The sequence below is a fragment of the Mustela putorius genome, unplaced genomic scaffold (assembly GCF_011764305.1).
Source record: "Mustela putorius furo isolate JIRA1106 unplaced genomic scaffold, ASM1176430v1.1 tig00003983_pilon_pilon_pilon, whole genome shotgun sequence".
NCBI classification, from domain to species: Eukaryota; Metazoa; Chordata; class Mammalia; order Carnivora; family Mustelidae; genus Mustela; species Mustela putorius.
The window spans coordinates 21646935-21791113 of NW_025422123.1; the positions used below are offsets into that span (position 1 = coordinate 21646935).

Consider the following 144179-nt stretch of genomic DNA (forward strand, 5'->3'; position numbering starts at 1 on the left):
GGAATCACCTCAGAGTGTCTCACTGACATCAACATGCATTGTTGAATACAATACTGTAAACTTTCATCTTAAAGACAAGTAATTTTCGAATCTTCAGAGTCTTGGAGACCTGGGTGGCTCAATTCCTTGAGCCTCCAATTCCTGATTTAGGCTCAGGTCCTGATTTCAGTGTTGTGAAACTGAGGCACACCAGGGGCTCTGTACTGGACATGGAGCCTGCCTTGCTAAGATTCTCTTTCCTCTCGCCCTCTGCCCCCTCCCCCACCCCACCCTCCACCACATGCACACACACTCTCTCTAAAAAATAAATAGGTTCAAATCACCAGAGTCTTAAAGACCTTAAGAAGAGAATAACTTTGAATGCCAAAATAAGGTCCTTTTTTATTAATTTTAAACATATAATTTAAAAAATTATTTTAGAAACAATTTTATGAGAAAATGTGCCAAAAATCAACAGGCAACAGTATGTCCTTATATTCAAAACAGTAATGGCTGGTTTGTATTAAAGTGTAAATATACTTTGTTAATATAATTAACCCAGTTTTCCTGTGGTGGGTATTCTGCAGGTATAAAACTTCCTTTTACTCTCAACCTTCCTGTGATTTAAAGTTCTAGATATACCTTTTTTGAACAGAACGTTGCTAGCTGTTGAAGTTGTCTTAAATCCAATCTGGCAGTAGTGATCTTTCCAGTCTGTTTACATGGAACATTATGTGACTATGTATGGATTTATTATATGCTGTATTTCCCATATATGCTATGTTTTTTAAAACCACATATATTTTAAAACATAATTTTTTTTAAAGATTTCATTTATTTATTTGACAGACAGTGATCACAAGTAGGAAGAGAGGCAGGCAGAGAGAGAGGGGGAAGCAGGCTCCCCGCTGAGCAGAGAGCCCGATGTGGGACTCGATCCAAGCACTCTGGGATCATGACCCGAGCCGAAGGCAGAAACTTTAACCCACTGAGCCACCCAGGTGCCCCAAAACATAAATGTTTTTGAAACCCGTTTCTTCTTTTTTGTCTTGTCGAATTGATTGTATGTTACCACATTACAATTATCCCTTCTACTAGTTTAGAATGTGGGTCAGCAAAGTACACTGACAGTGGGCCAAACCTCACCCACCGCATTTTTTAAGTAAAATCTTATTGGAATACAGCTACACATATTAGCGTGCATATTGTCTATGGCCACTTTCATGCTCCTGCAGCAGAGTTGAGGAGTTGGGACAGAAACCCCAAGCCTAAAATTTGATTATCACATCCTTTACAGAAAAATATTGTCAATCCTGATTTAAAATATACACACTACTTTGTGTTCTGAAGTTAATGAGTTTAATTTAATCATCATTAAGTAAAATGCAAAGCTTCTGATTTCCTACCATCTACCTTCGTCGTGCAATGATACTGTGGTTTACTCTCAACCTGATCTGATACTGTTTAATTCTCTTGATTTCTAAAACTACATTTAGGAGACATATTATTTATTTCAGCCTAGCCCCATGTCTCCCATCTTCTTGCTCATCATTATTGTGGGCATTTCCTTTTGGGGTTGTCCTTCTTCCTGAAGTAGAACCTTTAGCAGAGCCTTTGCTGTTGATCATAAATTCTCTCTGTTTTACTTGAATGTTTTTTTGTTTTGCCCTAAAGTTTGGAATAGTTTTGCTAGATATAGAATTCCATCTGACAGTTACTTTCCCTTAGCATTCTGAAGATAGCCATTACCTGTTGACTGACTTGCCAATTGAGGAGCCAGCTCTGATAAAGAGGTCAGCTGTTAGCCTAAAAGCTGTCTCCATGCACCTGGGTGGCTCAGTGTGGTTAAAGCCTCTGCCTTCGGCTCAGGTCTTGAGGCTCAGGACCCTAGCCAGGCATCAGGCTCTCTGCTCCGTGGGGAGCCTGCTTCCCCCTCTCTTTCTGCCTGCCTCTCTACCTACTTGTGATCTCTGTCATGTGAATAAATAAGATCTTAAAAAGAAAAAAAAGTTGTCTCCAGTTTTCCAGAATACTGATTAAATGGATGTTCGAATTCCCTTTGATCCTCATATACTTTAAGTTCTCTCAAACTCCCCATTGTATTATATTTTTCTTTCCCCAAAGTTCTGTTGGTTCACTTAAAATATTTTTTATTTGTGTTTTTAATCCCTCTTCTTTAAAACATATAAAAGTACACTTATTTATAAGTGTGTGTATGTATGTAGGCAAATGTGAATCGTTGAAGAAAGTATAAAGATACAAAATCTAAGACATCTTACGGGCCTGTGGCTTGAGGTAGAGAATTATTTCCCTCGTTTGGGCTCTTTCTATAAGTATCTGCAGGAAAATAAACACAGTCCAGCTTTTTAAGTGTTACATTTCACCACATAGTAGCAGCCACAGTGAACTGGGGGAGGGGGGGGAAGTACTGCCCCCCTCACTAACCACTCAGCTTCGGTTCTATTCCAAACGGCTGGGTCCAGGGACTGTTTATGCAGTATTTTATCTCCCATCTTTCTACAGATAACCTCCAGCAGCTGTAGTCATCTACCCATTTTCTCTCCACTGGGTACATGTGTTGACCTTTTAGAAATGATGAGAGACTTGCTGCATCTGCAAAGTGGAAACTGAGATGCAAAGGTGAAGATGCCTGTTTTAAGACTTCTGAAATTTCCTTTTTTTTTTTTTAAGGCTATATCTGATCCAGTTTCTTCTGTCTTTGAAAGACCCATGTTCCAAGTAAGTGTTAACAAATATTACAACCGACGTTGAGGTAATTTTGCAGAACCTTTGCTCTTTTTAAATTGCTAACTTGGAAAAAAAAATTGCTAACTTGGATATAGTGTCACTTTCCTGTCTAAATTAGAATAAATACTGGCATTGACTGTTACGTTTCCTACTCTCTCCTCAATTATGATCGTAACCAAACTTGATAAAGTACAGATGTATACATGTATATATAACAACAGATATGTTTCGGCAAAGGCATCTTCAGTTCTAACTTTCCAGGCAGAAAAAATAAAAATAAAATAAAATACAAAGGAGAAAACCTAGAACTGCAGATAATCTCTACGTGGAAATTGGATGATAGATTGAGCAGTTGACTGAGTAGTTATGAGACAGCGACGTGTGTTTGGGAAAGAGCATTTCTTCTGCCTTGAATGGAACTGCATCAGAAACATCACTCATTGTAAATTTCTTGGGAGATGATACTTGCCAGACTGCAGAGTAGCCAGTAGACTCTGGCTCAGATTCGACGACGGTGATATAGGGATTATAAAAAGACAGTTCTTGAGAAAAAAATAATTTTGGATTTTCCTTTCTCGTGTTTTTCTTATTTCTTTAGTTCATTATAGACAATTTATTTTTGCCTTAAGAACTTGGTATTTGTGATTTATACCCTTCTACTTTCAGAAAGAATGAGGGCCACTTTACAAGGCAAAATACATATAAAGCAAGAAATTTTAAAACTAACACACAAAGAAAAAGCCAATACCTAACTAGCTAAAAAACGCTGAGTTGTTTAGCTCCTGTTAAAACAAGCTAAATTATTCTGGTTTCTGATAATAGCTTAAGTATTGCTAAAGTAATAGTACAAATTTACGCTAATAGCTATTTGAGAATAATTTAACTGAGCATATTGCATATATGTACATATATTCATGTATCTAATCTGAAAAATAATGAAAATACTGATTCCAATTATACCTCCTCTCAAGGGAAAATGAACGAGTGAGATATTTTTTCATCCCTATAATTTTTGCTATTTTAAAAATCTCTTTACTGCTTGGGCAGATTAAGAAGAATCTTAATTCATGGATTGTTGCTTTGTCCATTTAACAGTGCATTATTTATTAAAAACACAAAAACCAGTTTCAGCAATTAAAAAGAACATAAGGAATCATGTAACCCACCAACATTTTACAGATGATATTCTTAGCATCTCAGCTTATGACATACTTACATTTTTGTGTCCCTCTTAAATAAAGAGCCAAATCAGTAGAAACTAGCATCACAAGTTTAATATATTTTAAAATATAGAAATATATTTAAACAGCACATTTAAAGAATAATATAATAGACTTCCATTTCTTTTTCTTACAATGGTACACTATTTATTTAAAAATATATTACTTAATGTACCCTCAATATAGTTATTATCAAATTTTCTTTGAGATAAACTGTATTCTCAAACAACATTGTAATATACCTGAATTACAAGCGAGACCATAATATTTCTGAAGCTATTTCTGATACAAGTTTTACTTGAAAGGTCCAAAGGGGTGATTAATTAATGGTTTTATGAATATTTTAGATGAGCTGTAAATAAGCTTAACTGTAGAGCCACGACAAAGAGCGAGTAATCCATCTAAATGTCATTCTTCCAAAAGTTAGTGTGTGTTAAAGAAAAGCCTTAAAAGGCAAAGAAAGAAAATAAATTAATTTCAGGGGGAAGAATACACATGCACATGCACACATCAGAACCTTCCCGTTTGGAATTATTTGTGCTTGGAGGGAGGTTTATGAAATCCCCTCACAAAATAAGGTTTTCATTGAGCTCGTTCTCAAAGATATGAAAAATGGATTTCAGCTGTTCTTTCAAAATGGCAATTCTGTCAGAGCCATTCCGGGATTTTTGGTAATTTCCTTCAGTTTAGTTTCAGTGCTTTTACCCTAAATAAAATCCCTTGCATCACATCAATCAGCAGACTCAGTCATAAAGCAGAGCTAAGGAAAATGGCTCTGTCGGCATCTTCGCTCCACTATGTTTTATGTATGCAATGACTCTTGTCTGTGGGGAGAGAAGTGGAGCGCATGTAAATGTTTCTTTATTTTGGACTGTTTTTATCTGAAAAAAAAAAAAATCAGCAGTAGTGTTCTAGATAATAGGCAGACATGATTTATTTGAGGTAAGAAGGTTGTACTACAATATTTTAGTGTTAACTTGGAAAGTTAAGGACACAGGCTCAAGCCTATCTCCACAGAATTCCTGAAGCTTTGAGCACTTTGCAAAATCTATAGTACACAATCCAAGAAGGAACGCACTCCTCCAGTTACATCAATGCTGTTAAAGCAAATAGTTACAACAATTATGTGTAATCTCTCAGCTTCTATGTTCTGCCTACTGTTTATTTATTCAAATCCAGTTCAACATTTCACTTTATCTAATGTAGCGGAAACTCTGAAAGAAAAATTGTGTTTATCCAAGCATTTTTGTTTGGGTTGTTGTTATTATTATTATTATTATTATTTTTAGTTTTATTTCTAAATAAACAACCTATCCATTTTCACAGGTACCATATAGCAAAATGAATTCAATGTCCTTTATCAGCGATTAACATACAAAGGAGTTCTAATTTCAGAAAATTATATAAAAATCACATTAGGAAAAATGTTGACATGGAATTGAATTGGACTTAGCATATACCATTGAAAGTTACACTGGACTATCTATTGTGCAATAGACCTATAGAATAGATTTGATTGCTAAGGCATCCACAAAGGAGAATATATACCTTTAAATAAATAAAAGTAACTATATACACAATATTGTACATAGGTACAGAGATGAAATGAGCCAGAGTAATTTTATGAAATTCCCTTCTTGTGTGAAAGCATACTTTTTATTATAGTCCTAAACCTTAATACAGATCTTTTTCTTATTACCAATATTATTTAATATCAGTGGCAGCCACACGAACGCACTACCATATTTCTGTATTTTTTCAAGATGACATTGGAGCTGTCATCAAAGTACAGCACAGAGATGGCATTTAACTTGGTTGGAGCACAGCAAGGTTTTGGTACATGGTCAGGAAACATCAGATGAACCTGGGAAAGAAAAACATGTTTTTTTTTTTTTTTTAGAAATGAGATAGACATTTTGTCCACAGCTTTCAAATAATATTCTTGGTGTTTTTTTTCTTTTTAAGATCTTATTTATTTATTTGACAAAGAAAGAGATCACAAGTAGGCATAGAGGCAGGCAAAGAAAGAAGGGGAAGCAGGCTCCCTGCTGAGCAGAAAGCCTTATGCAGGACTCGATCCCAGGACTCTGAGATCATGACCTGAGCCGAAGGCAGAGGCTTTAACCCACTGAGCAACCCAGGCACCCTCAAATAACATTCTTGTTTTGTTGCACAATCAGACACACCGTTAAGCTATCACTCTTCTATTTATGTTCAGTGTCTGGGGTGGAGGATGGGGACTGGTAGGGAAGAATGTATTTTTAGGCGTGAACACCTAGACTCAACTCACCCATTCTCATTATGTGTTGGGGCCTTCAAAAATTCTCTATCAAGTAAGGAAAACTCCTTCTATGGAATATTCAGTGGAAATTTTTCTGGGGGAAAGAACATGGCAACTAGCACTGAGTTGCTTTTGGTTAGAATGACTCCTTCTATCTACTTCATAAGAAATGCAGAAGTTATAAATGCAAATTCATGAAGGGACACGATTAGACTATAGAAAGATTTGAATCTAAGAATTATTTTTTAAAGGACAATTAACAACAACTCATAAAAGTTACACACACTTTTAATTTTCCACAATAAAGGAAACATAAAAATCACAGCAAAGTGAACTGCAGGTATAATCCAAAACTGATTTTAAAGCAATGATTTCAACTCTTCTCTACAGAAATTTTTACCAAACTGGCTGGAGATTAATACCCTTTTGCTTTCTTCTCTCCTAGACAAGTGCCAAAAAGCACGTTCAGCTAAATCAGAAGCAAGGAGCCTAGATAGTTTACAAATTGAAAATCTCTCTCCTCCAAGAGCCTCAAAAGGTAGCTGTACACCGAAAGTGAAATGCTTAAGCATAGTTTGTTCGCATTTTGATCAGACTGGCAGTCTGCCTGTAATTTGTAGTCATTGAGCAAGAAGCCAGTACATGGTTCCCCCTTTCCCATTCAGCTACCCTGGCCCTTCCCCCAAAGGAGTTTATGGGAAGTCCTACTGATGAGTCTTAAGGGATCCACAAAAAGCAAATATAGCCTCTTAGAGTTTTGGCTGCACAATGTTCTGGCTGAAATGATATAGGAGCCCGGCATGTGGACAGAAACAGCAGGAAAAATGAGGTGATCTGACATGAACTTGAAATTTCCTAGGACCTCACAAAACTAAAAGTTGGATAGTTTCGACAAATTTCAGATGCAGGCTTGTGTCCCTCATCAGCTTGATCTTCCATAACCCACACATACATGATTGATAACCCCTTATTTCAATGGCCTTGGCAGCTTCACAAAGCAATCATTCTGAAAAAAAAAAAAAGGATTGTTCTTGACTGGTTTCTCAAACATATTAGTCATAAATATGCTTTCCTTTAGCAACAAGCATGTCTTCTTGTTTCATGTCCTTCACAGAACAAGCGTACAGAGTGCACAATTCCAGGAAAAAAAAAATCAAACTTCCCATGTATGCTTCAAGTTTTGCAATGACTTATGTCCCATGTCTCAGGATAGTGAAGCAGAGCAGGGACTTGTTCCAAGTCTATGTCAAAAATTTTTTTTTTAATGTTTGTTTTTTGACACTGCCTTCTAGACTATAGCCCTAAAAGCTGATAATACATGGTTATATATTCATAAGAAATAAAAAGAAAAATGAGAGGAAGAGTATTTTGACAGTTTTTTCAATAATTAAGCATTGCTCAGCCTGAGGCTGCCTTTGATACATTAGAATGTATCAAATTCAATGAAGCAGAAGTCTGCTTTCTGAGTCATTAAGAAGACAATATAAAGAGGCAAAGAATTTTCTGAGAAACAAAGTGTCATTCCTCTATAAGCTAACAGTGGCTATTGCTTTGACCCTATAGAAAGACAGGCATCATGGCGATTCTTTCAAGGCTCGAAACAGCAGCATTTTTCTCTATGTGATTGCATTTTGGGTCATCATAGAATTCTCATAGGCAAGGATAGCTGGCTATGGTTCACAGAGATTCTTTTTCCCAACCCCCAGAAATGATATCCTGCATCAAGAAGCACTTCTATTTGTAGGTATAGCAAATATGAAAGCATAACAAATCTTAAAATTTCCCTAGGAATTTCCTCTATTCTTTGCATATGGCACAGAAGTAGGCAATCTCATTGGTCAAGAATAAAAAGAAAAATATTTATAAATGACTGCCTTTCAAAACATGTATTTGTTTTACCTCTCTTTCTCTTTATTCCAAGGTTATTTCCAAAGTTTTTGACAATACCCATGCTCTAGTTGCCATAGACACACCTTTCTGGTATCTAATTCTTCTCCAATACCTATGATGTCCAGACCAGAAAACATCAAGCCATTCAAGGATTTAATCTGCCAATTTATATATACCATTCCTTATTCAGAAGAAAACTGGCATAGGCTTTTATCGGCTTTAACTTGAAATGAATTCCAAAACAACAACCTTAAGAGTCAACTCACAAATTCTAGTAGTTCCATTTTTTTGTTGATCATAAACAAGACTCACCCAGAAAGATAGATTATTTTTTCCTCATGGCTATTGCTCTCCTACTGGCATCTGCCAAAGAGCAACTTCTGTCACTAAGTCTTTTTTTTTTTTAATATTTTATTTATTTATTTGACAGAGATCACAAGCAGGCAGAGAGGCAGGCAGAGAGCCAGGGAAACAGGCTCCCCACTGAGCAGAGAGCCCGACGTGACGCTCCATCCCAGGACCCCTGGATCACGACCCGAGCCAAAGGCAGAGGCTTTAACCCACTGAGCCACCCAGGCGCTCCTGTCACTAAGTCTTGAATCTAAAACAACGTATCCTTTTCCTTCTCTCTTGATGACATATGGTTAAAATGTTCTTATTAACCCAAATATTAATTCGGAATTTTATCACATGATCTATTGCACCTTGTAGGAGCCTCTCACTTAGTGTTCCAGAGACTGTCCCTCTGCCAGATCAGTAAGTCACACACCATCAGGCAGGTGTGTCAGGCTCTCAAGAGGTTTCATGAGCTCGTTAAATACAGTATAACCATTTAGAGACCACAAAATCAACATTTCATTATTGTTTTCACAAAAATAAGTCCAGGTTATTAGAGATTAAATCACTGCTGAATGCCAGAGTGAGGAAAGGAAAAAATGAAGATGAAATTCCACCTTAAAGATTATTAAAAATATAATAAAGATCATGAAATAGAAATGAATCTTCCACTTAAAGTCTACTTGAAGAAGTTTCATAATACCAAAGTATTGTGGTGGAACATTCTTTAATAATCAGAGTAAAAGCCCTCAGATGAAATTTAGTAAGGCTATTATTCAATGTTTTTGCAATGGTTTCTAATGAATTGCTAGGTTAGAAACAGCCCCTGGGAACCTGTGTGGTTAGTCATATTGCACAGCAAAGAAATCACTGCAGAGTGACCACTTCATGTGGTTACTCCAATTTTCCTAGCTGAAGTCTTCTCCATTCTGGAATCAGGACTATTCTTTAAACCAGTCTGAATTTCTGACTATACCCACAATTATTACTTTGGCTCTAAAAAGAAAAAAAAAAAGTACCAAGGGAATTTTAAAGAAAAAATAATGCATTTACAGCTATAAATGGATGTTTTCCTTTAAAATAACATTTATATGGGGCGCCTGGGTGGCTCAGTGAGTTAAGCCTCTGCCTTTGACTCAGGTCACGATCTCAGGGTCCTGGGATCGAGCCCCGCATCAGGCTCCCTGCTCAGGGAGCCTGCTTCCCCCTCTCTCTCTACCTGCCTCTCTGCCTACTTGTAATCTTTCTCTGTCAAATAAATAAATAAAATATTTAAAAAAAAAAAAAAAAAAAAAAAAAAAAAAAAAAAAAAAAAAATAACATTTATATGATGCTAGCATCATAAACCATTTCCAATTCTACAAAAACAAAGGCATACCAGAGTCTGAACTATGGCATGGTTGGTGGCATTCATGTGGGCATTGAGTGGAAAAGAACATTCTCCATCACAATAAAATGCAGCATATCCTTCGGGTGCTATAATCCAATCCTAGAATGCACACACACAAAAAGAAAAAGAAAGAAAGAAGAAAAGGAATAAAAGAAATCATCAAAATAAAAATAAAGTAATTCTGAAATAATACCCACATTTAGTCTGGCTAGGTTTCTCTTCTTCATCCAACAATTATTCTCACAAGATAGCTACCCTCAAGCCCTTAATTTAATTTATTTTTAAGCTGAAGTTTACAACACAAGTATAAGTATTTTTACAAGAAATTGCCCTCTGTAATTCCTCCCAAGAGGTTGCTATGTAGGATATTCATAGTATGCATTAATTCATGTATTCATGAATAAAACCATAATCATTAAGTAGCATTGTAAATATTGTTTAAACAGGAAATGATGAACTCTGGAAAGTTCAAGGGAACCAGAAAGGAAAAGAAGAATAAACTTAATTGAAATAATTCCCATTTCTCCTTAATAATTCATTCCTGGTTTTAGAAACCTGACAACCTCTGAGAGCTTTAATATTTGTTCCTTTTGCTGTTTATCTTTTCATTCACATGTTAACTTTAGAGTCTCTTTAGAAGAAACAAATTAGAGCAAATTCTTGAGAACTGCACATGAAATTTTGGGGGAAGCCAAAAAATTGGCTTATGGAATGGTTGCCCTGATTTTTTTTCCTCATGAAGTAAAACTTGGTCCGAACGCAGACTCACTGAATGAATCGTGTTGAAGGTTTATCATAAAAGTTTAAAATGCTTACATTTTAATATTACTTTTCAATGAGATAGCCCAAATTCAATTCTGTGAATCCATTGTAATGGGATAATGTTATCTAAAGACAATTTAAACTATCAATACATAGGGAAATTAAAAACTATTTTGACTAAATCCTTCTCACCGTGTTTGTGAAGCATGTGGAAAAGACAGCAATAATACCCTTAGGTTCAGGGGAAAAAACATTTTTTTTCCTGTGGCTCTTCTTTATGACATTATAGTCAAGGATTTTATTTCCTAGCCCTAGAGTTTGAGACCTGGGGGGCAAATGGTCTTGCTCGAGTTAATCTGAAAAACTGGTATTAGAATGAAAACTTCAGGATATTTAAACAACAACACCTTTTCCCACCTTCTAAAATATCACTGGGTTACATTTCTTCTTCAGCATAGATGTTTTTTACTGTAAACTCTGATAATAATGTTTCAGTGGTGGTAGGATAATGGGAAAATAAAAATGATGCGGATAGCCCATGTACTGAACAGTCATCAAAAATCATTGGTTAGTGTATTGGAAATATTACTAACAAAGATTACGAGTAACTCCGGATTTATAATAAAACAGAAAGGAACCACCTAAGTTCTTACCTGCCATCCCAGATCCCGGAAACTCACATAGAGTTCATGCTTCTTACAGGCTTGTTTTTGTTCACTTGTGTTATAATCTGAAGATAAAAATCAGATTTTAAACAAACAGCAGCTTAACAGTTATCCTATTATTTCTTTTGCAAGATCACTGATAAAATTAAATGGAAGCTGTCTTTGATGTTGCAAAATACGAGTTTGAATCTTAAAGCTTAGAGCCACTTAGCTAACTGGTGGTGAACAGTAGGCAAATCACTTGTCCTGAGTTTCTTCTTGTGTAAAGTTGAGTCAGTATCATTTACCTTGCAAGGTTCTAATAAGAATTTGGTTAGACTCTCTGTTTTATGGGGCACTAATCTGATGCCTGCCATTCATTGAGTACTAGCTGCTCAATGAATCCTCATTTACTAAGTAATTCATACTATAGAGGAACTTAATATATTTATACATACTAAATGCTCACACAATGTGTTTTTAACATCTTCCATGAGGCAGACACTGGGAAAGTACCAATTGGGACCTTACAGAGTTGATTTTATTTTAATAAATATATTAAACTCAGAATACTCAAAGTTGAACTTTTGATTTTTCCCCCAAAACATGTCCAACATGTAGGCCCTTCTATTTTTGACTGATGACAGCTTTCCCAGCAAAGACAGAGAAAGAAAGAGAAAACGTTAAAATATGCTCTTTTTCTCTGACTCTCACATCCATGCTCTTAAGAAATCCTACACATTCTGCCTTCAAATAGGTCCCAAACCCACCTATTCTTACTACCTCCACGACTAGTCCTGGTCTAAACCACCATCATCTTTCCCCTGAATCACCACAATATTCTCATTGCTAATTCTCCTTGCTTCTGCCCTTGCTCATCCACAACAAAGCAATCAAGTAGACCTTCTAACAAGTAACTCAAATTATATCACTCCCCAGCAAAATGTCCCACTGGGTTTCCCTGCATCACTAAGAGTGAACTAACCTCCGTGGTTTACAAAGCCCTATCTGATTTTCTGATTTGACCCCATTACCTCTTTGACTCATTTCCTACTATTCTTCCTCTCCTTCACTCCATTCTGGCCATGACATCTCCTTGTTGTTTTCTACCCAGGTAGCTTCCTCCCATCTCAGAGCCTCTCTCTCTCTCTCTCTCTCTCTCCATATATATATATATATGTTATATATATATATATATATATATAACATACAGCTTCTTCAGCTTTTCACTTAAGCTCCATCTTGTCAATGAAGACTTCACTAACTACCCTATTTAAGATCACAACTCCCACCATGGTATTCTTGATCTCCCTTACCTTGCTCTTATTTTTTTCCATTTCACTTATTTTTTAATATGCTATGCCTTTTACTCATTTATTATGTGCATTGCTTCTTGTCTTTTTCCTCCCTCTAGAGTGTCAGCACTACAAAGTCAAAAATCTTATTTGGTTCTGTTTGGTCTACTGATACATCCTAAGTTTCAGAAATAGTCTCTGACACATAGTAGGTACTCAATAAATATTTGAGGAATTAGTAAATGAATTCCCCAATGTGTTCCACAAATGACTTGAGGGGAAGGAAATACATTATTTCCTTTACATATGTTAGAATATAATCTGAAAAACCTATAGCCTTTTATAATTGTGCGAAAGAATTAAGGATAGGAGTGCCTGGGAGGCACACTGGGTTAAGCACCCAACTCTTGGTTTCAGCTCAGGTGGTGATCTCAGTGTTATAAAATCAAGGCCTGCATCAGACTCTGTGCTATGTGTAGCCTACTTAAAATTCTCTCTCTCTCCCTCTCTCTTTCTGCCTCTCCCCACCCCGCTTGTGCTCTTGCTCACTAAAAAAAAAAAAAAAAAAAAAAAAAAAAAAGTAAAAAAAAAGAATTAAGGATTAATGGAGAGCCTCAATATTGCATCTGGACTAAAGTAATACCAAAGAAACACAGAGCTTTATAGAAAATCTCTGTTGTCTTCTTTGGCATTGTTCACACTTTATACAAATAGCATTCTAAAAGCTAACCCATCTTTATTATTTCCAATACAAAATAGGAAAGAGGAAAAAATATAAGGTAAGGGAGTCAGCAAAATAACTTATTTTCAAAGAGGACAACTATTTTTTTTCCTCTAGGAATAACTGCTACATTCACTCCTACAGTCATCTTTGTCAAATCCATGTAGTAGTTTACTAGGCAGAGTAGTGTGTTCTAAGATGTCATCTTCCAGTTTAATTATCTTCAACCTCTAATGAAAACGTAGGCACATCAAAAATCCATGGAGCCTGTTTTAGAGGCTCTTGTCATCCTTTCACAGTTACTTCAAGTAATTCTTTATTTCTGTCTTGAAAACAAAATAATGATTAAGTCTTGAACTCAGACGTTTTTACTTCTACACCACAGTTATGCTCTGCAACTAGCTTCATTAAAACAAATTAAATATGTAGCTAATGATGGAAAATGGAGAAAGAGAATGTATTTGGAGTGCCTCACTCTTATTTTTTGGGCAAACTTTTTCCCTGATCAGACGAGCATAAGAAGTTAATTTTTCCCAGGCAATGGACAAGCATATGTAACACGAAGTACATTAACATGAAATGGACAAATTCCCTGTATCACTTTTAGGGAAAAGAAATGATTGGTGCTGGTATTAGTTTGATTATTTGATTAAACTTTTTGAAATTTAGAGGGAAAAAAAAAGTCAGCTATGCATTAGACCAGGGTCAGGAAACTTTTTTTTTTTTTTAAGATAGTAAGTATTTAGTCTGTGGAGTCTTCCCTTGCAATGACTCTGCCACTATAGCATGAAAGCAGTCATAGACTATGTAAATGGATGGATATTACTATATTCCAATAAAATTTTACTTCTGGATGCTAAAAAATTTGATTTTCATATTATTTCTATGGGAAACAAAATGTTATCCTCCCTCTGAGTCTTTTTCAAACGTTTAAAAATGTAAAAACCATTCTTAGTAACTGGGTCATACAAAAATAGGCCATAGGGCCTTGCTTCACCAGCCCCTGCATTAGACAATAATGGGAATATTTATTCATTCACCCTTGTCTTAATTAAAAACACTGAACACGAATAAAGACATTGTAGCCAATAACACATACATATATATATATATATATATATATGAAAAGCCATAAACTATGTGTATAGTTATATGAATTCCATGTTTATAAAAAAAAGTACAACTTAAAGTCAAAATAGATCTGTTCCATCTATGCAGCTTTTCGTACTAAGTGATGTATATAATGTAACATCACATAAAGGTAATGAGCAATGAAATTTATAACAGAATCTGATTCCAAGAGTCTGATTTCATAGAGCATGAGGACCATATGCTTATTCTGTTAGAAATAAAAATTAATGGATGAGTGAAGTAAATGTTGCACCCAAACCAGCAAAGTCTGCAGTTAGGTTTACTATAAATGGTTGGCAGAATAAACTAAAGGAGGAGGGGCAAGGAAATGAAATTTATGTATATCTAAAAAATAGTGATTGATAGCCCCTCGAAAATTAACATGAAATGGACATAATGCCACCTACCATAGATTAACCTGCCTACAAATGAAGAATTCTAACAGAAATTACTAAAATGTTCTGGTGCTACAAGCACTCTAGAAAACCATGCTGACATTCCTCAACCAAAATGCCCATGTTCTAAATGCAGCGTTTCTTCATTTTGTCTTTTAATGGTAACACTATGGGAAACCAGGGCCAAAATACTGTAAGTTTTGTTAAATACTTTACGTAAACTTCTTTATGATCAATTTCTCTAAACAGTACAAATTTAATCCTTTTCTTAGTTAAACTTTTAAGACATTATTTTGTTGTAGAAAAAAAAATTGCTAAAAAAACTACATAGAGGTTAAAAGTGCCCCCCTGCAAAAAAGTCTGAACTCTACATAACAGTTCAAAGGTCTGTCCCCCAGTCTCTGAAAAACAGACAACCAAATAAATAGACATGGGCTAGCTTAGCAAGGAAGTAGGGGGAAAAAATTAAATCCAGACAACTCCACATAATAATATGGATTTCATTTTTTATTTTTTTGAATCTAAGATTGGCTTCTTTAAGGGATGAAATGTCGATATATTTAGAAAAGAAAAGAAAAGAAAATTCAAAACAGAATGTCATGTCAAAAGCTTAAACAAGTCAGAGACAATGAGATACCATGTTTCAAAAACAAAAGAGGTGTTAGCATTCTCATGATCAGTTCCCAACAGGAAAAGGAGACAAAGGAAGACAGCACCTAGGCATGGGGATTTTTGCTAATTTATAGAAAGTGGAAATGACAAATAGATGAAGGTATAAGTGGTAAAGAAGCAGGAATGATGCTATAATAGACTATTAATAATTTTGATTTGGTTTTGATTTTGATTTGGTTTTGATTTTGATTAATAATTTTGATATGGCCCTGGGGGTAGAGAAATTCATGATAAACCCCAAGCACCTAACAATCCCTTTAAAGATGAAGGACTTAAAATGCTACTACTACAAACCATAAGTGACTCTTAATCTCACAAAACAAACTGAGGGTTGCTGGGGGGAGGGGGTTTGGGAGAAGGGGGTGGGATTATGGACATTGGGGAGGGTATGTGCTTTGGTGAGTGCTGTGAAGTGTGTAAACCTGGTGATTCACAGACCTGTACCCCTGGGGATAAAAATATATGTTTATAAAAAATTAAAAATTAAAAAAAAAAAAGGAAGAGAAAAAAAATGCTACTACTATTCTATCTTAATCACAATCTTCCATATCCAGTGAATTCCTTGCTTGAATTAATGTACAACCCACTAGGAATTACATTTATTGATGTTTTTAATGAATATATGTATTTGTCTATGTGTAGAAATGTCTGATGTAGAACAGATACCACAAAACAACAACTATCTGGTATGTTTGCTTAACTCTGGTTAGCAAAGTGCCTACAAGGATGATCCAACTAATATCCTCATCTTTGAGCTTACTGACAAAAGGTTTGCCCACAAACCTTGCACTCTTTAGATGTTTGTTACTTTGTTAATAGGATCACCTGTCATCGAGTGACCCAAGTAAGAACATTTGGTAAGTTTCTTGACTTTCTTTCTTCCTCTCTCATGTCCTACCATTCAACTGGTCCACAAAGTCCACTCACTAACTGATTTCTAGTCTAGATAACCTGTCGGAAGCCCTTTGCTCTCTTGGTTACCTCATTCTTCCTCAATATCCTCTTCCAGTAACTTTGTCCTAGGGTAACAGGGTAACAGTCCACCCTTGCTCTCCCTCCTACATCTCTGACCATAAGTCTTTGTCTTTTTTATGGAATTGCTTTTTCTCCTTGCATATAATGAAAGGACTAAACTTCCATGGGAGTCTGCATTGCTGATTTTGTTGTTGTTGTTTTATTTTCAATGGTACTGTCCAGTCCCTTGCTTCATCTGAGCTCACATCCATGTCTTTTCCTAATACTGTCCACTTATTCTTGACACTCCAGATCCAGAGTCCTGTCTTCTCACCCTCTGCTGGTCTCACTCACATGTTTTGGTTTCCATTTACCCTTTCTCCAATTTATAATCTTCACTGCTTAGAGTGTTGGATTAGATTCCTAATCATTATTTGGGCTCTCAATTTCCTCCCTTGGCATCCCATCCTTCACTCTGATGTCAAATATAACTTTTTAAAATGTCTATCTGGTTATGGCACTCCTTTTTCCAATTGCCTGCATGAAGACACCATAGTTCCTTACTATTGCATACCCTAGTCTTTATAATTTGGTCCCTCCATACTTTTCTAGCTTTTCTCACACCTCTCACACTAGAAAACTTGTATGCCCAGCTATTGAACATAGGTACATGGCTCTGTAACTGCACATCAGTCTGCAATGGTTTCACCCACCCCTCCAAATGTCTTTATAGACATTTTCCATAAGTTCTTCATGAAGTCTTTGGAGCCATAACCAGGGCTGCTTAGGTCTATCTTTCCTATTATTCAGTATTCTAAACCTATTCTAATAGAATTGACCTCTTAATAATTACTAACGCTCATGTCTTTCCTATTGTCTGTGGGAGTATTTTTTTAAGAAGCAAGATGCTCAGCTATCCATCTTTTCTCAGTATATAGTTAATACTGTGCATATCACACAAAGGGTACTTATTTAATACTGAATAAATCTTTTTTACAGTAAATCATGCCCAGATATATTCTAAGGATTCTCTCTAGACAGAGACTTGGCAAGAGACACAAAGCATTAATGTCTATTGATACATTTATTTTATATTATATAATTAGTTGCTGAGGTAGATTGGCCAAATAAGTTAAAATTTCAAACATCCTTCTTTCTTCTGAAGTCTCAAAGACCAAGAAATTCCAATTAAGTGACCAGGAGTATTGTTACATTCTGTGAAGAGAAGTTCTACTTTTCTCAGCTGTAAGAGTCTAAATTCTTTATGTACCATTTCTGAAAAACCAAACCACATGAATTCATTTCAGAAGTAACAATGTTAATGGCTAACATGAAATAAACATACCCTACTGTTCTTAGTTCTTTACACATATTAATTCATTTAATCCTCACAACTCATGTAATCTCATCCTAGGGAGCAAATACTATTAATATCTCACTTTACAGATGAAGACACGGAGGCAGGGAAAGGTGACATGTTGTCCAACATTATACAAATAGTAAGTAGTGGACCCAGGACTAAATGACAAAATGAAATAGATGATAGGTAAATAAATGTACAAATAGATAATATAGATACCAAAATTGCTGTTTTAGGAGGGATTTCCAAAACTTTTGTAGGATTCAGGGCACAAATAACAGTTTTTAGTGTTAATTATTATAGAGATCAAGTGGATCAGAAACATTCTCACATGTGCCACCTTGTAAGATTTTCACTTCAGCCTTCATCTTGAGAGCCCCTATTTGGAAACAACCAAAATGTCTTTTAAGAGTGGCGTGACCAAATAAACTCTGATACAAGCGCTGTTGACTATATTGCAACGGTTAAAAAGAATGAGGTCACTCAGTTTGAAAGATGGCTGAGATATATTGTTTCAAAAAAAATCTATAAAACCAACTCTATTATATTCCTGTAAGTCAAAACTATGAGGATAATAAAAAGATCAGTGGTTGCTAAGGGGAGGGAGGGATGAAGAGCCAGAGGAAAGAGGGTTTTGAGGGCAGTACTCTGTATGATACCACAGTGATGGATACATGTCATTAAATATTTGTCTAAACCCACAGAATGTAAACACCAAGAGTGAACCCTAACGTAAACTATGCACTTGGACAATTATAGATACATCCTTGTGATTCATCCTTAGTAAGAAAGCACTATTCTCATGAGTAATGTTGATAATGGGGGAGGCTAGGCAGTGTGAGACAGGGGTATATGGGAAATCTTTTTTTTTTTTTTTAAGATTTTTATCTATTTATTTGATAGACAGAGAGAGATCACAAGTAGGCAGAGAGGCAGGCAGAGAGAGAGGGGGAAGCAGGCTCCCCGCTGAGCAGAGAGCCCGATGCAGGGCTCAATCCCAGGACCCTGAGATCATGACCTGAACAGAAGGCAGAGGCCTAAACCACTGAGCCACCCAGGCGCCCCTGGGAAATCTTTGTACTTTCCTCTCAATCTTGTAGAGAACCGAAAATTGCTTTAAAAAATAGTCCTTAAAGGGGTGCCTGGCTGGCTCAGTGGGTTAAAGCCTTTGTCTTCAGCTCAGGTTATGATCCCAGAGTCTTGGGTTCAAGACCCGCATCTGGCTTTCTGCTCAGCAGGGAGCCTGCTTCCCTTCCTCTCTCTCTCTCTGCTTGCCTCTCTGCCTACCTGTAATCTCTGTCTGTCAAAAAAAAAGTCCTTAAAAATACATACAATATATCATTTATGTGATTAAACACACATAATAAAATACATTCTCATATATATATATATATATATATTTATTTATTTATATATATATATATATATATATATGGAGGTAAAGATTTGCGAGTATAGGTACTATGTTGATATAAGTGTATCCAAGTAACCTATCACAAAAGGATTTAGGTGTGCAAGAGAGAACTTCATTTTTATTGATGATTTTATTATCTTTAAATAATGAAAATATGTATTAATTATATGATATAAAACATTCTAAAGAAGTAGTTATAATTATTCTTTCTGATTTTGATTAACATCTGGTTGTCCAAGAGATATGAGTTTACATTGTCTATATTAGGCAAAAGACATTATCTATCAGAGTTGAGAGTAAGTTGAGAATGTTTCCATTTTAATGACTCTTGGAAAGACTTGGCCTAAGAAATCACATGGTGTCAGGCAGGGCCACTAAGGATTGGATTCACCTTCAAAAGTCCCTAATATCCAGCACACAGTCAGCAATCTTTACAAGCAATTCTACAGCAAACCAGGATTTGCCGTTTGTCTTATTAATTCTTCCAAATTCTTAGTACTCTGTTCTTTTCAGCACTCATCTAGTCCTTAGAAGAGTATCTTGCTCTCAGTAGGTTCTTTAAGACCTTATCACCCAGGTACCTAAAGCCTTTTTAAGCTAACTAAAAAATTAGCTATCACCTCCATATCCTTTCCTCCCTACCCAAATTCAAATAAACATCCACTGTGCTGCCTCCTCATGAAAGAGGCAATATCTCACACAATGTGTTTGCTCAGTCTCCTTGCCAAATATCTGAAGAGGAACAACGAGGGACAGTTTTTGCAAAAAATCTGGGGACACTTTTTCTGTGCATATTCATCTGAAAGAAGAATTTTATTTTTTCCATTCAGTGGATACATTAATTTATTTAACCATTTCCTATTTTGTGCTAGACATTGTTCTAAGATTTTCCATAGGAGTATAGAAGAACAAAGGATCATTGAGAAGCTGGAAGGTAAGACTCTTTGAAATAGGGAAAAAATTGGGTATAGAAAGCAAAAATGACCTGGATTTTAATTCTCCTGAACTGAGACTTTCGACATTTGGCACATACAGAAAAAAATGTAATCATGCAAACATCTAATACAACTTTCTTCCCCCTCACTGGCTTCTCTCTTAGCCCTGTAGTGTTCAAACAGTATTTTATTATAAAGGCTTGGTACTATTACAGCATTTATTATTTATATTTGAATAATTTTAAAATTTCACTGGCATTTCAAGTTTCCTAAGTATCAAATTTTTTGTTTATATTAGCATTCCCTTTCCTTAAACCCCTGTCTGTTAGGCCAAATCCTTGGAGACCTTTTCCCAGCTCCTTGATTACTACCTATTGAAAGGTTACGTCTTACAGACACAAACCAGCTACTTTCTTTCTTAGTACCAAAATATGATCATGCTCCAAAACTATCTACCACCTATTTCACAGAAATGGCTGCCAATGACAAACTTTTTAAAAAGAAAATATCAGTAGAATAAATTTTGTACTCTAAATGGTGTTAGGAAACTGGTGAAAAGTTACATGATTTCTGCTCCATGTGTTTTATTCATCTCTAGTTATAGAAGTACATTTGTTTCTTGTGGTTAGCGAGAGAAGATAAATAGAGTTCACCAATAGGGAAAAGGACTTTGATGATTTCAGTCTCTGGAACGCCATTGCCACAGTCCTTAGACGCTCTAATAATAAGTATGCGACTTACACTTTTCCCTTTGTAATTCCTCAAAAATTATTCACTCTTCTATTCATGGTTTAACAAACCTTTTTCTTAATGCAGTCTGTTACATCAAATTAAAAACATTTCAACCAATTTCAGAACCATTCTACATGAAAAGAAAAATATACAACTTTGACAGGCTAGTATTTATAAGGAAGAAAAGGTCTTAGAAAGTTATTTTTCTCCATCTTTCATATTCAGCAATTATAATTTTTGCCAAGCTAAATACCTTGTGAAGATCTTTATAAAATAGCTTTGTAACAAGGCACTAATATCATATTTTACTTTCACATGAAAAATACAGTTAAACTTATTTGTTCAGGAAAACTACTTTACAATATTACTCTATATATAGCATGTAATTCAGTATAATGTAATTTCATATAGAAATCTTCCTCATTTCTGTTACTAAATATATCAAATAGACTTCTAACACAATTGCCCTGGTGCCCATATTTTAGGAAGATTCCAATGAATTCCAATTTGGTATTTTTGCTGAAAGTCCCAGGGGCATGCAAAATATATATATACACACACACATACACATATAGATATGTATACAGTTTTATTTAGAATCATTCTTACCTAGCACTCATACATATTTGAGTAATAAAAAAATTATAGTATGATTTATCAGTTTCAAGTGCCGGGGCGGGAGCGGCGGGGGGGGGGGATGAAGATTTCAGGAATAATGGTAAATACTGCCTGAATGTGTCTTTTTGGAAGGGTAAAGCATTCTAATTTGCTTGAATACCATACGCAGGGATCACGTCTGTTTTGTTCACCAGCACATCCATTGGGCCTGGCAATACACTGCATATGGTGGCCATTAACACAGAACACATATTTTTCAAATGAACAAACATATTGTACTAAGTTGGGATGTTCCAGGATAAATTTTCCCCTTCAAACAGATTTACTTTTTGGAGATAAAGAAAATTTCTTGGAATAAAACAGCCATCATTTTCATCTAAGAACAGCTTATGAAAGTCTGTTTGCAGCCTGGACTAAACAAGGTACTTACTGGTATAAATAAAATGTATCTGTAACTTCAGATTTTGGCAGTTGGATTCATTCAGGTGGACTGTACTTTTATCTCCTTTTCTATCAGTTGATGGATTAAATTGCAAGCACATTGGGATCATTGTGCATCTGTAATATTTTGTTACTAGGTTTTATACATAGGTGTGTATGTATATATACACACACAAAGCCGATTATCTAGATAATAGTCTTCCAAATAATTAATGGAAATGTAAATGGTACCTCAATTTCCATATACTCTCGGCTGCTTTTATTGTCAGAGAGAATGAAAACTGCATGCTTCACATCTGTCGTCTTAAGTACTGAAGAAATCTTTTTTTGTTGAGTTACCTGGTTGCCCAACCACGTCTGAGAGGCTCCAGGGAAGTCAGCTCCGTGAGTTGTGTAGTTGAGTTTTGACTACACTTTGTTGATGTAGCCATTTCATAATTTTATTACCTCCAGCTTGATTTTAATTTGAACTGAATCTTTCAACATACAAAGGCAAGTCATACTTATTTTGAAATGAATTACTGAGTGATTCACTGATGAAACATTCTAAGGATGTTCGAAACATTGCCAGATGATTTAATAGACCAAACGAAGGTATATCCAGAGGGTAGATTTACTGTGGCTACTTGATTTGCAACATATGACCCCATAACTCTCTGTGCACAACCGTTGCTTCGGCTTAATCTTACCTACAACGCTGGACATTCTGGAGGAGTCCTGATGAGAGCTGGATTTATTGCGGTTTTGATTTTTCCGTTTGTTAGCGGCTCTCACGGATCGAAGGAGTACCTCGCTTGCCTTGAAGAAGGCCACCATGAATGGTTGTTTGGACTGAGGCCCGTGTCTTCCCACAAGACCCGCGGATTTTACATTGATACTGCGTCCTGGAACAGAAAGCGCAAGCACTTGGTTTACGAGAAAGAAAGAAGGTTTACCTGATGTGAATGAATTCTGAGGGTGCTTTGAAAAAGGGACATTATTTTTGAAAACATTATCAGAATGTTTTCCTTGCAGGCCAAAGATTTTTATAAACATGGAAAGTTTGCCGGTACAGACAATTATCCATGCTCGGTCTTATATTTTGCATCATTCTTCACCACAGAATGCCCTCAGGCTGCCTTCACTAACTGATCCTTCTCAGACCTGGAAGTCAGCAATATTTCAGACGGAAAGGCTTGATTACCATCAGCCTGGAAATGTCCACATTAAATAACAATTTCAAAAATATTAGCTATGGACTCTTCTACATTAAATACTCTATAATTTTCCTCTAAGTGATAAAAGCTGAATGGCTGGCTGGGTGTTTCTACTTTCTTCAGCTTTTTCAAGCCTTTCAAGTGTTAATTAGTGCTGAGAGCCATCCCCTTCACCTCTGGCCTGTGCTCAGCAAACTTTACAAAGCTATGCTCTACTTAAAGCTCTTCACATCACAGGTCATTCTAGAAGCCCTGCTGGAGATGGAGTTTTGCTTTATATTCCAGTTCTTTCTCAATGCCAAGTATTTTGAAGTAATCAGGGCAATTTCAGAGTTCCTCCCTCTCTGAGTTTTGGATACACCTGAATGTTTACTGAAGAGATTTTGAAACTTGTTAACCAAGCCTAGAGACTAAGAAAGAAAAGTTCCAGGTGAGTTTGGAGACTCACTTTTGTCTTTAAACCAGTCTGCATGCCAGACCCTTCCGAGCCCGCTGATGTGGTTGTGTATCAGAGAATGACAGCAACCAGAGCCTGCACAGCAATGCGTTAGAAGTCAAGGTGTCCTAGAGACTAGAAGTATTTGTTAATAAAGAACTCTAACAGTAATGCCAAAGGTATTTGGAGCACTTGCTATGTATGTGCTAGGTATTTTGCTAAGTGTTTGCCATGCAATATTTAATTTGGTTCTACAAATACTCTAGAAGTTAAGTATTACTATTTTCCCCTCTTTACAATTCACTCTAGTTATGTTCTCCTAATTAAAAAAAAACACTGAATTAAAAAAATATATATATATATCTGTGGCTATATTATACACATATAGTTTATATACTTATATATTATATATTATTTTTCATATTATATAATATATATTATAAATATATATATTTATATATATTTTTATCTGAGATATATATATCTCTCATTGGCTGATAGCTAGTTCCATGAAAATCACCCAAGGAGGATGAACTATTTAACCTTAGGTTGTAAATTTAGTTGAGAATTACTAAAAACTCATGCAAAGTTTCTACTCTAGATACAGAAGTTACCAATCTTTTAAGAGTCATATATAATGTGGTTTGAAATATGTGCATGATTGACTCTGCCTTGCCCCCTGAGAGATGTGCATGTTTTCTTAAAATATTTATTCAGTAAAGACTGTGGAGTAACCTCAGTCCATTATAAGACCTGACCCACCTTAGAAGCAAGAAAAGGAAAACAAGTCCTTGAAACGGCATCAATGGCATTTTAGCAAATAAACTCTTGCTCTTAACAAAATTTATTTTGGCAGCATAAACACTTTTGTGTATACTTGTATTGTGCAGAGACCTTCTACCGTCAGAAAATGAGACCGTGTCATGTGAGGCTGTGCAGCTGTTGGGAGGGACACAGAGGTCCTTAAAGGACATTTAAAATGTGGAGGTATTGGTTAAAAAAAGGAAAAAAAGGAAGCGTGTGTACTGATCCAAGCCGCATCTGTGGCCTCATCAATTGTCCTACAACGTATTGGGGGAAATTTATTTGGTTCCCACAATTATTAAAACGGGCGGGATCTGCCTCACAAACGCCACTGTACCCAGTCCTACCGAAGAAAGAACTTCCAAATAATCAAGGCAGTAAACCTTAAACAAATAAGCATATAGGTTTCTCTTTTAAATGCAAACTTACAGTGGCTCTCTGCCAGAGTCTATATTTCTTAGAAAAACTCTATCACTGGCATAAATGAAAGAGGCAGTTTGATTTGTGGTCAGAGCAGTTTCCATTCTACTTCCACTGTAACAAATGTATTAATTCAGCTCAGACTTCCTCCTTCTGGCAGCCCTTTTGCTGTAAAAAGAGAAATTAGAAGTTCCAGCCAAATACCATACCTTGAACTGACCCACTTCAATACATAAACACTTTTACAACATATTTATTCAGGTGCAGCACTTGAAATTGGTTTAAGATGTTTCCAGTGACAGAGAGCTCAGCGAAAGAGAAAAAAAAAAAAAAAGAACTGAGAAACTTGACTGTTATGGAATAGAATAACTGGCGATCTGTTCTTCAAAAATAATTTTTTTCTCTCTTGGAGTACAACATAAAATGTATTTGTTGAGCTTTTATTTTGATTTTTTAATGAAGTGTTAATTTAACAGGAACTAAATTTTTACTTGTGTACATCCATGACTGCAGAAATCATTTTTAATATATGATCTCTCTAATACTAAAATAGGTTGCCACAAGATGTTCGCAAATGGAATAGAGGTAAAGTGAGTTTTCCATTCATTACAACACACACTGCCCCTTTTATAGTTAAACAAGCACTTAACGCAAAGTTCCAAGTTTCCCCGGGTTTGCAAGAGAGTTTCTTTTATTGTCATTCTAAAGACTTTCAATACTGTAATTTTTAATCTGTGGAGAAATAATACTGCTCTAAAAGGTTTATGTTCTGAAAACTGTAAAGATGTGTGTATGGTACAAATATGGGTTTCTTGGTTTTTACAAAGGTGGATATTGTGTGTGAAGCAAAGTAGTCTTCAAACCAACGTGAACTCCCTTTAAAATAACTTTTGATATTATTAAGTTTCCTTTTGGTTTCCTTTTTACTTCAGCAATGAGGTGACTATGAAGATTCCATACGTTAATGCTTGCTCAGTCACTCTTGGTCTTGAGCTCCTGTGCCTTCAGACACAATATACCTGTACCGATTACGAGGACCAAGCCTTTCTGAAGGGCTGAGCAGTTGTTTTTGCTAAAAGTGTTAACAGGAAGACTATATTGCATGTATTGAAAATAGTGACTCTTTTATAAAATCGATTTGAGTATGTTGAATTTTATTATTAAATGTACAGTGTGCTTTAGATATTGCAAATGTATAAAGAAGCCTTACCTAAAACATTTTGATTTGGGAAAATTATACGTATGTATGTATCACTGTGGTTTTATTTTTCAAAGGGGATCCTTACATTTGATTTCTAACTAAAACCTATAGCTATAGAAGGATTAAAGATTGACTATATGGTGAAAATGGAAATGGGGTCTAGTAATGAAAAGAATATTAAATAGAAGGGGGACGAGCTTGGGCTGAGGCTTCATCCCCTTAGGATTTAGGCAGGCCTAGGCATAGCCAGAACATTGCTAGGTTTATTTCACCAAGCACAGAGCAGAGAACAACATCACGGGAAAGAACCCAGGAAAGAATAAATTCAAAACAATGCCCCAGGGTGTGTAAGGGAAAAGAGAAAATTTAAGCAGCAAATATATGTGGATATTATTCCTCAGTTTCACTAACTACAGAGTGAGTAAAAATGGGTTTAGGATGATATCTTCCGAAGAAATGATTACACTTTTCACCCAAAAATCAAGAGGGAAATGTCTGAGTCTGGGGCTCTAACTTGATCAATTTTGCCATAACTGAAGCTGGAGATTGGAGACTTCCAGACCTGCCACTCTGACCCTCATGCCTTTGTATAAGCAAGGGGGTCAGGTTATTGTATTCACATGTGCCTAAGGGCACAACGAACTATTTGAAATGTACAGTCATCACGAAGGTAGAATGGCAAACAAAAGATCTATCCCAAACCTACTGGTTTTGCATTTCAGACCATTCCTTTTGGAAAATGTGACTTTGAAAATGTTTATTTCTTTAAAAATAGGGTTATTAAAGGAGGCTCTGACATAAAACAGCTCTTTGGAGGCATGTTGATACTATAAGGATAAGTGGTTCCAAATATGAGCATTTAGTTTCCTGCAGAATACACAGTTTGAAAAACATGCATTTGGGGATTTATCAGTCTAAACGTTGATATTGCTCTGAGATGTTTGCATAAATTCCAGTTTTTTTCCTCCTGTAAACCCACAGTAATTGACTGCTTAACCCAAAACACCTGGGATGGAACTTGTGCCTAAATTACCTATCCTTCATCTTGAAAAAGACTCTTGCAGCATCCTTTATGGACTATTTCATAGAAGACAAACCAGTGCATTGTTTCCAATCCACATACCCTTCTGATCTGCATTTATTTTCAATCTGTGATTAAATTTGATTCTGGTGCTCTTAAATTATAGTTTCTGTGACTCTAAATTATACTGGAATTTTACCCTTTTTAGAAACAGATGATTTAAAATGTGCAGAATTCTCTACTAAGAATACAGACTAAATCATCTTTATATCAGATTTTAAGGAATGCAGGGAAGACAGGATTTTGTCTATTTAAATTCCATATACATTTAAACTCAAATTAACTTAAGCAGGTTGTAATCTAGCTATAAATTTCAACTCTGTTATAATTTGATAACATTTCCATAGTTTCTAGTTTTATAGTAAAAACACTGGCATATTGCCAGATATAAGTACACAGATTTGAAGTATCACAAATAGAATTTTATGTTTGTGCTCAGAACTTTCTTATTTTCAAGATGGTTTCCATTGCTTATAACCTCAAACAAAAGCAAGGAAAATCTGGGATTATAAACTATTTCAGTGATACTGAAAACTCATTGTTAAGAGACTTCTGGAAAAGCTTTTGAACTTTAGAATGAATGCAAGGTAGTAAGATCTTTGATTCTTCAAAGTAATCCTGAGACTGTGTTTAACAGGGTGGGCTCTGCATGTAATGCCTTTGCTAGATGTTCCCATTCTCTTTTTTATACTGACATTTAAAAGAGTAAGTTAAAAATAACCGCTTAATTTTATATTAAATATTATATATTTATAATTATACACTCATTATGAAAAGGTATGAAAAGCAAAAGGACAAATGTTATAATATATGCAAATAGGATAGGACTCTGTGGCTGATAGTAAAAAGACACATCAGAGGACTGAACTCCACGGAGGACAACTGAGAACCCTATCCTGACACAGTGACATAAACTAGGAGTTGAAAATTATCTGTAGACAAGAAATGTGGTTACCATTCCTGGTAAAGCAGCAGTAGAAGAACTCCATTTTCCTCTATACCTGAGATGACTGAAAGTTAAAGAAGTTAAAGGAGGAAGAAATTTTTTAAAGAGTTGAAGTTTGGTGGTGCCTGGGTGCCTCAGTCAGTTAAGCCTCTGACTTGTTTCTGCTCAGGTCATGATCTTCGGGTCGTGCCATCAAACCCCGCATCAGGCTTTACACTGGGCATGGAGCCTCCTTAAGGTTCTCTGTCTCCCTCTCCCTCTGCTCCTCCCCCAGACCCCTCCTTTTCTCAAAACAACAACAACAACAACAACAAAGAACAAAAAACCCACAACTTTTAAAGACTTGAAATTTTTTCTAAACATTTTGTTGAAGGCACTATAATGTGCCCCGCAGCTTGAAAAAGTGGTGGAGATGAGAAGAAAAAAGTAGATTATTTGGTCAGAAGCATTGGCACAGTGAGTAGAGGCATGATGGGCTGGGGAGGGGGATGCAAAAACTTGAGAACTGCAGCTCAAGAGAGTCTAGGAAGGAGGGCCTATGGAAAGAGGGACCAAGAACCGTTAAGGATCAGGGCCAGGTTTGTGCCTAGTTGTGGAAGCCGTCCAGAATGCTCGAGTGTTTTATTGCACCAAGAGTGGAGCTGAGGTGATGGAAACGATCGGTCTCCTTCCATGGGACATCATTCCGAGATGAGGAGGCTTACTGTCTCAGGTCTGACGAGCCCAACAAATGTCTCTGACTCAGGCCTTGTTTTCAGCTGGCGGAAATATGAATCTCAAACTAGGAACTGCAGTTTACCTTCACGTAAGCACTTACTTTTTAATAGCTCTTTGCTTTATATATAGTGCCTTTCCCCTGAGACCCTACAAGCTTTACAGACATCATCTGTCACATGCTCCCAAAAGATTGGTTAGCAGTTGGTCTTACAGTCCTCATTTATTTTAAGAAAGCAGAAACATTCTTTTCACAAAACCATGAAAAGGGTGAATTATTTTTAGCCTTTTTTCCAGTTATTATGTGCCTTTTAAAAATAAAAAAAGTGTGCACATGCGTGCGTGCACACACACACGTCTTTCCTTTAAAATCATAGATTTAAGTAAAACTCTAACAAGGCAGAGTTTCAGCAGACTATCCACCCAGAGTCTTTAAAAACTTTTTTGATGTGTTAAGATACCAGTGAAAAAAGCTTTTAGAATTCAAACTCATTTTAATGTGTTTGATAGCAGTGAAATTAATTTAATTTCACACTTCATTTTATCTCTAGGAGGTGAAAGTGGTCTTTGAAATAAACTTAATACAGTTACTTAAGAAACTGATGTGTGTCTAAAAGAAACACTCTTTTTGACCAGCTTATATATGATTCAAAAGAATTATTACCATAACAGAAAAGCATGGCTTGTTAAAGGTTTGATCTTTCTTTTCAGTTTGATAAATGAACCTGTGAAATGATCACAAGCCACTTCCAGAATCTTTGGGCTAGTCCATACCACCAACATGAAGAGGAATCTTATTCGGACACCTGATCAAAGAGAATGAAGAGAGCAAAAGATATTCTCCAAAATCTGCAGTGAAGAACTGATACTAAGATACCAAATACATATGCTATCGTCAGTGTCTACGTTTGAGGGGGAAAAGAAGAGTAAAGACATTTGGCATTTAACTCTTCCCTTCACATATGAATGCCGGATCACAAAACATACATTTGAGTGAAACAAAAGCAGAACTTTTCTTCACCAGGTTCTCATGTCTCTGGCTCTGGCAAAAAATATAAACTGGCCTGCCTCACATAAATGACCAGTCACACAACAAGGATGCCATGACGTTCCCCAGAGGAAAAGCATCCCTCTGAGCCATCCGCATACAAAGTAACAACTGGGTCCCAAGAGTGGTACCTTTTGGTCACCCTCAGCAGCAACATCTGATTTCGTAGCCTAAGTAAATCTTTTATATTTCTATCAGCTATATTCCTTCAGAGAGAAATCATGTAAATACCTCCACATATAAATATAACAGGTACCCAAAAGTAGTAATAAGAATGCCCTCCCAAAGGATCAAGAAAAGTGGAAATTGAGAAGCTTAACTCATTCAATACTTGTAACAACAAAACAGCTGCCATCTATTGAAGATTCATCTACCTCGTATTTACTCTGTACAATAAGGCAAGGATTACATTTTAAAAATGAATAAAATAAGACTCAGAGAAGGATTAGATTTTTAACTCAGTCCTGTGAACCTTGAAGTAGTCTGCTATTCCTTTAAGTACATAGTGTACCCCTTTGTTAAAGATTGGTTGGGGCTGTTGCTTTGTCTTGAGTTTCTGCTTTCTACCTAGAGAAGACTGGAGGAAAACCATCCATCTCAGATCTGTCAGTGATACACACATGGTGTCTGGAAGAACAGTGGTATAGCCGCTGCTTTTGTTAAGTTCAAGGTCGGACTTTCCTTAGTAAGCAAGAAAATAAGGATTCAACACGACTTGCCAGCCATGGAACTGAGGTGATGTCCTCAGTTTATATTCCATTCAAATCAAAACTTGTCATACTACAGAGAAATTAGCATGCATTTTTAAGGAGCTGGAATATGTAATTTCCCTCACAAGGTATTTTCCTCTACAAATTTTGATCACCTCTTATGACACAACTATGGGCCCTGGTTGTCCTACACTTTTGTGTCTCTTTTTTTTTTTTGGTTTTCCTCTCTTGCACATGAGCCCATGCCAAGTGTGTCGAAGTTTAATTCTCAGCAGCACAGAACATGGTGCCTGAGCATGCCTTATAGCAACTGAAGCTTCTCTTTTCTTCCCACTGTTTTCTCTGCTCATAATGCAAAACCCATCCTGCTGTTATTTTTACACATGTCTTTGAAAAATACAGACCAGCAATAAGTTAAACTCACAATGGAACGAAAAATGGCAAAGACATAGTTAACTCCAGTGCATGGTGAGAATAAGGAGAATCTCATATTTTTCATGGCCCTAAATCAATATTACCATGAAAATATTTACCCCTCAGATCATTAGTTAAACCAGAATTAGAGTCTAGAATTGGGAATATAACAAACAACAAAAACTGGCATATGTCCCTGACATTGGCATTTGTTTGGCAAGATCGGTGATCCATAGTTACTGTTCTGAATTAGGGAAAATCAAAAACAGAAATACAGATGTAGCCAAACACTTCCATATCCCTTTTCATTAAGGGAAATCTAAAAAATGGTAAAATAGTTCTTTCACCAGATAATGAAGCAAGACTAACTAACTCCTGTTTGTCTCTGCCTACTTTAAATCATTGATTTCAAAACTCTTCTTCACGTATGTTTTTGAGTTATGATGCTAAAATTTGGATAAGAAAATTATGATTACCATGTGTCTCTCACTGAAATGTATACATACTATACATTAAAACAAAGTAAAATGCCATTAAAACCTAGTTTTAAAACATATGAGCCATGGTAAAAAAGCATATTCAAGGTTTTCCATTTATTACTGAATATATTCCATAATCAATATCTACTTATAAAAGAAAATCATTTTCTCTCTACAAATTTTTATATAAGACTAAATTAGGCTACAAGAGGCCCATTCAGGATACTGATCAGAGAAAAAAATATAGGTATCAAAAAAAGATGTAATATTTTAAAAGATACCAGAATCATGATTCTTCATTTCCAGCAGAATGAAAACATCTACAAATTACATTCTAATCACTTTGGTCAAAAGGCAAGGTTTTTAGAAAAGCACATCACCCAATTAAGCTCAACTTACAGGGAAAAAAAAACAAACAAACACATGAACAATTAAAAACATCTTTCATTGACTGAGGATTTTTTTTTTCCTTCAAATTTTTTAGGAAAGAATTACCCCAATGTGTTGCTCCCAAAACACAATTCAGGTAGTCCAAGATCTCTTTAGGGTTGAAACAATACCAACTTACTGTCAGCTTTGATGCTGGAAGATGGGAAGGTGAGATGGGAGAAAGGGTTAACTTCACACCAACTTTTTATAAAATAGTAAATTCATAAATCTGGAAACTGCATGCTTGACTGGCCTCAGGGTGACTTTGCTGTACCCTGGCTTCACAAACCTGAGCACCCGTTGGCAATTAAAAAGGGCGGTGAGGGAGGTTGATATGAGGATTCCATGATGGGGAATATGGATTAAGGGAGAGAAAATGGGAGGAGAACCTATCAAAATACATTAGTGAAAGACATTGTATGTAAGGGAAAGGGATGTTCATTATTAAATTCAAAATAAAGAAATTAAATTTGGCTAATTTAATTACATGTTGAAGTGAATCACTGGCAGAGAAAAAGTTACCTTCTTAATTTATGAATTTATCTAATTAACTATAATCATGTAAGGGGCTGAAAGAAATGCTGAAGTAGTTAGATTTAGAAAACAAAAAATATGGTTAAAATGCTGTTACCTTTTGTAGGGCAGATCACAATTCAATTCCAGACAGAAAATACAAAAACCCAAAAGTGACTCCCAACAGAGCCAACACAAACTTCAACTTCGTCCCATAACGATCATTATTAATAGTATTTTTAAATTTGGAAATTCCAAAAATACATTTATTTTTTCAGTTTAGAATTTGTACAAAATTCGTATAATTTGTGAAAATCATAGTATATTAAACCTGGCTCTGAAAATAAGTCATTGTTAGATTCATGGGCAAAATTCTTCAGCTTTCTAAGGCTGAGTTTCTTCATGTATAAAATAGGATAATCGTGAAGATAAAGTAGACATTAAAGAGCTAGCAAAATGGGGCGCCTGGGTGGCTCAGTGGGTTAAGCCGCTGCCTTTGGCTCAGGTCATGATCTCAGGGTCCTGGGATCGAGTCCCGCATCGGGCTCTCTGCTCAGCGGGGAGCCTGCTTCCTTCTCTCTCTCTCTCTCTGCCTGCCTCTCAGTGTACTTGTAATTTCTCTCTGTCAAATAAATAAATAAAATCTTAAAAAAAAAAAGAGCTAGCAAAATGCCTGGCATTCAGTAAGCTCTCAGTAAATGTTAGTTTCCATTAGTTATTAATATTATTGCAATTGACCATCACAGCAAATACATGGTTTGAATATTTATCTAGAATGAACTAAAGATGTATCTAGGAAGTAAAACTCAGATTAATCATAAAGAACTAAATAAAATAAAATATTAACATGAAAGAATAATTGATGTCAGTAAAAAACACTGTGAAAATCAGGATATTAAAAAAACAGATTGTGGGCCACCTAGGTGGCTCAGTGGGTTAAAGCCTCTCCCTTCAGCTTCGGTCATGATCCCAGGGTTCTGGGATCGAGCCCCACGTTGGGATCTCTGCTTGGTGGGGAGCCTGCTTACTCCTCTCTCTCTCTGCCTGCCTCTCTGCCTACTTGTGATCTCTGTCAAATAAATAAATAAAATCTTGAAAAAAACAGATTTTTATGTAGATAGAAAGTAAATTTTGAAAAATAGAGTGAGTTGGAAAATACATGAAGTATAGTTTATGAAAACTGTATATGACTAATAAGAGAATTAGTAACGTCTTGGGTTGAGCAAAGCACAAATTTACCAGTGCTCCAATATTTACGTTAAGTTATCCTGGTCATGAAAGGCTTATTGATGATTTTGCTCATTTTTATGCAGTGGGAAAACAGTAAAAAATTCTGAAGCCTAGAGGAAAGATATATGTTCTCTGATGTTCTTTAATGCATTACACGGGTTAGAAAACCCATAGGTCACAGCTTACATGGGTTTGGAAAATTAACAATACTGATTTTTAAACCCCAAGAGAAATTATGTCATATTTATTTTCATAGACATCTAGTTATTTTTAACATAAAGATATGGTAAAAAAAGATATGGAATTCTTCTCAATGGGAACTTTTCTGAAACATTCACATAAAATGACCAATGCAGTTGTTTCTTTTAGCCATCTTATAAATATCACTCCATGACTTGATTCATACAAAGCATGTTTCTTAGAAACTAATACACTGCCATAGATAAACTTATGTTTTAATGTTTTTGAAATTCTGTAGAAATATGATAGAAGCCACTTTAAAGAAAATATTCTAGAAAAATTTAGATTAAGTTTTATGTTTTGTTACAATACTGAAAATGTTACTGTGGCCCTTAACATAAAAGAAAGTATAATCTTTCTAAATTCTGTCACAAGACCACTCTAGAAATTAACAATTATAGATTATCAACGAAGAACTTATATCTGATTCCTCCATGACTCCTTGAGAATGTGTTTATGACTGAATATTTTCTCTACACACACACACACACACACACACACACACATGCATGCACGCAGTTACCTCAAAAGAAAGAAAGTTCATGAACTGTCTAACATTTCTTGCTTCTCTTACCAGTTTCTCCATCTCTAATTTTATATATCTTGAGTTTTGGTTTGAATGCAACTATTTAATATTGAGCTCCTTTAAGATGGCACATTTCTATTCACTGCAGCCTCTCTGAACATAATATTTATATATGTATAAGGTTGAAGTATAAATCTAAGCTCATAAATTACAGTTACCTGATAAATTATTTCATGAAATCTCATGATGCCTACAGAAAATGTCAAATAAATGGTGGATTCTTCCAGTCATATTTAGCTCATTCTTTCATAGTACAAATTATTCTGTAGTCATCAACTTCCGTTTATTAGGCATTTTTTTCCTTGTACCTAAATCAGCTATCTTTTTTAAATTTCCACATTGATTTAATTTCTGGACTGTGGAGTAAAAGTTCAATTTTTACTTATTTATTTATGTAAGTATCTGAAGTTAACTATTCTTCAGCTATCTTCCTAATTTATTCTTACATATTCATCTAAAAGTCAAGCAAGTATGCTCTAATTATCCTTAACATTAAACAGTACATAAAAAACTACTTCATTTATACTAATATTTACCTAGAACAAATCATAGGAGTATATGTTCCTTCTTATTTTCAGAACATTTAGCAAGATATGTGATTCTTGCCATTTCTTGGATATGGAGACTCATTTATTTATTTGAAACCAATTGTCATCATCATAAATTCAGCTAACAGGAGCCATATGGTTTTATGAACAAAAGTGACTTAATTGCTTTATAAGATAAAGTTCAGATAAGGGAAGAGAATATTATCAAATCTCAAAATGTTTAAAAGATCCTCTGATAAGCAGACATAATTCAACTTTTTGAACTTAGATAAATAATGGGAAACTGCAGTCAAAACAGCAGGACAAAAAGAAAAATACCACCCTTGATCTCTGAATTTCTTCTGCTACTTATTAGCACTATGTCAGCTGATATTCAGATTAACTAACCACATAGATCATCGGATCCTTGACACAGATAAATAGTCATCTGACAACACAGGGGCTTAATTTACAGATTTTTCCCCTGAGGTAAAAACGACTGTCCTAGGAATCCTAAGGGTAACACAACAAACTTATATAACCAAATATTTCCATTTTAAGAAAGCAGATTCCAGGACATTAAATTTAAGCGGATATTACATTAAGAACTCTTCAATTGCCTTACATAAACATACTCGCATTCCACAAAGGTAAATGAATCTTTAGTACCTTGTACGTTTGTTTAATATATAATGACATGAGGACTAGGATATATTTTCCTAATTAGGAATATATATTCTGGATGTAACTAGAGGGTATTATGCTGGGTGAAATAAATCAACCAGAGGAAGACAATTAGCATATAACCTTACTCATATGTGGAATTTAAGAAACAAACAAAGAATCTTAGGGAAAGAGAGGAAAAATAAAACAAGACAAAATCAGAGAGGGAGACAAACCATAAGAGACTCTAAACTATAGGAAACAAACTGAGGGTTGCTAGAGAGGAGGGGAGTTAGGGGATGGAGTAACTGGGTGATGACATTAAGGAGTGCATGTGATGTAATAAGTACTGGGAATTATACAACACTGATGAATCATCCATCTCTACCTCTAAAACTAACAATATATTATATGTTAATTAAGTTTAAATTTTAAAAATTTAAAATTGGAAGTTTGAAAAGTAAAAAAAAAAGGGATATATATTCTGTAATTCAAAAGATGTCATGGAATTTTAGGAAAATCCAATTTTTAACACAGTGTATTTAAAAAACATTACAGGACACTGCAATTTTGAAGATGATTTTTATCAGTAGGTTAAATTACTCTGCACATAGTAAGAAAAATGAGCAATTAGCACACACCTCAAGGCTGTGGAAAAAATGATTAATTCCATTCCTTATTATTAATGTACATGAGGCAGCTGTCAATTTCAAGCAGTAAACAACAACAACAAAAAACCCACATGTTAGAACCCTGGGCAATAAAAGTTCAAAAATACTCACTTTCAATCTAATAGTGCTAATAAGTAAAGTCAATGTGTTTTTTTAAGTCTGCACAATAATGGTGAAAATAATAGATTAAATTTGCTTTTAGAAAAGTTCTGATATGTGTAATTTCTAAAAGTAGAACAGAGAAAACACTTGTATATGAACAAGCAGAAAAAATTGCTCTAATTTTGACACTTTATGATGTCTGGAAATATAACTACTGCCTAGCGTGGGACAATGATTTGTTTCCTTGACTTTTCGGGAAGATCTTCTCTGATGTTCTTCCAATGAACTCATAAGATACCTTCCATCTTCCAATTAGTTTATAGAAAATGGCATATATATAGTGGGGATTTTACGCAATGTGCTATAAATATCAGGATAACATATTTAGAAAAGACTCTTTAGCAAAGACTACCAATATTTCTTTACCCACATCTTCTACAAACATTAAAATATGGCTTGTAATTCTACAATTTTGTAAGAACCCATCTAGATGCTAATAAGCTTATGAAGCCAAATGCTAGTAATTTATACTAAAGCATCTTTGGGTTGGAAATTTTTTCTTTTTCTTTTTTAAAGATTTATTTATTTATTTTAAGGAGAGAGAGAGCTTGCGCATCCGTGCACCCACTGGGGGGAGGGGCAAAAGGAGAGGGAGAAAGAGAATCTCAAGCATACTCAGAGCCAAATGCAAAGCTGGAGACGGGACTTGATCTCAGGACTCTCAGATCATGACCAGATCTGAAATCAAGAGTCAGATGCTCAACCAAATGAGCCACCCAGGCACTCCTGGAAATGTATTCTGATGGTAAAATAGACCAGCCTTTAATCAGTTATCCCTACATTTATAAGCCTATCGAGTGACAAAAAGCTTATTTCCCTTATTTTCATTGAAACAATTAGTTATTCCCCAAATATCTACGTTTTCTAAGAATAAGATGATTGGGACTCAAGAAAGGTACTACATTAAGTACTGATAATTTGATAGTCTCTGGTACCTATAAATATCTAACCACTGTAAGCAATCAGTCAGTCATGATCCTCGTCTCTGAGTGCTCATTTCTATTGACTTCACATCCCATACAGGACTAATCTAAAAGTTTCCTACCAATAATCACTTTATTAGCCAAAGTTATTAGACATGAGCCTAATAACACAGCTGTCTATACATTGTGCTGCCAACTTGACGTTTAAGAACATATCAACAATCCTGCCTTTTTCCAGTGGACTATCATTTGCAAATTTATCTAAAACTCTTTTAATTTTTTTTTAAATTTTTTATAAACATATATTTTTATCCCCAGGGGTACAGGTCTGTGAATCACCAGGTTTACACACTTCACAGCACTCACCAAAGCACATACCCTCCCCAATGTCCATAACCCCACCCCCTTCTCCCAACCCCCCTCCCCCCAGCAACCCTCAGTTTGTTTTGTGAGATTAAGAGTCACTTATGGTTTGTCTCCCTCCCAATCCCATCTAATCATCTAGTCATCTGTACAACCTCCTTAGTCAAAAAAAAAAAAAAAAAAAGAAAAGAAAAAAAAAAAAGGAAAGAAAGAAGAAAAGGAAGAAAAGAAAAAAAAAGAAATTGATTCTAAATTAAATGAGTCCCCCCTGGAATAAGTGAAAAGTCTCTGTATGTTCTCTTCACCCTGATATTCAGCATAAAGACCTTTTATTGCTATCTTACAGTCTCACACTGTCCCTGCAAGTTATTACTATTATACTGATTTTATTAATGCTATGGCTATAATATGAACTACCTTGTCAGAGCCAAGATTTGAATCTAGTTTTCCTAATTATTTCTTCTTAGAATTTGTATTTCCAGATTGGAGCTACTTATTGTCTTTATTTATCCTCCTTAATTAAATTAAATTAAATTAAATATCAAAAAATAAGAATCAAAACTTTACATTCTCTTATCTGTAACAATAATAATAAGTTTATTTATCTTATATTTAAGTATCAATTACAATGGAATTTAAATTGAAACTTTAATACCTCTGAAATCTGCTTTCTTGATTCGGCTATAAAATTAAGTGAAACTTTGAAATATCTATCTATAAATCTTAATTTTTACCCTGATATGCTTAAAGATTATGCCACAACTTCATTCAAAGAAAAATGGATATTAGAGTTTTATTTAAAAAAAGAACTTTATAATGTTTCTTGGACATTAAAAAATAGTCTGACAAAACAACATTTTGATGACTTGAATACAAATGAATCAGGAACATACGGATTGAATTTTCTTTGACGTATAAGTGGGTTTGAATAGAAAAGAAAAAAAGTCATTGGCAAAATTCAATCTGAGTATTGCCAAACCTAAAATGTCTGAAAACATAGGATTTTTTAAAAGACATTCTAATGAACCCCAAAATACTCTTTGTTTTTCCATCTCTAATTATTCTATAAACCCAAGTTTGAAAAAAGAATTAATTTACTTGGAAAGTTTAAACTATATAAAGCATCAAACAGTGGGAAATTATAGTGTTTGGAGGGAAATTCTAAGCCTTAAAAGCTTAAATTGCTATCTGTGTAATAAACTGTGTATGTATATGTGTACAAAGGATAATGATACCATAGATTTATCATCAATCTTAATAAAGACCTAATAAGTCAGATAATTAATAATTTTTTTAGAATTTGGTGAGCTGAAAATCTTACAATAAATTATAAAACAGACCTTTAAAAAAAAGAGTACTTAGGGCGCCTGGGTGGCTCAGTTGGTTAAGTGACTGCCTTTAGCTCAGGTTATGACCCTGGAGTCCCAGGATCAAGTCCTGCATCAGGTTTCCTGCTCAGCGGGAAGTCCACTTTTCCCTCTGACCTACCCTCTCTCATGCTCTCTCTCTCAAATAAACAAATAAATAAAATCTTAAAAAAAAAAAGTAACTAATCACAGAGATTTATTAACCAACCATGAGAGAACACTTGAGAACTTTGAAACTGATTTTGCACAAGTGGATCCAACCACTTGTCTGGAATCTCCAGATTTGACAGTTAAGAAGCAGCAGTGTTTCTTTTTGGTTAGCCTGCTCATATGTTTGCTTTATTTTGCTGAAACACACACGTGGAGCTTGGAGAATTATTCTGTATGAAAAAAGAAAATCAATAGAATATCCTTAGACTCTCCTGCCAAATCCACAGCAGTTCATTTGTCAAATTTCTAAAGAAAAGTACTTCATAAACTGGTATTTTTTTTTTTCAGTTCCTCTGAAGAATCATCAAATCATCAAGCAACTTTTGATTTCAGCAATATTTTGATTTCCAAAATACAAACTTCAGCCTCTTTCCTTTTTTTTTTTTTTTTGCAGGAGCAGGTTAATCAAAATTTAATAATATACATCATTGATTTTCTCACCTTACAACTGAAACCGCTTTACTGTGAGGTGGGTACAAAATTCTGCCCCTGTGTTACACCAAACAGATTTGGTTAATAATCACCCAAAAGTTACAGTTTGGAATGTTTTCTAGGAGTAAAGTGTTCAGTGGCAGGTGGTGTATAAAAGTCTTTTAAATCGAAAACTCATTCAGTGATGATTCAATACGCATTTTTAATGCCTACCCACAACTTACATTATACCAAGCACAGAGGGCGCGACTGTGAAGGAGCAATACACATCCTATGACCTCATGAAACTGACATTCATTCAAACGTGTAATCACGATGGTGTTGCTGTGATTGAGTAAAGCCACAGGTCTGGTTCTTTTATGACGTGTGATCAAGCAACAAGAATATATTCTACATAAGTGAGATTTCATTTTCCCTCCATGATTTGCCTCCAAATCACTTTCCTAATAGAATCTGCAGTCATATTTTAGACGTGAAAGTTGCTCTAGCCGACTCTGAACTATTGACTTTTTCCAGACTATACCATGCCATTTTTGCCATTCTCTGCATTTACTCTCATTGTTTCGCATCCAGGAATGAATTCCCTCTTCTTGATCTCACCACCACTCCACATACTTCCACAACTCTCTCTCTTCTCATCTCCATTTTTTAAAAAAATCTTATTCCACTGACCTGGATTAAAAGTTACCTGAACCACAGACCTATAGGCTCTGTCCCATTTGGAATTAACCCTCTCTTTTCCATTTTCCTGGAGTGTCTTGAGGATAGCACTATTTTTAGCATTTAGGGTACTTTACTTTTTCTAAAATTAGCTACCTATGTCCATCTCTAAGATTATATTGCCCTTTAACATGTCTTCCCTGTATAGGTACTCAATAATTTTATGTCAGACAAATGGATAAGTAGATAATCAACAAGTGGATGTACGCAGAATTGGGTTTGTCTGCTCTGTTTGAAGCACTATCACAATATCGTGTTGAGAACATCAGCAGTAGCAATGAATGAAGCAATAATAAGCTGAAGCATCTGGTTATTCATATCTATGGAGAAATGTCACAAGTAGATTCTCCATGAGGTTGCAGTTAACAAAACTAAGGTGCCGGGGGGGGGGGGTCACTTTATTTCTCAAGGCCAAATATGCTCCAGCTCTGGTGAAAATCTGTTTTAAGTATTGCTGAAATGCACAATGCCAGCTTGCCTAACATATTTAACCATTTTAATACTTTCATATCAGACAATATTAAAGAGATAAAGAAAAGCAACAAAGGCTATAGACAACCTAACACTTAAATAAAGGATTGGGAAGTCTTAAAAAAAAAAAAGTGAAATATTCATTTTAGGTTCAAAAGCAAACACAATGCCCCCCATAAATAATACCAAAATAATTTAAAGTAAAATTAATATATAAGAGAAATAAATCAGGGGAAAGGAACTCCAAAATATAACATATTCTTGGGAAGAGATGAAAAACAAGAGAGAAATTTCAGAATTTTCAAGTGGGGTATGAGTGGGTAGGGAATGAAAGGCTGATCATATTTCACAGATCTCTTGAGTTGTTTAGTTAAACATTTCAAGCATCTCCCCAAGGAGAAGACTGGGAGAAGCACACACCACTAATTTAATTTTTCTTGTTTGGGCCACATACCAGGGAAGAAACGACTGCTCACCCCCACAGTACTGATTTCCCAGTCACATTTCTGACCATAAATGTACAGTAGTTTAACATTGTAAGAATTCTTGCAAGATTATTTAAATATGGGCTTTTCTCTGTCTTCCTTTATGATGCTTGAACTCTGAAAATCCTTAATGGTAATCTCAAAGTCATAATTGGAAAATAGCTTATAATATAAAATATTTGAATTGTTCGTAAAAAAATTAAAATTCAGCATTGTAATTGAAATCTACGGAAAAGTCTAGATGTAGTGGGAAAATGTCTGAAACTCATCAATAACACCAAGAACTCTTTTTCTAGGTCAAGATCTGAAGCATGAAGCTTTCACTAGATGAACTCTGTAATAAATTTAATTTGTAGCTGTCAACCTCATTTCATATATGCAATCCTTGGAGTACCAACATTGGTTATAGTATTATTCTTAGGCTGTAAATCTGGTTATAGAGGTAAAACAATGCTACTGTGAGGTCCTATTGCTTATAGCAATAAACCCCTTTGCAAGAGACCCAAGTCAGACCCAACTTCTACTTAACTCTGTATTTAAACTTTAGTGTAATACAGCAGACGATGGAGTAAGACAAACTCTAGAGCTAATGTTTCTACTGCCTGAGCCTGCAGAAAACTATAGGCAGTAAAGCTTAAATAAGGCACGCCCTCTAATTAATCATCCTTTTATAAACTACCTTCCCTGGGACTGGTACTCACATTGCAGGATGTGGGGCAAGAGCACAATGTAAATCCATTAGGTCTACTTTTAAATAGATAAAAAGTACTCACAAATCATTAAATAAATTATGTTCTATTCTCTTATCATGAAAAATATAATTTTAAATTATTTGAAAGTCCAGATTTGGATTTAAACTTTTTGGACTCTTTGAGTGACCAAAGGACAGCAATCTCTGAGTAAACTGGCCTTGCTTCCCTGGCCTCCTGCTGGAATGTGCGAAGACCCCTTTCACCACAGTCTTTGCCCATTCTCTTCCATTTGTCTGAAATGCCTGCCCCTGACTTTTTCCCCCAGTCACGTCTTCCTGATCTTTACGACTGTAGTTCAGACTCATTCACAGTTCTATACTTGTAAATCCACTGGGCTAATTTCACTAATATGACTAAGTGATCACTACTCGAGACTCACTCAACTGAAAGTCTCAGGGGGCCGTTTCTGCACTTCCTTACCATTTTATCTCCAGCATCTAGCAAAGCACACCACACACAGGTGCTCAATGAATACTTGTGAGCACAGGAATAATTTCTGGAGCGTCTTCAAAATGAAGATTTCCTAAAAACCCTTCCACCCCACAGGTGATTCTGGAGCTGTTGTCTTTGACCCAATATTGGAATATGTTAAGACCTAACAATGATATTTTCTACAGGATTTTGTGCTTCTTTCTATCTCCATCTTCCCTTCTCCCCTTGTATTATTAGTAGCTCCTTTTCCTGTTCTCCTAGCACCACTGTATAATACTATATACATAATATATATATAAAGCTGTGTTCAATAATATATATATTATATGTAACTGTTATTTTTAGTTATTTTGAGATATATTTTACACATAATAATATTTATTTATTTCAATGCACAGCTTATAAATTCTTACAAACTACATAGTTGTATAACTACCATCACAACCAGGACATAGATTCATAGCCCTTTGTATATAGCTTTCTTTTGGAGCTACTATATTACTGTAGTCCTACTTGTTTGTGCACAGGTCTTCAATACTAGATTAAAAACTTCTTTCCTTAAGAGCAAGAAACAATATCTAATTCTTCTTTACTCCTCTATGCGTACTACAAATTCTTTATTTTTTTATTTTTTATTTATTTATTTTTTATTTTTTATTTTTGATAAACATATATTTTTATCCCCAGGGGTACAGGTCTGTGAATCACCAGGTTTACACACTTCACAGCAAATAAACGTGTGTTGGGAAAATATGCTTATAAACCAATTAACTAATTAATATATTGCACTATTCTATGGCAGATGCTACCTTGCCCATCGTAAGTATACAACAATCTATTCTATCTTGGTCAAATTATATAGAAAGCTATAATTCTCAATGTGTCAAAACTAGTGTCACAAAAAATATTTGAAATTCATTGCTTACCATCTCCTATTTCTGCACAGAGTTGTAAACCCAAGTTATTCTGTGGATTAATTACCCAATGATTGCTGGTCACAGTGATATCGAAGACAAGCCAACCCACATCTAAAGCTTGGGCCTTTCTTGTGTCTAACAGGAACAGATCTGCATCCCTACAGAGAAAAAGAACAACAAAAAAAGTTAAAAGTGTGAACGAAGACCATAATTTCCTATACTTAAGTGAAAACATTCGAAAGGCACTTTTTAAAATAATAAAAGATAAAAAAAATAACAAAAGTTAATTAAAGAACAAGAGGAACAAGTGACTCAATTGATGAGTAATAAGATACAGAACATTTTATTGTTGGGCCCACAACCCAAGTCTGGTGCAAATTAGTAATATCTGAAAGTAATTTCCATCTGCCTGCTCTTCGCTGGCCCTTACAAACTGACTTAGTGGTCTAGATTTGGGCTCTGATAATCAGTGTTCCCTGAAACTCCTGTCTATAAGTAGCCCTTCCTGGCAAGTTCACTAGCAAGGACCAAACTGAGTAGAAATGGATGGGAAAGTGGCTACTCTAATTTCGATGAATGTGGACGGCCAAAGCAATGGAGCAAAGGCAGGCAAGCAACTGCTTTAGAGATAATTTTCCCTTATTTTTCATTTTCATTATACCTGTTTTTTCCCCATTATATAATGTATATCTTTATTTTTCATTTCATTTTCCATTTTGATTATAAATTTACTCTATGGATAGCAGAGGCCAAGAGAGGCTCTCAGACCACACCATTGGACTAAAGGATGAATCCCACAAATTGAGCAGCAGATACACCCTGACTTGCTTTAACATCAGCTATGATTACGAACACGTATGTTTGAGAATAGTCTCTGCAGGGTCACTGTGATTAACATTTGTTAATCTTAACTATAGCATTAAATTTCCAAATGTATGAATATTTGTTGAGTTATAGTGAACTGCTTAATTTATGATATCCTTACTACAGGCAGCCTTTGATCCAAAAGTTACACATGCCCAACATTTAATCCTTACAGCAGCTCTTCTTCAAAGTAGCACAGACATACACTATTACGTATTTTTCTGACTTTGATACTGTGCTGAATCTGTTTAAGGACATATTACTTATGTGAGGAAAGGCAAAGCTATGTCATAATCACCCATGTTAAATACTATTCTGCATTTGCCATCTAGCTGTATCACACAAGTCTCTTCAAAGGTGGCTTACAAAATGTAAAAAGCAAATTTTGAGTAAAACCAAATTATGTATATATATATATATATATATATATATATGTACACATATATATGATTTAAGAAGAAAACTCTATTATCATCGAATATTTAACTGTTTTTAACAGAGTGGAGATTCTTAATATTTTAGAAGCTGCATCTTTATTCTCTTTATTTCAACTTAATTTATTCATTCTTTCACTAACCTAGAGAAGTTAAAATAAAGGCATTATGATTATTTAAATCATCCAGGTACCCTAATCCCATTGATGCAAATTTCATTCTCCTTCACAGCTTTAATCACAATGTTTACCAAAAGAGGGGTACAGACATCTTTTCATATCTAACATGGGACTTAGTTTGAGATACCAAAGACATATAGCAAGCATAAACTATAACGCAATGAAAATATTCCATTAGTTCTGACTTGAATATTCAGGACCCATCCTTTCATATTATGAAGGGATATCAGTCAAACTGTCCCTCTTCTTCCTAAGGTGAAAATTCATCAAGTAAACAAAACTTTGAGAAATATAAACTATCCTTAAATTCTTGAGATATTTGGTAAATATCTTTTGAAACTATAATATTGGAATAATTTAATTACATTATCGGGCTCTGAAACAGAAGGAGTCACCCTGTAGCTTGGAAAATACTCAAGTGCTACCCTGCTGTCAAGCCTACTTTCAATTTGAAATATGACATAAATGTTCTACTGAAGTCTGCAGAGTTTATAATGCCACCCTTGGCCTGAAATAAACAAACACTTGAAGAACAAAAAAGAACAAAGAGGTAAAATTTGAGAACAATTTCCACTAAGTAACAAGTATCTATAATTAGTTACCCAGGTAATATTTTCTATTATTTTGAGATTGTGGTATTTTTCCAGAAAAAAAAAAAATCCCCAAACTATCGACATCCAGTTACCCAAATTTTCAAGCATGTCTGTGTAGAAAATGGTTTCAGTTTTAATGGATATATTTAGAAAAAGTGTCAGCCAAAAGATTCAAGCAAGCCCTAAATATCTGAATTTCAGAGATACAACTTGCAATTCATCGGAAGGTTAATCTAAGCAGACGGTGTGGTTTGAAAAATCCATACATTTCTAGCCCCCCCTCTGAAAAGTTTCAATTGCTTGCAATTGCTCCATGGTTTCTATTCCTGACCAAAGCTATTTTATTTTTGACTGATAAATTCTTTTCTTTAATTTTTCCTCTCTCCTCTTCTAGAAGTTCTTCTGTATTACCCACAAGCAACAGAATACACTTTGGAAGACTGAAGTCTATTATTAATCAACACAACGGTAACAATTCTGCAATTTTCACTCATGTAGTTCCTTTCATAGAAGTCTCTTAAAAATAAATCCCTACCCATTTTGTAGAAAATTAGATGTGATTTCTTTTGAAGTACAAAATTACTCCAATAAAAATGGAACTTATATCACTGGAAATAGTAGAAATACTATGTCCAATGAACAGTATAAAATAAACCTGTTAAAGTTATCTCATCTTACTATTTTTACCTGATATTTTTATAGAAATTCTTGAAATACCTAATAAAAGATATTTTAAAATATTAATTAATTTAAAAGGAATGCAGTAGAGAAAAAAATAGATATGTAGCAAAATATATTTACTTGTAGCAGAAATAAATCCATAATAAAATTTCTGTATATTGTTTACAATCATAACAATGAAACTGAAATTAAAATCTACATTCTAGCAAAGGCAATAGAGTCCATTTACATGGATGAGTATAAGCAAATGTTTCACAGTGATATTGTATTAGTTTTCTAAGGCTGCCATCACAAAGTAACATAGACTGAGTGGCTTAAATAACAGAAATTTATTGTCTCACAGTTCTGGGGGCTGGAAGTCCAAATCAAGGAGTAGGTAGGGCTGGTTCTTTTGAGAGTGATGAGGGAAGTATCTGTTCTAGACCTGTCACTGTCTCTTGTAGCTGTTCATCTTTTCCTTGTGTCTTCATATCATCTTCCCTCCATGTGTCTCTGGGTCCAAATTTTCCCTTTTTATTAGGATGCCCTAATTGCCTTGTTTTAATTTAATTATCTCTTTAAAGACCCTATCTCCAAATAAGGTCACATGCTGAGGTCCTGGAGGCTCAGACTTCAATATATGATTTGGGGGAGAGACGGAGCACAGTTCAACCCATAAGACTATTTTAAAATATTTTTTTACAAGCAGAAATTATCCTAGATGTGAATGTTCCATGTTTATGTTATAATTATCAACATTGAAATGTTTTAAAAAACAAATATGTCAAAGTAAACTTAAATTGATTAAAATAATTCATCATTACTAAAATTTGTGTTTTTTTCTTTTTCAGAAAGAATTTGAACATTTGTCTAGACTATGATATAAATCAGCATAACAATTTCTTATATAGCTAAATGAAGTCATCATGAAAGTGTTAAGTACAGAGTTATACTTAACAGATAAAGGATTCATAGCATGCATATAGACTTCTTACATGTGAAATATATAAATATATTAAAAATAGTTACTCAAAGGTGAATAATATGTATGTATATGTGTATACACACACACACACACACACACACATTTACAGTTTACTTTAATCATGTCCAAAGGCTTGAACATGTTTAGTAATGGGAATTGGTGGACTGTAGTTATTGATTAGCAAGGGTGCTTTTATTTTACTGAGAGAGGAAAGAGTTTTGCATATGTGCCTTGGGAGTCTGAAAATACCAGAAGGGTAGGAAGCATAGGTACTTTACTAAGGACTGAACAGCAGGAGCCAAAATTTAATAAGCTTTGAATTGTCATCATACTTACAACTCAAAAATATAGATTGATGGAATGAGAAAATGAAGGTTATATATTTAAGAATGTGACAACAGAAGAGCTAAAATTTATCTTACCATCTTTATGTAGATATCAGTGTAAAGTAAAGATAAAAAGGATCTGGGGATCAGACAGAGCTTGAACAATTAAGGAATTCCTGTCTCAGTTTCTACAATGTTTAAAATATAGTATGGTAATCCCTCCTTAAAAACCAAATGCAATATAATCTGAATATCTTTTTTTTAAATCTAATTTTATTTTTTTCAGTGCTCCAAAATTCATTGTTTATGCACAAGAAGAAAATTACAGGTGAAGTTTTACTTGGTGTGTTATAACACAGATAGCTCTAAATTGTTTAATTATGACCTGTGAAATTTGGGAAAGTTTTATTTGTGGAGTCACATTACCATCAAATGACCTGAGTCAAGTTTATTTGGGGGTTCTTTGAGACGGTAGCAATAGAATTGGTTACAACTGAAGAAGAAAGGAGGAAGAACGATGATAAGGGAAGGATCAGAATGAGGGCGGGAGCAAGAAGGAGAGGATCAGAAGGAGGCAGAGAAGAAGACACACAAGGAAAGTCAGTAACTCTTCCTGGGTGTGTTGTCTTGAAAAATCCAGTAATTGTCGTTGTAAGTCACTCTCTTAAAAATCACTTATATAAACATAGATTCAGAAGTTGTTTTGTGGATATAATATCTGTCCTTCTAGAAAAGCTTAAAAATAAGCAATAATAACAAAAAATGTGTATTTACTGGTGCTTTTGATAACATACTACTTCCAATGCCAGCATCATACACAGATTGAAAAAAATGCTATTTTTCAGACAATACAGATGGACCTGAAGATGATGTGGTTTGTAGTATTGTGATACATGACCTAAAATACTGTGATAGACATGATGTCAAACTGCATGTAAAAAGTTTAAAAGCTTTCACATATATATTTTGAGAGTAAACAAGGAATATGACTATATAAATATTTTACACATAATTATATGAGTAAACTTTTTTGTATTATTTAACTGCATTCATTATATAGCTATGTTTATAAATAAATCCATTATATAAATATTCAATTTCTCCAATTTTTTGGATCTTTTACTTGGGTAAAACAGATATCATCTTTATATGATCATATCATGATTATATGTTCTCTGTATGATCAGACATATATAGTATGCAGACATGCCCAGTATGAATGCAGTTTTGATTGTTGGAAATATTAACTTTCTCTACTGTCTAAATAGCTGACTAAAGGGAGTAGTCTTATTTTAAAACTAAATTAAAAATTATGATGAAAAATGTCTGATGTGAAAATAACTAGTCTGGGATTCTACCTCTGAAGGTAACAAAAATTGATCAAAGAATACTAAAACTAAGTGCGATATAAATTACTGAGCCAAACTGTTATTTTATTGATGAGAAAATTTAAAGAGAGATCAAATTATTTCTTATGGTTACTCAGCCAAATGGGAGAGCAGATCTCAATTCTCCATATTTCATTTTCAGAACACTTTGTTTTATATAATGGCAGCTCTCTTTAGTCCCAACTATATTTTGACTGTTTTCCTTATACCAAAAGATAACTTGTTTTTGGACTGGAATACCAAAAGTTTGAGTGGAGCCACCAACCCCAAACAAGATGGTAGAATTTGAGCCAAGGAGTGACCTGAGACATTTTGTAAAGCCATTCACCCATCCATTCACTAACTCACTCTTTCAATTTAACATATATTGACTCCCAATTTGGGTTTTATATTGTATCGGTTTAACTAAACTGTAACTACCTTGTAAGGTTCTGGAGTAGGGTTGGCCACAAAAGAAATTTAGGTAAGACTTGGAAAGTGAAAGTGAAGTAGTAGCCATATTTATGCTTGGAAGACTTCCACATGTTCAAGTGTTATTACAGCTTAGGCATACTGTCGAGATCTGCTGGTTCACCTTTTTGGTGTGGAGCAGCAGGTGAGCCTGCGGCTCCTTCAGATACCAGTGAATCTTCTTGTTCAATTTCTCTGAATCCAGGGTCAGACATGAGGACATATCTACGAGGAAAGATTTGATAGCAAGGAAATCATTTGCGTCATTGAAATTGGAGGCTGGAAGATAGGTTCCAATTTGTCCTCATGCCTTCCAGATCATTGTTTCAGGTTCTACTTTGTCCTTCCTTTCCCCAACTCACTCATCTTTTCTTCCAGCCTTCTCAGAGGATCTTAGGCCCAGCATCAAATGTAGAGCAACAGCCTTACATAGACTGTTAACTAACTTCCACAGTTGCATAAGGTCAAATCCCTATAATAAATCCTTATGGTATCATTCCCCAGAGGGATTAAACAGCTACCTTATATTTGGTCAATTATATTGAGTCACTTACATCATAGAAGAGCAGTACTGATTCTTACTGGAATAGGTACTGTGGATACAAATTTTCTTTCTCTGCCTATAAGGTTTCTGTCAATATCACTATCCATGAAATTACAGAATACCCTATTTACTATCATGGAATTTCAAAGCTGCTTCTGACCAAAAAGCTCATTTAACAGCAAATGAAGTGCAGAATGGACTTGTGCTCATGGAATTCTTTGGTCTTACTATGTTACCCATTGCCTTGTAGCAGATGGCCTGATAGGACAAGGAAATGGCCTCTTTGAACACTGTTATGCCTCCAGTTGGTCATCAGTATCTTGTACAAATGGACTAATATCATCAGGAATATTTATATGCTTTATATCAGCAACCAGTATACGACTATTTCTGTCACAGCCCTGTCTCTTGAGTCTAGAAATCAAGGGGTGGACACAGGAGTGGCTCCTCTTACTCACTCTTTCTGATCCAATGAGCAAAAATGTTGCTGCTTGGCCCCAAAATGTTGGGCTCTGTTGGTCCAGAGTTCTTAGTTCCCAATAGTAGAATGGTACCACTACCACTGCTTAGCAGTGGTTCCATCTCAAGTTAGAAATTGAGGCATCCATGTGGTTACTTTGGGCTCTTCGGGCCAGTGAATCAACAAGCTGATAAAGCTCTGCTATAGTATGCGGGTTGATCAACCTTAAGTATCAAAGAGGAAACTAGGTTGATTCTACCACAGTATGAGAAAGGAGCATGTCTGAAATATAAGACCTCACCTGAAACACCCTTTAGTTCTCCCATGTCCTATGATAAAAGTCAGTGGAAAACTAGAGCTCAATGCAGTCATTACTACTAATGGCCCAGACACTTCTAGAATGAGTATTTCTTTTACCTCACTAGATTAGGACCAATGACTGGCAGTAGTGGTTGGTGAAAACAAAAAGGATATGGATTACATAGCAGAAAAAGGAGATTATAAATACCAACTACCACCATGTGACCAGTTACAGAGTGAGGGCTGTCACAGTTATGAGTATTCCTTTCTTATTTTGATATTAATGTATTTGTACCCTATGAACCAATTCTTTTTCTCCCTTCCCATCTAGTATAAGTAATTTTGATGGTAGCTAACTTCATATTTTGTATTGAAGTGACAGGATATCAAATGGGAAATATGACCCAGTTAGAAAAGTATTGAATAACATCCAAAGATGGATAAAAAATCAGAGAATGATTTGCCTATTATATTTTTGGAAAGTATGAATGGTTATAGAATGTATGTGTTGGTGTCAGTTTGACAAAGATGGACTGCTGCGGTTTTATACTTTGTCAAATCAACTAAACTGAAACCCAGCCTCCCCAAATTCTCTTCCCTGTTTGTGTCTATGTTAAGGTTAACCATACAAGAAATCTGTGCAGGAGTTGAAGGGAAGCAGCAGCCAAGTTTATGCTTGGAAGACTGGTAAAGTGCCAGGTTTCCTCCTGCTCACATGCATTGCTGCTGATCTGCTGGCTCACCTTATCGTGGAGAGCAGCTGCATCTGGTGCTTTTCCAGCTTCCATTGGATCCCAATAACATCAGTTTCTCCAGATCCTGGCCCACTGTTCCTCCTGCCAGGTCATCCCATTCACCTTCTCCACATCCTAAACGAGGGGTATGTGGAGCTCATTGTGAAGTTTACCAGCTTACCCTACAGCTTACTCACATCATTGAAGTTGAGTCTTTCTGAGACGTAGAATGGTTTCCAATATGTCCTTGGAGTTCCAGCTTATCCTCCCAGGTGTCAGTTCTCTTCATGCTCTCCTACCCCACAACCATTTCCCTTCCCAGTTGCCTATACTACAAACTTCAGACCCATCACCAGATGCAGAAGCAACAGCCTCACATGAACTCTTTAACCAGGTCCCACAATGGCAGAAAGACAAATCACTGTAAGTCCTTTATTCTTTACCACATATATGATTCTATTGCTCTTACCCAACATTAGTTGACATACTCCCTGCTATGCACTGAATTGTGTCCTTCAAAATGATATGTTGAAGTCTTAATCTCAGGCACCTATAAATATGATCTTATTAGGGTCATGAAAATAGGGTCTTTACAGTGTAATCAAGTTGAGATTTGGTCATCAGGTGGGGCTAATCCAGGACGGCTGCTCTCCTTATAAGAGGAGACACAGAGAGAAACACTCAGAAGGAAGATAGCTAAAGAAAGACAAAAGCAGAGATGGAAATTATGCTGACACGAGCCAAAGAATATCTGCGGCTACCAGGAAAGGATCCTTTCTTAGAGGTTTTGGAAGGAATGTGGCCCTTGCAGAACCCTGACTTTGGACTTCAGGCCTCCAAAACTGTTAGAAATCAAATTTCTGTTGTATTAAGCCATTCGAATTTTTGGTAAGTTGTTCCAGTAGCTTTTGCAAACTAATACAGTTCTCTAGTTGGGATGTTTCACATATTAAATAGGAGGTGGTATGCAGTATCAAAGAATGAAAAAGTGTCCGTAAGATTTGGTAACAAAGAGGCTGTTTGTGGGTGATGTTGATGGATAATCAGTAGAATGGAATTATGAGAATCAAATTGCAGGAGTTGAGGGATGAATAAATATAAGAAAGTGAGAGGATTTAAAGCAAAGTTATAATGATCTTCTTTATAAGTATGCCTTTATAAAGCAAAGAAACATAGTTGTAGGTGGATTTGGTATCTGTTTAATTTCAACAATGACTTGCTATACACTGGCTTTGCTTAGAATAATTATGCCCTTTAAGTCATCTTTCTGAACTTGTTTTTTTTTTTTCTTTAAGTAAAGATTAAAATAATATCTATCTCAAAAATATATTGCAGAGGTGAAAGGACGCACAAATAAGAAATGCTATGCAAACTAAAATTGTTATTTTCTCTTTTTTAACAATCACTATTTTCTTACCAAAACACATTTATCACATGTAAGTATCTATATTAATAAGTAGTATATATTATGCTTGGTGGCATAATTAGAATCAGAAGTGATATATGCAATTATTACTGCAAAAGTTCTTTAATAACCTGTAATTACAAATTTTAGATATAGGTATTCATTCATTCTCTTTAACTTAGTAACATTTATTGATGCATATAATCCATAATGGATCTTTGTCCCTAAATCAGAGGGGAAAGAATTAAGTTGCAAACTTATCAAAAGGAAATAAAATTATTTATATAATCAATAATAAGAGATAACAAAAGAGAAATATTCTTCAGGTCAATATGTTTTCAGTTAGATTTATTTATGCATGTGTATGTGTGTATATACATATACACATACATTATATATTATATAATATAGAGAGAGAAGAAGTAGTTAACCAAGAGTGTAATCATTCTATAATCTAACCACCAAGTCCTAAACTTGGTCAAGAACAGCTTTCAGAAATTGACTGGAAGATACACAGATAAACTTTGTCTATTTCTATAAGACATGAACCTTACAGTCTGCAGGACTTCCCCAGTCTTTAGAAAATTTCTACTGTTACAAGTATATCACCTCCTTCCATCACCCTATGCCTTTGAATAGCTTATTGAGTCTAAAAAAATGCAATGACAGCCACCCAAGGACCGAGCATACGTCTTTCTCTGGGCGTTTGACATATATATCACAACAACATTTAAGGAGCCCAATGTACAACTCTAGTATGGAACATGTTAACAAGGGACAATTTAATAAATTATATTCTCTGGAATTTTTGTCAAGAGTTTCTTTCAGGAACAACATTAGCTTAAAAGTGTTAGAATTTGACTCTGTCAGCTGACTGATATTTTCAGCTGATTTTTTTTCTACCAAAACAAATGTGAAATAATAAAATTCTATGAATCTCACAGAGCATCAATTTTCAGAATATCTAACTCAATGTTGTAATTACATTTCAAGGGGGCAGATATAAACTGGTAAAATAATATTAGATGAAGTTCAATGACAAGCATGGGAAAATAGAAAAACAAGTTGAATTCTCACTATGAAAATTCAGTTTTCTTTCTGCAGAGTTGTTTTTTTTTTTTTAATTGCTAAGATATTGTTAATGTTTAACAGGTTTCCTGGCATTATATCATCCTGTATTTTTCCCCTGCAGAGAATCTAAACGTGCTACTGGAGATATATATACACACAGGAGGCCCCCTGATGCAACAAGAAACAAAGAAGTAAGACTTTTACAGATCATCCAGCCACTTTGAATGCCTCCTAATCAATAAGCCACGCACCTAGAGCTCTTACGACTTGAAAAGCTCTTCCGAGCTATGAGTCTTAGGATGCAAAATATGAAATTAGTCAAAGAAAAAATTGATGGACTAGCACTTTATGCCCCCTTTTTTTTTTAATTTATAGCTTAAATTTTTAAATAGAACAGGACTTCTCAACCTCAGCATTGTGGACATCAAGGGCACTCTCTGTTGGGTGGAGGAGAAGTCCACTGTAGAGTTTGACTTGCATCTCCCACTATCCCAGCATTTCTACCCACCGGACTCCACTCGCGCTCCACCCTCCCACCCTCATCCACTGCGACCGTCAAAAATGTCTCCAGGCATTGCGAAATGTTCCCTGGAGCCCACACTGTCCTCACTGAGAACCAGGGAAAGGGGGCACGCATCCCTGCACACCGAAGAGAGGCAAGCTGTGCTTGTGTGCCGGCCTGTGTAGAGAGAATGGCTCCAGCCACAGCGCGTCCTTCTCTGCTCTCCTGCTCTCAAGAGCCCAGAAATCTTCCTGAGTGGAAATTGTCAGTGTACATTCTGAAGCATGTCCACAGAAGAATCACAAATCTTAGCGAAACAGGACGGGGGAGATGATGTAAATACGAAGTTGACTGTGAACTGGAATGATGACAGCTCAACTAAATATATCCAAGTAGTGAAGGTGGCTAATGACATCGAGCAGGCTAGCTTAAAATGTTTTTACAATGGAGTACAAAAATTCATATTCATAGCAGAACATTAGGAAAAGGTTGAGTTCTGCATAGCACATTTATACATACATATTCATGTGTGCGTACATGTGCATAGACACACGCACATACATGTACACACACATGCACATGCATACATATGTGTGTGAAAAAATTAATTCAAGGACAACACTCACACCCATGGTGAGTGCCCATTGAATGGATAATTGCCGACTGCTATTCTTAGTAACAGTGATATCGGCACTGATAGTTTTACTTGAATTACTTAATTCTCTATACACTTAAACATTTTAATCCTCAATTTACTTGAATTACTTAATTCTCTATACACTTAAACATTTTAATCCTCAGGGACATTTCTCCTAGGACACACCCCTCTCTCTGTTTCTGTCTCTCTGTCGCTCCCTCTCCATGTCTCTCTCCCTCCAACTACAGAAAGTTCTACTCATCTTGAAAGGCCCAGCTCAAGGGTGTACTCCTCTCAGTGGCTTCCCTTAAGGTCCTTCACCTTCCCACATGAAGAATTAATTTCCCCTTCATTTGTGTTTCCACAACACTTAGTGCATACTTACATCATAGTGCTTAGCACATTGTATTATAGTTATTAAAGTCTGTGTGCGGCAGGCCCACCACAGCCCCTAGCCCCCAGGCTATGAGCTTTGGAGATTTTATTTACTCGGCTTTATGTCCCTTGTGCTTGCTACATGGTAGGCGCTCGGCAAAAGCATGCCGACCTCAGCTGAATTATCTGGAAAATTCAATCATGTGGAAACCTCATTTCCCAATAATGCCAGATATATGAGGTGTGACCGAAGAGCAAGGCCTTCTATATAGAATCTGGGGCTGTCAGCCTTATATGAAAAGGCTAAATAAGTGAAATGATGCAAAGTGTGTTAACTTGTTACCAAGAAAAATAAAAATCTGGATAGATATCAGAACGCTCCTTTAAATTGCACACATTTAAATATGAGTAGGAACAAATGGGAGAAGTGGGAGATGGTAGAACTAGAACATATTATTATTTTTTTTTAGAACATATTATTTTAAGACTTTTAAGTCTCACTAAGATAAATACATGTGAAAGAGATGACATAATGGGTCTTTTAAAAAACTTTCATTGCCTAACACTGTTAAAAAAGTCACATATTAGATGGTTAATAGATTAGACAATGTCTTGAATATACAACATAGCTACAAAACATCAGTCTGAGTTGCCTTAAGCATCCCCACCACAACCCTCCTCAATAATAACATTAGGGAAAGTGAGCTTTATGTATGTGAAATATATAGATGCATTGTTGAATGCTCTGTATTGAAGAACGGTCTGCACTGACAGTTCAATTGATTCTGAGTTTAATTCAAAACATTAAGCAAAATAAAGCCCACAAGTCTGAAGATAGAAGTTTTACATAGAAATTTTAAGAGGTGACCCTAGCTTTGGAAATGGCCAGAAGTATTAGCTTCTTTTTCTTTTCTACTTCCCTTTTAGTTCTTGATTTAAAAAATATATGAAGCCATAGATAAGTAATACTAAACAAAATATAATACTAATTGTATTTCAAAAGTACCTTTTTTAAAAGTTTTTATTTAAAGTCTAGATAATTAACATATAGTGTAATATTGGTTTCAGGAGTAGAATTTAGTGATTCACCATGTACATAAAACATCCAGTTCAAAAGTACTTTTTAAAATTAAATTTTTTTTCTGTTTGAACTGTGATGACATGATGTAATAATGAAGTACTTTTAATCTGTTCCTCCTCACTTTCAGAGACTTAAAGTCAAGGTTCCCAGTTGGCACAATAACTTCCCATTAGTAGAAAGGAAAGGTATAGATTTACTTAGCTATCTTCATTTTCTGTGGGGGGAAAAGTGACTTCTGCGGCTAATTAAAAGTAAGAGAAATTACTGCTAAATGCTAGTGTTTTGTTCAGTTTTGTTTTGGTTTGGTTTTTGCCCACCTCTACCTCTGGCAAGAGTACCTTGGGAAGGCTATTTTGTAAAGAAATCTGTAGCATGAGGTTGTTTCATTATTGTCTTTGTCTCAACTATAATTAAACTTGTTTCTGATTATAAAAACAATGTTGGCTATAAAAATTTAGAAAGTACACAAAAGGGTAAGAATTAAAATTTCAAACCCATAAGACTGCAATAAACAGTGCTTTCTTCTGATCTATTTTCCATATGAATTTATTTAAAATAGTATAGTTATGCCCCATACTTTAATCAATTAATGTTATAGTCTGAGAACCTTCCAGTGTTATCAATTTTTTAAAATTTTTATTTATTTTTATTTTTTTATACCCATATAATATATTTATATCCCCAGGGGTACAGCTCTGTGAATCGCCAGGTTTACACACTTCACAGCACTCACCATAGCACATACCCTCCCCAATGTCCATAACTCCACCCCCTTTTTCTCAACCCCCCTCCCCCCAGCAACCCTCAGACAATTTCTACTTGTTATATAAAGTATAATACCTCGATTTTCCATAAAGTATGACATTTTCTGTTTAACAAGTTATGTGATTGCAAATAATAATACTCTAGTAAACATTTATATGTGAATCTTTGTCCATTTTGTCTACATCTCTGATATTTCTGTGTTATTCATAAATAACTAGTCTCTCATCTTCATCACTCTTCAACTGTATTTCAAAGAAGAGTTTGATTATTTGTTTAATATATGCTTTCAGGCGCAAGTTCAGAGATAGCTTCCATGATGTTGCTGTTAAGTTAGGTGATATTCATTTCATTATTAAACTTAAAAATGTACCAATCGTTTTATTATGAATCAAATATCTGGTGGTTTTTTATTAAGTAAAGGCACCTGGCATCATATTATTTACTTGATCTGTACATAAAAACAGGTATCCCTAGATGGTAGTTATTGTTACTGTAATAACCACCTACTTTCGGCTCCCCTATGGATATAATCCTCTAAACCCTTACAAAATAGATACTCCTACTGAGTTATATGAGTATATACTGACCAATGTATTTATAAAGCATCAGCTATAGTCTTCGTACTGTGATAAGCACTAGTTCTTCTCAAATCATCCTCAATACTTTTACTGTTCTGAAATACTTATTATTGTTTTTATTCTTTTCATATTTGTAAACTTGAGATCCTAAGATATACAGCAGTTTCCCCCATAGAGGAATTCCAAAGTCCATGCTCTTATTGGTATACATCACTATTTTCTAGGTGGCTGAAATCCCACATGGAAACCTGAAATATTCTAAGAGGCACATGTGCTGTTTCCATATCAGCCATCCCTTACATATATATATTTTGAACAAAGAGGGGAGTGCAAAAAGTGAGTCCTGGATGTATGACAAAGACAAGGCATTTTCTTACACTGGATTAACGAGCCTCTAGTAATGGATGAATGCCTATTTCAAAGACAAGGAAAGCATTTTGCCAGAGATTCTTTCAGCTGATCAATAGTATATAAAACTGAAATGTAGGGTATACGTGTGTGAGTTTGCATGTTTCAGAGATTGAAAAAGATAACTGGGGAAAAGTCTATATATATTAGCAAAAACAAAACCCACAGAAAACAGTAAGCAGAGCATAAAGCTACAGGACAATTCAGCAACAATACGTGATAGAGTTCAAGAATGTCAACTTAAGTGAATTGAACTGACATGGAATTTAATTTACTGAACCGAACTTTTATAAATGCTATTCAGTAAGGACAGAAACCTTTGCAATCTATACTATCTTAGAGTTTAGAATGGCAAGTCAAGAGAGTATCAATCAAATATATACATGTACTTTAGATTTTAGAAATCATTTCTCAAAGATTTAGGGAAAATATCAAGGATATTAGGAAATCTTGGATCTTAGAATAGCTCTAAACACATGTTAAAATAAGTAAAGACAGCCAAATTATACTCAAGAGTACTGAAAAAACATGCAGATGCAGTTGTAGAAACACTCAGAGCAATGTTTTTCAAACCAGGTATAATTAGAAAATTACCAAAATTTCAAGATAAACAAATGTTTCGTTGTTTGAAGAAATTAAAATTCTCAAAACTGTGAAATCTGATAAGCTAAGCATCAACACCCATAAATATTCCCACATGTATTATTCATAAAGATGAGCATGGATTGATCAGGAATCAATCTATAAATTATTATCAATAGCCTCTTCTAGTAGACCTTTTTTAAATCATCTTTATTATGTCTTAAATTATGCAGTTCACATACTTAAAAAATAGAGGTAGGGCGCCTGGGTGGCTCAGTGGGTTAAGCCGCTGCCTTCGGCTCAGGTCATGATCTCAGGATCCTGGGATCGAGTCCCGCATCGGGATCTCTGCTCAGCAGGGAGCCTCCTTCCCTCTCTCTCTCTCTGCCTGCCTATCTGTCTACTGTGAACTCTCTCTGTCAAGTAAATAAATAAAATCTTAAAAAAAAAAAAATAGAGGTAAAAGAAAGTGAAATGGATGGCTAGTTCAGTGGATAACATTTAAAAATACCCTGAGCAGGGGCACCTGGGTGACTCAGTCAGTTAAGCACCTGCCTTCAGCTCAGGTCATGATCCCCGGGTCCTGGGATCAAGTCCTGAATCAGGCTCCTTTCTCAGCAGGGAGCCTGCTTCTCCCTCTATCTGCTCTGCCTGTTCTACCTACAGCTCTTCATGCTTTTGCTTTCTTTCTGACATTAAAAAAAATCTTTTTTTTTAAGATTTTTTTTATTTTTATTGGACAGAGAGAAAGAGAGACCACAAGTAGGCAGAGAGGCAGCAGAGTAAGAGGGGGAAGCAGGCTCCCCACTGAACAGAGAGCCCGATGTGGGGCTCGATCCCAGGACCCTGAGATCACGACCTGAGCCGAAGGCAGAGGCTTAACCCACTGAGCTACCCAGGCGCCCCCAAATAAAAAAAATCTTAAAAAAAAAAAATCCTGGGGCACCTGGGTGGCTCAGTGGGTTAAAGCCTCTGCCTTCGGCTCAGGTCATAATCCCAGGATCCTGGGATGGGGCCCTGCATCAGGCTCTCTGCTCAGCGGGGAGCCTCCTTCCTCCTCTCTCTCTCTCTGCCTGCCTCTGCCTACTTGTGATCTCTGTCTGTCAAATAAATAAATTAAATATTTTTAAAAAATAATATCCTGAACATATACAACAATAGACTTAAATAAAAGTTTATTTTTATTAAATAAATAATATATAATTATTTTTATTTTTTATTTTATTTATTTATTTATTTTAATTTTTAATTTTAATTTTATTTATTTATTTTGTTTTATTATTTATTATTTTTATTTTTATATATTATTATTTTTATTATTAAAAAGAATTATTTTTATTAAATAAATAATATTTTATTTAGGGCTGGATCCCTGGACTCTGGGATAATGACATGAGCTGAAGGCAGACACTTAACCAAGGGAACCACCCAGGTGCCTTCTCATCACTTAATCTTATTTTTTTAACTTTTTATTTGAGAGAGAGAGAGAGAGAGAGCATAAGCAGGGGGAGGGGCAGAAGGAGAGGGAGAAGCAGATTCCTATCTAAGAACCCAACTACATAGGTTCCCAGGACCCGAAGGCAGATGCTCAACAGACTGAGCCACACAGGCACCCCCTCTCATCACTTAATTTTTAAAGACACCATCATTATTTAGTATTAAAAAAACAATGTGGTATGCCAGGCTCTGTCTCTGACAAAAACAACGACCCCCGCTGCAAATTTAGTATACTTATTTTACAAATGAAACCACTGGACTGAGATTTAAACAAAAATCCACCCATAGACAAATAGCTAGTAAATGTTTGAGCTAAGAAACGAACACAAGATTTATCTACCTTGGAATTACTGCTCTTCAAGTAAGATCAGCACTTATTAAAGTCTGTCTGGCTGAAACAGTGTTTCATGGGTTTTAAGTATTATATACCCAAAGAAAAAGATTTCATAGTCAAATAATTTTGAGGAAGACTAGGTTTCTTTACTCTAAACCTTTTCTAAGAATTTAATATTCTTTTTTTTTTAATTTTTATTTATTTATTAGAGAGAGAGAAACACAGTGAGAGGGAACACAAGCAAAAGGAGTGGGAGAGGGAGAAGCAGGCCCCCCCGCTGAGCAGGGAGTCTGATGTGGGACTTGATCCCAGGACCCTGGGATCATGTCCTGAACCGAAGACAGATGCTTAATGACTGAGCCACCCAGGTTCCCCTAAGAATTTAATATTCTGATGTGCATTGTGAACTTCCTAGAGAATGGTTTAACAGGTAGGATTTTCAAATAGATTTGATCTCAGTAGCTTTTTATTCTTTTTTCTTCATTGAGCATTATGAGAGGCTATTGTCCCATTGAGCACCCACTGGGAACTCTGGCATTCTCAAAGACCAAGAAAAATCTTAACATCGGGGACTAGAAATATTCAACAAGGAGAGGGAGGAGCACTGGAGGGGAAAAGATAGCTGTCTTTAAATATCTATCTCATCAAAGAATGACATACCATTTCACCAAAGGATAGATCTAGATCTAATGATTGCAAGCTATGGGAGAAAGATTTCACCTGAATATGACATATCAATTAAGAGTTAAAAAAAAAAAAAACAGGGGCGCCTGGGCGGCTGGGTTAAAGCCTCTGCATTCTGCTCAGGTCATGATCCCAGGGTCCTGGAATACAGCCCTGCATCAGGCTCTCTGCTCAGCAGGGAAGCTGCCCCCACCCCTCTCTCTGCCTGCCTCTCTGCTTGCTTGTGATCTCTGCCTGTCAAATAAATAAATAAAATCTTTCAAAAAAAAAAAAGAGTTAAATAAACAACAACAACGATAACAGAAGAGCTGTCCAACAAAGGTAGCTTATCACCTATAAAGGTGTTACCCAAGAGACTTCTTCACTGGGGGAAAGGTCAGAGAACTCTACTAAGCTTTCTTTTCAACTCTTCTGTTTGACAGTTCATTTGCGGTAATTATCAACTGACGTTTCCATATATTTAGTATTTCAGGTTATCTGTTCATTTTTGCTCCATTTTGAATTAAGCATTTTACAGACAGAAGACATAAATGTTAATGGTCAGAACCTGCTACAAATGTAATGCCTTATATCAAAATACACATATATACACACAGGCAATTTACATTCATGCCAGGGAGCAATAAAGCTATTCTTCTCTAACTTACAAAACACCAAGCTATTTAAATCATTTTAATTATCGATTTTATGTGTGCATACTAAAATGGAAGTTTTCTCATTTACAAAATGAAACAAGGGGCCTGGGAAGAGACCATCTAGTATACAGATTGGTGTCAAGAGAAAGGAATAGCTAGGGAATGTGGAAGGCATATTTCAGATCAATCACTCTTACTTTCAATGTGTCTATACCTGGCTTTCAACGTCTTTACATCCAAAGAAAAGATGATTTGATAGGTCACATGGATTGTCAGTGATTTTTACTACAATTGGCCTTTGTTTGCATAGTAAGTTAGATATAAAGTCATTACCTATTGGTGTATTCCTTGATGATTTGATATATGCTAATCTTAATTGTTTCATTTTCAAATCGACTATTGCTCTGGTCCTTGTATATTCGGAATTCAGCCGCTGTGACTGCTTCCCCATGAGGAATTTGAGTCAGATCAAACCGGAATTCTTTGTAATGCCTTCGCTGGTGAGAAAAATCTTTGTCTCTTTCAACTGAAGAAGGAAAAAAAAAAGGGAAGGAAAAAAGTTAGTCCTTTATAAAATATGGAAATTAATAGTAAATGCTCCAGCTTTGAAAATGAAAACAAACAAGTAGGATATTATAATACTGGAAAAACACTAGAGCCACAGACCCATACATGTTTCCAGTGGAAGGAAATTCCACAAGCCAACAACCTTTAGTTCAGAAGCAATATAACCTCTGTGGTTTCATACGAATTCCTGGATCTTAAATAGAAAGGCTATCCAAAAATATTTTTAAAAGCAAAGGTTGTAAAATGATTACTAACATGTATCAGGTACCAGAACACAGAAGGGTTCATACAGGAATTAGAAATAAGTTATAGAAACCCCCAGGGATCCAGGTGAAGTCAGGGATGAGATTTAGCACACCTGAGGGAGGAAAATAGGAAGGAATGAGAAACTGCAGGCACATAAGGACCATGTTTATGACATTATAAAGGTCAAGTAAATAAAACAAATTCATGTTCACAAGAAAGAGTATTCCGAAAATGCCTTCCCCAGAAATTTTTTTCTCCTTTTAGCAAATAAAATGTTCTTTTATTTTAAAAAATAGCACTTTTATTACTTCTTATAGATCGTTTAGTACAACCTCCTTATCCATGGTGCAGCATAAAGCCATCCAAAGACATCTGTCTGTTCTTACTCAAAATACAGGGAAACATATTTTCCCCCTTCAATAACCTTCCTGCTAAATGAAGTCAGAGAACTTTTCCTCTTGGGAACATGATGGAATGTTGAAGAATTCAGGACAGTAAGTGTCAGGCATATTATTATATAACCTGGCTTTGTAAAATAGAGTGTCATTTCATACAGTCTATAGCCATTGGGCACCAAACGCCTTCTTAAGGAATTACCTATTCAAAGGACTCATTTTTTTTAGTACTGCACTATCATTTGATGGAGTTATGTTTCTCAATATTGGTAGCTTTCTCAAAATCTCCATTGTCTAGGATACTGTAAGACAGGATCACAAAAGTCTCACTGCAAAGCACTTTGCACAAGGTATCTCATAATTACAGCCTGTAATAGCACTTGTGCACGTTCTCAGTGATGTTTCATTGCCAAAAATTTGTTACAAGAAGATCAAAATTTTAAGTTCTATAAATGAATTCACAAGTTGAAAAAATTGCATGAAAATATGAAAATATCTTGAGAGGGTTCATTAAAATCATATCAACACTGCTATAAATATCTGAAACCTGGGGTCTTAAACTAGGGGAAAGATTAATATTAAGGAAGAGAGAAGAGGGTCATGACCATCCAGGAATGACTGTGGAAGCCAAGGATGCTAGAACTCTGTGTTCCTCAGCCAGATGGGTTCCATGTCTGTGAGGAAGCTCGTGACAAAGAAATGCATGATTTGTTGCCTTATATACTTCAAAAAAAGTCTTCAGTTTATTTTCCCCAGGAGTAGGAGGTTGTTTAGGAGAGCAAGGAACTCATCTCCATCTCTACCTCCCATAACTAAGCCAGCAAAAAAAAATATAAGCTACGTCTGGGGGCACTTTGTCCTGGGAGCTTGGCAAGGATGGTGCTCTTGGGCTCTCTGGCTGACATCACCTCATATGAGTCATTTTTTTTTTTTTTTAAATATCACTATCTTGGTCCTAAGAGAGGTCTACTCCCAGAGAGATCATCCATCAACTTTTCCCTAAATAAGGAAGATAATCTCATTTTTAGGATGCTTTTTAGTCCATAATTTAAGCCTCTTTTCTGTCTAAACTTCTATTGTCAATAGAAGGCACTGGTACGAACACCTCTCCCATGGCTCTGTTTGCCCATTCTCCCAACTCGGCTGTGTGAAAGGGAAAGTGCAAGGGTAGAAAATGCCTGTAAACTGGGTATCTACTAATGCAAAGTGCCTTAAAACTTGTCGTGTTAAAACTTGACACAGCTTTTGTTTACAGTGGACTGAATTTAATCTACTGCAAACCTGTTCTTTTCTGATCCTGATTTGAATGAAGTAGATGATATTATAAAACAGAATTTAAATAGCCCTCATTATATTCTGGTCCTGTTTTAAGCATTGTATTAAGAGTAACATATTATACTTTGTAACAACCAGTGAGGTAGGTTCTACTATTATCTTCACATTGAAGATGAGTAACTGAAGAGACAGAATAAATACCCAAGAATATGAATCAAGCATTTGAGGCCACCAAGGAATGAAATCTGAAATCCCAGATACACAAGCCGAAAATTCAAAAAGCTCTGAAAAATGAATATTTGGCTTCAAGTTAATTTGGCAGAAGAACTGGAAATTAGCTGATCTGAGGCAACTTAAAGTCTCTATTTATACTTTATATAAATATTTATTACTTTGCTGGAGAAACGTTTATGTGTTTGACTAGATTGCCCTGTTCCAGACTCTGCTTGAGGAGTTGCATATTTTTTCATAAATGCACCAACCAGCCATCAAAAATACAATTTTCTGTTCTGAAAATCAATATTTAAAATTCTAAATAACAGTTGCTGTGTGATTTTTCATTATCAATTTTATATTTGAAATTTAGACACCCTCCCCCCCAAAAAAACCCAAACTTACAGTCCTCAAAATAAAGCCTGAGACATGAGCTTGTTAGGATCCAATCTAAAGCATGCACCTGCATAATGCAAATAAGTACTGAATTCATATTATGTAAAGTCATCTACTGTTCTGGAATCCCCTGTGAGATGTTAGTATAATAAGGTGGAAAGCTAGAATTTCAGCTGTTATTCTAAAATTTCAGTTTTCTAATCCAGGCTATTTAACCTAACCCCTTAAGGGGGCAAATTTTCAAAGAGTTTAATAAAATTCTATATTAAATATACCACGCAAAATAAAGTTGCAGTGCAGATTTGTCTAGTGAATCAAATTCCTATATCCTATTGCTTTGAATTATAATTGCACTAGTAAATTTCATGGGACATGTTGGAGTGAATAATGGAATAAAATGTGTATTTATATAGCCATGCACTCCTAATGATGCTCACCAATATTCACAAGGTAATCTCAGTTACCTCAAAGAGCAAAGCTAGGGAGGTGTCAAATATTAATACCCCTAATTTAAGAATAAGAAATTGGGTGATGACAGCTAGGTGGTAACAGATGTCTGTCTTCTAAAGCTTATTATAAATCTTTGCTCAATGTCCATACCACCTACGTAATGATATCCTACTGTTCTGTACTTAGAGACTAGTTCATAGCTAGTATATTTATACAATGTTTCTCAAGCAGTATGCAAAAAGGTGGAGAATAAGGGCTTGATCAATAATGGTTAATTAGCATCTAACACAAACAACACTTGACCCAAAGAAGTCTAAGAAATACTGAACCAAAGACTGGATGACTGGATGAAAATCTGATTTTGTCTCTTCACAAAGTGCCGTCCTGCCACATTACCTATCAAGGAAAGGCATAATAATTTCTCTAACTCTCATTTGTTTGGCACATGCTTCATCTAATCTCAGACCTTGCTTATGTCTCTAAGTTTCTATAACTTGCCCAAAAGCCCACTATGAATAATTGGGAGAGAACAAATTTCATTCCACAGTCAAGAATTCAATTCCCAGGGTGCCTGGGTGACTCAGTCAGTTAAGCATCTGCTTTCAGCTTAGGTCATGATCCCAGGGTCCTGGGATGGAGCCCCACATCAGGCTCCCTGCTCAATAGGGAGCCTGCTGCTCCCTCTCCCTCTACTGCTCCCCCTCCTTGTGTGCTCTTTCACTCTCTCTCTCTGTGTCAAATAAACAAATAAAATAAAAAAAAAATTCAGTTCCCAAGTCCTCAACAACATAACACTGTTTATTTGTTTTTCTTGGATGTAGTTTTGTTTGTTTTATCTCATTCTCACTCAGCAAAGTTGATCTTTTGAAGCTTTCATTTTCCTCTATGTTGTTCCTACTCTACAGAAGATGTCATACGTTCTGGATTCTGCTCATTCTTCTAGAACTCAGTCCCTCCAATCTTTATTGTAGTAAATGTCATGTTATAGTCACTTATTTAATATTGATGCAATTTCTTTTCTAAGGAAATTTTTATGAATAAGCATGTTATTGTAATTATAATGTGAATTAATATTATGTAACATCTGTATTAGTATGCAAGATCACCCTTTTACTACAAACATATTTAAAAATAAATGTAACTGACCAACTGGATCTTTCTATATTCCGATATTTTCTTCACCAGACCTATTACCAAAACTACCTTCCCAATATAGATGAAAAAGCACATACAGACACGTTTTATATATTTAAGTGTAAGCTTTTTATAGGTGATATCCCTGCTGTGTTTATATCTGATGATTTGAGTACATATTAAGCATGGTTTCACCATATATGCAGTGTATTATAACCCACTGCAGTTATAAATGGCTTGGAAAGCTTAAAAGACAAACAAATAAACAAGAAAAAAATAAGAAACATACGATTTTTGTTTTTTAATTCATATTGTATTAACTATTTGGTTCTCTCAAATCACTCTTTAAGTTGAATTTGTTAAACCCACTAACTGCCATAAGATTCCTCAATCATTTTTATCATTTCTAATAAAATCTGTATTGCCAGGTGAAAATATGTCACTCCATAAAATCATAATTACATTTCTATTGTGTTCTAGAAAAGACTCTCTTAATCACTGGACAAACAAGAAACAAACAAAAAAACAGAAACGAAGGCAGGAGGTTTTGCTCATTGAAAGCAGATCCAGATTGGTCAAGGGGATAGAATCACACAGGTCAGGAGGTTGACCCTTTTCTGTAGTGAAGACCCTTCCTTTATCCCATACCACAGATGCCCTTTCTCTGCTGGGAAGTGGAAAGGAGAGTTTGGGAACACACATAAGTAGATTAAAAATGCACATCTGTATCGATCGATTCACTTATGAAAATTGCATTTAAAAAGAGAACACAGGGACCTGCCCAGACTGCTATTTTCATATCTGCCTACATATCTAACAAGGTCCATAGGCCATGTTTTGCTAATGGTCATAGAGTAGTATACGAGTGCCACCCACTCTTCTCCCACTGCCAGTTAGGATGCATGCTTGTTTGGAAGATTGCTAGGTGTACGCCAATGAATGTCACCATAAAGTTTAAATAAATCTCCCAACATAGGATTGTTTACTTAATGTGACAGGATGGCTGTCAATAGTGTGTTCTGCAAAAATTAAAAGCAGTTGCTTTCCTGCATATATATATATATATATATATATATATATATATATATATATGCAGACTCAGAGAAACCACCAAAAATTCAGCAAAATTGATAGTTCACCATTCAAAACACAATCACAGCAATGGTGGTGAATATTCTCTTCTAGGAAGCAGGTTGTCTTCTATTCCAAACACTTGCATCTACGTGAACTGCCTGGAGCAACCAGAAGCTCCCCTATGCTGACAGAACCAAGAATTTATTATTATTATTTGGTTCTAAAAAGTGGCCACATCAAAGCATCCAAGAGGTAAAATGTGAATCAAAAGATTCACATTCTATGATTCATGGGCTGACAGTACAACGAAACAGTTAAAAGAAACAGAAGCACCAAACTACATTCTAAATGCTTTAAATCGCCAACGTTTCGCAAAGATTAAGCCTCTCGTGTTTAAAGACAGACACGGGACCCTTTTATTGCTGAGGTATGACTTAACAGAAGTTCATGACTGATTGCAGACCCTCTCACTCCCAAACAGACACCTCTCTGAATGTCTTTATCATTAGTAGAGATTGGATGGAAATGTTCCGATTAAAGATTTTCATGTCTACCATATCTGAAGAGTAGAATTAATTGCCAGAGGATTGTAGTTTTATCTCTGTAGTGATTTATCTGCCCTCTTCAAGAGATGCATTCGTGGGCAATCAGTCTCAATCTCCCACACAAGGGCTATAACACGGAAGACACAAATAGAATCAGTAGCTGCAGGGCAAAGATAGTGTCCTCCCAGGAGCCTTGCCAGCTGTTGAAAGAGTACAGATCATGGTTTGCTGCTGAGTGCAAAAAATCATTAAGCGATTACTCATAGAATTATTACTTATCTGCGTTGCATTTTAAAGTAAAAGGAGGAAAAAAGGCAAAGATAACATGTGACTACCCAGAAGTATCACTTCACAAGACATCCTTCACAGACTAGTCCAGTGAGAAACATAAACTGGTCCTAGAATGGTGTATTCATTGATTGGTGAGCTCACACACACATGCTCCTTTGAAGGGATAACCATTCCAGAGAGTGTGGTAAACTCCAGATTCCAAAAACCCTAAGAGCCTCTTAACATCACAGTCAGGTTTGACCTGAAGGAGAGAAAACTATCTCCCTGAACTTATTGTTTCAAAGAACAATTCAATTGGCTTTCACATGTTCTGTAGTTAAAATGCTTTTACTTGTTTTCATAAATGCTTCCTGAATTCAGTTTTATAGAGAAGGAAATCTCAAAACAAAGGTGAGATGGCTAAATACTTTAAATATTTTAATGAAATGGCTAAACAAATTGGTTTCCTGAATCAATTTTGAATACATGTAATTTTGAAATTTGTAAAATTTAATTAAGCATCCAATATCTAAATGTTATTTTGCTTTAAAAAACATAAGTGACTTAGGAACACAATTCAATCTTGTACAAAGAGAGCTTGGAACTGGGATAAAGATGATGTGTGTTCAGGGCACCTGGGTGGCTCAGTGGGTTAAGCCACTGCCTTTCGCTCAGGTCATGATCTCAGGGTCCTGGGATCGAGTCCCGCATGGGGCTCTCTGCTCAGCAGGGAGCCTGCTTCCCTCTCTCTCTCTCTGCCTGCCTCTCTGCCTACTTGTGATCTCTCTCTGTCAAATAAAAAATAAAATCTTTTTAAAAAAATGATGTGTGTTCTACTTGCCCTCAGACTGGAGGAACCCAGCACTCAGCCCTCAGTAGTTATCTAGATTACTATAATGATAGCTTTACAGATTAAGCATTGGCATGAAAATGGATATATTGTATAATAATAAACTATAATAGCAATGTTAAGTCATTTTTATTTGATAAAATTAATATATTTCAATTTTTTTCCCCTTCTCTTTTATTGGATGCAGTCCATCCCCTGGCTGTCAGAAGACTGCTTTTCTTTTTCTTGTCTTCCACATATACTCATCTTAGTTATCCTAAAAATAGCTACTGGGCTACTTTTCCATTTTATTCAATCCCAAAATATTTATTGGATAACTGCTATGGGCCAAATCCTAAGAGCTAAGGCGATCTAAGAAGAAAAGAGATAGGAGGTCAGGATGAGAAAGAAAGACACGGAAAAGTACAATTTTGATACAATTGTGTTGAGGCTACGGGGGATGTGTGTAATATAAGGCAGTATAAAAACGTAAAGAACAACACATTGTATGTAGGAGGCTGCAGGAGGAGATCATTTTGAGCTTGGTCTCAAAGAAGTTTCATCAAGTAAAGGGTTCATTTCAATGGAAAGAGATTTGAAAGCCACAGCCAAAGTTGTGAATAATAAATAGTTCATTGTCATTGCACAATATGGAGTCTAAGAGGTCAGCAGTGGGATCTGAGGAATAGTAACAGTTTCCTGAGAACGGATCAGTATTTTCCACTCTTCCCATCCCTTTGGGTGCATTATGTCTTCTAATAATTAAAGACAGGAACTTATATTTTTATAATCGATATCACAGGCTAGTATATAGTCAACACTCAATTTTGAAAGAAAGTTGGGAGAGTTAATGATGCCTTAATAATCCTCTCCCTGTCCTAAGTTGATGGTTTTCTTGACCCTGTTCTCTAAGAGGCTTTCCCCATTTTCAGAACTTCAAATCCACCTTTACTTCACTTCCCCAGTTCCAGGGCACCTTTTTTTTTTTTTTTTAAAGATTTTATTTATTTATTTGACAGAGAGAGATCACAAGTAGGCAGGCAGTCAAGGGCACCTTGACTCAGGTCATGATCCCAGGGTCCTGGGATGGAGCCCTGTGTCTGGCTCCCTACTCAGTGGGGAGTCTGCTTCTCTCTCTACTTATACTCTTTCTCTCTCTCAAATTAATAAATAAAATCTTTTTAAAAAATCTCCAGTTCTAATACCACAAACACTACTTTGAAAATTTCTGTCCATGATAATTTCTCCTGCTGAGGACCCCATAACACTTTTTCCTGTACCTCCCTTTAGATAATGGACATGACATAATTAAGAGTGCTGGATTTGAAGTAAGAAAACCTTGAATTATGGGTTTTTAAAATTCATTATAGTGGAGTTAAAAACTTTCAGGCTAGAGCTAGATTTACCAAACTTAGTAAAGAGTGTGATATTAGGAAAGTGATTCAACATCCCTATGCCTTTATTTATCCATCTTTAAAATGGAGATAGATAATAAAATGGTCTACTCCAGTGTGTGGTAAAGGTTAAATGATATTTCAGAGAGTCTTAGTGTAAGTGTCCAGAACACAGCACGTTCTCAAAAAGTGGTAGCTATACTTGCCACTTTCATTGTAATTATTATGTCACCCATGGGTAAGACATTTTAGAGAAATATCGATGTTTTCTTGTTTTGTTTCTTATCTTTATATTCCTGCATAAGTGCCAAACAGAACTTTGTATATGGGGAAATGGTAGATAAAATTTAAGTATAGAAAATTTGCTACCTGTCCTAAAAAACACAGCCTTTTTGATTATCAAAATGTCACTGTATCTGGAATATAGGTATCTTAATAAAGGGGATTAATATTATGGGTTTTTAAAATTCATTATAGTGGAGTTAAAAACTTTCAGGCTAGAGCTAGATTTTTACAAGAGTGGATAGAAAACAATTGTATTTACTTGATACCTTGCTTGGCTATTTCACATGTGTAAAGTAGAAAACACATTGTACATATTTTGACATTCACATATTACCCATAATCTAATCAAATTTACTGATTCTGACAGCTCTCTTTTAAGGGAGTCTGAGAGTCACTTAGTTATTTTTCCCCCCTGAGGACAACAATGCATCATAAAGCACAGAAAACATTTTGTTATTGTTTTTATAAGAAGTTTTTTATACAAGAAATTATGAGTTGGAATTTAAAATAAATGTTCATCTTTTGTGGATTGAATATTAATATTTAACTTCAAAAACTATTTAGGGTAAATACAGAATACCTGTCTAATTCACTTTGTGTAATAAGAGTGATTATTTAGTGATGAGTGTGTATATTTAGTATATAAATAATGGATTTCCATCACGCTGTGTACAAATATTTGAGAAAAGTTTGTGTTTGTCTATAAGAACTCAACAGAAAAGCACAGCTGTCTGATAATCACCTCTTGGTAAATATTTAGTTCTTGTGTTTTCTTTAGTAGAAAAATCTGTGGGTTTTATAGATTGCCTGGCAGCTAGAGGTCAACCATTCTAATCTCACCAGATTTCACTGAATGACCTCGTGAATTCTTCTGTTCTATCAGTAAAATAAAACAGTTGATTTTTAGCCATCCGAAGGTGACAGAGGTTATAGTAAGTTGGATATGGCAAAGAACCTTCCTTTACATCTTGACTACAATGTTATGATAGTTTATCTACAGTGAATGCTTGTGGTTATCTGACAAAAACAGGTCAAAGGTTTAGAGAGTTTTCTTCTGAAATTGCTCAGTGCCTTCTCTAATGACTGATAATTGAAAACAGAGACTGGAACTATACAATGTGGTGGGTGACAGATAAGCAGTAGATTAATGTCAATACTTGGTTAGGAGACACTAAAAGGTCAGGAGTCACAGGAATTAGCTATTGTGCTACTGTGACAAGACAGACATCAAAAGTCTATTATCCCTTCAACAGCCCTTCCCCAAGCCTGAAATCTATTCTCACTTCCTTTGGTTATAATTAAGAGATAATTTTGATCTCATTGTATACATTATGTCAAACTGAAGGCCCTCGCCCTAAGTGAAACAATTGTCAGGGTTTTCATAGCTTTATTTATATAATAATGATTTTTTTTTCATATCACAATTTTAATGTACTCATTGCTCCTTTCGGAGAATTTTAGAAACCTTGTATCCAGCAAAAAAGAATTATATTTAATGGGAAGAAAGAAAAACCAGAATAAATTTGTTTGGAATTTCTCTACGGGGGTAAAATGAAGTTTAAAGCAGAGTTTACAGAGTATGAAGGACATGAGAATTTTTATAGCTGAACATATAAATGTCTTTCTCAAATTTAGTGCTTTAGATTTTAAATTGATACAATACCTTTAATAGAGTTCACTCAAGTTCAATCTGCGCTTCAGTCTGTCATTTCTGAAACAAAAGCAAATTGAATTGCTGCCACCAAATGGGTTGCATCAGTGAATTTTTGTAGGTGGAAAGAGGTCACAGAGAAATGTGATTGTATTTAATGACATATAAGGCTATTAGAGACATAACTACATAGTTTACAGGTTTTTAAGAAAAGGAATAGAATGATATATAGAATATATTACACACGTACTCTAGGTAATATAAGGGTAGCTTATCTATCTGTCTGTTTAGGCAAGGACCATAAGGAGCCTTGGTAGCCCCTGTTTGTTTCATAAGAAGTGTTTATTTGCTCTCTGTCTCCCTCACTAGATTTCAAACTTGATAACAGCAACACTTTTGCTTGGTTCATTGCCATACATTCCATTCCTACCTCAATCTCTGGCACATAGTACGTGTTCAATATGCATGTGGAATGAATGAATATAGGAATATATAGTTAACTTCTGGTTCTCTTTTTGGGTTGTTGGTTGTTTCAGGAGGGAGATTATGTAGACCCTGTTACTCCAACTTAGCCAAAAGTAGAATCCTTCAACCATTTATTCTTAAATGATTCCTGCCAATATTACAATATAGTATTATTCCTAACAATATATTCATTTTTTTCCCTTTCTTCTTTGAGGAATTCAAATAAACAATGATAAGTTAGAATCTCAATGCCATATATTTGTTTTTCAGTTTTTACTAGCTATCTTAAAACTTAAAAATATATGCTAAACTAATAGAATCTCTATGATTCTTAAATGGACATATTATTCTTGGGGAAGGAGAAAAAGGTAATAGAAAAATTAAATAGCATTGTTTTCATTTTATGGTTATTAATAAAATTGTATTGAAAATAATTTCCAGGGGCGCCTGGGTGGCTGAGTGGGTTAAAGCCTCTGCCTTGGTTCAGGTCATGATCTCAGGGTCCTGGGATCGAACCCCGCATCAGGCTTTCTGCTCAGCGAGGAGCCTGTTTCCTTCTCTTTCTGCCTGCATCTCTGCCTACTTGTGATCTCTCTCTCTTTGTGTCAAATAAATAAATAAAATCTAAAAAAAAAATAAGAAAATAATTTCCAGTATTACTCATGTACTTTATAAGTTAAGATTTATTTAGTTTTTGAATATAATTCATATATTCTCTTTGATTTTCCTCTCTATAAAAATGCTTAAGAATTTCATTCTTCCACTGTATATATATATAAAATATATAACCAAGTCTTTGGTAACATGTTCATAATTGTTTAATCTTATTTCAAAATTACTGAAAACAGTTGCTCCCTTCGAAAATATGTTTTGTTTTTGTTACTTTTCAGTTCAAAAAATAAATACTATAACTGCTTTTATTTGTTATTTTTGTCTAACATCTTCCTTGAAAGTTAAAGTTTATTTCATCCATCTATACGTTGACAGATAGTACATAACTTGCTTAACATTTCTTTATAGCACATTATTAAAATGGTGTTAGATGAATCTATACATTGAACTAAAAGATGTTTTCTATAATTGGAGACCTACTTCAGAACATGTGTTAGATTTAATAAAGATGTAACAGGTGCCAAAATCAATAAAGAAATCATACGATCTTCCCACATTTATTGAAGGAGACCACACTGTAACTAGAGCCAAGGGACCCTTAGCGGTCTCAGGTCACAGAGTATTCATAGGAACAGTCTCATATTTTGGTCGATCTGGTTTCACACTCCTGGGCTTCTCCTTTGTATTGGGATTTGGGGTCAACCACAAAACTCAGAGCAAAATTCATCATTGAGCAATATCTGGTTTTGAGTTCAAACTATACAAACCTTCCAAGTTTCTTAAGATGCACACCTGGAAGAAACAATAAGTCTGAGATCCAAGGCTGGCTGTCTCATTTTAGGTTCAAATTTAACAACTTCCTGAGTCTCCAATCCAACTTTATATCAATTATCAGAAGGTCTCTTTCCTAATATTTTTGTTGCTAAAAGTTTGACATGTTCCTCATTATTTAATAATCCATCCAACTAACTTATATGTACTATTTCATAAAGAACCAAATTCAGCAAGAGAAAAGCTAAAGACCAACCTTATTTAAACCACATATTACTCTAAAAGATCAGGAACTGATACTATCTAGTACCTCCAGAAATGAGTAGGATGAGTTTGGGGTTAAAATAAGGACACCTGGGGCACCTGGGTGGCTCAGTCAGTTAAATGTCTGCCTTCAGCTCAGGTCATGATCCCAGGGTCCTGAGATCGAGCCCCACATCAGGTTCCCTGCTCAGCAGGAAGCCTGCTTATCCTTCTCCCACTCCCCCTGCTTGTGTTCTCTCTGTCACTGTCTCTCTCTAGCAAATAAATAAAATCTTTAAAAAAAATTAAAAAAAAAAAATAAGGACACCTGAGTACTAGATGTTTAGGAAGGAGGTGGACTCTTAGATTGCTCTCCACATCTGCGTTGCTCAGTGACTGCTCTTCCCCATTTGGTCTCAGTTTGGAAATTTTCTGGCAAGAGGAAATGGTGGTATCCACAGACACAGTGAGAGTTTGGTAGTATAGTGAGAATGTGGTAGTATACTGAAAACAAAGAAACCAGACAAACTTAAGAATACTGAATGCTGAGTTCCCAGGCCTCTTACCCCTATTTGGTTCCCATAATGTTTGACAGCCAGGCTTATAACTTGCAGACAAGAGAATTGAAGAGTCCTCTCATTTGAAATCTGGCCATTCCAGAAGAAGGACTAAGTCTCCACAAAATGGCAAAGCAAGAATATCATAAAGAGAAAATGATACTGACAAGTTCCACCATATGTGAAAATCTTCTAATCAGCTTTTTAATCTCTCACTATGGACTAAAAGCAGGGAAACAAAAAGATCACTAGGTATCTGAGGAAATTCTCTACCTTTAAATAGAGAGACAAAGTAGCTCTCTAAAAGAGGAATTTGAAGGAACTTACAAAAGAAAACAACACTACTAAGAAGCTACCATAATATCCTTTGAGAGCTAAGAGATATTATATTCATGAAACCAGAAGATGCTGTAAAACAAACAAACACATAGTCATTGCTAAAATATCTCTTGTAAATAAGGCTAAAATCAATCTCACTTTGAAATATTAAATTGAAAATATTAATATTAATATTAATATTAAATTAATATTAAGTTGAAAAATTCTTCAGAAAGGAGAGCAATTAGTCAAAGTCAAAGGAGTACAAAACAGAACAGGAGAGGAAGACTAAATAAAGAAAGGAGGAATAAAAGAATGAGTCCAGAACTGGTCCCAATAGTCATGATTCCATAAAGAGAGATGCAGGGAAGGGAGGAAATTATTGAAGAATTAATTCAGTTCACTGATAAAAAGCGTAACAGTCTCAGGACTGAAAATGTCTGCTTTGTGAAGAAAGATTCTCTGAGGTCCCAGTGACAAAATACAAATCACATATGTAGGAAACCATGAATCAAAATGGATGCCAGCTGCTCAAAAGCAACACTGTAATCTAGAAGCCAAAGGGGCAAATGCCTTCAAAATCATGATGAAAAATTATTTATACCCTACAATACCAGACTCAACTAAATTAGCCATCAAATATGAAGGCATAATAAGGATACTTTAAGACATGGAAGATATTAAAAATCTGATTCCCAATAGAATTTCTTTGGAATGTCCTATACAAGTTGTACCACCAAAATGAGGAAGTAAGCCAGAAAGAAAATGAAAGCATGGGCCATAGGAAAAAGGAGGTTTAGCACAAGAGAACCAAAGATAATTTCCAGAATGATTTTGAAGGGAGATCTCAGGATGACAGCTGTGCTCCAGGCACTAGGTTAACAGCCCATCTTAGGTGTGACTCAACAGGACCATACATGAAGGCTAACATTGCAAAGACGGCATTTCCCATTAATACTGTTCTTTGAACCTGACAAAGTCTAGGTGAGCCCAAACCAGACTAGTACCTATAAGTAGCTTTCTTAACATATATTTATAAAGTTTCTGCTCTCTCCTGAAAGTCCCACTGCCTGGGTCCTCTGAGAATAGTCACTTCCTCTCACAGTAATGTTTTTTTGTCTTTTGTTTTCTTTTTCTGACTTATTTCTCAAAGCTGGTTGCTGACCATGGTGGGCCTAGATGTTGAGACTATGGAAAAGCTCATAGCTTCTCACTATGTTTCAGTTGACCTGGCCTTGCTACACTCCAACCCCCCACCCCACCCCGCAACAAATTCCCAGGGCACTATCTCCTCAAAAAGGGGCCTTTAAAAAATGTCAAACAAACTAAACCACAATTTTATTCAGAGGCTATGTTTAGCTCAACTTCTGGAAACATTTACCTAAACATTTTACTTAAATAGCTAGCATGGTGCTTTGTTTTACTTTTTATAGCAGTTGGCTTTATGTTTACTTATATGTGAAATACAGCTGATAAAATACAAAATATGCAATCAAGAAAACAATAATGTATCTAAGTTCATGCATACAGTAGTAATTCTTAGAGCAGTTTCAAATCGAGATCTGCCCCCATCAGGGTACCTCTTAGGAAATATTCCAAGAAGCTACAAAATTTCTTTTTGAAATTTTATATGTATGCTCTGCTTCAGTGCTCTTACAAATTTCAAAAGTCTACTGTCTCTCACTTTTCCTGTGGATGTCTTCCCCTTACAAACAAATCATAGTGATTTGCAATATTTAAAGCTAGGGAGCATTTTCAGTAATCCTCATGGTATTGAGTACTGTATGGGATGTTTAGACACTGCAAAATGCTAGTGTTATTTCTACAATCATATCTAAGTATTCCATGAATTCCTCTTGTTTAGAAACAGAAAATACCCTTCAAGTTCCATTTTATTTTCTCACCCCTTGATATGTGATCTCAAGGGAAAATCAAGCGTAACCCTGAAAGCATATGAACATCACTGAGTGGTCTGCTCCACATTGCTCCTAATACACAGTGACAATAAAAGCCATATCATCCCTATGATATGGTTCGCATATTTCCAGTTATAGCGATATTTGTTCCTTTTTGCTTTTGAAGGAAACATGCTAAAGATGAAAACAGTGATATGACTCTTCATTAAACAGGTGAGAACTAACAATGATAATGGAAACAGTTAACAGGATTCATTTGAAAAAGACACTGAAGGCATTTGAGAGAGTAAGGAACTGGCAAACTCATTAATATTCATTTCTTAATGAATTCAAGTAAGGGATGTCAGAATATGTAGGCAAAAGAGCAACCTCAGAAGAATAAAGCAAAGTCTGTGGTGTTCAATATGTTAATGATGGTGCAGAAATTAGAACCTATAGTGTATCTCCTTCTTACTCAAAGTCATATGGGATATTCTATATTTAGTCATAAAATCCTAATGAATTTATGAAGCTTAGATATTAATAATGTTAGAATGTTTGGAGAATCAATGATAATGATTATGAGATTATAATAATTAACACTTACAAAACAGTAGGTGACATTATGCTAAGTGTATAACATCTTGTCTAATATAGTATGTATTTTGTGAAAGATGGAAGAGAATTTCAGCTAGCACTTTTTTGACTGTTTATCCTCCAGCCACCAGTTTAGGTAGAGAATAGTGGTGGGAACAGAGGGGAGACAGAGGAAGTAAAGAAAGTTCTTTTCCTATAGGCAACTGGCTAACTGCTCTCTGAGGTGTTTGGATTCTAGAAAAAAGTAAAGATCGCAGAAAGTAATATGAAATTAGAGTTAATTAAATTAGAGCTTTTTTTTTTCCATCAATGATAAACATCTTGCTTGTTAAAATATGAAACTATTGGGCTGCCTGGGTGGCTCAGTGGGTTAAGCCTCTGCCTTTGCCTTCAGCTCAAGTCATGATCTCGGGGTCCAGGGATTGAGCCCCACATCAGGCTTTCTGTCAGCACTGAGCCTGCTTCCTCTCTCTCTCTCTACCTGCCTCTCTGCCTACTTGTGATCTGTCTGTCAAATAAATGAATAACATCTTTTTTAAAAATTAAAAAAAATGTGAAATTGTTGGTTCTCTTAAAGCCATTTTAAAATGGCTAGATTTCAAGAACAGGTACTTCCTTCCCCTCTCCTTGAATCCCGCCTTTCATTTACTCCTATTTATATTCTGAGAAAAGAATTAAATAAAAGTATATGTTATCTACATCAGTCTGATAAGTAAAATGACATTCTCAGGTGTTTAACATTGCTTGCCTCTTGTCTCTAACATGGAAGGCTGCCTTTATCTTTTTAAGATTCTGAATTGACTCAAAGGAAAATTTACACTCCGCTGGTCCATGTATTTCTTTTTTTCAGGTCTATATTCCATTCACTGAGATTATGTCTGTAAAAATGCAATCAACTACCATGTTGTTGAAACTTTGCATGTGGTAGATATTATACTGTGTGTTATGGGGAATACAACTCTCCAAGAAAAGTAAAATTCACAATTTATGTACCCTCACTGATACATTTTTAAAATAAAAGACCATGTGAAATTGACGGCACAGATGAGCTTTCAGAAACAGATTCATAATATACCAAACAAATGTGTAAAATTCAGGATGCAGTTCGTTTGAGGTAACTTTCTTTGTGACTAGAAATCTCTATTTAGTAGTTTCGACACAACTCCATTTGCAGGGAAGCATTTACTTTATACTTAATATGCCATCTAAAATATAATTGCAGGAGAACCAAGACCCATTCCACAAATCCCACCCCCCCCCACCCCACCAAACTCCCTACAGTAAAAAGGTAAGAAAATTCAAGATTTCATCAAAACCTTACAAAAGCAAGTAACGCGGATGGGACAAAACTTCCTAACTGATTTAAAATGCACACGTACAGGAAAACATTGACTTGGTTAAGCAATGTTGCTTTAACCTTTACACAACATACTATCTTGCAAATAAACTCAAATTGCAAATCTTCTTATTTAGTGGCACTTATTTTATACAAAGTGATCAGCTTGCAGTTGTGAAGGGGGAACAGAATACATATTGTAGACACTATTTTTTGTGCTTAAGACTAAACTGCATTGTTCAGGGCTCAGGGTTATATAGTTCTATTTTTCCATCTCTCTGGCTGAGGCTTGGATTCTGTCCAACTTCTAGTAACCCATTTTTCCCTTCTAGAATCCCAACTATAGCCTTCATTGTGTTCAAGAGGAAAGGCAACAGATAGAGCAGATTTGTAACACTTGAAAAACGCTTCAGTGGCAGGGGACTAAGAAAGGAATTTTCTGTCAGAAACTATTTGGGGGGAAAGTGTTACAAAAAGTTTCAATTTAAATTTAAAACCAAAGTGAGAAGTAAATTTAAAGTTAAACAGCACTGGTTTAGAACTGAAGAATAGGCATATAGCCTACACTACTGTTGGTATGTTTTTCACTAGGTCTTAGCACCATTAAATACTAAATTTGTTCTTTCTTTAGTAAATGTTAAAGAGATTCATAAGACCACTTCATTATCAGGACCCCTGGGTGGCTCAGTCCTTGGGCGTCTGCCTTCTGCTCAGGTCATGGTCCCAGGGTCCGGGGATTGAGTCCCACACTGAGTCCTGCATCAGGCAGCCTGCTTCTCCCTCTCCCAAACCCCCTGCTTGTCTTCCCTCTCTCGCTGTCTCTCTGTCAAATAAGTAAACAAAACCTTTAAAAAAAAAAAAAAACATTTCTTTATCTATTGACATGTAGGATACACGACTCAGTTTCAAGACAAAACAAAATAAAATTAATAGATGTGTGAACTTGGTCAAGATTCTAAAAACACTCATAAAAACAGCAGAAAATAAACAATTATTAATAAATAATTACAGGTGGTATTTATTGAGCTTTAAAGTTTGCCATGTAATGAATTAACGGCTATAAATGGGTTTTTAAATTCAGTACTAAATAAAGTCCATAATTAAAATTCAAAATAATTTTAAAAGTGATGGTTACTGAATTTTTGCAACAAAATTATTAACATCAAGAAGGAGTAAACACAGAGAATTATTTTTCAAAGAATAGAGAGCCTATCTCAAAAACAAAAATCTTCCCCCATCACTCTAAAGGGATCGAGGTCTAGAAGTAATAGTCTCATTGTCTGGCATAAAAATCTGACTTGGTAGTCTGAGTGAATCTAATTTGTGATGAATAGTAGTAAGAATAAGATTTTTGTCTACTGACTTTGTAGACTCCCAGATGGCCGTGACAAAATCTAGAGATATTAAACCCCTCATACACACACCTAAGTAGGTATCACGGGTAGACCTCGTGATAGACCAAACTAGATTATCTAGTTTGCCCTCCTACCTCCACACTGGGGTTTGCCAACTAACACGTTCCAGAGAGTGCAGACAATTCTGGACTCACCCGCTGTACCTCTGTAATTTCTTGGTCCAGTGTGAAATATCAATATTAGGAAGTTCATAGATCTATCTTAAATACCTACTCATATTACAGTTTAAACACATTTCTTATATGGAATGTGGGGGATATAAAAAATAAAATCAGAAGAAATACTGTGTTTATTAATTAAACACAATAATCAATTAATAGTTAATCAACTAAAATTAAATTAAAATTAATTAATTAAAATTTTAATTAAAATTAAGTTTAGTCAATTCATTTTATTTTTAGTTATTAGTTTTATTTTAGTCAATTAGTTTTAGTTAATTTTAATTAAAATTTTAATTAATTTTAATAAATTTTAACTTAAATTTTTAATTAAAATTAACTAAAACTAATTGACTAAAATAGTTGATTAATTTTAGTTAATTGATTAACTAAAATTAATTAATTATATACAAAGTTCTTCACATTTCTAAGGTATAGTTCTATCCAATGTGCTTTTTTGGTATTGAAAGCATGGGAAGAACTCCTTAAAATTGTCTAACTACAAGTATTAAAATAGTTCTTTATCGTACAAAATACAACTATTTTAGATAGATGATGGATGGATAGAGAGAGAAAGATGGATATTTAATTTGGGCTAAATCATTCCAGTCTTTTTAATTTGTCTCATTAAAAGCTACTTTAAAAATTTCTGTGGGTATTCTCAAACTGTATAAATTATGAATATATACATATTCCTCTTAATCCTTTTTCCTTCTAATTGCATTTTGGAATTTCACACAACTCAAAATAAGCTTTAACAAATAGTAATATAGAAACCACAGAGAGGGCAAATATCTGAGTGCTATTACATTGAACTCTTTTGAAAAAAAAAATGCACCAATAGATGAAGTGTTAGGAATCTTTTTCTAGTAGTAGATCTTATTAAGATCATGGTATTTATGGCAATAAAATTTGAATTCTTCCTGTATAATCTGTTCACCAGAGATACTTTAATAATTATTCATCTGATTTTTAAACTTACTCTCTAAATTAGACAGTTTTAAATATTTTCTAAAATAAAAAATATGGAAAATATTAAACCATGGAGAGAAGCCATTTGTTTTCATACTTAATCACTGATACATATTCAACTTTCTGTCTAACTCCTAGATGGCTTTTAGGATACATTAAATATCCCACATCATATAAGGTATTTCTTCATTTTTTAAATTTCTTGTGGCAGTTTTCTAAGTCTCTAACACTTCATAAACAACTGAAATGTTGGCAGGGGCTAAGAACTAGAAGTGATATTGGGTAAAGTTTGCTAATATTCCAGTAAACTCAGAATATAGTAAAATGACAACCTCCTAATGGCTGCTATAGGCCATCCACACCCTAAAAATATGACTCCCCTCATTCCTTTCTCCCCTACCCCCACCCCAGACACAGAGCAGGCTCACTTTCTATGGTACCACGTTACCTGAAATTTGTACATATTGGAATGTGTCCTTACTTTGTCCTATTGCGCCATGGTCTCAGATGTCACAGAAACCAGAAGCTTGCAAAGCAAGGACACAGTTGACAGACACAAATTTCAGTTAACCCAGCACAGTGCAAAAGCAAGGATCATCTGTATGTGTGTGTGTGCATACATGACACATACATACTGTATACACACATACATCAACACTGATACACTACACATGCATGAAGTATGTTCTAGCTTACTTTGCCTATACCAAAGCATTTTGCAACCAGAAGGTTATTTTCACATTGGTGTAAAAAAACGTGGAGTTAATTGCTTAAATTCATATATTTAAGTTTTTTTAATGGAATTTTTTTATTTTGAGAGAGAGTGAGCAAGTGTGTGCATGGACACACACACAGACACAAGTGTGGGGGCAGAGGGAAAGAATCCTCTGTGGGACTCAATCTCATGACCATGTGGGGCCCATGTGGGGTTCAATCTCATGACCCTGAGATCATGACCTGAGCTGAAATCAAGAGCTGGATGCTTAGCCAACATAGCAACCCAGATGCCCCAATGGAACTGTTTCTCAAGTGAAATATAATTGTTGTACAGTGAGATGCACAGATCTTGAGGTCTGCAGTTGTATAGTTTGATGAATTCCGACAAATGAATATACTCATAGAGCCAACATTCCAGTCAAAATATAAATTACCTCAAAAAATATATACATAAATTACTTCGCTTTAGACAGTTCCCTCATGTCCCTTTCCAATCAATCCCCGTCACCATAGATAACTACTTTCAATTTTACCTTAAAAATCTTATCTTAAAAACTTAGTTTTGCTTAAATGTCTGGCTTCTTTCACTCAACAAAATGTCTTAGAGATTCATTCATTTATTCATGTTTTTGTAACTATTCATGTTTTGTATCTGTTCATTCTCTAAGTATACTAAGTATTATTCAAGTATTATTCAATGTTTCAAATATATCTTAACCTACCTAGAATCGATAAATCTATTGATCGACAGATACTTGGGTCATTTCAAATAAGATATTATGAATAAAACTATTTATATTCTAGTAGAAGTCTTTTTGTGAACACAGATTTTTTTTAAATGTCTCTTAAATAAATACCTAGAAGCAGGGGTGCTGATCTTGCATGCATTTTTAGTTTTCTGAGAAACTGCCAGAAAGTGTACCAAAGTAGTTGTACCATTTTGTACTCCCACTCATGAGTGTTCCAGCTGCTCTGCATCTTTACTAACATCAGCTGCTTTTTTAAAATTATGCTATTTTAGTCAGTGTGTATTTTGTTTACATTTCCTTAATAGCAAATGATACTCCATACTTTCACATGTTTCTCCCATTTATATACATTTTCATAAACATCTAATACATGCATAAACATATTCATGTTTTTTGCCATTGTTGTTTTTGAGGTGTCTATTCAGTCTTCTCATTAATATACTATTGGATATTGGTTTAGCTTGTTATTAACTGTTTGTAGGAATACAATAATCATTTTAAATGCAACTCCTTGGCTGGATGTGTATACTGATAATGTTTACTCTGGGGTACAACTTTACTTTTCATTTTCTTAGTGGTGTGTTATGAAGAGAAGTTTTTCATGTTGGTGAAGTTTGATTTATCTATCTAGAAAGAGAAAGAGAAAAGGACGGAGAGAGTGTTACAAGTTATTTAGTTCTTTCAGGGTCATAAAGATATTGCCTTATCTTGGTGTAAAAACATTATCATTTTTTTTTCATTTAATTCTGTGATCCATCTGTATGGACTCTATGAATTCATTCATGCTATGAATCTATACGATGCCGCACGGGTTACATGTAGAGTGTGAGGGAGGAGTTGAGGTTCATTTTTTCAGAACATTTATCCAGTTGTTTCAGCACCATTTGTGGGGAAAACTTTCCCATTGAATTTCCTTTCCTCCTTGGCACTTTAGTCAAGAACTCTTTGAATGTAATTCTGTCCGTTTATGTCAGAACTCTCCGTACTCTTCCATTGCTCTATCTGCCTGTTCTTACTCCATTGGCACATTGTCTTTTTTTTTTTTTTAAAGATTTTATTTATTTATTTGACAGACAGAGATCACAAGTAGACAGAGAGGCAGGCAGAGAGATGGGGGGGGGAGCAGGCTCTCTCTGCTGAGCAGAGAGCCCGATGCGGGACTTGATCCCAGGACCCCGGGATCATGACCTGAGCCGAAGGCAGAGGCTTTAACCCACTGAGCCACCCAGGCCCCCCTAATAGCACATTGTCTTGATCACTGTAACTTTATATAAATCCTGAAACTAGACAGCACAAGTCTTCCATCTTTGCTCTTCTTTTTCTGAGATTACTTTGTCTATTCCAGGTCTTTTTCATAACCACATGCATTTTAAAGGCAGTTTATCAATTTAGATCTTTTTAAAAGATGGTTGTCTTTTAAATCTAAAAGATTTAATGTCTTAGCATTAAATGTATAAATTAGCTGCTTTTCGAATCATGAAGGCAATCTATCTCTCCATTTGTTTAAATCTCTTTAATTTATTCCAGTTATGTTTTTTTTAGTTTTTAGTACAAAGGTCTTGTATATATTTTGTTAAATTTATTTTTGATGCTATAGTAAACAGCGTTTTAAAATTTTAATTTCCAATCATTTGATGTCAAGATATAAAACTACAATTATTATATTGACTTTCTATGCTGTGACTTTGCTAAATCCACTAATTTTTGTTAGTGATTGTGTAGAACTTTTTAAAGGATTTTGTACATATACATGTTGTCTGCAAATAAAGTGTATTACTTCTCCTTTTTAAGTCTTTGTATCTTTTATTTCTCCTGATGTATTTTACTGGCTAAGTACTCTAATACAATAATAATCATAGATATTCTTATCTTATTCTTTTTTTTCTTTTTAAAGATTTTATTTTTAAGTAATCACTATACCTAACATGGTGCTTAAACCCACATCCCAGAGATTAAGGGTTGTGTGCTCTACCAACCGAGCCAGCCAGGAGGCCCTACCTTATTCTTTATCTCAGAGGGAGATGATATTTCATCTCAATATTTCATCTCCCAGTATAATGTTAACTGGAGATTTTATGTAGATGTCCTTTGTAATGTGAATATCATTCGCCTGACCTTGAATATTTTCTTCTAGAGTTTCTTAGAATGCAAGTCGCCTTGCTTTGAAATATCTCCACATTCATTCCTCTAGAGTACATCATTATTTTAGCCATGATTATGAATGTTATATTTTAGAGAGTTCGTACATTTTCATTCTTTAAGATCTGTTTGAGATTTGTTTTGAGAGACAATTTCTGATTAATCCTTTTAATCCTGTCAGCCTTCATTAATATAAAATTATTCTTTTTAAGATATTTATTTATTTATTTATTTGAGGAGAGAAAAACAGACACACAGAGCGTGAGCAGGGGGCGGGGCAGAGGCCAAGGAGTAGCAGACTTTCCTCTGAGCAAGGACCTTGATGCTGGACTCTATCCCAGGACACTGAGATCATGACCTGAGCTGAAGGAAGACTCTTGACCGACTGAGCCACCCACACTCCTATAAATTACGATTTTTTTTTTTCAAAGTAGATCTGTTTTAGTTTATCTTTACTTCTAGTTATAAACCCTATCTAACGTATCCTTGCTTCTAAGGTGTGGCCTGAGTTGCTAGCTGCATGTCCAAAGACAGCAATTTCTCCACACTCCTACCGGACTAGAGTAGGGTGGGTCTCTTGCATGTCCCATCACTTGACCATCTGTTTGTCATTCCTGGAGCTGACGCTCTCTGCTAGGCCTCACAGAGTCTCAATCTGTACATGCAGAGCCCTAACATTTAGGCCCTTAGATTTCACATTGATCAGCCTGCCTTTATCTCTCTCTCTCTCTTTTTTTTCTTTAAGATTTTATTGACTTATTTGAGAAAGAGAGAGAACAGGAGCTGGGGGAAGGGGAAGAGGGAGAGAGAGAGAGAGAGACAGGCTCCATGATGAGTGTAGAGATAGGCTCTGGGCTCATGGGGGCTCCTTGGAGGGCTCATAGCAGGAAGAGGGGGCTTGACCCTAGGACCCCAAGGTCATGATCTGTGCCAAAGCCAGAGCTTAACCAGTTGAGCCACCCAGGCTCCCCTGCCTCTATCTCTTTAAAGAACTAGATGGCTCTTTTGCAAGCACAATCATCAGGAATAGTCAAAGCCAAATAAGCTTTAAATACTTTTAGATAAAAGGATCTGTAATAAGTTAAGTTACTACCTAAAGGTAATTTGAGAACACTGATGGAATCTGTTACATTTGTTTTTTGGGTTTTATTATTTCAATTTTAATAACGGAAAAACTGAAATAAGTTATAGCTTAGATTCTACATTGGTGGATTTTTTTTTCTTCTAATGATAAGAAAAATTAAATACTAGCTTTGAAGTGAAGCTTTATATAACTATTTTATAGGATGGAGGAATTATTACATTGTGCAGCGGAGTAGTCTGAATTAACTAATCTGAAACAGCAGAAATGATTTATCTGGCATAGTATCATATCAAATGCAATCTCTGGCCCATGGTATTCACTTAATTAATAAATGGATATTGAATGAGTTAACCAGGCTTTCCACTACTGTCTGAGCCAAGATGCAAAGTCAGGTTTGCTTGACTCCAGAATTGGTACTCTTAATATCCTGCCCTAAATAATAGCCTTAATATCCTGCAAAGAAACTTGAATTCTCTGAATAATTTTAAAATTCAGATTATGGCACTTTTGTTTGACTACAAAGGAATTGTTCTTAAATTTTAAATAAGTATCAGTCCCAGGGTTCTCACAAAAAGTCAGACTTGACCATGAACAGCTCCCTTCACATCTCTACCAACATATACTCTGAGGGAAAGGGACTGAGGGAGAAGCCTACATATCAATCAGTTTTGGTGCTACAGGATGAGTTGCTTTGAGTTTAATGAAGCTTCCACCACCGTTTGGATAAAGCATCTGAACACGGCAAGAGCCTGGAAGTTGATTGTTCCATCCATTCCATTAAGCTATCTCCCCCAGAAAGATTTTGCAGTCAGAAAAGGAAAAGCAGCAGAATTTAGAGACAGCCCACTGGTAATCTATCAATTCTTTTAACTGTGCTGCTGTCATCGTGCCTCATTAATCAAATTTTGATGTGGAAAATGGAATAAAAACATTGTCAGGTTTTCTTCCCTATAAATATCAATCTAAAGACAGCAAGGGTTTTTTTTTCAATTAAAAAATAAAAACTATAGCAGAGGGAAGATATAGGATCATGAAGTTATGCCATGTGATAGCTATAACAGATTATGCATATTTGTGAACTCGCTTTTAATATCATATATTTAAACTGGAAGAAATTTCCTTTTTAGAATAGACTTTTTTCTTTAGGGTTATTTTGTGAGACCTACACATTAGCAGATTACACTATTTTCTCCCCAAACTTCAGACTCCAAAATAGGTCATAGAAGATCACTAAAATTCAATGTGTATTTGATAAATAGAATACCAATGCTTTCATTAATAATTTTATAAATTACATAATCTACTGAAAATTTGCTTTCTTGCTCTTTAAAATCTAGCAAACATAGAGTTTAACTCTAGCATAATTTTGAAATTATACAGAAAAGTACTTACGATTTCATAACAAGTAAAATATTCAAGACAAAAACTTATATAAGAAAAAAGTAACTATGCTGTTTAACACCTACCAAAATATTTTCTAAAAGACTTAGATGTTTAGCTAAAAAATGCACATTTTGAAATATTGATTTTGACACATTAAATTCATTTTAAGATCATTTCAAAAGCCAAGAACTGACACCTTATATATATCATATAGCTTCAGTTTAATTTACCATGTACATTACTGTCAATTGTATTTATTATTTCCTATACACATGAAAAACTATAAACAAATGCTATTCTCCAAGTTATTTAAAACATACTAAAATCTGAAATCCCCTAGAGGACATTCACCAAATTTTATGGCTAATATCTTTACACTGCACATGCACATAATAAGAAACAGAGCTGTCATATTTACTTCAATGGATATTTATAATGAGATTTATATTTTTGCCAAGAAACTTGAGTTTCACAACAAATCAGATATGCTGAGACAATAAAAAAGAAACATGAAAATTTATGAATTATTCCAAGCTATGATTTTACCATACAAATTACTTGACATCTGCGAGTAACTAAATCACTCTGCAGAAAATTCACCTTAAACCTAAAATGGGTCTGTGGAGCAACTCTTGAAACAAAATTATGGTCTGGAAGCTTTGATACAGTGATATAATCAAAAGGTGGTGAGATTTCCATGGAATGTGTGAATATGCAACACTTCATCTACTATAAAGATGAGCGTCTCCCACTAGCTTTAAGATTTTTTTTTTTTTAATTTACTAGGCAGATCTATGGGTGATAGTAAAGTGTTCTTTAAAATTACTTAAATAGCCAATCTATTTACCTGGATTAAAATATGAGGTTGAGCTATCATAAAACCACAGCAAGAAGACTTTCAGAGAAACACAGGGAAGCAAGAACTGGTCTTCTGTCATTCACTGAGCAAGGTGTGGTGCTTCTGTCCCACCCGAACTTGGAAGATAAGCTATGAAGCCTTTAGGCTCCATTTATCAAATTTTCCCATGTCAGTCTTCTTGGAAAACATATATTGTACCAGTAAGCAGCTATTTTAGTTCCTCATGCCCTTACCTTTATAGAACAATGTATTTGGGAAGAAGGACAGCAAATCCAGTTCCCTCTCCTCCCCAACTCCACTCCGAATCCCCAATGTTCTAACATGCAGAAAATCTCAGAAGAAGCAATGCTGTTCCTACAGAGAGCTTGAGAAATGTACAGAGCTTAGTCATTTAGCAGAAAGAGGAACCCAAGAGTTTCTCGCAGGGAAGAATTTTTTCAGGCCCCACATTGCCTTTGAATGGCCACCAAGCTAAACCTTCATAAATACAGACTGGCTATTCTTTAGTACACAGTAATACTAAAAGTTTTCCCAAGAACTTACATGAAAATATGAGTAATTCAACAAAAGTTCAACATAGGGAGGGAAGCATAAGGGGAATAAAGGTGCTGACTTGAAATTATTGAATCATTTACTTGATACTCTGTCCTGTAGCCAACGTATAATTTAAATGTGATATGTCCATAGTAAATAAAATGGGAAGGGACATACCAGTACTGACTGGGTAATTTTCGTTTTGTTAATATTTTGTTGAATGTTATCAAAGACACACAATAGTTGTTTCTGTTGGTCCTCATTATATTATTAGAGAAAAATGCTGCCCAAAGTGAGATTAGAAAAGATGGCAACCTGAAAGTCTCATAACATCATTATACCCTAATTTACTACTCTCGTTACTTACCCTAACACAAGTTTATATGCTCAGATTCCGCTGAATGTCAGCTCTCTTATTTCAGTGTGTTTTTTTACTACAATGGCTTTTGATATTACGTGTCTTAAGTTCAATATTTCATTCCGAGAAGGTACAAGCTTCTATTTTATTATTTCATCTACTGAAGTAAACCCCAACTCATTACATATTTAACTATATAATATTTAAGAATAAATTATGTTTTATTCTTCCATTATATTACATTTAAGCCTTAACTGATGTTATAATTAGGTGTGGGTAGATTATATTGTTTTGATAATATTCACATCAGGAAAGTAAATATTTGTAGTTAAGAGGTAGCTCCAAGGTGAAATCCTTTGCCTAAAGTAGGGAAAGTAAAAGCAACCACCAGGGCCTAACTCTGGACCAGATCTGTCCCAAGCTCTGTATAGCTACAATTCTACTTTCTCACTTAGTGAGAATTGCAATTCCTATTTTATAGATGTGAACTAAGAGGCCTCAAGAGATTTACTGCCCCCCCCCCCAAAAAAAGAGAGATTTACTGCCCAAGTTTGCACGGCAAGAAAATACAGGAACTGGGTTCAGTCATCACATTCTAAAATGCACCTGAGCCCCTGTAGTCTTCTTTAGGGGGCCCAGGATTTACGTGCATGACTGCCCAGGCAGACCCAACGTTTCATTTCATGCTAAATATGTTGTAATGTGTCCTTTTCTATCTTGAAATAAAACTCTTAGATATTGTATCCCACCTACCTTCATAGTTTCCAAAACATCAATATAAAGTCAATATGATACAGTAATTAATCTATCCAGTAGAATCTATCAGAAGGCACATCACCCGGCATGCAACAGCCTCAAATGTATGCACTGCCATCAACCCTGGTAATTATCAAAATGGAACATTTTGGAATGTTTGGAACATTTGGAACCCAACAAAGACAAGCAATTACAATCATTATTTGACATAAAAAATAAATATACTGGGGCGCCTGGGTGGCTCAGTGGGTTAAGGCCTTCGCCTTCGGCTCGGATCATGATCCCAGGGTCCTGGGATCAAGCCCCGTGTCAGGCTCTCTGATCCGCGCGGAGCCTTCCTCCTCTCTCTCCCTCTGCCTGCCTCTCTGCCTACTTGTGATTTCTCTCTCTGTGTCAAATAAATAAAATACTTAAAAAAAATAAAAAATAATAAAAATAAAATAAATATACTAATGAAGAAGCCAATCTATGTAAAAATGTAAATGTATTTTGTATTTTGATGTCAAATGGGGTTAGAATCCAGGTTTGAGTTTTTCATCTCCAGGACATGTCTGATAGGGGATCAGAAATTTGTGTTAAGGGCGCCTGGGTGGCTCAGTGGGTTAAGCCGCTGCCTTCGGCTCAGGTCATGATCTCAGGGTCCTGGGATCAAGTCCCACATCGGGCTCTCTGCTCAGCAGGGAGCCTGCTTCCTCCTCTCTCTCTGCCTGCCTCTCTGCCTACTTGTGACCTCTCTCTGTCAAATAAATAAATAAAAATCTTTAAAAAAAAAAAAAAAGAAAAGAAATTTGTGTTAAGATGCAGAAAATTCTTCATTGTATGAAATGTTTATTGGGTGTCTCATACTCCACTCACAAAATATCAGTGATATGTCTCAATATTGTGAATGTGTGGACGCCTGGGTGGCTCAGTCCTTTAAGCATCTGCCTTCGGCTCAGGTCATGATCCCAGGGTCTTGGGACTGAGTCCCACATCTGGCTCCTTGCTCAGTGGGGAGCCTGCTTCTCCCTCTGTCTGCTGCTCCCCCTGTTTGTGCTCTCTCTGACAAATAAATAAATAAAATCTTTTAAAATAATATTTTAAAACTAAAGACTGCACTCCAAAATTTGGAAAGGACTCCTAGGGCAAATCACATCACTATTACAGTGTTTTTTTAGAGATCATTTACATTTCCAATGAAAAGTGCTTTTAATTATATTCCAGTTAAGATTTTTTATAAAGATAAATGACTTGAACATAGCCAGTTTGACTCTTAAACCTTTATTTTTAAAGCAACTTTCTAAAGACTCCTATTTACTTTCTGGGTCAAAACTGCTACATTTAGACATCCCTGTGTAAGGCTAAAAGTTTCTACTTTCAACCAGAATGCTTCTTTGTGTATATTTCTATAACACTGCTTGTAAAATGTTCTGTTTGTTGTTCTGTTTCCTGGAAGACCACCCTAATGTATGAATAAATATCCTGCAAAAATTCGGCTGACTCCTGGTTTCTGGTTGACCAACTGCTGTCACTTTGGTATAATCACTCAAAGGCCAAAAGAATGTGAATTTGTAAACAAAGAAAGCCCTGCGTCCCAGTCACTACATTTTATCCTCTATCTCTGTCATTAAGGAATACACAACGTTTAGCTGATGGGCATGCTACTCATGGTCCAATATATTCCTACTATTCATAAATTCAATATATACACACATACATTCATACACATATACGTAAGTGCAGCTACCAGATGGCGGATGGCATCACAGGGAGAAGAAAGTCCTTGTTTATCTCATTTCCTGCTATGACCCCAGGGTTGAAAACAGTGCCTGGTATGTAGTTGGAACTTAATAAATATTTTGCTGATGACTGAGGAGCTGGGACTTTATGCTGTGGTCTGTGGATGACCATGGAGGGCTTGTTGCAGGGGGATAATATCATTTCCTAGTTTTCAACTTCATTTTCTATAAGATCTCTAGTGTCTGTCGACCCCAAAATGTTATGATTCTAAATAAGGGCCACACATCAAGTGGGACAAAGGATGCTGCTGGAGTCATTTTTTTCTCTTCTTTTTTGGTCATGAAAGAATGTGGAGTTAATCCTGCTCTTAAAATGCATCTAGTCTGCCCACGATCCCCTCTCAATCTTAACTCAGAAATTACGTAGACACTATTTGAGTACCTTTGGTAGCAGGGAATGAACACTACCTGTAAGAGCCTATTTTATCTTTGCGTGGTTGGAATACTTACAAAATGCTTCCTCACCTTGAGCTCGAATGTGATAATCATTCAGGGCTCTTCCAGATTATGTCTAACCACACTTCTATACAAACTCAGTTCAAATCTGTGATGGTAATAATTAACCTCACTGCATTTTCCCTTCTCCGGGCTAAATGGTCATCATTTATTCCCTCAATAAATATCTATTATGAGCCCACTATGGGCCAGACACAGTTCTAGGGATTGGGTGTATGGCCAGAAACAAAACTGACAAAGTTCCTGTTCTTATGGAGTTCATATTCTAGTGGTGAAAACTGCAATAACAATGACTAGAAGTGATGGATGGATAACGACCCTCACAACCTACATTCACCCCACGTGAACTTACTGAATTTTCCCTACCTATCTTTTAAACCATGGGGACTAGAAATTAATGAAAACAATCCTAGATTGATCTGGTCAACAATAAGAATAGAATTATTTCCACCCTACTTTAAAAAAATATATTTTAGAGAGAGAGACAGAGAGAGCAAGGGAGCGAGCAGGGGAAGGGGCAAAGGGTGAGAGAGAGAATCTCAAGCAGACTCCACATAGATTGTGAGGCCCATCACAGGGCTTGATTCCAGGACCCTGAGATCATGACCTGAGCCAAAATCAAGAGCTGGCAGCTTAACCGACTGGGTTACCCAGCTGCCCCACCCTACTTTTGATAATCTATTAATAAAGTCTAAACTTGCAGTACATTTTCTGGTGGGCCTATCAACTTGTTTCCTTCTGAACTTAAGGCCAAAGAACATCTTGGAGTCTCTCATGGTACACAAAGTAATTGTCAAAATCTGCCGGGACTGTATTTTTATTCTTTTGACCTAGAGCGAAATGTCAGGTTTATCTCTAATACATCACCATGTTTCAGATAACCTGGATTTAAACCCCATCTGCCCTTTACCAATTGTACAACCTTGACCAATTATTTAAATTTTGTATATTTTATTTTATTTATTCATAAAATGGGATTTATAATAGCACTTAAAAATTTTTTTTAAAGATTAAATGAGATAACAGATAGAAATTGCTTAGAACATGCCTGATAAATGGCAAGCAGTATATAAAAGTTAGGTATTTTACATAACATAATTAATCAGAAATTCAAATAAAAGAGTTAATGCCTATAAAGAAAAAAATATTTTGTTGCTCACAGATTAAGGATATTTGTTAAAAACAAAAAATAAAAAATAAAATATTCATTAATGGCCAAAAAAGTTAACCGTTTTCACTTTACAGAAAATATCTATACACACATACACACACCACACACATATATACATATATACATTCAGGCATATGTCTATTCATTTATAGATTATATATATGCATTATTTACTTTATATATGCATTTCCAACATTCCTCCTCACAACTCCATAACCGGAAGCTCTGGATCCCAATCATACATGCATGGTCCTATATCCTCACACTACTCAAGCCATTACTCGATGCCACAGAGATCTGCCTGCAGTCCCAAATTCTTGACAATATAAACCTTACCCAGTGTGAGCCTTATTCTGTGCATGTTTCCCATCACCCTTGTCTCTCTGCTCACAGTGATCATGCTGTTTTTCAACAAAAACCCTCACAACAATAATTTATTTTTTGACCACAGCACTGCCATATAAGCTACGTATCTGTTATCACAAATTCTTTCATTAAATATCCATGCTCAATACTTATTTAGCATCTACTAATGCTGAAAACTGTCTGATATGGTGGTTGGTAGAATAAGTTCCAACTTCATCTTCTTATTAGTTGTCTGACTTTCCACATTTATTTAGCCTCTCCAAGCTCTGACTTCTTCATCCATAGATGGCGAGTCAAAAAAAAAAAGGACTCACCTGACAGGGTATAGAGTGGTTTAAATGATAAAATGCACACACAGCCCTCCAGCATTTTGTGGAAAGCATGTAGGTATGTAGTATTAGGAGGTTATTACCAGAGTTATTGTTTTAACCTTTCCTAAAGGCTATAAACTCCTTAAGGAGGTTTGGGTCCCATACTTTCTCTTTCTGTTTTTTTTTTGTTGTTGTTTGTTTGTTTGTTTGCTTGTTTGTTTTGGGGGAAATAGGAGAAACAAGATGGAACAGAAAGATTTCCCAAGACTATGGAGGGGATCCAAAACCAGTTCCTCCTTGAAGGTATGGGGTGGTAATACTTCTGGAAGGGGTATGGAAAACAGGCCTCCAACCCCAGGGAATATTATTAGAATATTTCTGGAGAGGAATATGGGTAGCAAAGCCATCAAACTTCAAAGGAATCTGTGGGCTTGGAAAATAGAGAGTACTTCTTATTTTTCTTAAAAAATCTTTGTAATGTTTTAAAACATATGCATGTATAATTTTGATAGAAATAAAAATCAACATAAAAGGATCAAGTACTACAAAAAGTACTTGTTAATTTTAAACACTAGTTATGGCTGTTTATACTCTGATCAGATGTCATAGAAAGCATCTGATAGAAGAATTCTACCTGTTTCCTCTAGTAAATCATAAGGAAATGTGCCTTAAAAAGAATGAAAAGCCTTCTTTGTTTAAGTTTGGGCTATATCAGATCCTTAAGTATATTTCATTGTAAAAATATCTTGCGCATATAAGAGCAAAATACCATATTGAGCAAAAATACCTTGAGCATAAGTCTACAAGAGGGTTGGAGATTCTATTAATTTTCCAGTCAATGCAGAAAAAAAGGCATTGACCCAGATTTTCATACCTCCTACTACCAAAAAAAAAGTCTTTAAGGATAAACTTTTTTTTTAATGTATCAAGCACTTCCTAAGAAAATTCAGCAATTTTTTCTCTTTATCTATCTACCCTCAACTCTACTGAAGTTGATCCAATTCAGGAAGCCGGCTACATAAAAAATCTTGATCTGCAAATAATAGCTGCTCAATAAGAATGAGTGAAAGGCATGCAGAAAATTCTGGAGCCTATATAAAATACAGAAAGTAAATTGGTATAGGTATTTTAATAAGATATATTTCTGATGATAAAAATACATAATCATTCTATGCCATTTTGAAAACTGGTAGCAAATACAAGAAAGAAAACTAGAAAATCACTACCAATTAAATTCCCAGAGAAAAAGTTCTCTGGAGAAAACTGGTCATTTCCTCCTGGGAATTTTGTGATAGATTTTCAAAACACATGCATAAGTGGTTGTTTATTCCTTAACAGTACTTTGATCCATATCTCTATTATATTCCCTGCCTTGTGCTTGTGCTAATTTATAGAAGCTCATTATACATTTAATTTGTAACATTTGTAACATTTATATTTTATTTATTGTTTTTTACAATTTTTTTAATCAATTGATATTTATCTTCTAATTCTATTCTTCTTAGGTGGAAAAAATGCTCATTTGTGATATAGTAAAAACTATCTCTTCTTTCCAAGATTTTTTCCATTTCCATTAAATGTAGAAGTTTTCCCCTAATGAATACTTCGAAATAAACATTAGCCTGCACCACATGATGACTATAGTTGAAATACTCTATTGTATATTTGAAACTTGCTAATAGAGTAGATCTTAAAAACTCTTAGCACATACACAAAAAAGAGTAACTCTATGTGGTGACAGAGGTTAACCAAGTAGACTATGGCAATCATTCCACAATATTTACGTATATGAAAATCATGCTACACAAATACAATGAATACGATGTCATCTATCAAAACAAAGTTAATTAAATGAGTATTAATGCCACTTTTATTTATAAGTACACATTTATTGTATACTAAATTATTGTGCATAGTAATTATTCTTTCTTAGCTATTCTGTTTCATGGATATATATGTCGTTATATACAAATATTGCATTGCTTCTTTGATTACCTCATTATAATGTGTTGTAATACTTGATAAAGCCTTACAATGTATGTTAAGATTTCATAAGAAGATTCCTAGACTTTCTTTTCAACTAGATCTTAGCTAATTTTCATTTCAAGATGAACTTGAGTATGTTTGGTCAAAATCCAAGAAAGATTCAGTTAAGAGTTTTAATCAGAATAATAGTAAATCCATATTCATTTACAAAGACAATATTTTCCAACTCTCTTCTCACTTGGAAAATGGTTTGCTTCTGAATTTATTTAAAGCTTTTTGATTTATGTAAAGTTTTAGTCATAAAGGTTGTACATGTTCTTGCTAAGGGTTCCAATTAAACTTTTCATGTCTTTATGTTAGTTTTTCCACTGTCATTGGGATTTAATTTTCTCATCAGATTTTTAATTGGTTGTTTATATTCAAGAACTCTGTATGTTTTTAGTTTTAGAATTATGTATGCTCATTTAGCCAAACCGATGTATTTTAGTACAATTTCAGTAGGTTCCCAAAGTAAACAAAAAGGTTAACTTTATATGGTTGGACTTGTTGCATTTTTCAGGACTTCCAGACCTGCTAATTACTGATGACGATGCTGTCATCTTGTTTAGTTGTTTTTGTTTGTTTGTTTTAATAGACAGGTCTTTAGTGTTGAAATATGTACTGTCAATTTGTGATAGACTTTGCCATGTGAGTAAAATATCTTTCCATTCCTAGCTTTCTCTCTCCAGCAAAATCAAGGATTGACTTCTTATTGTGTGCCATTAACTTTCTATTAAGACCACTGGTGTCCCAAGAGTAAGCAGTTGAAGCAATCCACACCAGGGCCAGGAAAGAAAGGGATTCATTAAAAGACAATAACACAACCAACCCTAAGTCACTCTGCTTCTTATTATCACCAGACCTCCACAACTCTAAACAGTGTGAGTGATAAAATATTCCTCCCATAAATAATTTTGTGTTGATCAAAGTTCAAAAAAGTTGCCATTGTTACTGTTGTATTTTCCTAATATGTATGTAAACTTTAAATTAGCACATTTTTTATTATTTATCCCTTAATAAACACTGTATTATGTAGAGGTTAATATGGAGAACTGTTGGTTAGATAGTCGACCCCGATGCACATGGGTAAGAACTTAAGTTCAGTTATATTTTTCCTTTACAATCACTGTGCTTCCATTATTTATGCCTAATCTGTTTAAATGCAGAAATACGTAGTGCCACATGACTTGGTGACACAACTAGCACCCAGAGCAAGCTCAAATGATTCTGAACCATTATGAACTTCAGATGTTTTTACCAAATAACAGAATTTTATTATGAATTTTCTGGGGAAGATATTTCAGCAGAAATATTTCAAACATGACAACACTTGAAAGCCAATAGAAAAAGTAATCCAAGGAAACACAGATGGATAGAGTTGTAATGTCTAGAGAAGTGAAATAGGATTTTTGTGAATCTCAAATAGATTTAACCATATGTTTATGACTTTCCTTAACTATTTGCATGTCTGTTGTATGAAATGGAACTTCTCAAAATTAAAATTTATAGAAATTATTCTTCAATCAAGTGGGAGTGAAAACAAATTGACAAATATAACTATACTGCTGCCAAACATAATTAAGATAGTTTTTTTTAAAAAATCATTTGCAGAAAGCTTGAAAACAGAAACTCTAATGTTATTTTTTTATCTTTGACCAACATGTTGATATTGGTCAGTATTTTTCTCTATTTTTATTCCAAAAAATACATTAATATGATTTATAAATGTTAATTTAGTATCTCTTTTCTTATATTGTAATTTTTAAATCATTTTATTGGCAAACATACATATATACTAATATGTGTGTGTGTTTGTGTGTGTATACATATATATGTCATTCAATAAAAGAGTTTTACTGTATTTTTGTGGTTTTATTTTACTGGATTCATTTCACAATTATTACTGAAAATAATCCATCACAGAGAGAAGCAAGATGTTAAAAAGATCTATTCTGAGTGTCTAGCCTTCTAGGTATGCCATCAACTAAGATCATATAATTTATTGAATTAGCAGATTCCCTGATACTAAATCATCCTTTCATTTCTAGGATCAAGCTAAAATGGTAAAGTTAAATGACTATTTGAAGTTACACTTACTTTCATGTTGCAAGTACTTTAATTAAGATTTTGTCACAGGATTTTTTAAATTTGATTTGCAAGTAATTTTAATTAAGATTTCTGCCATGCGGTAAAGGAGCTCTCTCTTTTTCCTATCTACTTATCCAAGTATGCTGATTTATTAAAAATTTCTAGATAGCCATATTTTTAGGATTCTGGGCCAGTTTATGCAGAAAGTGAGCAAGAGAGAGAGAGCAGGAACAGTGGCAGAGGAAGAGGGAGAAGCAGACTCCCCGCTGACCAGGGGGCCTGACCTGGGGCTCCATCTCAAAGCCCTGGGATCATGACTGAGCCAGCCTAGAATACTTAATTTATTTATCTATGTATATATTTCCATTTTTCCTTTTAGGACACAAGCTCTGAAGGCATGAATTTACCACAGAGTTTAGTTTTGGCAACCACTGTTGTTTTGATACATTTTCATGTATTATAGCATTTTCTAAATCTTATTCTTTAAACATTTAACTTCTCTCTTAATTTAGCCAAAAGATTTATTAATCTATATTTTATGAATATGTAATTATAATTATGACATTGAAATGCCTATCTTTTTGTAATTTTGTTTTAAGTAAGCTCTATACCTAACATGGGGCTTGAACTCAGGACCCTGAGATCAAGAGTCTCATGCTCTACAGACTAAGCCAGCCAAGCTCTCCCTGTAATTTACTTTTACAAATGAAACATACTAGTTGATCTATGGCTTTTGACAAATGCAGAGTTCTGTGACCACCACCACAATCAAAATACAGAATGGTTCTGTCACTGACTTGAAGCTCCATTAGTAGTCAATTCCTTGCCTACATTTAATTTATGGCAAAACACTCATCTGTTCCCCATTTCTAGAGTTTTGTTTTATCCAGAATTTAATACAAGGAAACCATACAATATGTAGCCTTTTGGGTCTGATATATCTCACTTAGCCAAATGTGTTTTAGATTTATCTGTTTTAGATAAACAGATATAACTACTTATTAATGGTTCTCTCCTTTATATGTTGAGAACTTCATTGAATGGATGCACTAAAATTTGTTTAACCATTCATTTATTGGAGGACAATTAATTCTTCCTGCTTTGGGGTAATAATGAAGAGAGCTTTTATTGGCATTTATGTATAGGTTTTTCTGTGACCTAGGATAATGCTCTAGAGTAAATATCTCCAAGTGAGATTTCTGGATCACAATGGCAAGTGTATGTGTAATGCACAAGAAACTCATGATTTTTTTTTAAATAGTCCTATTATTTTGCATACCTGCCAACAATTTATGAGAGTTCTATAACCTTGTCAACACTGGTTGGTATTTTTATTTTTTATTTTTTTCATTTTTCCGTCTTAGCCATTTCTAGGACACATAGCAGTATCTTACTGCAGTTTTAATTAATATTTTCCTAATGACAGATGATGCTAAACATGGTTTTAGGTGCTTTCTGGTTATCCATAACTTTTATATTTTAGAATTTGTATGTCATAGGATTAGTGATTTATCTAAACATCCCATGGATTCTCAAAAAATGTGTATCTTTATGCCATCTGACACATATCAATATATTTCAAAGTACAATCCTTGAGATGTGTCAATTAATGTAACTGTATTACATTATTCAAGTATATCATTACTTTATTTTTGTATATGTGCTTTACTATGCAGTTTTAAATGTGTGGTAGGAGTTCATATAACAATTTTGTTTCTACCAACTTATACTCATCCTTCCAGAATTGGATGTTTTATGCATTTTGATTTCTCACTTTCCTTATAAAGAACAGGGCTGAAGCTTTGTTGAGTTTTATATGGTTTGTGATCATAGTGACTGGTTCTGCTTCATGTTATTTATTTTCCTTGGAATTCTAGGCTTGCTATCATAAAATTCCGACCCCTGCTTTCTTCTACTTGCACAGCCCTCAGACACTGTCTGTATCCCTTGATTCAGAATTTATCTAATTATTTGATGGTCACTTCAGTCCAATTACTATTGTAGTTAGCACACTATCATATCTAAATTTGGATCTCTGTTTCTGAAATGTCTTTTCAAAACTATACCATGTCACAGTGTCAAAACTCAAAAAGTTACTAGGTATGACAGAAACTTTTCAAAGCCAAGAGAGGTTGATAAAATGATGAATGTGTATAATAAATAAATATTAATTTAGAGACCATATTTTACTCTAACAAATACACAGATGTACCCTGGGATTTTCCCATAACCTCAGATATCCCTCTCAACCTAGAAGGTGCAAAAGAGGTCAAGGTGATGAAATTGGATTGTGAATATTCCACAATTATTGGGATCATCTCAATAATTGCAGATGACAAAAAAAAAAGTGATTCTGAAATATCTCGGGCTTATTATAAGCAATGAAGGCTCAGACTCAAAAATCAAACTTGGATACTAAACTGGGGGATGTAATTTGTGGCCAAATGTTGGTAATTGCTTGTGCATTAAAACAAAATACATGCATGTATTTAGTACTCCTTCTCTGCAATCCCAAAATGAGTCTTTAAAGTAGTTAATCTATGAGATACTTGGGACACTTCAGCATTCCAATTGTTCTTAGGTCATGTGTCTGTATGTTTTATAATTAAATTACAGAGCATTTGGGCATAAGTTTATTTAGATCAAATCCATTTGCTCAGCTGATTTTAATTCTCAAACTGGGTCTCCTCAAAGACCAGGAATTCCCCATTCTTCTTAATTTCTATTTCAGTAATCTGCCACGGCATGCCTTCAAGCAATTCTTTCTAAAATGGAATGTGGGAGATAGATTTTACAAACTCTTAAGTATTTGAAAATGTTTTTATGTGACTGTTATATGCAAATGACAAGTTAGAGGGAAAGTAAAAAATCAAGCATAAAAATGGGAAAAAGGTGAATAATTATTAAATATTTAGTCACAGGAGGGATTTCTAAGCATAAGCAACCATGAAATAAGGCGAATTAAAAAATGAACAAAAATAACATAGAACTTCCCAAAGAGAAAATATAAGTGGATAACAGACATGTAAAAAAAAAAAAAAAAAAACATGATTCTTAGAAGAAATATAAATTTTTTAAAAAACATGAGTTTTAGATTATTAAAAATATAAACATATCATATAATTTAGGTTTCAGTTTGATAAAAACAGCATTAGCATTTACTTGCTGTTGCATGTGTAAAAGAAACAAATTTACTAAAACAATTTAGTAATATATTTCAGGATATTTAAAAAACAATAATTGAATGATTCATTTTCTAAGAACATACTTTAAGAAAATGATCAGAAAATGTCAGCGATGTTTACAAAACTTACATATACAGATAAACATTGTAACAGAGTATATGATAGTAAAAACTGGAAAAACTCATGTCCTGTAATGAGAGAATGTTTATATAAATGCTGAATTATTGAGGTGAAATATTTGTCATCAAAAATATGCTCATAAAGAACAAATGAATAAACAAGAAAAATCATATACTAAAAAATTAAGAAAAACTAAGCACCCAGAAATAAATTCATGCTTATGGACAAAAAGACAAAAGAGGCAAGAATATATAATGTGAAAAAGAGAGTCTGTTCAATAAATGGCTCTGGGAAAACTGGACAGCTACATGCAAAAGAATGAAACTGGGCCATTTTCTTATACCATACACAAAAACAAACTCAAAATGAACTAAATACCTAAAAGGTGAGACCTGAAACCATAAAACTCCTAAAAGAAAATATGGCAGTAGTCTCTTGGACATAGGCCTTAACAACGTATTTACAAATATGTTTCCTCAGGCAAAGGAAACAAAATGAAAAATAGACTATGGGGACTTCACCAAAATAAAAAGGTTTACACAGCTACAGAAACCATCCAGAAAACAAAAAGGCAACTTACAAAATGGGAGAAGAGATTCACAAATGACTTATCCAATAAGAGGCTAACATTTAAAATATGTCACTGAGCATAATAAAAAATAAAATATGTAAAGAATTTATACAACTTCACACACACACACATCCAAATAAAAATGGGCAGACAACTTGAACAGACGTTTATCCAAAGAAGACCCCTATGGCCAACAGACACATGAAAAGATGCTCAACATCACTCATCATCAGGGAAATGCAAATCAAAACCTCAATGAGGTATTACCTCACACCTGTCAGAATGGCTAGTATCAAAAAGACAAGGAATAAAACTTATTGGTGAGGATGTGGAGAAAAGGGAACCCCGCTGCACTGTTGGTGGGAATGGAAATTCCCTATGTAAATCCACCTACTGTAGAAAACAGTATGGAGGTTCCCAAAAAGTTAAAAATGGAAACACCATATGATCCAGTAATTCCACATGGGGTACTTATTCAAAGAAAATGCAAACACTAATTCAAAAAGATACATGCACCCCTATGTTCATTGCAGCATTATTTGCAATAGCCAAGATATAGAAGCAACATAAGTGCCCATTGACAGATGAATGATAAAGAAGATGTGGTGTGTTACTCAGCCACACAAAAGAATGAAATCTTGCTATTTATGACAACATGGAAAGACCTGGAGGGTATTATGCTAAGTGAAATAAGACAGAGAAAGACAAATACTGTATGGTTTTGCTTATATGTGGAATCTACAAAACAAAACAGATTCAGAGATACAGAAATACCTCTATATTTCTATATATCTCTAAACAGGTGGTTGCCAAAGGGGTGAGGTGTGGGGGGATAGGTGAAATAGGTGAGGGGATTAAGAGGTACAAGCTACCAGTTATAAAATAACTGAGTCAAGGGAGATGAGAAATATAGCATAGGGAAGACAGTCAATAATACTGTAATAACTGTGTATGTTTTTTTTTGTTTTGTTTTTTTTATTTTTTTAATTTTTTATTTTTGATAAACATATATTTTTATCCCCAGGGGTACAGGTCTGTGAATCACCAGGTTTACACACTTCACAGCACTCACCAAATCACATACCCTCCCCAATGTCCATAATAACTGTGTATGTTGACAGAAAGTAACTGTACTTATTGTACTGAGCATTGCATAATGTATAGAATTGTAAATCACCATATCCTGTACCTGAAACTAATATAACATTGTATATTTGTGATACTTAAATGGTTAAAAAAAAAAGCTTTTTAAAGAACAAAGGGTATAATACATTATGCAAACATTGTTCAACCTGATGAAAAAGATGGATTTTTTAAAGTATAGAAGGAAATACATAAAAGTTTGAAGAATGGTTGGTTCTAGACTGTGGAATTAAAATGTTTCTCCTGCTTCATTTTAATCTGGATATAAAGTAACCACAGAATCAACAAATATATGATCTTAATGCCCTGCTTGCCCTATCTCCAAAACGGCTTTTATGAACTGGTATTTCCACATGCAAGAACATTTCTCGGAATGAGCTCCCCATTACACTAGGCACCATGGTGCTCTGTTAGGCGAGTCCCAGAGCATAACGTGCTTGTGAAACCATACGATCATTGCTCCTTGTGGAGATTCACAATGCTCATCAGCACAATAAAGATACTGAGAAGTCTCCTCTTGGAAATATCGAAATTGATTTAATTACCATTTCTCAGCAAAGTCCACAATGATTTGACTATCACATTTCAGATAACAACTCTTAAGAAGACATGGCAATGCCTTCAAAGAAATATACTTTAGGAAGGCCATCTGTATGGCTCAGTCAGTTAAGCAGCAGACTCTTGATTTTGGCTCAGGTCATGATCTCACAGGTAGTGAGAAACAACCCTGTGTGGGGCTCTGTGCACAGCAGCGAGTTTGCTTAAGGATTCCCCACCCCACCCCCCCGCTCCTCCCTCCACTGGTTCACACTCTGTCTCAAATAACTAAATCTTTTAAAAAATTTTAAAAAGTACATTTAAGAAAATGACAAAGAAGTCTGATCGTGCCCAAGAGATTTAAATAATTATGAGTCAACGTGAGTCTTAGTTTAGTCACCGTCATTGAAGATGAATTAAAATTAAACATGATTTTTGACCTCTTCCTGAGCAATCATTTTATCGCATGTCTTCCTAAGCACATCTCAGTTTGAATAATTAAAAATCAAATACTGAGACCATTGATACTTTTTATGTTACAATCCATAGGTTGTGTAGGTGTGGTCAGGTAAAGCCAAATAGAGAAAGAGATAAAGAGACAGAATTGTTACACAGACTAGCAGGTGACATCCTAAATGTCCATCTTTACTCTGCAGCTACCACTTGGCTTGCTTTGCAAAGCAGAGATTAATGGTCAGGAGTTTTGATACAGGTTGACATGTTAGCTATGATACTTGCTTTTTACAATTCCTCTTGATTGCTGAGGAGAGCTGAAAATGAATTATCTTCATAAGCTTCATCACTTTGCTTTGAGAAATGTTGTCAAACCAAAATGCTTCCTTTTGGGAAAAAAAAAAAATTAATTGTCTCAAGGCCTTAGCCTCTAATTCATAATACACCCAAGGAGGAGAAAGAATGTATTTAGTGTTCATGTGGTTCGGGGAAATGAGTGAGCTCATTTAACACACACAAGTTGTAGCTGCTACACAGATTAAGAGATATGTATTAAACGTGGAGGGCTCAGTGTTGGATAGAACACAGAGGAGATGTCAGCCATAGCTAGTAGTACAAAGCCAAGGTTACCTACAGCAAGAGGAATTTCCTAATCTGTAAGTTGTAGGGGGTCCTGGAGCCCAAACATTCACTCAGCAGGCTTCTCATGAGATTATCTGGCCAATACAGGCTTGGGTCAGAAAAGGTAGGCCAAGGACATTTATTCAAGGCTGGACACCATACTCCAGGGGCCTTCATACTGGCCAGCAGACTGGTAGTTGCCCAGCATCCAAATGAACCCACTATTGGTTTGCACCAGTCTCTGACGACAGCTTTTGAGGTCTTTTACTGTTTGTAACTTTGATATTCTGCCTCTCTTCCATTTTGCTAAGTGTAACTCCTCTTCATGCCATGTCTATCTTCTGAAGTTGGAAATCAATACAGATCACATTTCCTTTTTCCCTCAGTTGGTTGCAAAGCTCCAGGGTCGGTACCACTGGTGTCTGCAGAGTGCTGCCTGTTCCTCTGCCTGTGAGAATTGTGAGTATTTGCCTCTTTCCAAAGGCCACAGCATCCCAGTTCTGAGGAAGGCCTGGAAGAGCCCACCTCCAGGGATAAGACTCTTAGCAATCTCACTATTTCACAATTTTTCCCTAAAGTATAAAACATGACCAATGAAGTGAAAATACCCCAATACATGAAATGATGGGGAAATATATAGAACTTTACATGGAGGTTAAACAATGCCCCAGTGACAGCCCTCCCCAATGCATTCACAAAGATGACCCAGCACAGTAGTGAAGAGCTTGGACTCTGAATCCAGTTCCTCTTCTTATGAGATGTGGGACTTGGGACAAATGACTTAACATCACCAGGTGTCACTTTCCTCATCTCTGATTGGGCTCATGTTGTGAGAGTTAATTGAGTGAACACTTGAAATGCTGTTAGTGCCCTGTCTGGCGCCTCCCAAGCCCTGGATATGGGCTACCTGGGGGACATGAATTTCAAGGAGAGCAGACATCATGATCTGCCTCGAGTTCTTCTCCTCTTCTTAGTATTTCACTTGGGGAATCTGGTGTTTTGTAGCTATGATGATTATTCCCGTGATGGCGGGCCAGCAGACTTGGATCTGTGTTTTGCTGCAATATTTACTCCACAGACCCAGCAGCCTGATGGTGAAGAGTAACCCACTATTAAATATTAATCCATTTTCCCTCATAATTCCGTCAAACGTGAAGCAATAATTGCCTAATGGCTAATATCCTGAGTAAATTCAAAGCAATGGAAGCAAAGAGGTCTTTATACCAATTCTTGGAACTCTCTACCCATTTTGACTTTAGAAAATGTGTCTCCACTGACTCAGAGGATCGCTTGAATCCACATCATGTTCAGTGTGTACAGGAACAAAGTAAACACTGGACACAACCTTGTTAGCACACAAACAAAGAAGTAAGTGAAGGTCAGGGGTCAAGATGGAGCCCAGATCAAACAACTTCTTTTTGAAAAACTCTATGACATTTTGCCCTTCTTTCCTCAGTACAACACACACACACACAAAAACGATGAGTGCTTAAGCCCAATGTATGCTCTGGAATGTGCAGGAAGCAAACAGTGCTTTTAGATACTACCTTTAAAATCACCAGAGCCTCCGTATGAGTAAAAAAAAAAAAAACCCACAGCTTAAAAAATACAGGTTTCTGAAAGAGCCCCCAAGCTTTGCTGAAGCTGGGTTCTATCTGTGTTCTATGCCTTTTGGACTAACAGTCTTCCCAATGTTCTGTTCGCTGGTAACAGGCTTTTATTTATTTTTAATTTGTTTGTTTGTTTATTTTAAATTAATGTAAAGGGATTGAGATTTGAAAAAATATTTTCCCTATACCCAGAAGGTTCATTATACACGGTTATTTAAATAACAAAACACATTCTTGCAGATAATGTCAGTGAGTGCTTTTAATTGTATAGGGTGCTGGAATTTTTGTGTGGATTTTTTCAAAGTATGTGACATTGAGCAAAAAAATCCTGGCACAAGAACCAGGGATTCTGGGTCTAGACCTCGCTCCTCTTGCCTTGTGATGTTGGCAGTGAAACAGGCACAGTCTTTCGCACAGTGCCTGGCCCCATAGTAGGTAATCAGTTTCTATTTGTCAAACGACTGAATGGATAACCTTTCAGAGCTCTAGTTTCCAGAGCTGTCAACTGTGGAATCGTATCTACTTCCACGAGGGCTAGACAATGCAGATAAAACCACATAAGGTACATAATGATGCTTTCCAGAAGTATAAACCATTATCGTCATTGCGATTAAAAATTACACCTTTTTCAAAAGTAGGTTACCAAGCTAAATCCTAGTAGCCAGACAGATTACAGTTCCAGTATGGATTTTTCCATTTATCAGTTGGGCGACCTGTGTAAGTTATTGAATCTCTGCTCAAGTCTCAATTTTCACATCAACAAAATAGGAGAAGCAAAATATTTATGCATACAGTTGAGATGCAAATTAATTGACATAATATATGCAAATCACTCAGTCCAGTTTCTGGCACAAGAATTATATTTATTGTTGTTTTTGTTGCTTTAATTACTACTGCTACAACTATACTATAATTTAAATGCTACGGATGTGACAATGTCTTATACTTTAAATATATCACATGCACACATGCTGGAATGATAATGGTTTGCTTAATTTGGATAAATTCTTCCTCAGAGTAACTGTTAACAGTAGAATGATAACTGTTTTGACACAGCAATATGGAAGAGAAAAATCTTACATGTTGATTTGAATAGATCAAAAAATATATATATAGTTAGAATCCATATTTTAAGAACATTACTCATCACAATGAAATATTAGATCATCTTTCAGCATGCTATCAAATAATGAAAAAAAACCAGTAAATTTAGATTTCCTCATTCAATGTATTATAAAATATCAAAAGTCAATGTGATGACTTTACAATATGTATATTGTAAACATGTATGCCGTTTGTTCGATTTTTCTGATTAAACCCATAAGGTCCCATCCTGCTTCAAAATATTATAACAGAAAGCAATTCAAGAAAAGTAATAAAAAGATGTGACTGCCATCTGAAAACAAAACAAAACAGCCCTGTCTAGGAAAGTCAAAATACTTAAAAAATGGTATTAAATAGAAACAAAATTATGATAACACAAATAGTAATAAGAACTGACTCAAATTAGAAAAACATAAATTCAAACATGATTTGAGTTACATACAATATAAAAATTTCCTGGATTGAGTGATCATACGAACAGAGTGGCTTCTCTATTTACAGTTCAGGAGTTTATTCACCGAGATTTTCATCATAAATCAACTTTTTAAAAAACTAAAACTAAAAAAAAGTTGACTTATGAAAATTAGCATTAAAACTCAAGACACTTTTTCCTTCTTTCAAAGGGTCTTTTAGAGAGTGCTCATGCCTTCACAACCAAATATTTTCAAATTGTATATTATCCTTTTGGCCGCAATCAGTTTCCACTTCCCCATAACAAACAAATAGGACAGGCAGTATCTGGAACTAAAGTAAAACCATGGGTTCATTCAAAGAATCCGAGCAAAGGTAACATGAAAAGCCCCTCTGAGTGGTACATCACAGAAACTGTTGCCTTTGGGAGCTCAAAAGGAAGGCCCACACTTACCTATAGGCTCTGTCGAGGACTGGCCTCTTTTTCCAGAATACGTGAATGAGGGAATGCAATCTACCGACAGTCCAACTCCAAGATAGAGTCAAGGAAATTCAAGGGTTCACTTTCTTTTGGGTAGAGGAAAAGTCATGGGCATAATATTCCACAATCCCAGCAAGGATTTATTTGTCCTTCTGGCGGCCTGGGTGTTGATCTCTTCTGACACTAGAACACCACAGACTCAATTCTAGTACAAGTGGTTGTAGCAAGAGTGGCTGCTGTGCATTGAGTACTTCTCTCACGAGACTTACAGGCCTCTAACCTCACCTAAGTACAATTCTGTATTAGGATCTCCACTTGACAGAGAAGGCAACAGTCCCAGTAAAGTGACATAGTTTGCTCAAGGATATGCAGCTGTGTGCAAAGCTGGTATCCCCAAACCCCTACACTTACACCCTACGGAGACAGTTAAAGAACTAAATGATCTCTGTTCCCTCTGAGCAAAGAAAAACATCTATAAGACAGGAACCATTAAGCCTATCTAATTGACGACCTTCCTTCTTCCTCAGTAAGTCAGTCTTCAGTGTCTGCATCAAGGTTATTTGTAGAAGAGCCTACACAATTTCCAATTGAACCCTCTCTTCCACAGCTTGTGGTAATTACAGATGTAAAATTCGGTTAAAATTGCCATCCTTAGCACTTAGAAGGGGAACGTAGACCATACGGGAAAGGCACCGTTCTCCTGTGCGCTTGTGTGTGATTCAAGGATGGGGCCGAGCGGGGGGTGGCTTTGAGTCCCAAGAAAGCTGCCAAAGATTGAGGGTAGCAAAGAACAACAATAATCCCAATTTGCCTCATCCTGACATTGCTGCCTGTTACATTCCCTGGAGAGGAGATCGTCAGATTGTACCCGGAATTCAAAACGCTTTAACACACAGTCATGGGTCACTTGCGGAAGGAAGACATAAGATTGAGAACGAGCAGACCTGAAGATTGAAAAAATCATCTGTTCTTGGTATTTGCTCTGTGTATTTGCATGAACTGGTGCTTTCTATTCAGAGTTTTCTGGTTGTGACTTCTATTCGCAGTCCACGGTTTGTCATGGGATCTGCAAGAGCTGCTTCTCCCGGGATTTTTGTTTTTTGTTGTTAATTTCAGTTTGTTCTAAAATAGTTTTAATATATCATGTGATCCTGCTGATCTCTATACAATTTAAGAGTTTTTCAACACATCATGTCTATTCTGCCACTTCACCAACTGGTGAAGTTAATAACTCCTACACGAAATCATGATTAGATCTTGAATTTTATAATAAATTAGTAGGGTAAAGGTTAACATATGTGTGCACATATACATGGACACACACAGACATATAACTAACTTGCACTGAAACTGAGGTGATTCTGGAACTTCCATTGACTAAACACTTAATATTCATTTACCGATTTCGTGCCTCGAGAACCACTCTCCACTTTTCTCTCCTCTGTTCTCAGCACCAGGAAGCTGACTGCCATAAGCTCCACCAGGAGCCTCCAGGGCCTTGTGGCTTTTGGTGCCGAAGAGAACGTGGCGGAAAAGTAGAGACTGAATATTTAGTCCTTGGTTTCCCTCCCTGCTGAGTATTTAAGGGTTGGCCGCATGGCATTCCTCTCACAAAGGCCATAGTTCCTGGCAGGATATCTTCCCCACGCAGCTCTCCTCTGAGTTTTCTGGTAATGGTTTCTGCTCCCTGCCCAGAAGGACTGATGGAAGGCTCCTCTGTTGTTCTGGAGCTGCATTATCCCTTATTTTGCCAGAAAGCTCTACCCACAGCATGATCAACATTACAGCATTAGGTAAACTCTCCTCAGATGATTCAGCTTGCACATGCTCTCTCTTTCCTTCTGGGACACTGATCCACCCCTGGGGATAAGAAAGGATGAATAGGGCATGGTTTCTGCCGTCACAACATGTAATCAAATACGCAGGGCTGGCTTCTCTGGAAGATCACCTGGGCAGTTGCACAGGCCCCACACTCAGAAGGACCTCATGCCTGAGCTTATGATCTGCTGCCACTAGGCTGGAGTGCTTGATAATTTTTGAACATGAGGCCCCAAATTTTTATTTTGCACTGGGCTCCACAGACTACTTGGCCACTCTTGCAGATGCCAGAGCAGACTTGGGATAAGTGCAACGCTGGTAACAGTTTAACAGCTCTTGGCTGAGGGCTCACTATGTCCAACTGCTATTCTTAAAATTACATGTGTATTCATTCATTTCATCCTCTCCACCCCCAAAGAGGAAGGCATGCTCATTATTGGCACGTTTTAGGTAAGGAACCAGGGACGCAGAGAGGATTTAAGTAACCTGCCCAAGGTCACACTGCTAAAAGGTGTAGAATATGGGATTCCAATCCAGGCATTGGAGCTTCTTCTTTGCTACTCTACTTCTGCGATAGAAACACCGAAAGGAACACAATCACATTTAACCTATAATTAAATCCTGAAGCCATGTAAGCCGCAATAGGCATGCACTTAAGACTGGCAATAACAGTGTCTCCTACATAGGAAGGCTAATCACAAAGTCACAATAGGGACGAAACACTTGCGCATAGCAAGCGAAATTGAATTTTTCATATCATACAGCATAAGAAGAGCTGAACAGGTTTGTAAATGTTAAGAAATCCTCTGATTTTTGACCTCTTAGTTCTGAATAAAATCTAGATGAGACTCAAATCTGCTTCTCTTGCCTTTCTCAATCTTTTTTCTTTACTCCTAACAACTCAAGGAAAGCTGGGAAACAACAAGAACAATAAAAGTTATTTACTTCCAGAAGGAAGTAAACACACGAAGAGATCATTTAATTAGATTCACGTATTTCTAAAATACAGGGTTGTTTCTTCTCCTGCAGGCACCAATATTTTGCAGCTTATAAAAAGTAAAACGAAAGGCCACATCATCATGAAGACAAGAATCCTCAGTGTTTAGAAATTATAAAACAGCGCATACCCTAGTTTAGTCTCTATATCAAATTATTTAGAACCAGACAAGGTCTTGCTTTTTCAGTTTTATAATAGAATGTTTACACAGCTCACTGCCTTCCTCTCCTTGGGTATGGAGGGCTGTTGTCATTTTCCTTCTCCCAAAACCACTAGAGATCCTTCTGACTAATCAGAGATCTTTTTTTCCCTTCATATTAAACGTCGCACATTTCAATAGATTCTGTTTTCACTTTCTTAGATTATAATTTTACCATTTTAACTCATTTAGACATTATAATTGTATTAATTTAGACAAGACTCCTACCAGTCAAGAGTGACTACCTGATTATGTGGACTCTTACAGACATCTCGGAGAACGGCAGGTAACTACTCCAGTTATTATTTTTATCTTACTGTCACCATTTTCAGATCCACAACTGGACCTTACACATTCCAATCAGACATCCAAAAAAAAAAAATCACAACACCATCCCCTCTTCCCCAAATAAACGAGCCATCTGTCAGGGCTGACTGGTGCATTTTAAAGGAGATCTCAGCCAAGGGTATTATTTTAAGAGATGAGCAAATGGGGAAACCCCACAGCCCAGCCAATAAAATATGAACTTAAGGTGCAAAGAAGCACTCATAAATATGGCTTCGAACAAGGGATTCATTGTTTGGCTCCAACCCTTTCAGTGGCTCCTCTGATCTCAGCCCCTCTCCGTGCGTCAGGGAAGCCTCTTCCTTTAACCTGTGGTTTTTTCAAGCTGAGCCACTACATTATTTATGACTGTAAATGTGAGTAGCTCGTCTGTACGCTCCTTGTACACACACACACACAGGGCCCCCTCCTTTTTCCCCACTTTGGTATTTTCGGGTGGAAGGATGAAAGGGTTTTCCCCTGGAGCTGATGTGGTTGGGATGTGGAATTAGCTGCTGTGTCAGTGTGAGGTAGACTGAGGATTTCCCAACACGCCCTCCACCTGCACACCCCAAGACCAGGCTCTGAGGACTCATTTCATTCATTTTCTTTTTCCCAAGGGCTTTTTAAAAAAAATTGTATTTTATTTCTGTCTCTGTCTCCTCCTCATTGTTCTCTGCTCTTGATCCTTTTATCCTACCTCGTCCTCCTCTCTTCTCAACTTCAAGACAGGAATTAATCTCTCCCTGGATGTGCCATGCGTGTGAAATAAAAATGACGTAAGCGAAAGCATTTCATAAACGAACAGAACTGCATGTTTGTGCGTCATCTTCGTTCAGCGCTGCAGTTTTTTCTTACTTTTTTCTAACTTTCCCTTACATTTCCCCTTTTAGATTTTAATTATGTAATAAAATAGGGAAGGCAAAAACAATGAAGTTCGGTCAATGGGATCCTCAGGGAGAGGTGAGGAGGCAAAGAAGCATGGGACGGTGGAGGAACAGTCCCCGAGGATGGCAACAACCAGAGAAGTTCTGATGCCCCGGGGAGCTTTTCTCCTGATGGGTGGAGGCTGCAATTGGCACGTCATAACCTTTTCCTTCTCAACTCCAGAGAAACAGGAGACTGTACCTAAATGATCTCGCTGTAACTAATTGATTTTCAGCTAATCTCAGCCTCCAGCTATGAAGAAACAAGGACCAAAAGCGGACCCCAGGAAGGGGTGGGGACAGAAAGAGAGGAGTGCCAAGAAAGCCTGGAGGTAGAGACCATCGAACTAAAGAGGAAAGGCCAAGTAATGGGAAGGGAGGGGCTGAGAGAGGGAGGCAATATTGAAAAAATGGATGAAAGGAGGGAACTGGAAGTAGTGGGTGAGGCCACCCCATGCCCTCTGAATTTATGTTATCATACCTTCACAGTTCCAGGTGTTAATTCTGAATAAAATTTTACAACTGGCTGTTTGTGAGTGGCTATTAACAGGAGGAAAAATCTTTTAATTAAACTATATGATTATACCTATCACTGCAGCCATGCCAGTCATTTGACAATAATACAGCTTTAAAGAACAAGAATCCCTTGGGTCAAAATCATGAAGGCAAAAGGTTGTTAAAGAAGAGAGTAAAAAGATTTCCACCCTCCCAAGCATCTTTTCTCCTCAAAAGTTAAAGGTGTAAAAGAAGTATTGTTTCACCCAATATTAGCATTTGTTATTCCAGGCGTATCTATGAATATGTACTATAATGGTTTTAGACCCTCTTGTCAACATTCCCATCACTGCCCCCTCTCCCCCAAAAATCTTGCATGTGTTTATAGGTAAGTTTATGTTACACAAGTGTTAATAACCTTGTTGGAGAGACTACACAGATAGGCATCTTTAGGTAGATCTGTGTATAAATTCCTCTCCACTGGGCACTCGAGTCAGCCAAAAGCAACAATAAATATCAATGATGTCTTTCAAACCTGTCAAACGAGAACATAACCATTTTTTTCTTCCAGTACTGGGAGAGTTTAATGATTTGGGGAAGTAAAAGGATAAGGGTTTAACTCAAAGTTTTGAAAGTATTTTTTTTCTCTTTCATATCTTATCATGCTAAATATGTTGTTATAAAATACGAAAAAAATCCAAGCAACACATTCATGTACTTTTATCCCTTAGAATTAATACATGTTCTTAAAATATATCTAAGAAGTTTTTGACTCCAAGTCAACTGACCAGAAACCATTAAAAAAACAGAAAAACAAAAAAAAACCCTCCATCTTTATCAGAGAAATATATGTAGACAGGGAACACCATGAAAATAAATTTCCTGTGTTCACTGTTTTTTGTGCTTTCCTCTAAAACATCCACAGTGTTGTATCATTTTCATTGTACTATTGCCAAGTAATCAAATGAAATTGTAAAAGATCTTAGAAATACACTACATGTTTATCTTAATGTAAACAGATTTATTTAAAAATTGCAGATTTTCCTTTCTTTCCTGTTATTTGCATAGATATCTGATATATAAACTAATCCTTAATATTTTTGAAAAAGATGGTTAAAAAAGAAAAGATTTACCAGAAAGATATTTTTGTTCTCAATGAAATGACATGGTATTGACTGAGAAGGACGCCTGGAATAGTCAACAGTTTTAGGGACAAAGCGGAAGAGTCAACCTGCAAAAGCTGGACACTAGAGACTGAAAAAAATTGGCCTAAAAATAATGAATCCAATAGAGTGGAAAGTTTCTCTTCACACAATAATTAACATTTGTCTCTTCAGAGTGCCCAAATCACTTAAACAACTTAAAGGTCAAAATAAGGTGCTTGTTTTCATGTTTAGTTGTTTACATCAGCCTTAAGGCAATTTATTCACATTTTATTTTTTCTTTTAGGAAATTCTCATCTATTTTTCATTTATGAAAAAAAATAATCTCATCTGGAATTTTTAAAAATAGATTATTTTGTTAAATGATTCAGAGTTTAATTGCTCTTGATGAGCAAAACTAACATTAGAAAAAAATGTCTTTCTGAATGACAAGGTAATTCTAGAAAATCCATCATTTGACTTGAAAATGACACAGATTTGTGTTTATATAAAGGACTTATCTTTCTAGTGTAATTCAGCTTATTATGGGAACTGTCAACAGATTCTTTTCACATATTTAAATATCCAGGTGACTTCCTCAATACAAATCCCTTGCTTATGGCTAATTTGATCACTTGCCCTTAGTTTCCACAATATGCATATCTTTTAAGTTTCTAACATAAATAAATGAACAAAATCCTCCTGAGTCTTCTAAGAACATAAAAAAATACTATTTGTTAATGAATGTTACATTAAGAACCACTGACATTCTTAGTGCAGTTAATCATGATATTACACTTTAAACTTTTCTAAGTCTGCTTTGACCTATTTTATTATGGAAGAAATACAGAAGTTAAAACCTTTTACTAAGTAGTGTTTGTAAGCTTTGGATATATTAGAAGGCACAGTCTAAGGTTAAAATAAAGTTGTGGTTCAATTTTCCTCAGAGGCTACTAGGAAAATCTCAGTACCAGAATCAATTTGTCAGTAATTTCACATGAGACATTTAGGTTTGTATTATTAAATAGAGAAAAAAATAATACAATTCATTATTGAGGATATATCACTATTCAGCAGTTCAAGCATGATAAAAATAAATATCTTCTGAAGTTTATATCTAATATTGTTTCTCTAGAGTAAAATAAATAATTGTGTTTCATGGTATAGTTAGTAAACTGTTTTGTTGTTATAATTCAAACAATACAACCAAAACTTCATTGATTTAAAAATATAAGTATACTTTAATGATAAAAATGGCCCTAAAGGTCACTGACTAAAACTGTTTATTATTGTTTTTGGTTTTCTTATTCTGTGTAAATGTATAAAAAGTAATGGCATACAGATTCAAAAATCCTACTTAATTCCTTCCTAAAACAAATATATTTCTTTTGTGAGTGATCAAAATATTTGATTTCAATAAAATATATATTTTAGAAGAGATTCATGGCTGAGCCATTGTTTTTTAAAATACATGACACAGTCTGCCCTGTCAGATTTTAGGTGACCGGAACTAATTTTTTCAGTGATATTTTTTATGCATATGTAAATCATGCTAGATTGAAATTCTTCTGTTAGAATATTAAAACTCCTTTAAATTACTGAATAATACTTTAGAAATTGCAACAAAGTAAAATATCCCATGAGCCACATTGCATATCACTTATACTAGGAAAAAGCAATCAAACTAATTTAGAATTAAGCCATATTTCAATGGCTTGAAAGTTCCAAATGAAACCTGTTAATTATATGTAGAAGAAAAGGCCTCCAGGACACCTGATTAGGGCAACCAATGATGACTTACAGAAACTTATAATAATGAGAGCTCTGTCTCTAGCAACACGAAACTTGATTTATTAAGCACCTTATCCTTCATGCTAGGATTGCGAAGAGCAAATGAACAGAGCATATGAAGCAACATGTTTTATAAAAGCATTCATGTATTTGGATTTGTTGCTATCTGACTTTTCAAAGACTATTTTCTTTGAGATGTTATACAAGGAAGTTTTTAATTAAGTATAATAAAACATGTCAATTTTAAGTCAAAGCAGATTGCAGTTTTCAAACAAAGTTTTGAAAGTTTTTACATTAAAATGTTTCTAATTCTTTCAAGTTGATTACATTTGTTCATAAAATTTTGTCTTCAAAACTGACTATATACCATGTTATTTTTTTTGAATGTCTGAAGATAGCGAATTTTCATCTTTAGCCTCTACTAAAACATTTTTAAAAATACAGCCCTGTGAAATCACCCTAAATTGGTAACTCCTTAATACTTTTAAGAGATGAAATACTGGGCACTAATTTACCATTTGATATTGTCAATATTTTAAATCTGCCACAAAAATACCAGCTTTGAGTAAAATATAATTTTTTTAAAAAGTATTCTTTAATAATGCTGCTAATCAAAGAAGTTTTTGATTCATTTTTTTATCCTAAAGGAAGAGGAAGATTTTGTATAAGTAGAGAACATCATAGCATGTTTTATATTTCTCTTGCTTCTGGAAACAATCAAATGGGTATGATACCATTTCATCATTAAGAAGTTAAGAAATATTAGCTTGAAGCTTCTTTTCCAAAGTGTTTTTCACACTTTCAGAATCTCTCCCTGAAAATCTTTGATAGTAATCTTTTTCAGAATTATTTGATCTTAGTTAATTGTATGTTGATATTTTCACAATAACTGACTCGGCCAAATGAGAGTTTTTAGGTGGCAAATAAATGTATACTTACATGTTTGTTAAATTGCTAACAAAAAAATGTTCCAAAAAGACACTTTAGTTTTCAATCTACAAACACTTCTTTCTTATTTGTATTATTATTTTTTTGCCCATAGCACAGCTATCCTCATAAATTTTCCTTTTTTGTAGACTACTGCTTATTTATTCACACATTAAAGCATGACTGAAATTTTAACAAGATTTCAAGGACCCAAATCTACTTGACTGTAAGTGTTTAATTTTAGCTTTTCATATTTAAAAAATTAAATATATGTACCTGTGTGTATGACTTTGTTGCCTAAAGCAAAATCTTACCTTGTATCAATGAGAGAGAGGAAACAGAAGCTGGAGAAGAGAGTTACAGAAAATGACTTTATATAAACATGACCACCTACCAGGCTGCTACTTTACTATTAGAAAAACTTCCACTTAGTAATAACATCGTTTAACAAATAAAAGAACAACATACCTAAATTGACAAAGCTCATGACCATGTCAGCATCGTTCAGAAAGTTGGTATCATGTAGGCTGGCTAGAGGTGGGCTCTGGGTGGTCAGAGGAGTCGTTCGAGATAACTGTATGCGGCGAGGGTACCCATTGGGAGAAGCTGTGTATCCTTTTCTTGCTCCTCTGGTCTCTCCTGCCAGGGATGCCCTCACTGAGTATTCCGACTCTTCGGGATTTTCTTCATTGGCCATAGCATTGTATAGGTCCAGCATAAAGAGAGGTGCAGAGGAAGCTTGTTTTCCAGGTGAAAATGGTCTGGGTCTATGAGGCAAACCCAAGATAGAGAGAATTTCCCTCTGTATTTCCCGTCTTTCATGGTTCCGTAGTCTTCTATAAATAAAACTGGAGTGAACATGATTGTCTCCCAAACCTCCTTTTGCATAACCCACTAGAACCCAGCAGCTCCAGAGGAAACCCACAATACTCCTAAGTAGAAATACAGTCAGATGCATTTTTGTCCAAAAGCAAAAGTTGATATTTTTAGTCCTTCTTGTCCTCTTTAAAAAAAAATCTAAGTTCCTAGGAGGTGCGTTTTCCCAGTAGCTGAAAAAACAAATTTACCTATTCTTCATGACAGTGACATTTCAGAACATAATATGCTCACTGATTTTCCTGTCCTATTTTAAATATTTTGGAATATGTCAAGAGTAGTTATTTCTAAGAAAGCTGAAACTTGGATTTCCAATTATCCACAGTTGTTAAGAGTTTTTGCTGCATTGATGTAGCAGAAGACGGATAAAATTATTTGATCAGATGACCTATGCATTCCTATAGGAATTTATGGTAATCAGGCCTTTGGTATTTGAATCAAGGAAAGTTGATCTTCTGATAAACTGTAGTTCCCAAAGTTATCTTCACTTGCTCTTGAGTTCTTCTCAACCCTTGAGCTCTTTCCAAGACAAATCCTGATTTCTGAATCACAGATCTATGCTGATCTGCACCTTGGTGTTGGAATATATATTTGTCCGGCAGCTTGGTGATAACTTTAACATCTTTTGTGTCGTCTTAGTGTAAAATAAGACTCAAGGTTGTACTATTCAAGTAAATGTGTTTCCCTGAATTTACTTGAAAACCTTCCTGTAAGTCCATTCAATCCCTTTCTCGTTCTAACTGTTAATTCCACCTCCAGCAGGCACAAATATACCAGCCCTCTTCAAGGGAGATCTAAAGAGTAATGTAAGCACAACCCTGCTGGGAAAGAAGAGGCTTCTCATTGTAATTTGAAACTGGTAAAGCAAAAAGAACTTAACCCTTTTGCTACCAGAAAAGTCTTCATTTTCACAATTTTATAGCCACGCATCTAACACAGCACAGTGATACATGGGGCATAGAAGTCCTGGGGTGGGGGCAAAGCCAGTTTTAAGCAGCACACTGAAAATTTTGCCACCAGTTTTATAGAGTACTCTTTTATATCTTTCTTTTCATAGTACACATTTAATACACTCTTATATTAAGTCTCAGGTTGTGGCTAAATTAACATAAATCTCAGTTCTATATTTGAGGTTATTTCTAGCTTTTATGAGTTATTAAAATTTACTTCTTAAAACATAAAAGGAAGAGTTGTAAATTGAAGTTAATTTGTTGTTTCTTAATGACAGTCAGATCTTTTTAGAATAAAATACAGTAGAGAAGTAATCAGCAGTAAATATATTCTAGCTCCCAAAGCAGTAGTTATAGTAATTTAATAATGATGATGAGATAGCCCAGCTTTAATGATCTTTAAATACAAAAATTTTAAACAGAAAAATATATTTCCATTTCTCTTATTAAGTCAGTTACGGTTGAAAGACAAATACCCCAAGATACAGTGTCATGATTCTTAACTCTTAAGACATTTCAGTTGAAATGTAAACAGACTTACAAATTAGATTTTTCCCATAAGTTATACTCAGTATTTTGGTTTGTTTTAACCCATGCAAATAAACACAAGTCAAATATTCTCTATGACTACATGCAGATTGAAATTTGCATTTTCAAAATTTGATGGGTATAATGGGGAAAGTGCACACCTTTCTAAAATACCATACTTAATCCAAGGAAATGAGCAAAGTACGTGTTTATCCTTTATGTTTAATGCCTTTAAAATTTAGAAGTCTACACTGTTTTCGTGCAGCTATAATTTTCCTTACAAGCTCTCACTTAACCTTAGGGCTCACAGTACTTTCATTGTCTGGGACATTATTCTGATACCAGCGTAGATTTATCGAGCAAATTCTAGAACTATTATGAAATTTTAATGTTTTTCTTTTACTCTACCTAGAGGCGCCTGGTTTCTTGTTTAATCTCTTTTTAAATATTTCCTCTGAGTGTCTAAAGCGAAGGCATATTTTTCACAAGTCTTCAGTTTGTTGGTGAAGGCAAGATATCTGAAAGAGCTGGCAGAATCTTACTGTGTGCCTCATTTTTCTTATACAAATTCACTGCCCCAAAACTTGACAATGCTGTTTCATATTTGCCCTACTGAAGCTTCCTTTATTAGCAGCCATGTCGGACACACAGTGGCAGACCCAAGAACCAACATACATGGAGCACCTTTATAAAACTGATATCACATGAAGAGTAATAGTGCAGGTTGTTAGCAAGTGAAGGGATACTATTTCAATAAGAAAGAGTTTAAACCACTATATTTCTTGAAGTTGTTTATTTCCTATCCAAACTAACCTAAGAATTTTTGGTCATTGCTGTGGATTCAAATCAAGTACGTTGAGACCAAAAAAAAGAACAAAACAAAAACCAAAACCTTTTTCTCTGTTTAGAAAACCAATCCCAACTAAAGCCTACAGTTTTTCTCTACATTTTTAAATAAATGATCAAGGTTCTGAACATGCTTCATGTCTCTAGAGTACAGTATAAAGTTACAAGTAAAAATTGACCACACTAGAGGAAGAAACGTTTATTATCTTCCACACATGCTTCTTTTTTTTTTTTCCCTAAGATACAAATGAAAAATAAAAGTGAGTTTAGGTGTCACAAGTCACAAAAACTCATTTTCCCAAAGCATGATTTATAATATCAATCAGTGTCATTGTGATTTAACCACTTAACCAGGCATATATAGCCTACTTCTGTGTTGGAAATCAGATGCCAGTATTTCTGGTCAGAATCTTTAGTATCCACCCTCCCCCCACCTTCCCTTCCAACTCAGACTAGATTTGGCAAACATTCATTTTTCAAAAGGATCAACATGTGCAATGAGAGAAAGAAAATAAAGAAGAAAAAAACTTGCCAGGAATAAAGGGGAAATGCTAACCACCAAATGAAAAGCCAGATTCATTTTCAATTAAATGTATTTTACTACATAATTTGGATTCCCAGGTAGATGTGTATTTATATACATGAGAGCAATTTGAAAGACAAAGTATCTGTAACTGCAAAGTATAAACATTCCAAATTTCAGAGTATGTATTTAAAAGTTGTATAAGTCATTGAACATACTGAATAAATATATCCTGAGAAAGAAGTTGGGACTGGAGAAACACCCAAAGCATCTCAAGAATTGTTCCTAAAGATAATTACATTTCAAGAAGAGGAACCTGCGTAGAAACCTACCTCTCATAACGTAATATTTGCCTGGGCTATATACTAATGGGAGTGACCTTCCGGTGGGGTACAGAGACAACTGAATCCAGCTAAGAGGTACATCTCCACTGTCATTTTTTCTGTTCATTTTCTCTTTCCTTCACCAAAATTTGACGCATTTAGTCTACGAATATGTAAACCACCGACATCCAAGAGACAAACTTTCAGAAGAAACTTGTTCAAAAGAAAGTTGAAACATTTGTAAATCTGTTTTTTCTGGAAGGGTCTTTATATTTCACCTCTGGTTTTGTTGCTGGTTTCTCCTTGAAACAAAAGTTCCTCAGTGAAAGACATGACTGCAGTTAAAGACAGATACCTAATATACATGATATCTGCATTCCTAAATTATCTTTCAAGTTTGGAAAATAGTCCAAAATAATGTTAATGCAATCATAAAATCCTTAAGCAGCAGCTATCTTGGATCATGTTGGAGGGCATGAGGAGAAAGGGTGGAAAGGAGATTGCTGAGAAGATTGGAAAGACTGCCAGTAATGGGAGACTTCGGGGAAAACATCTCCTTCTAGAATCTTCTTGGTGAATACACATGCACAGGCAGAACACAGCAGCTTCTGTGATATTAAACTGCCTTCAGCTCACTCTTTTTGAGCCAAGAAAACATAGCACATGTAAAAGAGAGAATATGGCATATATAGCAGTGGTCCTGCTATGTATGGCATAATGGTGCTATGCCACCACCCACCCCCACCCCCGCCCCGCCTTAGATTTGCCTGCAGTAACTGAAAGGGGTTGCAATCATGGGCAGCCTACACTTTTTTGTCTAAGGAATATCTTTTAAGGAAAACTTGGAAATTAATAATAAAATACAGTCACCAGAAGCATTCAACATTTAGTATTATTTTTAATAAATGATGAAATTAGTGAATATTATGAAGTGAAAAGAGGATTTTTTCAATATGCTTTGTATTATTATACATTCCTAAGGTTGTTTTGCATCATTTCATGAGAGTAGGCTTCCTAATAGTTACTTAAGGGAGAACAAACCAACATTTTATGAGACTGACGCGCTACCTACTGCGCTAACGAGGCACCTCAAACCAACATTTTAACTATTCTGAATCAAACACTACTAATGAAAGGCCTAAGAACTGTATCTGACAAATGGACTCCCAATTGACTGACTTCAGAACAATTGGTCAAGATATTAGATTAGATGTTTTATCCCTCAACCAAATGACAGAATATTTTAAGTAGTTAGGTGACAATTAAGCAGTTAGTTACGTAGTTAGCCACGAAAGAATGTCTTCATTGGCAGAGCAATTTAGAATTTAAAAACTCCATCACAATACCCCACCATTTGGAATTATTTATTCATTTGATGAATAGTTACTAAATGCTTACTATGTGACTACTGTATGCTCTATCTTTAGCTATATCAAAAACTTCAAACAAAGCTCTTGTCCCCTCAGAGTTTATAATCATACATTGTTATTTCAATTGATTTAATAGCATAAAGTTATTTATATGTGGCTATTAATCAAGCTATTTCCAACTTTTTTGAGAGATTAACTAGAATGAATGTTGTGTAAAAGTAGGGGGTTGATTTACTTGGTTCACCAAAGTCAAACAGTACATACTAACAACTCAATTAATACAGGTCACCCAACATATTTTTCAACAAAGATTAACAATATTCCAGAGATTTTTTTTTTTTAAACAGTGCTCTCTGGAAACATAGGAATAAGGATTCATTAGGCACATAAGTTGAGCAATCACTGTATCTCTTAGTAGGTAGGCTCACCTGATACACTAAAGGTTACTACTTTCATGAAGAAATTGGTTTATTAGGAGCCTCCTCCCAGTTATAAATTGGAGTACAAACTTCTGTCAATACTAGACAATCAAAATGACTTAGAAGGAAAAGCATCATTACATTAACAATTGCAAAATGCCTCAGTCTATCATTACAAGAAGAGCTGGTTAGGTTTTGTCTATTGAATTAATGTCCTCCTTGACCCAAAAGAGCAACTTCTGTCAATTAGTACCTCATTCTTTTGAATTGCAATGGCTTATTTGTTTTGTTTTAGGGTTTTTTTTTTTTTTTTTTGGTTCTGTTTTTATGGCCTATATTGTAATGCTGGAGACCCTGAAAGTGACCATTAACCATTAACACCACCCCTGCTAAGCCTTAAACAGGTATATACAGAGTTGAGAAACCCAGGAAACTCTGGGATGAGGTGAGATCTGAAAAAGCCTGGACATGGGGAAAGGTACTAGATAAGACAAGTTGGAGAATACCAAAATAAAAGCTTCTAAATTCATGTTTTTTTAAAAAAAGATTTTATTTATTTATTTGTCAGAGAGATGGAGAGCCCAAGCAGAGGCAGGCAGAGGGAGAAGCAGGCTCCCCCCTGAGCAAGGAGACTCGATCCCGGGACACTGGGACCCTGACCTGAGCCGAAGACAGACTCTTAACCGACCAAACCACCCAAGCATCCCTAAATTCATACTTTCTATAGCTTACACTTTTGCAGATGAAAACTTTACCAGCATACTGACAGATGCAAAATCTGTGGGAGTGTTAAAGTTCTGTCAATTTACCCCAATAATTCTCATGAAGAGCAAATTAACCCTCAGTGGAAAATAAAATACATAAATGGTGCTAGTCATGATATGTCCAATAAAACAATCTGAAGGAAATTTAAAGATTATCTAATGCAAAATTGCCTCGATAGCTTATTTACTATTATCTGCAATGCTTTTAAATAAATGACTCTACTTATCCATAACATATTTTTTCCCCCCACAAAACAGACAATATTTCACAGAATCCACATCCAAAGGTTCAGGATAAATTTAGAGCCTAATAAATTAACTCCAACTGTATCACAAAAATTGTCCATTAGCAACAGAAAAAAATGTGTGCATCTGTCACCCAAAACCCATTAATATTCTGTAACATGAGAGGATATGAACTCTTTTTCCTAAGACATAACATGCTGAAGAAATATAACTGATAATGAGGAGGACAGACAACCATTATCAATATTCAAGTTATAAACATATAAAATTCCTTTAACGCAAAGTTTCTCAAATCAAGTTGCACATTACAATCACAAAAGGGAACGGGTAGAATTTTTAAGAAATACTAATGACTGGGCCACAACAAAGACTAATTAAATCATAACTCGAGGACAGTCGCAGATGCCAGTATTTTTTAGTACTGATTAATACATAGCCAGAGTTAAGAACCACTAACAGATAGTCTTAGAAACATCTAAACCATTACACACATATAAGAGTATGTTTCAGTGTAATAATAGTGTTTCCAAATTAGAACAAGACCTTTGATTTTTCCTTGATTGCTACTAAGCAATAAATTCCTTAAACAAATACACAATGCTTATATCCACAAAAACATTTGCATCCATTAGACACTAAGTACAGCTTATTCAGCACCCACTACAATAATAAAATGCCATCCCTCCTCTTGCCAATTTAGAGGTCAGTTGTTCTAGAACAACCTCCTTAGATATTTGTATTTGGACACTGAGCTTAAAATTTCATTTCTAATACAGAAAATGCTATTATATTACAGAAGGAATAAGAATATATTCTTCAAAGTGACATCTGTGATCACAGGGTCCTCTTGGCTCTTCTATGCTGCAGTTTTTTCTTTCTTTCTTTCTTTTTAAAGATTTTGTTTATTTATTTGACAGTCAGAGATCACAAGTAGGCAGAGAGAGAGAGGAAGGGAAGCAGGCTCCCTGCGCAGCAGAGGGCCCAATGTGGGGCTCAATTCCAGGACCCTGGGTTCATGACCTGAGCAAAAGGCAGAGGCTTTAACCCACTGAGCCACCCAGGCGCCCCTGCATGCAGCTCTATCTTGGGTTGTAACATAGTGTGAACCACAACAACATAACTCTTTAAATTCAACTAAAACACTCACCTGAGCTCATTGGTGTCTTCCCTGTCCTACACTGGAAATGTTCAGTTAGGAAACTTTCCTACCTTCTTGGTTTTTAGAAACGGCTGTGTGTTTGTGCGCATGCGTATGCGTGCTTGGACGCACCTTGTGTGTGCATGTGTACCTCTGAAGTTCCCTCTTGTACTGAATCTCCTTTCCATCTTTGTTCCCCACTTACTTTCTATATTTAAGCGCTATTGATTTTCACTTCTGCAACCTGGTATTCTCTTGATATCTTTGTTCCTCCATTTTACAATAAACTCTTTATCTGTGTCTCCATTTTCAAAAGACTATCCTCCTAGGTCTCTTATCTAGAACTCTCTTCAAGTGTGTAACTGTTTTCTTTATCTCTCACCTTTCACCAGCTCTCTCTTCCTTCAGGGTAATCCTACTTCCCCCTCCTAATCTCCAGTTCTTTCTTCCTCCTTCTGGAACAGTTGCATTTTCTATCACTGCATGTTTATTAGCAAGGCATTGATAGCATCAAATTGCAGTACAATAATACTATTCCCATCGATAAATGCATTTAATGTTTAAACTGCTTCTGTAGAAATGGATGCAAATATGTAGCTTATCAACACAACACTAGATTGGTGTTTTCAGATGCATATATAAATCCTTTTGAATCATTTGCTTTTTAACATTCATGGCCAAAAAATTAACAATGTTAATGAATATTTAATGAAATACTAAATGAATGAATTTTAATGAAATATTAAAATTCAGCCTTACATTGAAAGTACAAAAAATAAATAAATAACCTAATCTGTAACTGAAATTATATCCAGGTGCTAGTCCACACCTAGCATAATGGATTATTACCTTGATTCCAAAGTATGAACATTTTACTCTCAACATTTTTATATTCTTAGCATGAAACACAGTTCTCTAAATAGGAGGCTCTAATCCAACATGCAGTAACATTCAATACTGTCTTCTAAAATGTCTTTTAAGACTTCTAGAATATTCTCTAGAATTAATGCTTATCAATTATATGTTATCCTCTGACCAGTTTTAAGTAAATAAAATTAAGTGAAGTCACCTATAATTTCTAATGTAATTCAGGAATTCCTCATATGTGGATATGCTGCTCATTTCCATATATTTTCAAACATGCTTCTTAAATCATTGAAAAAGACTTATTGGACAAAGACCAATCTGATAATGTCCCTTAAACGGAATGATACAGATGTCAACATTTATAACTGGTCAAGTTTTCGTGCCCTCTCTAGGTGGCAAAACTCAACTTCCATGGAACTCTGGAACAGTTTGGCAAGTCTGAGCTTTTTCTGTTCTAAATCTATAGATGTCAATGGGTGCTTGATTCTACAACTATAAGCCCTAAAATACATGGGTGTGATTCCTCTACCAAACATAATTATTGAATCATCTAAATATACTGAATCAGAATCACCTATAAGGACAAATTCAGTAAAATCATGGCATATCAGCTTATAACTCATTGCCCTATAACATGTATACTATTTTCCTTGCAAGTAACCTTGTCATTGGATGCTTGAATCTTCTAGTAGGTACTGACTACACCTTATCACTTAACATGTACTCGAAGAATGTCAACCGGGAAACTAGATTTATATCTTGATTTTGCCACTTATTGTCTGAATAACCTTGGAAAAGTCACTTGTAATCATGTGACTAAGAGTAACAGGATGGAGTTACTTTTCTTAATCTAAGTTTCTTCACCTGTGAATGGGAAAAATAGCTCACCATGGGGTTGTTGAACCCATTACAATGACAGACTGAGGGGCACCTGGATGGCTCAGTTGGTTAAGCCTCTGCCTTCAGCTCAGGTCATGATCTCAGGGTCCTGGGATCAAGCGCCACATCAGGCTCTCTGCTAAGCAGAGAGCCTGCTTCCCCCTATCTCTCTGCCTGCCTCTCTGCCTACTTATGATCTCTCTTTCTGTCAAATAAATAACTAAAATCTTAAAAAAAAATGACAGACTGTATGAGAAACTGTTTCATAAAAATCAGTGTGTTTTGTTGCTTATTATCATAAGCACATGGCGCAGTAGAATTTGGATTCCTGTAAGCTTCTCCAGCGGTTGGTCCTCACTGATACACTGAGATTCAGTGTTTATATTCCTGTTTAGTCTTGTGATGGGGAGAAAAACACTTAAAAATTATCACGAAAATATTATTCCCTAATGCTGTGTCTACAGATGTTATGTCTACAGATAGACAAGTTAGACAAAGCCAGGAATTTCATGCTGTCATCTTTATGCACAATCTATTAACATCTTGAGGATCATAAAGCATGTATCTCTGTAGTGATATTGCCTCCTTATGTATCTATCAGTCCATCTCAAATCTGTTCTTGTAGTAGTAGACCACTGCAGTGGCAGAAGAATAAGTTTCATTAACTAACTATTCCTCCACTGTACAAGAAAGAACATTTTATTATTTTTTTTTAAGGAAGAATATTTTAACGCACATCTACCCTGAGGTCTTTCATTAGTGTAAATCAGGTAGTCCACATCTGAACTTGCTGAGTGAAAAGAGAGGAAGAATTAGATTGCTAAGCTTTGACTTGAGTAAGCAACATATGAAAAGGAAAAAGGATGGTCCAAAGCATATAGTCATGCCTATAAAAATGTATTCCACTATGGGGACATTGACTTTTCACAATGTACAGCATTAGATTTTGATCAGAGTGGTTTCAAGCAGTAATTCTGATTCTGCCTAGTTTGTTACATGTAAGAAAGGACACTCAACACCTCCACTTGAGCTTCTTCATCTTAAAAAAGTGGGAGTGGGCGCGTGGGTCGCTCAGTGAGTTGAGTGTCTGCCTTAGGCTCAGGTCATGATCCCGGAGTCCTCGGATCGAGCCCCAGGCTGGACTCCCTGCACAGTGGTAAGCCTGCTTCTCCCTCTCCCTCTGCCGAGTCCCCTGCTTATGCTCTCTCACTCTCTCATAAATAAGTAAAATCTAAAAAAAAAAAAAAAAAGTGGGATATTGGGGTGCCTGGGTCTCATTTAGGCATCCAACTTTTGATTCCAGCTCATGTCATGAAAGCAAGCCCCCCATCAGGCTCAGTGCTAGACATGGAGATTGCTTAAGATTCTCTCTTTCTCCCTCCCCCAGCAGTGCCCCTCTTAAAAAACAAAACAAAACAAAACAAAACTGGGATAATATTAACATGTATTCTAGAATACTGTTATGATTCTTTAATGACACAGTATATGAATATTCTTCCATAAATGCAAAGCAATTGTTATGATAGCATTTGGCAAGTTTAATATTCAGAACACTGTCACTGAGAGGAATACTAAACAATTTTTATAAGACTGTCCAAAGAACTTGCTTGCTGGTACACATTTAGAATAAATAAAGATATTTTAATGGCAGTGGTGGTAGTACACAATATTTTCCAAGCAAACTTTACCACAGAGTCACTTATTTAAGGAAATGATTGGTATTTGGTAAAACATATCCTAGGACTGATCTTCAACTAGCACATTTTGGGAAATAATTAACTGGTATGTTATAATTGGAGAGGCAAGATTAAACAGTGACTAAGAGCCTGTGCTCAGGAACCAGACTGAACGTAAATGCTGGCTTCCCTATATCGTAGCTATGTAACTGCACTCAACCTCAGTTTTCCAATCTTTAAAATGGGGACAATAACAGTTCCTACCACAGGTTTTATGAGGTTAAATGAGTTAATAAATGTGAAAAGACTTAGCATAGGACCTGGCACAACACCAGGTACCATTCGATTTCACTATTTAGTGACCAATTCCTAGAGGACAGGACTTTTTTTTTTTTAATGTATTATATCCCCCTGCCTAGTACAGTGTTTGGCAGATAGATGTCCAAGAGAGTTAATGCGCATTCATTTATTTAAAACATATTTACTAAGCATTTACTTGTAGCTAAACAACACCCACTTTTAAAAGAAACATTAGTAAATATTCACATATCTTATGACTTTACCAATATAGTATTAAAGTCTAAGAAATGTAGTCACGGTTGTGGGTCCACACAGACTGCTATTAACATTGATAACACAACTCAACAAAACTCATCCTGCAATTTAAAACACAAAAGGTCAAAATGCTGATCTCCTGGAGGACATTTTCTCACGCCCATGGGACCCATTAACACTAGCCAAACTCACCAGATAAACTATAATACATATGAATTTAGAAGTATGTGCTTTTAACAGTAGTTTTCTGGAAATGACGAGATACGGTTTTACTTTTTCACGTTATTACAGATGTCTTGAGAATACTATGCGGAAGTAAACAACTGTAATATGAGCCCAAGATAAAACAATCAGTTTATGACTCTTTCTCTTCCTCTCACTGACCAACGGGAGACAGCTTCACCGTCATTTGCATTCGTTCCATTGGATGGCGAGGGAATAGAAAAGATGAAATTAAAACTAGTCAAACCTGTTCTATACACGACATTTTTCCTAGGTTAGGTGGTAAAGGAGATTTAAAGGAATGAATAAACCCCTTTAAGAAGTCCTTGCCACTAACACAGATAACCGAAAAATGAGTTTTTATTCATTTTGATAAAATCAGTCATAAAAACAAATTTTGGTTCAGCCGCTAAAAATAGCTATCAAACACATAAAGACTTTCTGTAAAAGTCGTTTTAAAATTTAAAGTGCCGTGAACGGTCCACTAATTTGTATTTAGTGTTATTTGCCAAATAGAGCCAATTCTAACTTTTATATACAGTAGGCAGATGGAGATAAAATCCCCAAGTCCAAAAATGTAACCAGAATAAATGGAAGAGTTTATTTTTCCCACATTTATGAGAATAAAAATGAAACTTTTTCAGTGTTCAGACCAAACTCAAAACAAAATCCCTCAACTTCTGTTTTAGAATTTTTATGCCAATTTTGAGCTAATGAAGTAACAATCCACAGCACTGTTGCAAAGCTGAAAAAAAAAAAAAAAGAAAAAAGAAAAAAGGAAAAAAAAAAGGGGGTTTTATACAAACACTGACAGGCCCTGACCATCAGTGGCACTAGAAGGCGCCACCATAATTGCAGTCTCCTCAAGACATAAGTTCTTTCAGGCTAAGCAGGCGAGCCAATATTTTGTATTTTAATTAAGAAACCTGGACTTTGTTTATAATAATTGACTGTTAGGTCAGTTCTTGCCAGGATATACTTGTAAAAAAGAATTTTTGCCTCAAGTAAGCTTTCATTTAAGATTTTGGACCAGATTTAAAATTGGGGATTGAAATCTTTTTCAGCCATTTATTTTAGCTTTCATTGTCACACTAACATGATAAAATTACATATTTGTGTAGATCTCTAACCTACTAATCAATGGCCATAAATATTTATTTATTCTGTGAAGAAAACTTTTATTCTTACTGATAAAAATGTATTATCTGCTATGAACACAAAACCCACATTGTTTCTCTCATTAATTACTTAGAGCTGAACATAATTCAATGCTTGCATAGTTTATGAAACATATCAATCAGTAGTCAAGACAGAGTAGAACACTAAAGAGATAATCTAACAACAGAGGAAATATTTTAAGATGTGAAACACCCATATACTGATTTTAGAAATGTCTTTTTTGGGGCTGTTCAAATTAAGGTTTTGATACAATTAATTCTTTCAAACTCCTATTGCAAAATATATTTGTCTTCTTAATCATAATTATTTTTTTGGCACATGAGGTAATAGCAGTATTACTCAATATTGTTTTAAAAGCAAATTAGAGGCAGAGTACTTGTCTAAATTCATACCTCTAGCAAATGAGGTTCCGAAGGAAACCAAATGGAACACTGCCACCTTTTGGTTACATAAATTGTAAAGTTGCAGACATTTACTGTAGGGTTTTTCAATGAAAATATCTGGACATACTTGCTTTTAGAAATAGTAACCCTATCTTTGTTGATATGAAAGTATCCATCTTTCAATTTTGTTTCTCAGTTGTCATTATTTAAGTATTTCAATTTTCATTTTGCAAGGTTTTCCCCAAACTTTTGAACTTTAGTACCTGGAAACAATTCTTCCTGTTTATTTTGTAAAGAAGGGTGAATAATGACCTCAAAATGAAAAACACAAAGGGACTTTTATATCCTAGGGCTCTGTCATAAACATTTCTATTACTTCTCTTTATACCAAACCATACCTTACAGAACAGGATTTTACAGTGACACACTCAAATTCCCCAAAGCACTAATTGCATTTCTTTCAGCTAGAAGGATTTATGCCTTCCCACCCCAGAAGTGTTCTATGTATAGTTTTAAATTACAGGATAAAAAAAAAAACAATACAGTAGGTGCCTAGACACATATAAGGAGTAATTGGTAGGTGAGAATAAATGAAGGGCTATATATAGGCATAGATTTCATTTAGGGCAAGATCTGAAGTTATGATGTCTAAGTTTGGGGACAAAACAAAACAAGGAAAATTAAGGGTGGGAGAATAAACAGCACCTTAATAAATAAGGTAAATAAAGGAACTAGTAGAACAGCAAATTATACAATTTTTTTCAGTCCAGTTCCCACAACCTGGTTGACTCTACTGATAAACAGCCCCTCGGCTATAAAAGTAGAATAACAATAAGTAACATACAGTCAAGTTAATAAGAAATATATATATATGAGTTTAAATAAAAGATGTAGAAAACCTTAGGTTCCAGCAACAAAGAAGAAATGTAAAATTAGAGATCTGTAAAGTGACACAGCGGATATTCAAGTGTTTATCAGGCTCAGGAAAAGCCTCATTTCTCGGAGTTGAAGATTAAAAGTCCATTTGGGATATGAACATGACTTTGGGACTTATATGAGGTTATTTGTAGAACCTGAACTCCCTATAAAAAGCCAAAGACTTGAAGAGTGACACCTGAATGGTAGAGGGGAGGAATAGCATCACTACACCTAGGGAAGTCTGGAGAAGTAATAAGGATATTTAATTTAGCCTGAGGATATAAGGGGGAAAAATAAAATTCTCCTCTAAAGATGAAAGCCAAAGACTTCATGGTAGCCTTTCAGGGTGGTAGTAGACTCCTCAAGTCAACAAATTAAAAACTAGTCCTAAACCAACTGAACAAACATGAGCACATGCTATGAGTACATAGCATCCCTTCAACAACTTACAGTCCACAGTATTCCAACAGGCAGTAAACTCCTTATTGAAGAGAACTTCAAAATCAAAACTACAAATCATACAAAGAAATGATCTAACATAAGCAGGAGTCATCAAATAAAACAGCATGTAGTATAACATACCCCAAAACTGGAGGCAATGAAATCATCTGAAATAGACTATTTTAAAAACTATGCTTAAAGGGTGCCTGGGTGTCTCAGTGGGTTAAAGTGTCTGCCTTCGGCTCGGGTCATGATCTCAGGGTCCTGGGATCGAGCCCCGCATCAGGCTCTCTGCTCAGCGGAGAGCCTGCTTCCTCCTCTCTCTCTGCCTGCCTCTCTGCCTACTTGTGATCTCTGTCTATCAAATAAATAAAATCTTAAAAAAAAACCCAAAACTATGCTTAAAATAAAGAGACAGCAAAAGAAACAGAAACCACAATTTAAACACATACACACCAGGACACTGGGGGGGAAAAGGAGGATTTGAAAAATAAATTAATAGAAACAAAAAATTTAAACAAATTTTAAAAATTTAAAATTTTTAAAAAATCAATGAGTGATTTTAAATGACCAAATGGACACAGCTGAAAGAAAATTTTAACTAGACGATCTAGGAAGCTTACCCATCTATACTACCAAGAAAAAAAAAAAAAAAGAAGAAGAAGAAGATACATAAAAATGAAGCAGTGGATATCTCTGCAAAACATAATGGCAGCTTTCTCTTCAACAAACTTAGGGTGTTTGTCTCAGTGTAATATTTATGAACCAATTTCAAGACAAACTATCCTAATATCCTCTACTATTATACTCTCAAATATTGCTTGAAATAATTGTAGAAAAACTTTTATGTTCAAGTTGTCTAATAGTAAACATGCATTTCAAACTACTAAAGTTAAGAATTTTCACACATTCTACAATGGAGAAACTTGAATTGTCTGTGAAAATTCTAGCTTCTGCTTTAGGTCATCATGAGTATGATAGACAGCCTCAGAAATAACTATCCATGCCCTTGAATAAGCACCACCTTCAGTGTGGGTTGAAGTTATGGACTTGCTTCTAAGGAATAATATACAGAAGTAATGGGATCTTTCTTCCAATATTAGGTTTAAAAAGGATTGTGGCTTCCATCTGGGTTACTCTCTCTTTCTCACTGTCTAGCTCTCCTGTGAAACACCAACCATCCATTGTGAGGACATTCACACAGCCTGCATGAGTGAACTTGGACATAGATCTTCTGAGGCCTATCCACATCACATCAATGATCTTGGAGTAAATCTCTCCCCTCCATCCATCTCCGTCAAACCACTGGATGATACCTCAGGTTCCACCAACAGGTACCACCAACAGCTGCAGCCCCATGATAGACCTTGAGCCACGGGAATCTCCTTATGCTGGGATCACATTCTTGATCCACAGAAAGTATAAAATAATAAATGTTTGTTGTCTTAAGCTTCTAAATTTGGAGATTATGATGTAGCAATGGATAGTTTCTTCTTTTTAAATTTTCTATTCCAGTATAATTAATGCATTAGTTTTATATAGTAGTTAATACATTAGTTTAAATACATTAAATTATACATTAGTTACATACAATGTAATCAGTTTCAGGTGTACAACATAGTGATTCAACTTCTTTAAATGTTATGCTATGCTTACCGTAAGTGTAGCTATCATCTATCACGATATTACAATACCATTGACTTATGCTGTGTCTTTTATTCTTTTGACATATTCATTCCATACACAAATCTTACACCTCTCAATCCCCTTCCCCCATTTTGCCTATCCTTCGTCTCTCTGGAAACCATCAGTTTTTTCTCTGTATTTATAGATTTGATTCTGCTTGCCTGTTATTTCATTTGTTTTTGTTGTTTTAGATTCTATGTATGAATGAAAACATAGGCTATTTGTCTTTCTTAGTTTGACTTATTTCACCTAGTATAATACCTATAAGTCCATCCATGTTGTCATAATGGTATGATCTCATCCTTTTAATGGTTATAGTATACTCCAGTATAGATATGTGTGCATTTATGTGTGCATGTGTGTTTATACACATACATCCATATACACACAACAAGCATCACATCTTCCTTATCCATTCACCTATCAAACACTATTATAAGTAATGATACAAAAACATAGCAGTTCATATATCTTTTTGAATTAATGTTTTCAATCTCTTTGAGTAAATACCCAATAGTAGAATTACTGGATCACATGATATTTCTATTTTTGATATTTTGAGGAACCTCCATACTGTTTTCCACAATGGCTGTACCAATTTATACTCCCCATAGTGCACAAGGAAGGGTTCCTTTTTTTCACATATTCACCAACACTTGCTATTTTTTGTGGTTTTGATTTTATCATTTTGATAAGTGTGAGGTGGTATCTTACTGTGGTTTTCATTTTCATTTCTCTGATGTTAAGTGATGTTGAACACTTTTCATGTGTCTATTGGCAAACTCTGTATCTTCTTTGGAAAAATGCCTATTTAAGTCCTCTGCCCATTTTTTAATCAGATTATTTATTTGGTGTTGAGTTGTATAAGTTCCTTATATATTCTAAGTATTAACCACTTACTGGATTCATCACTTGCAAATATCTTTTCCCATTCAATTGGTTGCCTTTTTGTTTTGTTGATTGCTTCTTTTGCAGTGTAAAAGCTTTTTATTTTGATATATCCCCAATAGTTTATTTTTGCTTTTGTTTTCCTTATTTTGGCAGACATAGCCAGAAAAATGTTGTGATGTCCAATGTCAGAGGAATTCCTGCCTGTGCTCTCTTCTAGGATTTTTATTGTTTCAGGTCTCATATTTAGATCTTTAATTTTGAGGGGTTTTTTGTGTGTGGTATAAGACGGTGATCCAATTTCACTCTTTTTCATGTAACCAGCCAGTTTTCTCAAAACCATGTATTGAAGAGATTGTCTTTGCCCCTTTGTGTATTCTTGCCTCCTTTGTCATAAATTGACCATACAAGCATAGGTTTTTTGCTGGGCTCTTTATTCTGTTCTATTGATCTATGTACCTATTTTTGTGCCAGTTATCATAATGTTTTGATTACTATGGCTTTGTGGTCTTGAAATCTGAAATTGTGATACCTCCAGCTTTGGTTTTTTGCTGTCGTTTTGTTGTTGTTGTTTTTGTTGTTTTCTCAAGGTTACTTTGGCCACTCAGGGTCTTTTATGGTTCCGTACACATTTTTGTTTTGTTTGTTCTAGTTCTCTGAAAAATGTTCTTGGTATTTTGATACAGATTGCATTTAAATTGATTCTTATGTGAGTAATACTTCCTTTAACTTAGGAAAATTATTGGTATCAGTATCTCAACATTTATATTAGAATGTTAAATAACAATACTTGATAATCCAGTTTCTCAAGAATATGGGTCTGCCATCGATCAGCTCTAGAGATATTAACAATTTTTTTCAACTGAAGCATCTTATTTGCATGTATTATATTCCTAGAAAAAGAATCCCGAGATTTTCCCTCTTGTGTGTTTTTGTTTCGTTTCTTCATGATCCATGATGCCAGTGAGGTTGTCAGGAATGAAAACCAAACTGGCAGGACAGGAGCAGATTATTCTGCCATTTTTCTAAATCTTTGAGTTGTGCATCAAATCAGGGGCTGAACAATTCACACTTGTTTAACCTGTCCATGAGGTTCACAACAATTTTCCCAGCTAGTGATCATTGGCAATCAAATTCACCCATGTAACCAAGATTCAACATCACAGTTAGAAACTGGACTATGGCCTAATAAGAATCTGGCATCTGCCTCTCTTTATGGCATTGTTAATGCTCGGGAGAGCATCCGCCAGCACATTTATGCACACTAGTATAATGGCGCAGAAAGATGGTGGAAAGAGCTACAGATATCAACATTTTTTTTTTTGAGTTTTAAGCACTTATTACTTTTTTTTAAATTTTTTATTTTTTATAAACATATATTTTTATAGCCAGGGGTACCAGATATCAACATTTTTTATTTATCAAAGAAATTAGTACCCAAATCTGTTTTCTCTATTAAAAAGTGGCTAAGAAACAAACTATTTAAAAAAGATAATCTAAGGGACATGCCATCCATATATTCCTTTAGAAAATTTAATCTAGAGTGCTGTGAAATGTGTAAGCCTGACGATTCACAGGCCTCTACCCCTGCGGCAAATAATACATTATATGTTAATAAAAATTTTAAAAATTAATGTAAAAATATGGTATGAAGTAAGCTTAGAATGTTAGCTTAGAACTTCTATAAAGCTAATGTTGAAAACACTGTTCCATCTAAACATGTCCCTATTTAAAACATCACATTTTTATTTTAAAATTTAGTACCAGGGAGGCGCCTGGGTGGCTCAGTCAGTTAAGCATCTGACTCTTGGTTTCACTCAGATCATGATCTCATGGGTCATGAGACAGAGCCCCAGGACAGGCTACACACTAGCAGGGAGTCTACCTAAGGATTCTCTCCTTCTGCCCCGTCCCTATTAACACACACTCTCTTTCTCTCTCTCTAAAATAAATAAATTTTTTTAAAAAAATAAAAACAAAATAAAATAAAATTTAGTACCAGGGAAATATGTTTATTCCATAATTGCATTCATTCATTCATACCATAAATAATTTATTTATTGTCCTACCATAAGGTAAGCTTTTAGGTTGGTACTGAGAATACACTTGTTAGAAAAAAAGTGTCTGCTCTCACAGAAGTAGCTGTCTAAGGAACAAGCAAACATTAAACATGGATCAAAAGGAAAAAAAAAAACTAAGGTGGAAGTTTTAACCAACACCTTAAGATGGCAGATATCAACAAGAAGTTGATCAGAAGTTTTAACCAACACCTTAAGATGGCAGATATCAATAAGAAGTTGATGATCAGACATCAATGAGAAGTGCTAAATATAAAAATTCTCAAAGGAGGTTTATAAAAACAAGTTAAACATCCCATAAGTCCCTTACCTTAGGGATCAACAAGGATCAAAAGTTGAAAAAAAAAAAAAAAACTGCTGGTGTGTTGTGAATTTCTCCTCCTTTTTTGGGGAGAAAACTGGGGAGGGTGTCTGCCTCTAACATCAAACTTAATTACAAGAATTTCAGGGAGTCCCCTCAGAGAACATAGTCCTGTATGCCTTAAAGCTGAGAGTTACAGTTGCTGGTCATCTACTGTTGGATCCCCAGTGTTGGGTCCCCCAATAATGGGTCCATGGTCAAAGGAGCGAGACTGATATAAAGCGAAGGTCAAGCAAAACTTGAAAATTTCGCGCCAAGCATCAAGAATCAAACTGACTGTCAAACAGACTGGTCAGGGCTGCCTCTTACAGAGAGCGCAACCCCTCCCTGCCTCACAGACTAACTTTTATAAAGCAAAGGCCATGTGATTGAGCCTGGCCACACACAGGTTGCCAATGAAATTGCAATACACAGAGAAAGCTACAGTCATGCTAGGTCATACACGGGTGGCCAATTGAACTACAATTCAACCCATAGTAGACACTTGCACTAGCCTATCACCTTGGTGAGAATTGGCCCCCCAAAGACGGGGCCCACACTCCTTGGTAGCTAGGGAGACAGTATGTACGCTTTACTGATTGGATGTCTCCACCTGACCCGACTCATCCCTGCATTTGGGCTGTTATCTCTACCTGACCTGATCCACCCTTGTATTTGGGCTTTGTAACCTGGGACTGGTTTTCTGACTTGCTTTTAAATAAGTTCCCCTTGGGGGTAGGGGTCAGGGTCAATTTAAGTTTTACTGCATAAACAACAAAATGGCTGTTCAACTGAGGTGGGGCTGCTCTGGCTAAATAGGCCCTTACACTACTATGATCTAGAAAACATAAAAGCAAGAAACTGCAGGCTAACCCCTCTCAGGATGGGCAAAGAGTGGTGGCTGAGTTGAGATGGGCCTGTATTCCCAGAAGTTGATATAAAGCAAAAGATATTTTGTGGGTTTTCTGTAGACCAGATCTGGGCCACAGAACAGGGAGAGTCAGAGTGCTGAGCTGTGTTAGAGCCCAGACCACAAAGGCTACCTAAGGAATGACCTGGCTAAGGTCAGTAGAACTTAAAAGCCACCCCAGGCTCTTAGAGCCTACAAAAGAAAGAAACCACAAGTGAAAGCACCACTTACATCAAGATAGTAAGTGACCCTGGTGATGGACAGTAACAGCAGGCCTAAATAATCCACAAATATGCTTTTCAAAAATAAAGGGTCCATGTTGAACATCTATAGGCCCAGAGAATAGGAAGCAAGCACATGGAAACTTGTAACCTACTGCTCTTAGCTTCCTACAGTAGTTACCTAAGGCTGCCATAACAGATTACCTCCAACCGGGTGGTTTATAACAATGCACACCACACAGTCCTGAAGGCTAGAGGTCTAAAATCAAGGCCATTACTCTCTCTAAAGTCTGTAGGGGGAGGAGCCTTCTTTGCCTCTTCCAGCTTCTCCTGGTTGTCAGTAATCCTCAGCATTCCTTGGTGTGTACATGTATCCCTCCAATATCTCCCGCCCCCCTCACACAGTTTTCTCCATCGTGTATCTGTCTCACTTCTTCTAATAAGGATACTAGTCATATTAGATTTAGCCAGTATGACCTCATTATGATGAAATACTCCTACAAAGACCTTATTTCCAACTAAAGAGGCATTCCGAGGTTCTGAGTGAACATGAATTCTGGAGGACACTACTGAACTCCCTACACTCCACTACTTCCCACCATATAAATTCCCAGAGTGGTCAGAGAAGGTAGCTAGTGGTGCAGGAGGTGAGCAGTCAATGAGAAGAAAACATTCTGGTCACTTCCCCTTCAACCTCTCCCCCGACTCCTTACTCTCCTTTCAGACTCGGTTCTACATTTTCATCTTAAGCCAGCCTTGGCCTTTCAGTCATGTCCCATGATTTCAGCTCCTCAAACTGGCCATACTCTCTCTTGCCACAGGACGTTTACTCTGCTGATCCTTCTACTTGGATTCCTTTTCTGGAATATACCTCTGCATTGAAATTATGCCCATTCCCAAGGAATTTGTATGAAATACCACTTTCAAGAAACCCAGGGTTTCTTGGTTATCAGTCTAGAATCAGTCCATAGCAAGGTTTTTATGACAAAATAAAACATTAGCTAAGGAGCTACGGAAATCATGAAACAAAAATATAGATCAATAAATTGATAGATGAATAGATGCATATGCATGTGTAAATCAATTTAAGAATAGGCATTACTGTAATTGCAAGATGTGCTTTCTTGAGAAAGACCACTTTTATTTTTTTATTCTGAGATTTTGCCTTTCTTGCGTTTTTATAATATGAAAGTACACTTTATGTTAGCACATTATAGTGTTAGCAGATGGCAGGGACTTTTTTATTGTCCTTAATTGTCAAAAATACATAAAAATTTTGAAAGCTGGCAAATTTATATCAGTACAATTAGAAATTTTATTGGCTTATAAAATCAAAAAGTCTAGGAATCACACAGAATCTAATGATAACACTTCCATACAGGCCACTAGAGGAGTGAAAACATGAAAAGATACTCATTAAACAACAAAAGTAGTCTCCTTTCACTACTATTGCCTGTTAATGGGTATTTTACTGTTACCCTCACAGCTACTAAACCTATTATTCCGACCTTTACCTCTGATCGCTATACTGTATTTCTCAAAGCATTTGCTCACTGTCGTCTTACCCATCACAGTCCAAATAATCACGTGCTTCCAAACTACCCTTCGTAAAGTCTCTGAGTTCCTCATCTCCTTCCACTTTTAATGTTCTCATCTCACAGATTTCTTTCTTTGGGTCCTGCCAGCTGAATGTGCTCCTGGTATGCCAGAGTCATGCCATAGCAGTTGGGCCATCCTCGCTACACCCCAAAGCATTTATTACTATTACCAGGTTGTTGACAGAAACATCTTTACAGTGGCTTTTCCAGGCTAACCTGATCATCTCAACCTCCCATCCCAATTTAAGACCTTCTTCAGCTGATGTCATAATTTACTGAGAACTCTTCACACACCTGAAATTAATTCCCTTTCTATCTTAAAATGATTCTGTAACCTCATCCGTTTTGTCTTTACTCTGTCATGCAAAAAGTTGCCTTGAACCTCTCCCATCTCCTACACTTGGAATGATTCCATACCATATCCTACTTTGCCTAAGATCATCTTCCACCACCAATTCCCTTTTTAATATTTTCCACCATCTGCCTTTGTCAACTGTTGGACAAATAGACCTTCCTTCCAAATATATGTTGGTCTCAACATAATACAAACTCTTGTGTTCACCTATCAATCCCTCAAATTATCATTCACTCTCTTTCCTATATAAACTTCCACTTAGTTATCATTATGCATTTTGCCAAGTGCCAGTATTAAAGTTTTGTTCCCACCACGTAGAGCTGAAACTCTTTCTTTACATGTCAACTCTGATATCCTATTTATATTATAGAATGGATTTCCTCCACTCTTGGCTTTTCTGACAACAGCATTTGACACTGTAATTGCAGTATTTAACATCAACTCATTATTTCACCATGATACTTTTTTATCTGTTCGATTATATGCCACTGATTCTGCTTCCCTTTGTATATTTCTGAAAGCTTCTGATGTGTTTTTTTCATCTTCTACTGCACCCCTAAATATATATGTATGTATACATATATGTAATACTTATGATTTCTATAATATATGCATAAGTAATATATATGTATATATGTATCTATATATATATTCCTCCAGACTCTTGTGATTTGTCATCTTTTAGACTCACTTTTCTCAAACAGATAAGGTCTATTTTTCACAGTTTCAACTAATATCATGCTGAAGATTATTACCCAACTAACAGTTTTAGTTCTGACTTATTTCTCACTTCAAGACCCACATTTCTAGTTGGTTGTTGAGTATTTAAAACTCAATAAACTCATGGCACCTTGGTCTCAATATATGCAAAATGAAATTTATTTGTTCTCCTTCAAGATCCGAGTTCCCTTTATACCATAAACAGTCACAATCTGTTAAGTGTTCTACATTTTAGTCATTATCTGTTAAGTGTTCTCTACTCTGATACTATAGAAAGCCTGGTAATACCAAGATATAAGATGCAGCTTCTACCCCTAGCAAATAACATAGTTTCTACCTTTAGGTCTAGTGGAGAAGATAGAAGTACACAATTTTGTGTATTTTGATAGAGCTTAGCTCAGATTGTTGTGGATGCCTATTTCAGAATTAAGATAATCCTAGAAGAATTTCTGAAAGGATGGTTTCTAAGCTGCTGTGTTCTAAACAAAATGCAAATGACTAAAAGAGATCCTGTTCATTTTTCTTTGAGATTATTTAACAATAGTACTTGACCTTGTATGTATATCACTATGACCTCTAGAACTGTTTTTTGAAATCAAACTGCCTGGACTCCAACTGAAGATTTTGATTCAGCAGGGCCACAGTGGAGCTCAAACCATTTTATCTTTCCAAATTTCCCTACTTTAAACCTCCATACTCATTTAGAATATTATTGATAGCTCCTTCATTGGAAAGAACCAGGGTCAACTACAGAAGGGGAAAATTTTTTCTAAACATAGGAAAGCAATTCCTGACCATTAAAAATTAGGAGACTACTGTGGGCTGTTCTCATATGTTCACTTCTTAGGAAAAGCCTTCCCAAACTTTTCCCTCAATTCCAGGGATACCACCTGTGATATATTTCTGTCAGTATCCTTACCATCAATACCCTTACCTCTTGTGCCTGTCTCCTCCAATAGATAAGGAGCTCCTTGAAAGTAGGGATTTTTTGCTTTTTCATTTTGGGGACTTCAGTGCTAGATAATGCTATGTAAATGGTTAGTTGTTTGGTGAATATTTATTAATGAATTAATTAATGAGAACCAAATGGACCTTGGCTGAAAAATGTTCTAGGAAAATGTAAGAGCAAATACAGGATCCTAGAGGCAAACAAAACAAAACAAAACAAACAAACAAAAAAACATGCATATTGAAGGGTAGGATGCAATATTGAAGGGTAGGACTGTAGCCAAGGATAAAGCTGGAGAGGTAAGTATGACCCAGATCTGAAAAGGTCTTGGATTTCATGCTATAATTTTGAGCCTTTATCCTAAAGCTTACAAGGAACCTCTTGAAAAATATGAAGAAGTATATTGTAATTGAACAAATTTAAGTCATAATGTTAAGCCATACACTCAGGTGGGCAAAACTTTAACATTCATTTTCCACAATTCACTTCAGTCTTGATTTTTGATCGCTAGTATGCCATTTCCAATACCATGGAAACATGGTTATTTCTCATTTAAATGCTTTCTAGTCAAAGTTTTCCTTCTTTGTACTCCCATTTCTGCAGGGGGTACTTAGTTCTATGTCATGAAAGGAAGGCATCTGGTCTCTGGCCTTTGGTTTCTCTCCATACTGTCATTTACTGAAATGCAGAGTCAGGCACAGTTCCCAGGATTCTAATTGGGTTAACTGGGTGGATGATATCACCATTCACAAGAAAAAAGATAGAGGAGTACGAGCAGGTCTGTGGAAGGATCAGAGTGGAGAACACTATCTTTGAAGAGCCTGGGAGACAATCAAGAGATTAACTCAAGCAGGCAGACAGGCATCTGGGATCTGGAGCTCAGGAGAAAGGGCTGAGTTACAGATGGAGATGTGGATTTGGGATTCATCAACAGAATGCCTATGAAAGATAGGTGCTCAATAAATTCTCATCTAAAAAGCACTGGAAGTGAGTGAAACCAGGGACATGCAAGCATAGAGTAATAAGACATAAGGTCTGAAAATAGAAGGTTAGAATCACAAAAGTTTATGAAAAGGTTGAGGAAGCACTGCTCTTTAAATAGCCACATATGTGGGAAAAGAAACAAAGAGATAGTGGTGTCACAGAACCCAAGATACCAGAAGGTTCAAAAGCATGGATTAATTACCATTCTCAAATAGCTCAGTGAGGTCAAGTAAGATAAGGAATAGAAATTGCCTGTTGTATTAAGCCACGGATTGATCTTCAAAGACCTTTACCTACAAAATTTTGGTGGGGTGGCCTTGATGGAAAACAGATTTCAGAGTGTATAGAAAATGAAATAGTGCATGAAGGCAACTGTTTTACAAAAAATCTGAAGTGTAAAAGAAGGGGAGAGATCGGTTTGCTACTGAAGGAAACGTTAAGATAAAAAAAAGTTGGAGCATTCTGGTTGTATTTAGAATTGCAAAACGTCATTTTTTCCACTAGTCAGCATATTAGTTTCAGATCTCTGGTTATCATCCCTTCATTCTCTACATTACCTATATCATTATCATTTGCTAAATTCTGTCAATTCTGTCTGGAAAGCAGTTTTCGCATTGCTTATTTCATTGTCCTATTAACACTCTTCTGAAGTGGAATACCTTCTTAACCTTCCTTAAATCACCCTACACAACAAGTTTACATTATCTTACTAACGTACCGCTTT

The 144179-nt window shown here is 35.5% G+C and overlaps 1 protein-coding gene and 1 pseudogene across 2 annotated transcripts; both read right to left on the minus strand.

Moving 5' to 3' along the window:
• Window positions 1-4758: 4758 nt before the first annotated feature.
• BMP5 (bone morphogenetic protein 5) lies at window positions 4759-119300 on the minus strand. 2 transcript variants are annotated; one of them, XM_004772404.3, is made up of 7 exons: window positions 118092-119300; window positions 62265-62457; window positions 43470-43618; window positions 22608-22802; window positions 11260-11336; window positions 9833-9943; window positions 4759-5811 (listed from the first exon to the last, which is right to left on the minus strand). In XM_004772404.3, the coding sequence occupies exons 1-7, from the start codon at window positions 118579-118581 to the stop codon at window positions 5662-5664; spliced, it is 1365 nt and encodes a 454-aa protein (XP_004772461.1). In that variant the 5' UTR covers window positions 118582-119300; the 3' UTR covers window positions 4759-5661. The 2 variants fall into 2 exon arrangements, with proteins under 2 accessions (XP_004772461.1, XP_004772463.1); XM_004772406.3 differs by lacking the exon at window positions 4759-5811 and adding an exon at window positions 6499-7234.
• Window positions 119301-136193: 16893 nt separating this feature from the next.
• On the minus strand, window positions 136194-140478 carry LOC123389508 (annotated as a pseudogene).
• Window positions 140479-144179: the final 3701 nt, after the last annotated feature.

Bases quoted from the DNA above. Each gene is read 5' to 3' on its own strand.
- BMP5 (XM_004772404.3), bottom strand. From the start codon at position 118,581: ATGCATCTGACTGTATTTCTACTTAGGAGTATTGTGGGTTTCCTCTGG. The intron at 62,458-118,091 runs GTATGTTGTTCT...TTCCTTCTTCAG, and splicing joins CATGAGCTTTGTCAATTTAG to TTGAAAGAGACAAAGATTTT. The intron at 9,944-11,259 runs GTAAGAACTTAG...TGTGCATTCTAG, and splicing joins TCCGGGATCTGGGATGGCAG to GATTGGATTATAGCACCCGA.